Source organism: Gymnogyps californianus, chromosome 20, assembly GCF_018139145.2.
Source record: "Gymnogyps californianus isolate 813 chromosome 20, ASM1813914v2, whole genome shotgun sequence".
Classification (NCBI taxonomy): domain Eukaryota; kingdom Metazoa; phylum Chordata; class Aves; order Accipitriformes; family Cathartidae; genus Gymnogyps; species Gymnogyps californianus.
Window position 1 is genome coordinate 10,304,201 of NC_059490.1, and position 139,611 is coordinate 10,443,811.

Consider the following 139,611-nt stretch of genomic DNA (forward strand, 5'->3'; position numbering starts at 1 on the left):
TAAGATGCATTCTGGCTTCTTCACATATAAATTATCAGTGGGAGGATTCGTTTACCATACAACCTTGGTTTCAGGTATTTATCAATGTTTGTCTCCCTTTAGACAGCATAATACAAGTTCCTCAAAGGTGAAAATAACAGTTCCGGCATCTCAGAGAAGTGTTCAGGCTCTGCATAGACAGGGAGAGGGCCTGGTTTGTGGGGGTGTTCTTGCAACAAGCTGTCCTTGCCATTATTTGGTGGCTTGTAGCTAACATGATGCTAAACAGCGGTCGGAGACATTCAAGCCTGATGATTGTCTTCACTTTATGTTCCTGGTAACGGCCATGAAAGCATACTTGGGACATCAGATAACTCAAAACGTGTGAGGCAAAAACTCCTCAAAGAGAGTGGGTGGAGGAGGAGCAGAGAGCTTTCTGTTTTGAAAACAGCTCAGAAAAATCTTGGAAGGAGATCATACATCCCATTTACGTCTTCCTCTCCAAAGCGGAAGACTTTAATCTGCATAAATTAAAACATAAATTGGATAAATAGGCTCCTTATTTGTATTACTCCCTTTCCTGAATGTTCCGTATTTGCTGGCCTCATGATGCCCCTTGAAAGACTGAGCAGATGGATATTCTTGCCTCAAGGCTTTGCTGAAGGTCATGCCAAGCAGGAATTCATCTTCCTCAATACTTAGCCAAGCTGCATGTCACTTGCCATTTTTTTGGCTCAGGCTGTGTGCTGTCTGCAGCTTGGTAAAGTGTATAGTTGGAGTGCAGGGGCAACTGAGAAGAAAGTTGAACCGTTGCATTTCACAGCAAACAAGGTTTGGTGTTTCAAGAATGGGAATAGGAATTGGATGTGGCTTCAGGGAGAATGTGACAGGAAAGAAACCAGAACAGTAAAATCCCTTATCCTGTCGGTGCCTTGTTTTTCTCGTGTGTATAGTGTATGTACACAGCTTTGAAAGTAACACCAAATCATCTGTAGCTTAATTGTGCTATGGAGTTCTTATTTTCATGACAGGGATGCAGCTTTTTCTCCTGTAGTTTCAGGCATAACTTAAGTTTCTTGGTGTACTATCAGCATAAAGGGCATAGAGAACTGCTGTTGCCTCATGCTAAGGTAAAAGTGTATTGTTGTCCAAGGGTTACTGCACAGAACTAAGACTCTCAGCTCCTGAACTTAATTTCCTGTTTTGAAATCAGCTTTGGCATGTCACAGCTGGGGCCTGTTATTCTGAGAGCCGCTGGGCACTTGTGATTCCTGCTCCAGTCTGAGAGCTGCAGGTTACGGGCAGTTCTGAAACTGCAAGCTCAGTTGTGTGAAGTTAGATTTTCCACAACAGCCACTTGAAATGAATGGGCATTAAAAATTCCGCCCGCAGCTTCTCATGTCTCTTTCTCAGTCTCTTCAACATGTTCAGAGATTATTGTCTTCTCCACAGGCATAATCGTCAGACAATTATTATTGAATTTTGAGATTCTATACAAAATAACACGATTTCGTACACATGACAAATATCAAAACAATAGCAATTTGGACATTCAGATAAAGAAATATAAAAGCAATTATAGAACTAAAAAGTGTTACAGAAGGTGAAATCTAGATAAATATCAATCAAAGGCTTGCCAACAGCAAGGTACAGCCAGTGTTTAAAGTGTTAGCCTGAGATATAGGAGATGATTAGATTCAGTTCCCTCCGTACTGGACTTCGGCGTGATCTTAAGCAAATAATGTGATTGTTCTTTTCCCATTTGTAAAACGTAGATAACACTCTTTCCTTGCAGGTGTGTTGTGAGCATGAGTATGAGAAAGATTGCAGAGTTCCCAGAATGTGGGAGTATAAGAATACCCTTGAATCGAGATTGTTATGCATAGAGATTTGGCTATGTATTAGCCCTCTGTCTCACAGTGGTTTCAATTCAGACTACTTTTCATCTGGTTTTGAGAGCTCAAACTTTATTACAGGGAGTTGGAACATACCAATCTGGGTTTTTCTGTATATTGAAGCCCACTAAAAAAGCGCTTTCCACAATGACATTTTCTCCTTTAATCTAGCAACATTATGCTAATTTTTATGCAGTTATATTAGGGAAATAAGATTACAAAGCTTTTGTGAAGAGCTATTTATACTACTTGATATTATTTTTAATTACATTCTGACCTCACATCGTTTAGCGTTTCATGCTTGAACACCAAATTTTCAAATTAGAGAAATTTCAAGTAGCATTTTCAGGAATACCTAGGGCACTTTAGAGTCCAAGTTCACAGATATACTCTTCTTAGTAACTAGGATATTTTTAAAGAGGTTTTACTTTGTGGATAGCCTGCTGTTCAGCACAGCCCCCAGCCCCTCCCTCAGTTCACAGAGCCATGGAAAACACAATCAGAAGAGACCAGGAGTGCGTGCGGCTTGGCCTGGTGTCCTCTGCCATTCCTGTGGGATGTTCAGCTGGGCTGCACGTTACCTGCTGACATACTGGCTGTCATTGAAAGGACTTGCTGACTTGTGGTGCTGGCACTGACAAGGCGGCAGAAATAGTAGAGCCCTTGTTCAGCAGCAACCTCACACCAAAGGTGTGGCTGACAAGTCTGTACGAGGTGGATTATAGGATGCACAAAGAATGGTTTATCTGTGACACTTTGAGAAGAATATTTTATAGGATATCAATACGTCAGCAGGCTCGATTAATCAATTCTCAGGCCTTATTTCTATATAATCATTCTTTGCACTTCCTTGTGACCATCTGAAATACCTATTACTTACTTGCATGAAGTATTTCTAGTATATAATAATTGTGTACTACTAATTGCACACTAACCTGAATATATTTCATACACTTCAACTTTAATAGAAAAAAGAAGCTATAGAATTTTCCTTTTTAAGCTCAACATTTTAGCACAAATTTCTGATGTCGTAAATTCTGGCTATCGTATGGAGCTATCATATAGCTCACAGATTTACAGTTCTAGAGCTGAAATTGCAGCTATAATGATCAGATGTCAGCACTGAACGTGGAAAGCCCATAAACTTAGCTGAGCTGCTTTGCAATACCATGGTATAACACTGTTACTAATGCAAAGTAATCCTTTGTTAGGATAACAGTAAAAAATAAATTAAATCAGAATAACCTTGTAAGTAACATGGCTTTACCTGGGTAATTTTGCTAAAGGAAAGCTGCTCAGCTGCAGATGCTGAGTAGTGGCCAGAGCACACTGGAGATTTCTCCTTGTATGTGGGCATTTTGAATAAAACGTGGGGTGACGCAGAGGCGAGCCACACTCAGCATTAGCAAACAAAAGCAGCCACTTCTGCAGAGAAAAAATATCCGTGGTGCTGTTCATACTGATATACTGACGTACTGCTCACCTAAACGGCTCCGCTGTTTAAAATCCCCATATTCCCCACTGTATACTGTATTGTTTGTTCCAGCAGTGCCCTCTGCTGTCTGACAGCATTGAATGTATGTCCAAAGAGCTTTTTTCCCCGTCTCAAGCATTTTAAACCTGGTTCTCAAAAATTATTTACCTTTAAAAAGACAGAGAAAGAAAAGATATAATGATATTATGTTGTTTTATTAATGTACAAGTTACACATTAACTTTAAATAAGCAAACACAAAATATCCCATAACAAAAGTATGAGTATAGATGTCTCTCATTTCCCAGCTGTGTTCTCATCCAAGAATTAAGGTGGAAAAAATGGCATTTTCAGAACTGCTTAGGCATCTTAAGTCTCCAACACAATTAATCTACTGAAGGGTTACGCCATTCTCCTGCATTTCCTTGCTTGAAAACTAAGTTAATTCAACAACTCCTTAAATGCATCACTTTTTTTTAGCTTGTAAAGCATCAGTACCTCTGATTTACACAAGAGAAAAAAAGGCCATACAATTTCAGGTGTATTCTGACAACTTCTGAGTATTCCAGTCCTCAGTAGGGAGATATTTCTGTGGGCCTAAGCACAAGAGCATCTGTGGAGGCAAAGACTCTTACCTTTTTGGATCCCCCTTGAAGTGCAGCAGTTCATCATAGGGTTTTGCTTACAAGTTTAGGGTTTGTTCTGTAGATAAGATCTAACTGTGCTTAGAAAAGCAGCCACTGTCGGCTGCATGAATTTGTAATTGTAAGCAAGAGACAGTGAACAACTAGGTTCTGTTGTCTCTTGCTCGATCTTGAGCACTTTAGAAGTTTTATGATGTCACTAGAGTTGATCTGAAATTAGGACTTGCATCCTCACTGAACCGGGATCCAGGTTAGTGACACGACAGTGATGTTCTTCTTTGAGTTCCATCAGTCACATAGTGCCCCCTCCAAAACCAAAAAATTACTGCTCTCCGTTTTCTGACTCTCTAATCCTTTATCCATCTAATTTATTTGTGAATTAAAGCTGAATTCACATTCATTCCATTTTAGAATATCCTTAAAGGCTTTTAAACGACTGATGTGATCATTCGTCTTCACAAGAACTGGCCAGGTTTTGCTCCTGTTAAAGGTTGCTTTAAGCAGATCATCTGTATAGTAGTAAATGTGTTTTCCAGTTTTGGCTATCCTAGCAACCGAAAGGTAATTGGCTATGCCCTGAGTTGGTAACCCAAATATTTAAAAACACGAGTGGTTAAAGTTTAATCCACTGTTATGATGATGATGTGGCAATAGAAGCTGTGCGTCAGGAGTCGTTCTTCGCCTGGAGAACAAGGTGGCAGTAACACTCATGTAATATGGTCTCTTACGGAATATGGGATGAGTAAAGCAGACCTCGTTACCGGTTGAAAGTAGGATTTTCCACCATGAATGGATACCCAAACTGCTCTGCTAACCACACTAAGATTTGGAGTCATTATTTAGTACTTGCACTGGGCATCCCTCAACTGACCATTAACATAGCATCTGTGATCTTCAACTGCACAGTCATCTTCACCAGAATGGCGACGAAGGATCTGCACAAGCCTATCTCTATACTCTTCTGCAATCTGGCTTTTTCTGATCTCTGCACCAGCTTTTCTGGCTTTTGGATTTCAATGCTGTTCATCACCAATCCTGACATTACAATCTTTGGATCCAAGGATATGCTTGCACCTTACGCCTTATATACTATGTCTATTTTATCCACCATCTATAACTTGGTAAGCATTGGAATTGAACGCTATCTGGCTGTGGCTGAAAGCATGAGGACAAGATTCAGGGTTGCTAGAAACCATTCCATAGCTGTCGTTTTAATTAACTGGGTCCTTGCTTTCATTTTGGGCTGCTTGCCATTGATGGGGTGGAACTGCTTGCGCACGGAAAAAAATCTCTCTGTCCTCTACAGCCCGTTTTGCGTCGACTACCTCATCTTCATCGCCATTCCCAATGTTGTGGTGGCTTTTATTATACCTCTGTTCACCTACCTTAGAATCATTATCATCCTGAGGAAAAGAAAGCTGAGAATGAAAGCGTGTGGACAAGCTACTGGCACCTACAAATCAGCTGAAATCCAGGTTGCCAGAACCAGCATTTTTATTTGGCTCCTGGCGTTGATCTCCTACGCTCCTTTTTTCGCAGGAGTCATATTCGATGCAACTAACCATCAGTGCCACGTCGACCTCTACCCCGGCGTCTACATCTTTCGAAACTGCACGGCTATGCTGATAACCATGAACTGTTTGGGAAACCCCATAATATATACCCTGAAAGCCAAAACTCTGGGGGCCAAGCTCAAGCCTCTGAGATGCCTCTCCGCCAACGTGTCCGAGCCTGCGCCGTTGCGAACATCAAGCCGGGACTGCCCTTGGTCCCGGGCTGCTGCTGTGCCTGACCTAGTCAACGTGGGCAGGGAGAGATCCGAAACCCCGCCGGCTTCCCGCCCGCTCCCGGCGCCCGGGGCCTTTCAGCACCCAGCCAGGGGACAGCTCCGGGGCGCGCAAACCGGCGCGGGGCGCGCAAACCAGCGCGGCTCCTTGCGCGGGCAGGGGCGGAAGGGGCGCTGGGCCTTTGTGCCTTCCCTCAGCAGCTTGCACGGGCTTCGGTAGCGAGTGAACGGTTTGCGGCGGTTTGCGGGTTGCCTGCGGGAGGCGGCCCGGCGCGGCGGCCTGCTTCGCCGAGGCTCTGAAGGGGGAACGGGAGAGCTGGTTCGCTCGGAGATAAAAATAACTCCGTTAGCCGTGTTTACTTTGCGTTTGGAAAATAGGCTTCTGTTGTGCTCGCTGTGCTGCCGGGATTCGCATCCTTTTTGTGTTACTTGTATGGTTCTGAAGACGGTTAAACGGCTAGAAAATTTTCAGTAGGCTGGGGGGAAATGTAATTTTGCTTTCTCATTCGCAGTCAGTCAATTTTATCTCTAAATATGTTCGATGAATCTCTTGATTAATGGGGGCACTCAGCACTGTTTTACTGCTGTAATTTTAACTGCAAAATGTAGCTGGATTACATGTTTTTGTGAGACATTTGTGACTACACTTTTCATATTTCTGCTTATAAATAGAGGCACGCTTGAGTCCATGGCTTTTGAAATTTGCACTGTTCTAGGAGAAAACCTCACTTGAATTCTTCAGTAGCAGAATTGCAGTCAAGTTGCCTGTACAAAACAAAACAAAATAAAAATGTCAAGACCAAGTATTTTGTAAAAGGAAAAGGTCTTACCCCCTTCCTCTCCAAAAAAGAAATTGGCTACTGAATAGTTAATTGGTCAGATCCTCGTAGAGATGAATGCTTATTTTTAGTTACACAGGGATGTTGTCTAGAAGAATCTCGATGCTTAAATTTCTTCTCTCTTGCACAGTTACCAATCTAGAAGCCTTGATCGCATAGATCCTGGTAACAATAGCTCATCTTTCTGGTTTTAAAGTATGCGCAAACACGGCTCAATGGTATTGCATCAATGTGGTAATCCATACCGTGAGAATGTTCTCACATTCGTGAAACACGCACACACGCACAGTCCAACCAAAATCAGCCCTTCCAGTACGGGTTGGAGTTTTCAGGGATTTCTTTCCAGTTTGTTTGCTTTGTTGTCATTGTTTCAGCATTACAAAAGCCTTGAGTGGACTAAGAACAGAATCCCATTAATCTGTTCCTGAGCGGGTATGAGAAAAGAGCATGTTTTGCGCAAGAAATGGGTTCACCCACTAATGTAAGAAACGGGCAAGTGCCATTACATTAACAAATCCGATACTTAGTGGTTTGTGATTATTGCTGTAAAACCCCTCTTCTGTGCTACTTTACACTGAAGAACTCCGGGAGAATTTCTTCTGTCTGAATTTTAATTCAGACATTTAAGGAAATGGATGGCACTAAATGATACATAATTAAAATGAATTATTGAAATGGGTAATGTAACTCAGGCAGGATAAATCTGGCTCCATTTTTTTCTTCTGAACACTACTGTTCTGTGTTTTCTGTTCCCTCCATCATCACCAGCCCCAAGAGGCATTTGGCTAGAAACTGAGCATCTGTCTCCTACTGAATGTATTTCAACCTAAGCTTAATAACAGGAGATTCAACCGAAACGTACCGCAGGGCAGATGGTAAAGATCAGCCTGGGGCTGGTTTTATTATGTGCTATTTATGATATGATACGATTTCTATCCATCTCCAGATTGACGTTGGCAAGGTGATACGTAACGACCAGAGTATTTAATGCATCACTGTCTATCGCAGTGGTTGTCATTTCAAAAGCAAGGCGACAGCTGGAATCCAGCCAGGACCCCCTCAAGAGGAGATATATATAGAGGAGGAGAGATAGATATATAGAGAGAGAGATACCTAGATCTATAGAGATACATACCTCTCTCATAACCCCGGGCCCTGGGGCGGCCAGGGTTGCGCTCTGCCCGCGCTCGGCCCCGCCCGCCGCTCGGCGGTGGACTAGCGAGCCTGGGTGGAGGCGCTCGGCGCTCTGCTGGCCGGAAGTAGCGCAGTGGCGGGCGCCATGCGGACACCGAGGGCCTGCGGCGTCTGCGGGGCGGCCGGCGCGGCCAAGTACCGCTGCCCGCGCTGCGCCGCCGCCTAGTGAGCGCCGCGCCGGGCAGGGCCGGGGGACAGCGGGCACCGGGTCGGGGCGGCGGGGGACCGGGGGCGGCAGCGGCGGGGGGTTGGGGGGCGGTGCGGCCTTGCCCGCCCGGTGAGGAGAGCGGCGGCCGCTGGGTGAGGGATGAGGGGAGCGGCGGTCGCTCGGTGAGGGGCCGCCTCCCGCCCTTGTCGGCGCCTCTGACGGCGGCTCTCGCCCCACAGCTGCTCCGTGCCGTGCTGCAGGACCCACAAAGGTGAGTGAGCGGCGGGACGGGGAGGGGGGCGGGCGGGCCGCACCGCTGCTAACGCCGTCTTCTGCCGCAGAGCGATGCACGCCGGAGCCGAAGCGGGAGGAAGAGCGGGAGCGCTCGGCGGCCGGACAGGTCTTCCCCGGCGGGCAGCACCGCGGCGGGCAGCACGCAGGTAGATGGGACGGGGCGGGGGGGGGGCTGTGGGGGCGCGGGGCGCCCCCGGCCCCCCTGCAGCTCTGCTGTCCTCGCCCGCAGACAGCCCCTGGTCGGTGGAGGACATCCTGACAGAAGATGACGAGCAGGACCGCGTCCCGCTGCAGAAACTCAAGCTTTTAGGTAATCTTGAGAAGTCAGAAGCGAGCCGGGCGGTGGCGGGCCTTCAGCAAAGCGAGCACAGATATTCACAGTTCCCGTGAATTCTTCATGGAGCACTGCAGTTTATCCCAGTCGTGCACCTCATTGCCAGGCCTTAAGATTTAAATGTCCGCTACCTGGCCTTCTACCATGTCTCTTTGAAAGTTTATTTGCAAAATAAGGGTGGTTTCAACTGTATTTGTAACTGTTCAAGATAAGCACTGTTTATCTTTTTCTTTTTTTTAAAGGGGAATCAGAAGAACTGAGAGGCTTGCTTCTGAATCCACATCTCAGGCAGCTACTGCTGGCAGTTGATCAAGCAGAAGACAAAAGCTCCCTCATGAAAAAGTACATGCAGGAGCCGTTATTTGTTGAGTTTGCAGACTGCTGTTTGAGAATTGTTGAACCTCCGGAGAAGGAGAACATTCTTCCTGAGTGAGCTACTTTGGGAACATTTTTCTTTCCTTGAGATTTTTTCCCCTCTGACAGAAGAGATTTGACAGCGCCCCGTGCTACTGTGGTGCACCATTCTGTGTGTTTCCTCAAGGTTTGCTCACACTTCGTTCCTGGATATCAGTGCTCTAATTTTCAATTTAGAGTTGATAAACAGTGACACAGTGTTGGACAGATTTCTAGATACTAGGAATTAAACTTGATGTTCTGTGGACTTGCTTTCTGTTGGTACAGAAATACTGTCAACTATGGGAAACGTTGCTTCCCAATGACAATTAGTATTAAATATATTTGCATTAATTTTAATCCACAAACTAATGTGAAATGTTTTTGTTAACTAAACCTTGTTGCGGATGGTCAGACACATTTACAAGGTATTTAACAGTTTATTTAGAAGTGGCATACACAGAAGAGCTGAACATTTTCAAGAGCCATGTGAGCAACAAAGAGACGGTATGGAGCGCCTCCGATGAGAACCCTGGCAGAGGTAACGCTATTGACTAGGGAGTGCTAGAAATGCATGGCAGTTGTGAGAGTACGTATGTTTTGGTCGTATAGATAAAAAGCAAGAGTCCAGTCTCGCTTCTCCCTGAGACATCTGCCATTAGTGTTAAGCTGACTGCTACTCACTTCCTCAGTCACAGTCAGAAGTGTTACGTTACTGAACGCTCATGGTCAATCCAAATAGTTGTAGTTGTACCTCCCAGCGAGAATCCAGCGCACATCAGAAATGTTTGCCTTATTTGCTCTCTCATTACCAGCCTCTTGCTTCTCCCAAGTAGTGCCAGAAGTGTTCAATTCAAGTATATATTGCTTAAAGCACTTGATCTATTTTAATTATGTTGAGTGTTCTCGTAGTACTGATATTTCCTCTTAACGTGTGCATGTGTGTGAGAGGAGGAATGCCCCCCATGCGTTCTAAATTTGAAGTATATTATATGATACGTACAATGCGTCAATATCGAAAGCTCTGAGGTAGCAGCAGATATGGATGTTGCGTAATCTGAAGGCAGCAGCTTGCAGACAGTCCTTCCCTGAAGGAGAAAGTACAGTATATGCAGATGGCCAAGACCTATGTTGGAAGTAGTTTTTTTCTGTCCAATAAAATCTGGTTAAATCCGGTGATGGAACAGGCATCCGTATGGGGGCTGACATTTGCGTAATGCAGGGGAGACTTCTTACAGTGAAACTTGATAGAGCCCTACGAGAAAAAGAGGTGGAGCGGTCAGTTGATGTTTTTGCCAGATTTTGAGCTCATTTTGCTATTCAAACTAAGTAGTGCTTTAGCATATTAGCAATTAGTGAATATGAATAAGGATAGAGGAAGACCTCCAAAGGAGTCCTAGTACAAATGGATTTAAGAGAAATTATTACTACAGAGAGTACCAATACTGTAATTTGAACTGAAATTAGCTTAAACTCTGAAGATTTGAGTATTTAGTCAGTACTGAACTTGGTACTGCTGCTTCCTACTTGTAGTAACTGTGACCAGGCACAGGCTACATTCTTGCACACATAGTTTTATGCAACCTCAAAAATTGATCAACAAAAAAACCAAGCACAGGCACAAGGTGATGTGTAACCGGAGTGCAATTTCTGAGAGAAGCCAGTGTGGGTTGTGGCTTATTTGTAGTAAATGGTAGGTAAGACTATTCTGCGTGTGCGTAGGAGATGAAGTACTTGAGGGTTGCTCCCTGCTTTCTGCCCTGAAAATCCTCTATGCGAATTAGTCTGTGCAGTTGTCTGCACAGTGACGTTAACACAGAATTACTGGGATATTATTAATACACCCAGTGGCTTTTCCCCAGGCGGATGCTTTTTCGTGTGTTCACCTGTTGTGCAACTTGAATGCCCTAAGCAGAAAAAATACATAGTACGTAATAGCAGAGCCCATGTTAGAATCCTCTGCTCTCCGTTTCTGAAGCAGAGCTTTGATCAGTTCGTTCCTATGACAGAGATGAACCAGAGTTTTCATGCTTGGCTGAAAGTCTCAACTCAGCCCTGTGTCTAGCTTGACCTATTGATGTCAGAGTCATCCTTGCGTATCTAAGCCAGTGGACAAAGGAAGACTGTAGCTTGAGAGCAGACTTCATAGTTGCTCTGTTCGACAGCAGAGTTCAGGTTCCTGAACTCAGGGCAGCTTAGCTGTGCTGCTGACTCGAGTGCGTGAGGTTTGTTACCTGTGGGAGAGCTCTAATGGAAGTGATGCCACAGCCAAAGAAACAGCTTTCCACCTTGTAGCAGTTGCTCCTCTGAAGTATTTTGAGGCATGCCAGCCAGGACAGGTCTCTCCGAAGTCCCGTTACAGTAACAGGTGCCGCAGCCAGGACAAGGCCAAGAGGCCAGAATTGAATTATTGCATGCAGAGGCCAAGTTGTTTCTAAAGAGCAAGGTGGTTTGGCCGAGATCACCGTAGCTCCAGGAACTGAGAAGAATGCCTTTTCTTCACCCTCGTCCAATTCTGCTGCTGCTAACGCAGCCATTTTTGCCTGATGAAGAGATGCAGAACAATATTCTTGAACAAGATTCTCAAACATCTTGAACAAAATTTAAAACTGCAAAACTAAGACTCTAAAAAAGAGGGCATCTTAAAGGATAGGACACCCGTTGGGATGTTGTCGTGGTTTAACCAGGACAGACATGTTCCCAGTTTATGAAGGTAAGGAATGAGTTTATTCTGCAGTCTCTACACTGCTACCCTGTAGAAGCAGCCGTACAAGACTGGCATCCATCTTCTGCTCTTCAGCTTGAGATGAGTTTTCTGGAGAATTGACAGCATTGGTTTTGTACAGTTACTTGACAGAGGTAGATTCTTTCTCAAACACTAAAAAGCCTCAGTCACTCAATTTCAATGCTTTCCTGTAGCAACGTACTTACTTTCCATTTCCTCCAGCCATGCTTAATAACATTAGCAGCCCTGCGCATCCTTTGGAAGCGATTCTTGGCTAACCAGGAACGAATAGCTGAAGATTTAATTAAAAGAAATCTGAGTACAAAGAATCTCAAAAGCTCTTGCACACAATGTAAAAGAGATGGCACTTAAGCTTTCTCCATGTTCAATTAACATAACCACTCCTGCCACTTTAAACATCCAGTGTAACTGGAAATCTTACTTGTTTGCTCAGCCACACCCTTATCAAATTACCTGCTTGGATGACAGTTGCAGACCATCTCTCCTTCGCTAGCTTCTTCTGTTTAAATCTTCTCCAGCAACACTGAATGCAAAATGCTTTCTCATTTAACACCTCTGCTCTTCTAGCTTCAAGTTGCTCCAGCTGCATTGGGGACACAAGCCTGCGGTTAATACTCAGGGACGGAGTTGTGTTCACAACTCTTCCCTCTTCTACAGTCTCTTGGTGTTGTCAGAAAACCACATGCACATTTCAGTGTCCTAAGAGTACTGGATTAGGTTTTGGAAGCGAGAGCACTTCGTTAGTGCTTATTAGATAACATGTAAAATGAAAATGTAAGTATCTGAGGGGGAAAAGGTGGGGGGGGGGGGGGGGGGAAGCGGACACTCCCAAAGTCACAGTAGCAGCTGGCTTAAAACTAGCTCTGTTGAAGGGGGGGTTCTTTTATGGCTGCGTCCTCCAGTGTGCAAGCTTTGCAAAAGTGCCTTCGTCTCCTTCATCTCTTTCACAAAGAAGCTGCTTAGGCGTGTCAGAGTAGCCAGGTCTGTCAGCTGAAGCTAAGGAACGCTGTCATCTTTAGTAGAACTGGGAAGGTCCTGAGACAAGTGCAGCTCCGTGTCCGTTAGCAATAAGGACACCATGAAACAAAGTGCTTCTGACAGTTGGATTCTGATGGATATTTGATTTAGTTTAATAATGTGAAGGAAAATGCCAAATTCTGGTCACACTGGCATTAGTAGGAGTATCGCCTAAACCATGATCATAATCTGTGCCAGAATCCCCATTATGCAAGTACGCTCCAGAACTGTTAGCCAAGGAAACAGCACTCTTACCACAGAATTAGCCATAAATACTTTGGTTTTGCCGCAGTACACTGAAGTGTTTTCTGCTCTGTTCCCTGTTTGCTCAGCAGTAGTTTGTCCCGTAACAACATTCTGAAGGATCTCAAAAACAACAGAACATGATGCCTTGTCATCATCCACCACTGGAGTCTCGCCTGGAAATGAAGCGTTGAAGAGAAGGTATCTCAAAACTTGGAAATCAGGACCAAGTAATTGTCTTTACATTGAGACTTCTTGGCTATTAAGGGGAGATACACCTACAACAAGAGGGAGGAGGCGATGGCTCAGACATCACTAGATCTAGCTGTGTTTAAGGGAGAGATGTGACAGCATAGATTTTGCCATGTGCGAGCAACTAGAAAAGCAGCATGGTGTGTTTTAACTAGGACGTAGTTTGGGTGCTGTCTTATCACCTCTATTATAACCTATCCATAGGTAACAAATGTCATTTTGGGTAGATCTAGGCAATGAAACAGACATATAGAGGGCTCAGCTGTTCTCACATTGTTTAAAGCATCCTACATGGAAACACTGGAAAGCAACAGCAATGCAATTAAGAATAGATTTAAGCAGCTCAGTCCTAAGAAAATCTGATGAAATATCCAAAACTCAAAGCTGTTGGGAACAAAGACCAAAAAGCAAGGAATTAGACTCGTAGCCTTAATGTACTGAAAGATGCAGGAACAGAAAACAAATTGTACGCAATTCTACAGCTTTCACAGGGCATCAGAAGCAGCTACAGGGACATGTACTAAGCAGGAGTTTATTGCAGCAATAAGAGGTTATTAAAACCATTTCTGGGACATAGTACACAATTTTTTACATTATGAGACAAACAGGTTAGCCAGATTAATCTATTTGGAAATAGAGGTAGACTTAATTCAGACCTGTCCTTGAAAGAGATTGTGGTGTTCAAGGCAATGCTGCATGAGTTTCTGCATGCCCAATGCCGGAACTTGATGGTCTTTGTATCTTTCCATCCTGGATACTGTTTGCTTTTCTGCTATAAATATTTCTAAGGAGATGAGAGCATTTTAAGGCACTGAAAACAAATATAAGCAATTCTTGCTTACAGGAAGACATCTGGTGACTATGATGGTGTTCGTGGGGCTGGGCTGATAAGGGAACCAAAAGCTTATCCCTGTGTTTAGGAAATTGTTTTGCTTTGTTTGCAGCTTATTACCCGTTAAAGATAAAAAGGACTAGTAACCTATCACAGTGAGGCATTTCAGCTAATGGGTTTATAATTGAGGGAGAAAGATACGGTGTGTAAGTAATTTTCCAGCCTGTACTTCGTTGCTTCATTCTATTTCCGCAAAGTGAATAGATTTCCAGCCATTTTACTTATCTGACATAGGCTGGTACTTAATGGTCCTGCTTCCCACATCTACTGGTTACTGAACAGACCCATTGGGTGAAGATGGGATTAATTGGGAGAGAGAAGGGGGTTGCAGTAACTTTCAATATGAAATGTAACCACCTGATGAGCTCCTCCTTTCAGGGCTTCATACCAGAGATGTTACCTTGTAGACTGCATTGTGTTTTTTAAAGTCCATCCTCGCTCTTGCTTAGAAAAAAGAATCGCATACAGAAGTTTGCAAAAGGTAGAAGAAGCAGCAGAGTCCAGGTAAGCTAGAAGGTCAGTGTGTTCGGCAAGAAAACAAGGTTGGGAAAAAAAAGAAAGGAAGGAGAAGGAATATAAGCAAAAAGGTAAGTCGTTTTCAAGTCTACTCGAGAACCAACTCTAAATCAAATTATATCGGGGCGGGGAACCCCAAACACCATCGTAACTGTAATTGTTCTACCCAAGAGGAACACAGAAAAACAGCAATAAGATGAAAGATTTGCACTTTTAAAAAGAGCCTGCTGTAAGCATTAGGCAAATCAGAAACTCAAGTTGGTGATAGATTAGAAAAATATTTTGAGAATAGTGGCGTCCCTAGTGCTGAATACAGTAACTGTATCTGATCTATGCGATATCAGATTGGTGCAGTGATGATTTTACTTGATAGAAGAGGAATTATCTAAAGAAACGTACCTTTTTTCTCAGCAGTATGATAGTTGCTTTTATCACACGCTCTGTTTTTATCGGACCCACGTGATTTTCTCAGTATTTCATAGCGCTCAATGAAACTTCGGAAAGGGATCCTGTTAGACAAATGTACAGTTAATTCTAGGCAAGTGTCATTTACTATATGGTAAATAACCTATCCTTGAGGGGGAAAAACTGCAGAATGGTTTCAAAGATCCAGTGCGTAGAATGCAAATAAACTGACGCCTATGTCGTCACCAACATACAAGAAAGTAGAGGCTTTCTGAAGAAATTCAGGAGACTGCCGATTGCCCAGTAACAGACAGTGACTTCTGCCTGTAACAAAGACCGGGCAGGAGTTGTGCTTGTTTGTGTTAACGGTGAGCTTCGCCCCGTCAGCGCTGAGCTGTCAGGAACGTGACTAGCTCAGGCCTTGTGCCCTCCATCCTCTAAAGGTGGTCAAGAAAGCCCAGCAAGGCGACTGGCTGCGATGAGATGCTCGACTTCGAGATGACCGCACTTAGATGAATGCCATTTATAATTTAATTGCTGAAAATGTCACTGTGAAGCCACATTCAATCAGAAAGTTTTAGTACCTGACAGTCCACATCAAAACATCTCTTCCCCAGCTTCTCAGAGCGGAAAGGTACAGTGAGCTCTCAGACCAGGGGTGTGTTACAGACACATCTGGACTTTGTTAGTACTTGGTATATTTTTAAGAATCCCATTGTCTTGAGCGCAAGTTGCGCTAGCGCTGCTTGTTGTGCTGTTACTGCACTTTTGGACTTGCTGAACGAGCTGAGTTTCATTATCCAAAATGCAGAACCACCATCCAGATTTGTGACAGGTATTTTTGTCTCCAAAACGTGAAAGAGGTGCTCAAATAAGCTTAAAAGCAAGCAGTGAGCAGAACTCTTCAGATAGCTTTGAAAGAATCAGTAGTTTTGTGGTCTGAAACAGACTGCAAAATATTTGATTTCCTGCTTATAAGCTCTTCTGAATAACTAATATGCCACTAATTGCTATAGAAATGGACTATGGAAGACGTTGCTCAAGAAGTTCGGACTTACCTAATAGGGAATCCCGCTGCACTGATGGTGATGGCTTCGACTATTCCACATGCCTGAAGCTGGCTGAGAACCTGAGGCATAAATTGAGATGGTTTAGGTAACCACGATCTTTGTGGAAGCTGCTGCTAAGGTCTGCGCAGGGGGTGCCCGACCCAAGCCACGTGCAGCTCAGCTCAGCAACCACGCCAGAGCCTGCCTGGTGGGCAGCACCACACTGGCAGCCGGGGAACGAACGGAGAGGGCGGAGAAGGGGATTGTGCAGCCACCGAGCTACTGCTGTGAGTAACACCCAGAGTAGGGTCAAGGCAGTGCTAACACAGAGGGACAGTGCTCGTGTGCCCTCTCGTGTGGCATCCACACACCCCGCACTGACTGAATGCGGCAGAATATGAAAACCCAGAGTTGGTATTTTAATACTACTTGCGTGCAATCAGCAAATTCTCCAAGTGTTTAAAATTAATGCAGCGCTACTCCAGCTGCTTGTTTTTACATCAGATGAGGTTCTCCAGTTACAGCTTTAGCATCTGCTGCTCTGCTCCCAAAGATGTGCTTGTCAGCTGATCTCATCTGACTTGTCCTAGACTAGACTCCAGGAGCAAGCACAGTTTTGTTGTGGGCATTCACCATGAAGATACCTGTGTGACCAGGACTGCTGAGCAGTCAGATCACCTTCGTCTAGTTTGAAGGTTGGGATGGTCGCACCCCAAATAACCCAGGAACGCTCTGGTAAGAGAACTTCTCATACAGCAACAAGTTGCATCTGGAAGAGCTGCTGTGCTTACTAGCTCCATTTTAGACAAGCATCATCAGTGATTCTGAAAGGACGTTTATCTTGGAAGCTCCAAAGGAGAAAAAGCTGTTTCAAAACATGCTGTGAAAAGAGCTTTGCAAGTGACTCAGGATCGTAACAGACCCAATGCAAAGCCCTGCACAATGTCTCTAGGAAGCTTCTCATTGACTCAGTGAGGAAAGGCTTTTGAAAAGTTACCTCTTCTCTTTTAAAAGTCATTGCCTTGCAGTCAGCGTTAGGCTTGATGCATCGGATGTAATGCGGTGTGGTGCTATTCAAAATCTGCATGAGATGTTCAAGTGAACCCTGTAGAAAACAAATACAGGTTTAATTAGGCACTCCTCCTCCACAGGCAGTTTAACTATTCAGGGGTCTTCCATAAAAACGATGAAGCCATTTTTTGCAAGGATGGCTTTACAGACTCAGCAGAGCTCTTCTATAAGGACAGCTTGAGCAAAAAATCCACTCTATGGATGCTTTTGTAAAATCGTCACTGGTAAATTCAGAAAGTTTCCAAAATTATAGCAGGGCCATCAGTTGAAGCTAACCCCTCAAGAGGAACAGGTAGGAAGAAGCGTCAAAAAAGGCAGATGCCCAACTGTTAAAGGAAAAGGTAAAATCGGAGTGAGTTAAAACCCAGAGAATCTCAGGAGTCTGAAGCTATTTCTGTTTTACAGCCATTTCATTTTAATAACATTTACTGATCTTGGTCCAGCTATACTGTTTTCTCATCTAGTTACGAAGACAGCAGTAGAAAGCAGAAACTTGAATAGGATGTACCTTGAACTTTGACACCACTGTAACAACAGCTGCTCTGTTCTGGGTTTTGATGTTATTTTGGTTCCTTTCTGTCACAGGAAATAACTTTTGAAGCAAAGGGTCCTTAGAATTCTGCAAAACATGGACCAGCTCTGGTGGAATGGGGTCCTGCAAACACAAACATGACTCAGACAGAAACCTGCCACCTTTGAAAATGACTAAAAATGCCACATACATAGAAGGAATAGTATTTCTGATGCCAACTTTGATTTAACCACAGCTGTAGTTTCAAATCTGACTACAGACATTCATTCATAGTCAGATTCAGGAACAGAAAACAATGTTTGGCTGAACATTTAGCAAATCTCATCAAATGTACGCCTGCTCTTAACATTGTTCTCGTTGTACAATTTAAGTGAGCTAGAAGTCTCAGGACTAGTTTAATCCCTGTAGGACAGTCTGCAGCAGATATTAGAAAGTCTTCCTTTTAATTAAGAGATGGTATTTTATTGCATCACCTAATACCACTTGCCATAATTGCTGGTGATGTCAGAACTGACGAGGGACCCTCATATCTGCAGACTATTTCACTTATTCCCTGATGGCACGAGGCCAAAACCTGAGTTTCCTGGTACTTTCAGAACTTTCAGTAGTCGAGTCCATGCTCTTGTTTCTCAAACCTATCTGAATTTTTCTGGGAAATGAAGTGCTATATTTATGGTTATAGAAATGCCCTGATAACATTAACACTTCTGCATTGTCTCAGGAATGGAAGAAGCCCTGATTTGGTGATACATGGTCCACTTAATCCTCAGCTGAAAGGTCTGCTAACGAAGCATTTGCTTGTGCCAGTGATGGTTCACTGAAAATCAGATCAAGAACATTACCCAGTTTTACGTGGCCTGAAGGATTTATTTGGAGCAAGGTATGTATATCCAGTAAGCATCACTGAATATACTTGTTAGTGGTGCTTTGATTTAAGTTGCTTTTGGTCTGTAAGATGTTTTGGTTTGTTTTTTTAAACAGCTCCTTCTGAAAACACCTACCTTATTTTTCTCCACCATTGCTGCCAGCTGATAGCAGACTTTGCCAGCATAATGTGAAATAATAAAGTTGGGCTTCTTACTGAACTTGTTTCGACTTAAACATTGATTATTAGACAAGGCTTTCTCAATCCGAGTTTGAAACAGGTCAGTGTTAGAGGATCTATTCAGACGGCACTCCTGCATAGCAAATAAGACAAAATTGCAGCATCTCTTATTTATCATAAAGAACTGTCTTTAAAAGCTAAGACACTTTAAATTAAAATCATAGCCATTTTACTTTTAGAGTTGCTTTGAGTATGCAAGCCCTGAAATACTGGGGGACACACACACCAAAAAATGTAATTGAGGCTTCATATTTGCATCAGAACATCCAGGATCAGAGGAGAAAAGACAACGCAGAATAGGAAGAAGCAGTGTCATGATTGTTCTGAAAAATAAGCTCTGCAGAAATTTTATAGCTGACACGTTTCCTACTAATTTAGTGTTCATGTTTTCTTTGGTGGCATGGGACGGAAGGCAGGCAACTAGGCCAAAAGCGTTAGGGGTTTAGATCCACGCTTACCTCATTCAGCAAAGAAAAAATGCTGAGAGGATTGCCCTCTATCAGATCAAGGCAGTTCTGGTTATCCTGGTAGTTTATGAAAGACCACTGTAAGCCTTCAGCTGCATATTCTTCCTGAAGTAAGAGAGAAACCGGTCATTCTGCAGCAGAGGGCACTCGAGCTTAAATAACTGTATGCCTTTTTGCGGTTTGATGCAGTTACTCTTTAACAAGTTAATCCCAGGCTCAGCCTGCTCATCCAATGCTCAGCTCATGTTCAATGGCAATCTTGAGAAAAAAAAACAAATGAGGATATTCCACCCCAGGTAGCTTTTGAGTATGTAGCAGCAGATCCTGCTGGAACGATTTGTTTCAGTATTTGGGAACCTCACAAATTTATCAGAGAGCTGCAAGGCTGCTTTACAGAGTAAACAGAGGCTACAGTCACACTAAGCCTCTCCTGGCTGTACTGAGTTTTGCCCTGAAGGGCAAGGAACACACAGAACTCCTTCCTTAGATTGGGACATAGCCCTAAACCAACCATTGTGTGCCAGACTTTACTAACTGGGCTCCATTTAAAACAAAGCCTGATCCAGAAGGAAGTGGAGAAAGATATTGGTTGAAATAATTTGTACAATATTTATGCTGAATTACAGAACAAACTGACAGGAGTGTTTAACAAGCACAAGCTCTGGCCAGTTATTTTAAAAGTCTCCTGCCAAAAGCTTGCTCAGCACATCCACTAATGGCGTTTAAGTGGTTTGGGACACAGCCAGATCAAGAGAGGTAAGAGGGCAGGCAGTAATTGGGAGGGGCACGATAAACAGAGGTCATGAATCAGTTTCAAGGAAAGTAATTGTGTGCTTGAACTTGGTTTCCATCTTCACTGACCATTAACCCCTGGCATACTGACGAGGGCAGGCAGGAAGAAAAACACTGGGCATATGAAAGCACAAATTATGCTCCAAGAGATACTTATCTCCTGAATAAATTGATAAAACTATGCCGTGAGGCAGAAGGTACCATCATGTTGATGCCATAAAGAAAATAATTTCCCAGATTCCAGTTAATGGCAAAGAGCATTGTGGTAATGCATGTGTCGTGGAGGAATTCAACAAGGACTAAAGTACATCTATTTGAGTAGCAGCCCAGGCCTGGCAGGGACTCCGTAGCTTTCAGAGCACTCAGATGAGAACTGGAATTAGCAGTGCGTGACCAGTTAGGCAAGTGACTGCAATGTATTTAGCATGGTGCAACTGCCTTCTCTACTGGGAAACAACACAACTCATGTACCTCCTCATTCAAAAATAAAAGCTGATGCGCAGTGTGTTTTTGTCTTTAAAGGTACTGGCATGACAGCTGGGTTTATGAAGCCGTTCTCCTGCGGCAGGCAGCCTCCACCAGGTACCGCGTGCTGTTGATGTTCGGGTTACAAGGCTCTGTTGGGCTCTCTGCCTTCGCGTAAGTTCAGGTCTAGAGGCTCCCCACCCATTTAGGTACTTTATGCTTGATGAAGAGAATTAACATGGTTATAAGCAGCAGCTTCCAAGAGAATCTCAATTTAGGCTACACTTACCTCAAGAATTCAGTTTTAAGTGTTCAGATCTTTGAGGGAAAGCAAACAGTTTAACAGGCCACAGAGCCAATGGAGCTGTATAACAGGGAATAGATTTCCAGTACCCAAGAGAGAAAGCTGTCTCATTCCACCAACTGCCCCACACTCTCCTCTTTAATTGTTACTCACATCCTACTGATTTCTGTGGCATTACTTACTCGACTGAAGGTTGCAATCTGACCAGACTCACAGAAATACAATTAAAGAGACAAAAGATGCCGTTTTAAAATTAGATATTTAACGTTTGATCTTAGTGGGGTATTACCTGTTGTGCCTTCAGATAGTGTGCTACAAAGTGCTGCTGCAGTTTCTCATTGGCATAGTTAATACAAAGCTGTTCCAAGTTGTTTTCAGGGAAGGCTTCAAAACCATAAACATCCAACAAACCTAGAAGGAATATGAGAAGACAGTGCCCTTTGGTCTAGGAGTAGCTGGAAGGACTTACGGTTACTCAGTTACACCAGGGTTGAATAACCATACCTATGAAGCTGGTCCACACTGACGGATCTGCATAGATGCTTTCATTTATGACCAAAACGAGCCATTCAAACAACCTGCAGACGATGACAACTGGATTAGTCAGAAAGTCCTTGCTGACAACAATCAGAGTGTTCTTTTACTGCTGTTTATACCGGTATCACATGGAAGAAACAAAAAATTATGACATGCTGCCTGCTGATGTGAAACAGCAGTTGTCTGAAGATCTCTGTTAGATACTGCAGCTATGTCAGTACCTACAACTGAATCAAGGGTGTGTCGAGAGGGGAAGGGAGGGTTATGCTGTTATTGAATCCAAGCAGAAAGCCAGGGAAAGTGAATCTCTGGCCTCCCTGTTCCCTCACAAAAGTTATATGGATTAGCACAGCAGCCTGGCCTACGTGTCCTTACTTAGCGTAGATCACTTTGGCGAGGCAGTCCCTCCTAGTCTCACATTCGGCTCTGGAGCATGGCTTCTTGAAGACTTGTTGTTTTCCAGCAGTTATTGTTCGAATTCTTAATGATTCCAGTAGTTCCTCGACAGGTATCTTCAGCAAATCTGCAGTGGTTTTCACAGAATCTTGTTCAGGAAAAAAAACATTGCGAGGTTATCTGGAGTGTCAAGTGAATGCAGCCCCTTTGAAGTTATGGAAGGTCTAGAGATAGTATAGAAAAATGACACTTCCATGAACTCACCAACTTAAATGTGGATTTCGGATCTTTTTACCCAAACTCGGGAGAAAGTTTTGCAAGACCAGACTCTTAATTTGGATGCACAGTACCCCTAGAATTGTAGGTACTCTATTTAAAATGAAACAATACCACAAAAGTCTGAAGTTTGCCACACCGAAGTAGGCATTTTTAGAGAGTACTCTCTAGGTATGTCTTTGTTACTTTTTCACCTTTTTTGAGCAGAGACCTCTAAATCCAGATAGACAAGTGAAACAGTCATGACCAGAAAAAAACAGGGATTTTGGTGATAGTAAGGAAATGTAGAAGAACGAGTATTTGCTAACAAAGCATTTAAGATCTTTCTAACCTGAGCTGTATGCAAAATGATTTGAATATTAAGTAGTGTGAATTCAGAGCATGTGAAATAATAGTAGGAAACTTCACTGTTCAGGACAGTGTTTTAGTTCTGAAGGAAAACTAGATCCACAAGCCTCCTAAAGACATGCAGAACAACCTGTGTTCTATGCTGCAATTTAACAGATTTGCTGTTACTAAGTTTTAGTCTTTATCATGAAAACTTCAAAGCTTTCATTTTAAAAGCCCGGCTCTCCGCTCTGGGTCAGATTTCTGGAAGTCTTGTGATGTCAGCGTAAGACTACAGTCAAGAGTAACAGTTCTGCCAATAATCCTTCTGAATTGACTGTCTAATGTTGCAGTTGCCTTGACCTGTAATGGAAGGATATTATCTCTCAGAGCAGGGGAGCATTAGGTTTTTGTTTGTTCAGTACTTTGAAACCATGAAGTACCGAACAAAAACACGCTTAAATTTTGGTTTGCCCGTGACCTTGATAGTCTCCTATCAAGCAGGAGAGCGTAGTAATCCTTTCCATTAGGCATCTGCACTAAGATAACAAGGCTCTCTGGAGCATGGCATGCTTGTTGCCTCACCTTTGGTTTTGTCCTCTAGTTCACAAGGCTGAGATTCATCCACTGGATTAGAGAATTGAATGTTCCCAAGATGGAGAAGGCCTGACAATACCTGAAATATAATCAATCACTGAGTTTTCTAAAACAGAGCTCCCCTCCAAAGCAGTGTCCTCAGCCTTCCCTTAGCCACATGAACGAGTCAAAACATTTCTGCACAAAAAAAAGCAAGTAGATGCAGGCTTTAAGTTAAGATCTAATATTTGGCTATGCAACCTAACGTGTAGCTGCAGGCCCTCCAGTCAGGAGTACCAAACAACCCATGCTCTGTACATTGATACAGATTTACTTCTGCAGAAATCCCACATGAAAAAGACATTCCAAACATCATTAGCAGCCTTGTGGTGACCATGCTTTGTACCTGACCTTGAAAATATTGTTCTGCATGGAGCGGTCAATGCCCAAGTGAAACATTGCATCTCTGGTCACCTCGAAGCAGTCCTCTGAAAAGCCAAACAAGTGCTATTTAAAAGAAAGCCTTGCACACAAACACGGGCAAGCAGAACACTCTACACCACAACCAATTTAGCTAGAATTGTCAAAGGAGATCAAGGAAGCCAGATGCTCTTTTGGTAGATCCCAGAGTACAAGCTGGAGAACCAAGTCATTGACTTAATACTGACTCTGTGGGGCTCTGAAGTTAGGCAGCAGGTTGCTGAAGCACATCCAAAGACGAGACAGTTTCTAAACATAGCCACAGAGAGATGCAAATTCGCTAGGCCAGAAACCGCTGTTCTAAGCCAGGTGAAAACTCTTGATAGTGCAAACTGAAACTTAAAAAGAATCACATTAATGCAGGCGGCTTTGCAGAATGTCTGCTGTCAGCTGACCAACATGGGTGATGGGATTTAATAGGACAGACACATTTTTGCCTGCCTGCCTGCCTTTAAAGTTACAGCTGTTATTAATGGACAGTCCGTGAAACTAATCTTTACCATCTAAGTTTCTTTCAGAATTTGGCAGCCAGCGGTAGTCAGCCCCTTCTGGAAGGTTCCATTCCAGCCTCTCCTCTGCAGTAGCACCTTTTGTCATCTGGAGACAGAAAACAAGGTAAGGACTGAGTTCTGCCTTTGGTATTTACAGCTCACAGACAATGAAGAATAACGTACTGGGAGCATGATTTAATTTGGAAGCATGGCAGAGAGGAAAACTGTTAAATATTAAAAGTTGCAACTGTGCTAAATCTGGTGATTTCATCCCCACTGTTTGTCAGAAATATCTAGCAAAATTAACTGAAGGCAAACCTGATAAAAAATATGAAAGTTTCTTTCATTGGGGGCCTGATAGGCAACTCTGGTCTTCTCCAAAAGGAAAGTCTGAATGGAAGCACTACTCAGATGGTGGAATCTAGAGGGAAAAAAAAGCAAAGATTTCAACAAAACTTCCTCACGGAATCCGATAGGTGCTGTGTTGTTATGATACCAACTGGCTATGAATGCTTTGCAGTTCACCTTCAGTTTTGTGCAAGCTTATTGTAATATTTTATTCAGAGTTCTTAACTGCATCTCTGTTTTTCCATTGCTCTCTCTTAGAGATCAGGGTGAGAGTTTGCAGGAAAAAAAAAAAAAGAAATAATAATAATAATGTAAGCTGCCAGCAAACCAAAATATACTTCAGAAGTAGGCTTGTAGAGATTTAAAGGAACAAGGCAATAGATAAGGTTTTTACACAGTAATTATTACCTGTCTAACTGAAGCTGGATATATTTTCCAAAACGGCTACTGTTGTTATTCCGCAGGGTACATGCATTTCCTGTGAAATTGCCAGTGACAGATACAGAATAATCAGAGTGGTTTTACTCTTCCCTGTAGGACATACAGATATTAAGGGTGATTTGTACATAGCTCCAGTGTTTGAAGAGTTTGTCTTTTCAGGAGAGGACCAAGAGCTAGCTTAGACTTGTGTATTAACAAAGAAAATTCCCACAGTGGTCACTACTTCTTTTTGCTGTTAAAAAAGCCTCATTTACCAAATGCTTCCATGACGGGGTTGGAATCCAACACTCTCTTCTCTATCCTCTCCACAGTTTCATTGCCTTTTGGGGAGATAACTGATGCAGCCACAGAAGCATAGAATTTCATAAGGCAGCGAGATGTCCAGGTCTGCAAGAGAGAGGCTTGACAATAGGTCTTTGTTTTTACCATGTTATTAGTTATGTCAGTTAGTGAAACAGTGCTAGCTTCTGAAAACACAGTATGCAGCTGGCGATGATGCTAAAGAGAGTAATTATGTCAGGTTTATAGCTCTAGTTCAGTGGGAACTTTTTGTGCATAAGCTTACGTGCAACAGACACACATTTAAATGCTATTGAAGTCGGAGTGCGTTGCTGAATGGCAGTTTTATCAAGATGTAACCATCTGGAAGCTCAGCTAGAATTAACAGCTAGTATCTTAAGATGAATTGAATATAAACGGACTTTGAGTCATTAACACTCAGCAAATCATTTTGTTCTCAGGCTTAAAAATATCCTCAATGTCTTCCTGAATAGGGACGGACCATTACAGAAGGGCCTAGGACAGGAGCTGAACTCTCCGCTTCTTCTAAGTCTCTACATAGGGTTTGCTGAGACCCACACTAGCTCCCTAACAGACTAGGCTGAGACATTAACTCAGGTGCAATTCCTGTTGAATCATTCAAATCTGGCCCTCCCAGAAATTACAGATGTCACCTAAGGAGCAGCTATATTTAGTCGAGTCTGTTTAACTGCAGCAATCACTTAATGCTTTACGCATATTTCAAGAGAGTCGTGCTAGAGCAGACCAGCTACGTGCTCTGTCAGAATTTTTTTTTCTTCGTCTTTGCTTGTTCCCTGAAATACTATGCACTACAAATCACTAGCAAATCTCAAAACTTAAGAGCAATGTCAGAAAAAAATCTCCTTACCTTCCCAGCACCACTTTCTCCACTCACAATTATAGACTGGTTTACAGGGTCTATTTGGCTTTGGACGTTTCTGTAGGTTTGCTCAGCCACTGCAAAGATGTGAGGTTTTAAATCCTGGCAGTAAAGAGAATATTCATATTTAAGAGAACAGTAATTACACAGTTCAACAGCAATGGACAGCAAAGGTCTTCTCACATTTATCTGAAAACAGCACTGCTCTTTTAACAGAACTCATATTTCACTAGAAATGGGTTTTATCCTTTAGGATTATTTTGCTCATATGGATTTTGAAGAACCTGACATCTGGGTTCTGCGGAAGGACAGTTATTTCAAATAGAAGGATTACCTGAGGACGAAGTGCAACATGGTACTCTCTCATCAGCTCAGGTGAATAGAGGCAGGAGACAGGCTGAAATGGATTTAAAGCCACCAGGCTGCAGCCAGCATTTGTATAAAACAAGTTCACTGTATATCTTGCTTGAAGACATTTCAGAACTGAAAGACACACCTTCTGTTAGCATCTTTTGAAAAGTGTATTTGACTCTTCCTGTTCGTAACAAAAATCTTCAGATATGTTACCTATTAGGTTTAATAGAGAATGAGGTGATCAAGAGAGTGATATAGGTCTAATATACATAACAATGTCTTTAAGAGTTGCCCTTATTTTTAAAAATCTTAAGGGATCTGCTAACTATTCCATTCAATAAATCCTGTGCTTTTATGAGGTTTCACATAGTCAGTCCTAGAAAGCAAATCTGTTCGCTTGCAGAACAGAGGCAAGAATTCCCCACCTGCACTAGGAACAGGCCTTAGCTTCTCTTAAAAGGAGCATCTTTAAAAGTCGAGTGAGGAATTTACTGTTCAAAACCCATTTCATGGATATATTTTTAATCTAAGTTAGAGCCTTGTTTTCTGATACGTTCATATAACACCAAACTGCAATCACAAGGTCACGCAGGCGTCCTTCAACAGCATTAACTCTCAACCACACCCTGGCTACCTGAACCAACAATACAAATGTGAGCTCTGGATGCAGAGCTTGATAAGAGATCAGCATGGCTAAATCTACAATAAAAATAATACAATAAAAAAAAATCTATTTTGAAAAAAAATTCAGCCAAGCCAAATGTGACTTTCTAAGGCTTTGAATAGGCTTTAATAGGCTTTGAATCTTTAACTACTGTGTTCATGGTAGTATTAATGCGATGAGAACAGTAACTACCATATATTAGTAGCCACCAGGGAAAGTCACTCCTCAGGAGATACTCCCCTGGCTGGCTGCTTACCTGTTGTAGTTGTCACTGGATTAACTTTTGTGAGGTCATCAAAAAGATGCAGTTTCTCTTCATTACTGAGGAACGCTCTAACTTCTTCTTCAAATGATTCACTGAGGTCATTCTGGATGATAGAACCTTCTTTTTGGCCATTTTCCTGGAGAGGATGTCAGATCAGCACCAGTCAAAGGCTGAATATAGCTGGACTTTCACCTCATCCACTATAGTTTATAGCTCTTCTACTGCTTCCATGTAACAGAAGTTCAGCCTCAGCAGGAGTCATAACTTAGTATGTTTGAGCGACTCTTCCTCCCAGTTGCCCTCCCCCTGCATCAATGGTTCCCATGGGGTGCTCTGTTTTTAGAAAGGTATTATCTAGCACATGAGAGATGGCAGGCTGACAACACTGTCTGTAAACTGAATTCATCGCTGGTAATTCTGGCTGTAAGCAGAGGCACTCAGAAAGAATGTGTCCTTAGATTCACACTACCTGACACTTCCAATTTTGCAGGTCGTTCAGCACAGACACACTTATACGGTGTTCTTAACTGGCATATTTCTAAGCCTATGAATGTCATGCATTCAATGCAAACACTGCCTTGGGCAGAGGGAAGCAGGAAGGACTGGCTGCAGAGGCTAAGGTAGAGCTGAAAGCTACTGTGGTCCAACACAAATGCAGTCTTCCTAGCAGAGACGTTCATTTTTAGAGCAGAGGTTGAGGGCCCCAAGAGTGAAGTTGCAGAGTGCACACATCGCAGCGAGGGGAAAGAAATGGTGGCGTTATAAGAGCTGGCTTGCATTAGGTGAAGATTTGTCCCCTTTGAATCACTTAAAGTATTTAAATCTTAGCCTCTGGGCTCCCACGTCCTTGACAATTTTAGTTGGAAGGACATATTTGTTGTACAAACGTAATGGAAAACTTAGCCTGAAGAGAGATTTCAGGTCCTGTTTGTCATTTCTGGGGGGAGAGAGAGGCTAGAAGGAAAAATGAAGAAGGGAAAAGATGCCAGTCCTGATTTTTGCATTCTAGATATTCCTTTTCTGTTCCCCATCTCCTTGACAGAAAGTCCTCCTAAGTAACCCTACTCATTTGTATTTAGTAGCATAAATCTGAAATTCTTTACAAGTTAACCAAGTCAATGAACAGTATCACCTTGTTTATACAGAAAAAGTGCTAAATTTAGTTAGCAGCATTCCCACTACATGAGCTGAGCTCATTAATAAAGGGGAAAATATACTGCAAAACCCCATTAACACATTTCTAAAAAAAAAAAAAAAGCTACAATAATGTACTCATTTAGGAGCATTATTATCTTTCGCAGACAGCATAAGTAGTTCATTTCCAGTAATACAAAATTTTACACAGCAAGGGGAAAAAAAAAAGCTTAGCAACGCAGTTAAGCATTGCCATCAAAGTGATTTCTGTTATTCTCCTCTGAATGAACATTCAGAAGCTTGCTGCTTTCACAGAGAACAGACACGCACAATTATGAAACACTCCACGGAAAAGATGAGTTTCCGCCAATTGCCCGTTCTTCCTGTGCCCTCCCGTGCGTTCGCTGTATTACGCTGGCACCAGCCAAGTTAAGTCCATTGTGCAGCTGGTACTGCAAGGCCTGAGAAAGGGCTTATTTTTGCTCCCCTGCACCCCCCTGCTCAACATCGCTTCATTTGAGAAGAGATGGTGATCGCTTAGCCAAAAGAAAAACAATTTTTGAAAATACAATCGCTTCTGATACCTACACTGCATAGCTCATGAATCCATTAATTTTACTGAAAAAATACCCTTAAGGATGCGCTCGCTGCATGCATTAACACCTGCCTCGGTAACGCCAATGGCATAACAAAAATCACTAGCTGCTGTTAGTAACACAGCTCAAAACCACACAGTTAATAGGACCAGTCAATTCATGAACTAGGGGTGAATATACATTAGTAGTTACCTAATCTTGACTGCACGGAAACAAGCCAAGAATTCCTTCCTGGCAGTAAACTTTAATTAACACACACAATTCCTGGTTTTCTTTTTACCTGCTTTGGCATCTTGTCCAGCCCTATGGACGGGAACACTGGAGAGGGCCTTTACTCTAGGGTATCTCATTCAAATCAGACTGAAGAACGCTTAAATGAAAAAAAAAAATTTAAAAAAGACATTTAGAACAAAATAACTCTGGACATGTCATTCTCCAGAGGGTTCCACAAGCAGAGCCCAAAGGCTTCAGACAGAAGTACTGATCCCAGTGGGGCCCAAGTAACGCTGGAGCTAGAAAGCCTACCCGCACTATCAGAGTAATAGTCATACATTCTGTTTGCCCCTGCAAATAAAGCTTATTTGGAGGGAATAATATACCTTTCCTTGCTGCAGGAATAAAATGCTTTGTTTCCCTTGAATGAATAAAGCAAGGTTTCTTGGCAAGAAATTGCAACTTTGTTTTTGTTAAATTCCTCCTATTAGGACAAATAAGAAAGATTTGTGGGTCTGGCGGCATCAGAGAAGCTAGTGCTTTTGGAAAAGGAGTGACTCAGAGAAGTTCTGTATTGCAGCAGAAACAAGATACGCTTGCTCGCTGTCCTCTTCCTGTTTCCTCTCAAAATCAGTGGGAGCCAGCCCAAGGGGAGTCAAGCTCACCCTCTGAACGTCTGTGATAAACACAGAGCTTCCAGTCACATAGCCAGGAACAATTCTGTCTTCTTCCAGCAGCTGAAACTGCCCCTACTTCTATTCTATTCTATTCTATTCTATTCTATTCTATTCTTTTCTATTCTATTTCTATTCTATTCCTATTCTATTCTATCCCATCCCATCCCATCCCATCCATCCCATCCATCCTATCCCTATCCCATTCTTACCTGGCATGAAAACACCATTTAGAGACTACTTCATCCACGAACTGAAGTGCATAGAGCTCACGGTACACACAACCATCATCAAGACCCGCTCTGCCTTTAAAGGCTTTCTAATCTAGTTACACTATAACGCTTCCCTAGGAGAGGTGTTGCTTACAGCTGGCAGAGGAGTTCTTTGTGCCAGCTAACCCGGTTCCCCAAAGGACACAGGCTGTCACAGCTCCCTGCTGATGCAGCCTCCCCCCAGGCTTCGCCAGGGCTGAATCCGACATTCGCCCGGGCCCCAAGGTCGCTCCCAACGGGCCTGTGGTCGCCCCCCAGGGCCTCGCCACCGGGCCACTGCAAGACCACGCGTTGTCGGGACAGGGCCCGGGGCCTCTCCCCGGATTGCCCAGCCGCGGGGAGGCGCAGCCGCCGCTCCGGGGCAGGACCCTCCCCGGGGGTTAAAGGCGGGCGGGCTCCGGGCAGCGCCCGGCGGCGGCTCCGCTCGGGGCCGCGGCGATCTCCGCGCTGTCGCCGGGCGGCGGGCAGGGCAGGGCCGGGCAGGGCGCACTCACTCACCGCGGGCAGCGGGCGGGCAGCGCGGGCCGAGGCGAAGGGCAGAGCGGCGCGGCCGCCGGAGGAGGCGGAGCCGGGGCGGGGGCTGCCGGCGGCGGGAGCGGCCGGTGGTGAATCGGTCGCTACGGAAGAGCAGGCTGCTTCCCGCCGGCGAAAGTGCGGGCGGGGAGCGCGGCCGGCGTTTACCTGCGGGCGGGGGCGGCCCGGCCCGGCCCGGGACCTGGCGGCAGCCGCGCCGGGGGGGGGGCTCCGCTAAAGCCGGTGCGCCCTGCGGAACAGAGCCCGGCGCGCCGTGCGATGGGGAAGGGGCCTGGCCGCTGAGGGCAAGAGATTAATTTACACCGGGGTCCTCCGGGGCTTCGTTTCTCGCCCCGCCGGCACCTCGGCCTCTGCAGGGGACGGCAGCGTTGAAACGCGGGTTTGTTTCCCCCCCCCCCCCGACACCCATCTTCCTCCGGCTGCCGCAGTGCCGGGCCCCCGGGAGTGGGCACGGGCTCCCGGGCTCCCGCGTCGGGCCCCGCTGCCGCCAGCGGTAAGCTCTCCCGCCTCTGGACGGGGAAACGGCTGTCCGGGTTGTGCGAGCGAGCGAGCGCGGTTAGCTAAGGAAGTCTTTGTTGCTAGCCACGCTGCGGGTTAAACAACCAAAACAGCAATTTTGACTTTCTAATTAACGCTTTTTACATTTAACATATATTCTCCTGAAACAGGTCCCACAAGGCAGAGGAGCCTGGCTGGGCAGGATCACCGTGGGACTGGGAGTTTTTTAAAAAGGCACTTCTCTTGGAAGTGGGGATTTGAGCTGCTGGTTTTATTGCACGCTCTGCTGACCAGGCAACAGAAGCTTCATTAGGGCCACATTTTTACATATCCGTTCCATTTACGCTATAGAGAATACGACTAAGTATATCCTACGGAGCAGGACATACAGTAAGATTATTCACAATGTGAATATTCAAGATAGTATTTGATATTTAGAGATCTTCAGCAAAAACGTGTTAAGAATCTTGTTGGCACACAGCAAGATTTGTAATGCTGGAACTCGGTCAGGCCTTGCAAGTGCCGGTGCCTCTGCTCCGTTTCCCAGTCCGCAGCTGAGTGCCAGCGCTGCGTTTGCAGCACCGGGGCTGTTCTTCTGTATTCTTTAAATTGAAGAGTAACTGAAAAACGGATGACTTCTGAAACCAATGTATGTTTTAATGAACCGGTACCTACGATTCATTTTTGATGAAGTTCTAAAAGAGCCCTGTTTTACAAAACTAACTCCAGTTCACATTTGTGTTTTCAGAGGAAGAAAGAAGAATGTCACAAAAACACCTGAAAGAAGCCTTTATCAGCAACCTCAACGGAACTAGTTTGCTGGAAATTTCACTAGGCTTGCCTCTAGCTCCGCTCTGCCTGCTTTGCAGAGGACTCCTCTTGATTTTATATTACCAGCACTACGGGAAACCTTTACGTTCAAGGAAGTACAGCCTGCTGCTAGACTTCCTTGTGCTAGTATCTCCTCTCGTGTTCTCCTGTACAGTCTTGTCTCCAATCATCTTTTTCATGCCAACTATCATTGCAGCCTCCTGTGCCGGAATATTTTCTAAAATATACAGCCAAAGAAAACATGAGACCAGAGTGCCTTTTAGGCAAATTGTAAAAGACTTCCAGAAGATTTACTTGGATCCAGAATACATTCCAGCAATAACTGCGTTTCGCGTTTATGTCAATGTGTTGACATCAATCAGCATTCTAGCAGTGGATTTCCCGCAGTATCCAAGGCGATACGCCAAAGCTGAGACCTATGGAACAGGAGTTATGGATTTCGGGGTTGGAGCTTTTATTTTTGGTAATGCTCTCGTCTGTCCTGAAGTCAGACAAAAGTCTTATGGGACACAACCAAAATTTTCCAATCTGGCCAGGCAGTTCTTTTCCGTTTGGCCGTTGATTTTTCTTGGCGTTGGACGACTGCTTAGTGTTAAATCTATAGAGTATCATGAACATACTTCAGAGTATGGCGTGCACTGGAATTTTTTCTTTACCTTAGCATTTGTGAGGCTTGCAGCATCTCTACTTCTAGCCATATTTCCAAAAAATCATTCTTGGATTGTTGCTATAAATCTCGCTGTACTTTATCAGCTTATTCTTAACACTACCTCTCTGAAGATGTTTATCTTGCATGGGAGCAACGGCAGAGATACTAGGGTTGGCTTTTTAAACGCCAACAGGGAAGGACTGCTCTCTCTTTTTGGATATCTAGCCATATACATGGCGAGCGTCCAAGTGGGACTCTGTCTGCTGAAGTGCAGAAACTCAGTCAAAGGCTGGCTTCAAGCCGTGTGTTCCTTACTGCTGACAGTTCTCGTGCTCTTCCTATTTCTTCACGTGTCGCAAGCATACGCGGACCCCGTGTCCCGCCGGATGGCTAATCTGTCCTACTGCATATGGGTGGTTGCTCACTGTCTGACTTTCTTTATCTGTTTTGTAGTGACTGATCTCACGTTGGTGTTCACGAAGCTTCTTGTGAAGGGGTCCAGCGTGCCCTGCTGCTGGAATGTTGTAAAGCCCCCTAATGCCAGTAAAAAGCGTGAAACGGAGGCCGTGCCTATCGGAAGGGAAGGCAAGCTGTCGCACATTTGCCTGATTAGCGCTATTAATAAAAATCAATTACTATTTTTCTTGCTAGCGAATGTTATGACTGGTACTGTCAATATACTGATAGATACAATCCACAGCAAGGCCGCATTTACACTATGTATACTACACTTGTATATGTTTTTAAACTGTTTAATTATGTATATATTGCATGCCAAAAATATAGTATTAAAGTTTTGGTGATTCCACTCTCTCTTAAGTGGACTAGTTGAACTTTGTTTGCTGTAGTTGAATGACGGTATTTTAATGGAAAAATTACTATTTTTCCTGTATGTATTGCAATAATTTATAATTTAGTATAGCTTTTTATGATTTAGTGTTGATTATTTTTTAATGGTTTGTTTTACCAAATTATGCAGTCAATGCTGTTACCTGTTGGACTTGTTACACCTTTTCCTGAAAACTTGAGTTTGAGTTTGCTGAATACTCCTGCTGCTCCTATAAACACTCATGCAGAAGAGTAACATTGTATTTACAGCTAGTGAACTGTGTTCATACCCAACTGCTGGTAGAATTAGATAACAATGTATAGCGTAGAAGCCAGATGAAAAGTAAGAAAATGAGTGATTATATAGAGAGGCTTAGCTGTGTCAAGATTTACCTAGTTAAGGCCCTTGCATAAATAATAGATAAGAATAAATCTTTCTATAAAATGTATTGAATAAGTGAATACTTAAAAATGTTTTGGCCCCAGTCCTGCAAAGATTTATGCATATGCTTGACTTCGATGGGAATAATTGTATGTGGAATGTTAATCATATACTGAAATCTAAATTAGCCTTTGAATTAAAGCTAAATTTTATTTTCATCCTCACTGATGAATATAAATGAAGACCCTAGATAAAGTGTGATGCTCTGAAGTGTAAAACTCAACTGCAGATGAATTCATAAGGCAGTTGTTGGAATTTGTGGTGCAGATAATAAGAGCAGCACAGCCTTTTATAAGAAAATACAAAGATCCAAAACTAATTCACCCCCAGCCTGCATACCAACATATTGTGACAGCTAATCTTTAGGAACGCTGTAAAATACAGTCTTCAGCTGTAGTTTGAAAGTACTCTAAGGCCCACCTACTTGTCTATAAAATTATTTTAAACAGCAGCTCATTTAGTACTGTATTTTGACAGCTGAGATGTCTTCAAGTGGGAACATTCTGTATTAATTTTTATTAGCAAACAAACAGTGTGCAAACGGAAAGCAGCATGACGCAGTGGGTCAGGGTACCGGCAGAGTATTGACAAGAGATGCGCTCAGTTTCTCTGTCACAGTCTTCCTGCGAACCCAGAGCAGAACCCCCTCTTTGTTCACTTTCCTAACTGTGACAGTTCTTCCTGACCTCATTAAGTTGTTGAGAAGAGAAACACATTTAAAGATTGTGAGGAATTCAATAATGGGAGATATAAATACTTAAGAAGTAGAATACAAATGGTAGTTGATGATAGATGTCTAATGTCAGTGGAGTTAGAGCAGTGCACATGGGCCATATTTCATATTTCTCCTTGTCTATCAAATGTGATGAATCATGAAACCTATGGAGATTAAGCCTCTAAATCAGATTCCTTAAGGCAGACATGCTGTGGAATATTCTTAAATTTATGAGGTTCTCTTAGCTGCTGGCCAACGGAAAGGTGAAGTCTGAGGACTATAGACTGTGGCCATGCTGATTTCATGCTTGTTTACTTCCAAGTTATAGCCATGTAGTCTTCAGAATTAAAGAAAACCAGCCTGTATTATCCTGGGGACAAATGCAATTAATTGGCAACAATGTCTTACAAACAGTTGTCACAGTTTATAGCAGAGTTTTCTGGTAACTGGTGTACGTATTCATTTTGAAACATTTCCTAGCCTTGCCTAGGGAAGAAAGGCCTCCATCATGAACTGAATGGCACTACTCATTTATGCAAAATTACTCATGGATATTAATTTTTGAAATATCTGAAGCACAAGACCTGCAATGAGTTCTGCCTGTGAGCACACGTCTATCAATGTGATTCAGAATTAAGGCATTAATTGGGTGTGACAAAGCGGAGTTGCGTCTGGACAAGCAGCAAACTATCTTGATGCCAGCTCCATTTTGTGAAGCAAAAATTACGTGGGAGGTCTGCTGTGTCTGTGCAGAGCCCTGTTAGCTCCGCGCAGGCAGCAGGCTGGCGGGTACCAATTCCAGGACTGGAGCTGCGGTTTGCGACGACAGAGCCGGCAAACCGAGGGGACTGTGGTGCACAAGTAACGACGAGAGTGAGAACAACCCGCTTCTCTCAACAACGGCACAACACCGCATCATGAGGCCGTCGCCCGCTTTTAAAGCCGTATGAAGTAAGTTGTTCACCACTGCATTAATGAGAGACAATTAATTCTCATTGCTTATTGTCAATAACAAATGCAGCAAGCTCTGCCCTGAAGCAACCAGCATAGTTATTAATGCTGAATGTTTAGACTATGAATAGATACAGATAATTAACCATGCCTCTGAAAGAACCACGAAATGCAAGCAAGCATTCTTTGATCGCAGTCTGTACGAGCAAACGGCACTGTAATGAGTTTGAAAAGATGCGAGAGAAGTTAACGCTACGATACTGCTGTAGACACTTTCTCCACACGCACCTCAATAGCTGTTCGCTCAGTAGTTGGTAGGAACATGAACACCACATTTCATTTCACTTTGGGGTGTGTTTAGATGAGTAAGCTTGTACGGATCAAAGATACATTTTAAAAAATCAGAAACTTTGATTTAGCTGTTACATAATTAGTAAAAGTTAAAGATATTTCAACTAGCAAGACTAAAATGGTTCAACTATAGCATGCCACCGACTTCAATAATAACAGTAAAGCAGAGGACTGGGAAAACATAAATTGTTTTGTCTTTCCTGCCATAATTCCACTGAATGACCTTTTTGTAGGGCTGCAGGATAGAAAAAATATGGTGGGAGAGCAGAGCTGATTACATTTATCCTTAACCTTGTTGACTGTTAAACATTAGTAGCTTCTTACCAGATTTCATTATTTTTAAGGATCAACTCACTAGCACGCCTTCCTTTCCAACCCAGCAGCGTCTCTTTTGAAGTCAAATATTACAACAAAGATTTCAGGCAGTATCCTATTTCAAAGCCACTATGTCCTAAAGAACAGGTATTTCTTCCAGGCGAAAGACGGCCACGCAAATGAACGGCACGAAGGGGCTGTCTGTCTTTTCGCTGTTTTGTAGATAACAAGCAAGCTGCATGTTCTAGCAACTTAAAAAAACCCAACCTTTTCTGTGGATAAAAATTACATTAAATGTAATGGTGCTTTTCATACGTAGCTTACCAATGTGCGCACCTGAGAATACAAAATTTGGGGCACTGCTGTTTTGTCGATGTGATCCAACCACGCTCTGGGAGGGGAGGGGCAGAAGTGACAGAGGAGCCCGCACGCTGCATGGACCCTGCGAAGACAACGTTTGCTCATCGCAGTTGGGTGTGCTCACCATACTCTAAAGTGAGAAACTATCCCTTACAAAACGCCGGCTCTCTTTTTTGCTGAAGAAGAAAACCATGAAAACACACAAACTGCAAACTGTGCAGCGATGTGGCTCTGCACAATGTTTCCGTTAGAGACGTTCCATGATGAGTTCAAGTAAATTAACTCCTCCACTAAAGATGGTTTTTATGCAGAAACAAGAAAAAAAAGATCCTGCTCCCTAATTGCCTCCCCTGCATTTTCTTGTGAGGACTTTAGTATCTATATACATAAATAACAAGAATGAACAGATCAACTGTATTATTTAATAGTTCAAGAAAGGCTATGGGGTTTTTTTTGGCTGCCTAAATTAAGCAGCCACAGGATTTCTAGTTGGTTGCACTAGGGTGCTGCAGAAGCCAACAGCCTTAAGTTAGAGACCGTAACTCCAATTAAAGCCTGCCTTACCTGGCATGTAATCAGGGCAGGGAAACCTGAGGCTGCACTTTGATGTTTGGGCTGCATCTGAAGCGCGGGCACTCGATGCATTTTTGTCAGCTTACGCTCCCCGTCAGTCTGCGCTCGGCTGCGTCTACAGCAAAACCCGCGCCGAGGCCGTTTCCACACACGGGCCCCGATACGCTCCGGCCCTGTCCCACTCGAGACAGCGACGGGTTTTCATCCCGCCAACGCTTTGGGGTTTAACCCCACCTGCTCCCCTTCACCCACCCCCTCCTTCCCACCAACTGCACCTCACGGGGGGGCCGCTCGCAAACCGCTCAGGGGACAGTTCCTTATAGACCACCATGGACACGGCGCCTTTCCAGGGCGCAGGCACACACCCCCCCCCCCCGGCCCCTCAGCGCCGCGCCCCAAGGCGGGAAGGCGACGGCAGCGGCCGCCTCACGGGAAGGGAACGCCCGAGGAGCCCCCGCGCCCGGCTCCCCCCGCCCCCGGGGCCAGGCCCCCGGCGGACGCCCCCCTACCTCAGCCTCCCGCCCGGCGTGCTGGCCGCGACCCCCCCTCCCCGGACTCGAGGTCGAACGCGCCGCTCCGGCCGTTTGTGACAGGGGCTGCCGCCAAGCAAGCTCCTCAGGCGGCCGGGCCCGCGGGGGCGGGGGGCACGCCGGGGCGGGAGGTAACGGGTGAGCGGGCGCCTCCTGCGGCTAGGCCCGGGGGCGGCGAGGCGGGGCCGCGGCCCGGGGCGGAGGGGGGGGGGGGTGTGTGGAAGCGGCGGGGCTGCGGTCTCTCGCGAGAGGAGGGCGGGGCGGCCCGGGGCCGGGGCCACCGCCTGTGGGGAGGGCCCGGGGAGGGGGAGAGGAAGGAGGCGGCTCTGTGGCGGAGCCCGGGGTGTCCGCCCGCCTGTCAGAGCGCCCGGGCCGCCGACTCGCGGAGGAGCCGGTAAAGGCCCGAGGGGGGCGAGGCGGCCGGTGGGCCGCAGGGCAGCGGCCCCGGCGAGGTTGAGGGGAGGCGGGAGGTAGAGGGAGGCCGGGAGCCGGCCCCGCCGGCTGCCTCCGTCCGGGGCTGCCTCCCCGCCATCGCCGCCCCGGGCGGGGAGCCGCGCCGCGCCGGCTTGGAGGCCGGGTGAGGACAGGGAGGAGAGGGGTGGGTCTGCCTGCCGCGTCGCCTGGGCTGCAGCCCCCCCTCCGCCCCGGCTCGCCCTCTTCCCCGGCCCGCCAGAGGGAGGTGGCGGCGGGCCCGCAGGCGCCGCCGCCGCCGATCCCGGGCTGGCGCTGGAGCTGGGGAGCGGGAGGGGCGGCGGGCCCCCTCCCCGCGGGGTGCGGCCCGCCAGCAGGTCGCCCAGGGGAAGAGGCGGCCCCGCTTCGCAGGTGGAGGCTCCCCCTCGCCCCGCCGCTGCTCCTCTCCCTCCCCAGCCGCCGCGGGGCGGGACGGGGGCGGCGGAGAGCCGCAAACCCCGCTCCGGGCTGGGCGGGTCCCCCCGCCGGCCTGTCTGGGCCGGTGGCGGGCGGGAGTGGGGGGGGGGGGGGGAGCGGCCCGCAGCGCGGCGGGCTCCATCCCCCGCCGGCCTCCGGCCTTCCTCCCCCGGCTGTGCCCGGCGGAGGGCCGGGTGCGTTCCTCCCCGCCGTCCCCTCCCTTTCTTCCATGTTATGTCGCATTTCCCAGCCTGCCCACCTCTCCCGTTCCCGGCCCGTAGTCTTTTTGAGTCCCTTCCAAGGCTGAAGCGGCGGGCAGGCTGCGCGCCCGGGCGTGGGCTGGGCGGCGGGGCCAGCGCTCGGCGTGGTGAATCAGGCGATGGGGTAAAGCAGGCTTGTTCCCGGGCTGGTGAAAGTGTGCCGGGGAAGCGCGGCGGGTATTTACCTCCCCGGGGTTTGGCTGCTCGCAGGCTGGAGCTGGGAGGAAGCAGCAACAGCAGCAGAGATGGCGCGGCTGGTTGCCGTTTGCAGAGACGGGGAGGAGGAATTCCCTTTCGAGAAGAGGCAGATTCCCCTCTACATCGATGACACCCTCACGGTGAGTGCCTGCGCCCCGCGGAGCACCCGGTGTCCCTGCACCGCCCGCTTGCAACGTGTGCGGGCGGTGTGTTGCAATTCCCAGGCGAGGCCTTTTCTCTGGACGGGCCTCCTAGGCTCCTCCTTTGCTCCTGCAGCGTTAATCTTTGGGACTTTGCAACTCTCCGTGTTAACAGCGCTTAATGTGGCAACTTTTTAATATGATTCCCAGCTCTAAAAACATGCAAACCGCATAATAAGAAAGTTATTGCTGTATTGGGGCCTGCGCATAACTCGTTTTCAAGTGACAAGCACGTCTCAGTGCCCAAGCACAAATGTGGAGCAGAGCCGTTTTTCAGTTAGTAAGGAAGGGAGCCATATTAACGTTAAAACCCAGGTTTACAACTAGGTAATTATTATGCTCTTAAATAGGGAAGAAAAGGCTAAAGGTGTTTTTGAAAGCTTTGCCTTAAAGTAAGGGTTGCTGTGTCTGTAATAATGTGCTGCTGTGTCTACAGTCACAAATCTGAGAGAGTTTCCGTTTCAATGTGTTATTCTGAATTGAAAAACATGGAGGTTTTGCCATTTCCAGAAGGTTCAGTGGAAAAATGAACTAAATGCAGCTTGGAGGCTCTCTAGTCTCTCTTCCTCACGTGTTTAGAGGAAGGCTCAGAAATTGCATTGTAGGTGAACACAGAGCAAATGGAAAAAAAATCTCTAACTGGCCAGTTGTCGTTTGTTTTAATTCTTAAGGTGTGAAAACGTTGGGTTAAAAATAAAATCGGACTTAGTGTAATTTGGTATCTTAATTATCTGTATTTGATTTCTGTTGCTGTCAGTGGTGTGACAGTAACTGCTGTTACTTTAAATGGTGTAAAATGTATGTGCTTTAAATTCCTCATCTCATGTTTTAGTATGGGAGAATGCCTGGCTTGCAGCAGCTAACTTGATCAACTTCATAATGTAATTTCTTCCATCTTCCTGAACAAAACAATTGAGTATCTTCAGACAGTCGTTTAACCCTCCGTCCCACTGTTAAAGATTGTCTATCTCAATCCCATCTGTTTTTGCTACATTTGAAGAAAGGGTCTTTGATGTATTTTAGTTCTGATCGTTTTAAATGATGGCATGTTATTGATTTACCAAATATCGTCACTGTTTTTTAGCTTTACATGGTCTGTCACCTCTGGTTAGCTGTGCTTGTACATTAGGCAAAGTTTCCCCGTAAGTTGTCCAAAGCAATATCTAGCTCTCCTAGAGTGGTTGATTACCTGGAAAACCCAGAACTGTGTAGGAATAGTGTAAGTTTGGGGATTTTTGATGTCTTGGCCACGCCTTGAAAGTTATTTTGCCCCTTGATTCCCCGTGTAGTTTTAAGATCTTAGATTTCTCACTCTTTCCCTGCCCTCCCCCCCGCCCCGCCCCGGACTCCCTAGTAAAAATTACTCATTAGATTGTGTCAAGTAGAAGACTTACCATGCTCTTGTTACCTTTGTTGTGTTTAATAGGTTGAGAGAGAGAGTGAAAATTTGGCTATACCAGGCGTCAGGTAGATGACTTCAACTGACCTAAAATTCCATTTGTGGTTTAGTTCCAGAATTTAATGCCAGGCCCAAACTTTGTGCAATTGCACTGTGTTGTCGCTATCCTTCTACTTTTTACACCAGAGGCAAGCCGTATTCATGATTGAAGAGGTTCCTATAGCTGTAAATCAGTTTTGTATCCATCTGGATGAAAGGCATTTATGCAAGTGCAAGTCATCCTCACCATGAAGAAATCTTATCTCAGGTCCTTTTTTTTTTTTTTTTTTTTTCCCCATTCTGTTACTGTTGTTACAAAGTACTGAGATTTCTGGGTGGTTTCTGGAGGCTTTTATTAAATACATCTGCAGAAGCAAGTGAATGAACTCTTAGCTTCCTTGTCTCAGTCTTCTATAATTTATGTTTTAAATTCTTAGTGAGAGCTATTGCAAGACATGCAGTTGTCTTTGAAACATGATTTTACATCTGCAGCATTATCTTTAAAAAATAGTGGTGTTTATTGATAGTAACTGGCTTCTGTTGACCTCTTTTAAAACTCAAACTTACAAAATAATGGGACTACTTCATTTCTTTTAGTCAGCTGGAAGACTTAGTCTATGCCTTAAATCTAGAAGTAGTGAATCAGTGATTGCAAATTAGTGAATGAATGGCCTATAATGCTCTTAAGCTTGTAACATTGCTTTGTGGTAGCGTAGAAAGCTGCTTAGGTGCAGTGTGATACTGCTCCTCTAAACAAATTGTTCACTATCACACTTTTCTGTTTCTTATGGCTCAACTAGAAATTAAAGGAAGTTTAAATATTTAACCCCTTTCATTTCTTAAGCAGATTTTATGATTTCTAGAAGGCATTCCATTTGATGTGGTATTATGGGAATTTTTTCTTCCATTTCAGGGTGTGATGGTGGTTGATGTTTAACCACTTAATAAAATCTCATCAGACACATGAATTAATTTAGTCTTTGATAATTTCGCTCTGTTGTACAAAACACCTAAGGGTGTTGTCTGATAGTGGGAGATGAAGGTGAGGGGGGAAAAAATACGCAGATCTATCTCTTCTCTCTGTCATTAGCAGATAGAGCTTTTACTTTTGCATGTAGCTCATTCCCCACAGAAACATCAAATTAGCAATGTAGGAAACCTGTAATTCTGCAGCAAAAACTTGTGCTGCTGCATAGTGTGTATGGGTCGGGGCAGGGGAAACTGAAAGAGACATACATGAGAGGTCAGAATTAGCACTGACTGTATCACTGTTCTGCATAAAGATAAGGCAGCTGTGCTAATGTTCCAATTCTAGCACATGTGAGATCAAAATATGGCCTTGCTTTCTAGCCTTAGAGAATAGATGTTTATTTTGGAGCAATGTTGAGTGCCTGTAAAAGTAAATGTATGAGTTCTCTGGAGGCAGTGTCAGCAATTACAAAGACAGCAGGGAATTCTGTGTTTACGAGACAGTTGAGGGAAGGTGGAGGGAGGAAAAAGGATGAATCGGACAATTTCATTTGATGTTGATTGGTATTAGAGTTATTAACCAAAGTTGTTATTTTGTCTTTCAGATTTTAAAGTGAACTTTCAGTATTCATATTGATAAATTCTGTATTTCTCAGTTTGGACAAAGAAGATCAACTAAGCCAGTCCTTACACGTTTTTCTAGTTGGTTTCATTTTTCTCCATGGTTGTAAAGTTGGATTTTTGACTGAAAAATATTTTACTGATTTCTGCCCCACCCCCCAAGAAATTGCCCTCTTTGTTGCTCAGTAATTGGAAAAGAAATATTATTAATTACTTAAGCCTACAGAACAATGTGATTGCTCTAATATTTTACTTTGAGCCTCTTGTGAGTTGCAGCTGCAATCATACAAAACAAAGCATACCTTGGAGTACCTTGTTGGATTAATATGGTTTTAAATTAGCCTTTGAAGGAGTCAACTCGTTCATTAAACTGTTGTAACTGTTTCTTCATAGCTTTATAAATTGAGTTAGGCTGTTGGATCAATTTGGATCTCAGTGTGTTGAAGTACAATTTTTTTTTAAGCTGAAACAGGGTCTGAAGTCACATAAATAGTGTAATATAAATACTGATGTTCCATTTAGCAACTTTTGCTTTCTCTGTAACAGCTATTTAAGAGTTGCCATTTATAAACTGCCTCTAGAACATTATATTAGTGAAACATTTAGTTACTTTGCTGAAACATTCATTATCTTAAACTGTTACTTTTATCCTTTCGCAATCTCCCAATAATTAATGTGAAAAGAAGGAGCATTTAACATAATTTCTGTCTTATTTCCCCCAAGAAAGTAAAATAAACTGATGCTCTGTGTTTGACTTTTTTCTGAAAGCTCTTTTTTATTTTTTTTTCCCCTCTCGTATAGATGGTGATGGAATTTCCTGATAATGTGCTAAACCTTGATGGACATCAGAATAACGGTGCGCAATTAAAACAGTTCATTCAGGTAAATACGCCCTTCTGTTTTCTAAGAAGGCTGCATCAGATCTTGCTTTCCTTAGGTTTATGCTTTCACTTCTCTAGGAGATTGTCATTCCTGGAATGACTTAAAAGACATGTCAGCACCTATATGCAATTACATGTTGGTACCAAAGTACACGGGGTGCATTCATTTTCTGTATTTCACAGCATTTATACACTGTTGTCTTGTCAGGATGCAATTGCTGCATATCTAGTTAGAATTGAAAACTTGTAAAAACAATGTATCTTCTGGTCACTGCCAGTTTACACTTAATGGAAACTACAGTTTCTAAATAAATTTTGATTTTTTTTTTTTCTGAATACTTTTGAACTGCTTTTTCAAGTGGAAGTGTGCATTGCTTAAGATCGAGTTCTTATGATTAGTACCATACCAGGATAGAATTAATGTGCCAGTTTATAGATTATATATAGTTGAATAGTGAGAGATGGTTTTGTGGTACCCTTGAAGCTTTAATAATAGAAACTTATCTGCTAACCCTCTGACAAATAACCATAGCACTGTAACACCTGTAGCAACTAAAAAATTGTGCCACCTGATGTCCAAAGGAACAGGCCAGTTTGCTGATACGCAGCTTGCACTTCTTCACCTGTGGTTTGACAGCGGCAGTTCAGACTTACGCTGCATATAAAGCATAGCTGTGTTGTGAAAATAGCTCATTCCTGCTGTTGCTGTGACTAGTACTGTTAATTACAGGAAAGAGGATTATTGCAGAGTGATATCACTTGTCAGATTATTTAATGTGCCTGCCTTTAAGAGCACAAACCTTAAATGTTATCTGATAATAGCTTGACTTTTCAGAACATGTATTACATAAAATGAGCTGAAAGTGTTTTCTCTTTTCCGTTGATGTACTTACACGTTCCATGGGATTGATGAGTTTCGCTATGTTGTATGGTCTTTTCTTTCTTTCCCCAGAAGTTGTGACAAGCCATTTCTACAGTAGGAGTGTTTAAGTGGTGGAATATGACAATAATACAGAAAATACTGTCGTGGCAAAACATTCCCTGTATAGATACAACTATGCTTACAAAGCTGTACTTTGTATAACCAGGGAAAAATGACGCTCACAATTAATACACTGACAGGACTCTGCTTTTACGGATGATGTTGGAAGGTGCCAGTAGTGCTGATATTCTAAGTGTAGATGTGTTGGTTGGTGTGTGAGGAAGGGGCTCTCTCTTCCGCATAGCTGTGCTAGTGGCAGTTCAGTGCTGATGAAGTCCAAGCCAGTAATTCAGCAGTTAGAAGAATAAATGGAAGGGTATGTGCTTTTTGTGTGTATGCGTGCCTGGATGCATTTGACAGAGGAACCAGGAGAAGCTCCTAAAATTGTTTATTGACGTAAGAAATATTAGCAGGTGTTCTCTTTAATGTTATATTATTATCACACATTGAATGTTCACTACTGAAGTAAAATGTTTCACCTGAATAGTAATGTGTGCTTTTTTTAATTTCAAGTATTAGAATTGTAATGGGAAATGGCATTTAGCCTTCCAGGAAAAAATTGCTAAATTGTCTTGGTCTGAACAGAACAAGTTTGTTGTAAATGAGATTTCCATATATGCCAATGAGTGTCCAGAAATTTCCTTTCTATGTGCCAAAGATAAAATGAGCGTGAGTAGAAGATGAAAACTTGCAGAGTTGTATGTGAGACCCTTTACTAAAACATCTGTGCTGAGGTGGAGAAAAAAGGGCTTCCTGATAAGGACAGGGAGGCGTGCCATTTGTTCGGAAGCAGCATTTGCTGATTTGAGTGGTAGGAGGAGGGAACAAGAGGAGAAAAATGTTAGCTTCCTTCTAGAGGGTAAACTGTAAGGCTTGAAGCAGAATTGCTCCTATGATATTAGCAAGTGTGGTTTTGTTTATACAGTAAGTATTTTAAGTGATCTACAGTAAGACAGTGACCTGAAACCCTGAGCACTGCGTACAGTTTCCACAGGTGTATTTTGATAGGGAAATGCTGTTGAAGGTGAAGAAGTCTTGAACAGTTTAAGATGTGTGTTTGGGTTTTTTTAATTATTTCATTTCTTGTTCTTTTTTAGAGACATAGCATGCTTAAACAGCAGGATCTAAATATTGCCATGATGGTGACATCGCGTGAAGTTTTGAGTGCGCTTTCTCAACTGGTCCCGTGTGTTGGCTGTCGTCGTAGTGTGGAACGTCTGTTTTCTCAGCTTGTTGAGTCTGGAAATCCAGCACTTGAGCCCCTAACAGTAGGGCCAAAGGGGGTTCTTTCTGTAACTCGAAGCTGTATGACTGATGCAAAGAAGCTTTATACACTGTTTTATGTGCATGGGTAAGTGTCTTGGAACTGCTCAGACTATTCTTATCTGGGGCAAAGGAAAGCTAGCTTCTGTGCATTTGACTTTGCAGTTTCTTGGTGATACTAAATTGTAACAAGTGTGAATCTTAGTACATACTTGTCTTTTACAGCTATGTTAAACTAGTTATTGCCTCAACAGGGAAAAAACAAACCCAAAAGACCTAACTGTTCATATAATCTAATAAAAAATGAATTAAAACCTCCCCCCTTAGCCCCCAAACTTTCTACTCTTGGGTAGAAAGGTAACACTGAGAAAGTGAAACCTTCTGGGTTTGGCTAGCACAATAAATAGCCTCAGTCTCAGTGCCATTTGTTTCTCAGCTGTCAGCGGACCAAACAGTGACTGCTCACCACAGTGTGCCTTTGCCTTCCAGTTGGCTTCAGCTCATTCTACTTCTTGCTTGGCCAGTGAGAAGTAGGAAAGGTTAGTGCAGAGCTGGGGATATTGAGATTTGGAGGGTGAGGTAGTGTAACTTGATAAAGTGGTCACAGTGGTTCCCTGCACTTTTGAAATAGGTGTCATTGCTCGAGGTTTGTTACTTATGCAGTTATGCAATAGCATTTTAGATGTGGGTTATCTTTATCTTGCTTGCTAGGATTTGTCTGGAAAATCTATACTGTATTTTCCTTGTGTACTGCAAGATTGTGTGTCATAACAAGTAAAAATGGGGGACAGGAAGAAAGTTTTAGATTTAATGTTCATTAGTATACTTGTTTCTGGTACACGAGCTGAATCCATCCCTTAAAAATTTCTCTGGATAACCATGTTGTCAGAATACTAAGTTACATTTTTTCCTTAGGTCCAAACTGAATGATATGATTGATGCAATTCCCAAAAGTAAGAAGAACAAGAGATGTCAGTTACACTCCCTGGACACACACAAACCAAAACCTTTGGGGTAAGTTTGTGTTTAACATGCACAATTCAATCTAAAATATTTTAAGGAACCAAACTATTGATACTACTTTATTTTTAAGCATTGAAATCAATTCTTATGCTGTTACCTGTTTGCCAGAGTAGTAATCTCCAAGCTTTTTGGATTATAGTAGACCCAAATAGTTGTGGGGGAGAGGAACAGAGGCACCCAGGAGTTTTGGGCAGCGTGTGTTGTAGGGCATGAGCCTTTCCCATAGGTTTTCATAAGAAGGTAGTTAGCCCTTTTTTGTGCAGTAAGAGTGACGGTCTTATCAGTACGATGTTTAATACTTTCCCCACTGCCCTTGCTCATGCTTTATTGACTGGACAAAACTAGTGCTATAAGGTCTTCTGCCCTCTCAACGTAAGATCTGTACTCCTTCCTCAGTGTGAGAGTTGTCCCTCTGCCCTTTGTCAGAGCTCCCTAAGGCAACTGGTGATGCTTTCATATAAAGTTTAAGTCTACTATATGAAATCAGCTCTTTCCCAAAACTTGCTTGTTATTTCTGGATGTTCCATTTTTGCCTCTTGGCTTTTGGGTCTTGTACTTGGTGGTGGGGTGTTTTGTTTGGGGTTTTTTGTATGAAAATACCCATGTTTAATTTCAAAACCAGTTGCCAAAACGCAACTTGGCCATTACAAACCAGCGCTCTCTGATGCGCTTTTCATATCTCATCTGACATAACTTGGAATATAAGTCTGCTCAGGGCATGGATGGCTTCAGCGTTGTGATTTAAACAGTACTCTAGAAAGACAAACTGGTTTTTGTGCTCTACACCAGAATGATTGATCAGCAGTTTTTCTCACATTGAGGTGAAAGGGTACATGCTAAACAAATATACATCATTTTGCTTGGGATTGTTAAAAATGCCTTGCACAACTGTTAATAAAGGGCTTTATTGTGGCTGGGCTGCAGGGTTAAAACTAAAACTCTGTAAAATGTATTTTCTCAAAATGCGACGGCATGTTTTGAATACAGCAGTGAAAAAGATGGATATATGCCTCTGTGTCTAGAAGTTGAAATGGTTTATTCCAGCTAGTTAACCAGAAAAAACACTCCCTGTAAATCTGTTGTGGATTTGGGGGGATTTTCTTGTTTGTGGGGTGTTTTTTATTTTTTTTTTTAATATGATAACCAATAAATTAGACTACTGTGCTTAGTTGGAGTGTCCAGGACCTTTTTTAGTCAGTTGTGGTCTGCTTCTGGTTAAGCATACAACCTGTGAAAGCTTGATCATGGTTTCCAGTTACGGGACATGTATTTTTCTATGCAGACTTGAGTCTCTTTGGGTTTAGATAAATCCCCTGAGATGCTAGGCAAGTGGAATTTGACACTTGATTTTTACTTGTGCTGCTTGAGGATAGTGGTAGCTAATCATTATCTCCTGTTATATTTTGGTTAAAGGCCTTTTCATATAATTAGTTTAAAGCTTATGTTACACAAGCAAAAGGTCATAGGGGTATATCTTTTTAAAATACAGCAAATTCAAAATATTATGAAAATGTTAATTTTTTTTTGCTTTGTTTTTAGGAAGATTAATCTTTTCTGTGTAAGAACACATATCATGGAACCTGCACTTACCATTTTGGCAAGGCAGAACAATTCTGAAACTGAATGAATAGAGAGGAAAATGCTGCCTTTATTTCCTCAATTCATGCTGGAATAAATCCCCTTAGTATTTTGAATACTGGCAGGTTAATAGGGAATATGTGGAAGAGCAGTATTTTAATATACCGCAAGGAAAGCTTTCAGCTTTATCTGATAACGTGGCTTGTGGACAATCAGTGTAGTTTGCTAAAGAAACGTGGCTTGCACTCCGCTTGCTCAGTCGATACCCATTTGTTAGGCTACAAAAGTGATCAGGGTGTATCAGTACTGATATTTCTCCAAATAAATCTGCTGCCTTGACTAGAATTTTATCAACTTGGAGCTTCTGCTTGATTTCATTGCAAGAAACTTCTTCAGATGGGTTGCATCTGTTAGGCATTTTATACACACAAAAAAGGCTTTGAATGGTAATTGTGTGTTTAATTATACAAGTTACGTAACTAGCTAATGCCACTTGAGAGTTACTTGACATCCTCAGTTTCAGTGTGCCTGGTTTATGGCTACTCGGTTCCATTTGGTGCTAAGGAGCATTTTAACCTCTCGTAAATGCAAGCCATATGATCTGGCAAACTAGATAATAGCATCCATAAATACTCTTGAGGAGCTAATTATTAAATAGGAGTGCTTCTTCCCCTGTTTTCCTGCTCTGTTGTTTCCATACATGAGCTTAAACAGAAATGACCGTTCTGATAAAATGTCAAGTGTAGACAAGCCTGTAAGTAAACATGACTTGCTATTTAAAGTTTGTTCTTTGCTCTTTAAGTGTTCTTCTAGCATATTCAAATGTGCGTTGTAAAGTTTTGGGGCTTTTTTAACAAATTTTGGAAATTTAATGTAGGGTGTTTTATGGTTTCTTATGGTGGTAGATGTGTGGAAGTTTGTTTGGGTTGTTTTGCTTTTTTTTGTGGGGTTTGGTTTTGGGTTGTGGTTTTTTTTTTTAGTAAGTTGTCATCTGAAATTTAATATGCCAGAAGTATTAAAACTTGTATGTGTTTATACTTAAGGTAATATTCTGAAAAATTACTACTGGCTTTCACCTGTGACTTTAGAAAGTCATTATGAATCTGGGTTTATAAACACGGACAGCAAAATTTGTATCTCATGTCTGACCCTAACTTCACTGGAAGTTAAGGCTTAGCCTATACAGGATTGAAAGTAAATTAAGGAACACAGTAGCATTTTCATAGCATTTGTTTAGGAAAAATAACTAGTTCATAACATACATGGTATAGGTTTAAAAAAAATGTTTTTAATACTATGTGACAGTGAAGGCAGCAGTAGCACACTCAGTACAGAGAAATTAAGTGCAGATAAGAAAAATAGTGAAGACAGCAGGAAGGAGGAGAGCAAGTGTAGCATCACTTTCCACTATGGACCTTTCCAGGGAGCAGTCAGGTAAACTAACGCTGTTTTATTTTGCTTCTTTTCTAAACCCCTAACAGGATAATGTACAGTCTTTGTTTCTTACCATTTTTTTTGCAGGGGTTGTTGGATGGATGTGTGGGAGCTCATGTCCCAGGAATGCAGGGATGAAGTAGTTTTAATTGACTCTAGTTGTCTTTTAGAAACGTTAGAAACCTATCTACGAAAACACAGGTATGTTAAAAGAACAAAGACACACCTTTGTTTTGAGGAATACGTGCTGCATTTGTTTGTGAATCAAAATGTATGTAGAGTTCACACAATGTTTAAAAGTGTAGCGGATTCTTCTGATACCCTTCTAAAACTCAAGATCTAAGCTTCGTGGTGAGGGAGAACCTTGCCAGATTGCATTGTAACAGTTGATGAGACTAAGATGGTGAAATATTCTTTGTGTTTTACCTGTTGTTCCGGGTTATGGTAGGGGAAATGCGGAGAGCTCAGATGAAGTCATAGCTACTTGTCTTAATTGTTTTGGTTAGGATTAAACTATGATTTACAATTTGATGTATTAAAACTGTATATTCTCTCGCTCTTTCACAAGTAGTCTACTCTGTGTGGCACTATGCCTTCTTTTAGGCTTTCGAGGAGTATGTGCAATTTCAAAATAATGTCAACTAAACTAATAGAAGCAGATTTTAGGCTTGGGGCTGCTTGTAAATCACTGTTTTAAAACAGTTGTTTATGACTTAGTAGTGCTAGTGCTGTTGGGTCTCTCTTGCAGGGAAAAAATAGGCCACTAAATTATTGTTGCATGTGTACGGTAGCTACCATGCTGATTACAAAGTTTTAATTTCCAGTAGTCTCAAGGTTCTGATATAAGCTGTGGGGGCACAGATGGGTGCGGGGGTGGTGGTGGTGTGGAAATAACACTTTGGAAACAAAATAACTTTAATCTCCTGTGACATTAAACATGGTATTGGCAGCGTTCCTGATGCTAACCTGCAATAATATTACTGTTTTCTTTCCTTTCACCACAGAAACTAGCCAGTTATCATAGTTCTATCAAACATCAAAATATGTTTGACTTAGTGTTGTCAAGTGACTGGACAAACTAGGAAAGGGAAAAACACCATCCAGAGATGGCCTGAAGAGCCAGCTTTTCAAGCTGAAAGCTGAAATGTGAGCAGCTTGTCTGACTTGCATTTTTAGAATAGTACAGCAAGAGGTTTTGTAGCTTCTTGAAGATTAGTCTTCCTATAAAATAGAATGAGCTTAATTTGGTTGTATTATAATTAAAACAGACTTCGTAACTATACTCTTCTCATATTAGTTATCTGAGCTATCACATGTTTAAATCAAGTATGTTGTGTTATAAGTAAACCTTGTTTGGCTCTGTGCAGTAATCTGATAATTCAAAATATGTTTAAAGGTGCTTGTAGTGGAAACATTGCTCTTATACAGCAGGCAACAGAGGAAACTTTTCTTATTGCTTATCACTCACTTGAGTATATTTTAAATAATTGCTATAAAGTAACTTGGAGTGTGTTACTTGAGAGGAATTTTGTCCTGGCTTGTACTAATGATTCAATTTGTTCACTATTAGATTTCTGATCTTTGAACAAATATGGAATTGCATATCCACATAGGAATTTCTTCATATTAACAATTAGCGTGGTTTATGCCTTGGAGCGTGAAAGTTGATATCCAGACTTGTAATATATGATAGGTAGTATAATACATATAGTAAACTGACGTGGCGTACAGCCAAAGTCTTACTATTTTACCTTTTGAAGTAACACAAACCTTATGTGACCTAGTTTAAATATAGCATGCACTATTAAATAGCTCAGTATATTATAGCTTAGGCTAAGCGGGTCTAAATTTCTGCTTGAATAAGAATTCAGTTCTGTTATGTTCTGTTTTAACACAGGTTTTGCACTGACTGCAAAAATAAAGTACTTCGGGCATACAATATTCTTATTGGTGAGCTAGACTGCAGCAAAGAAAAGGGCTACTGCGCTGCGCTTTACGAGGGTTTGCGTTGCTGTCCCCATGAACGTCATATACATGTATGCTGTGAAACAGATTTCATCGCACACCTATTGGGTCGAGCTGAACCAGAGTTCGCAGGAGGGTATGAGTATGTAATTTGCTAGAGTGGGCTATCTAGCGCTTTGCTTCTTTATTTTATTATTGAATGTATTTTGCAAAAGTGATTTTTTGCCTCCTTGCTGCATAATGAACTTCTGAATGTAAATATTCATATTGAAGTAGGCTTTCAAGATAGTGCTTCAAAGTAGCGAAGATTTCATGTGTGCTTTTGACTTTAAAGTGCATTTAACTCTGAAGGCAAGACTGAAAGAGATTGCCAAATGTCTTCTCGTTCATTTGTTCACTCAGTAGGGCTGCCTGCTTTTCCATTGAGGTGTTCAAAATATGCGAAATAGAAAGAGAACCTTGGTTGACAGTTTTACCAAATGCCAAGTGTTCAATTAGTTTTGTCGCCATTTGTATATTATAGTAATTTCTGAACCTGTTTTAGCATCTTAAAATCTTCCAATGAAAAATACAATTCTGAGCTCAGTATCTCTAAAGCTCAATCATAACTGTCTGATTGGGAGGGTAAATCCTTTTATAATGATTTTCCGTAATAGATGATAGATACAGATTAATACTGAAATATTTTTACTTTGTACGGTAAGTAATGTATAAACTTCTATGTGTATTTATTCAGCTTCAGTCAACTGAAGCTGAAATGTTTAGGAAGCTGAAATATTTGCTATATAAACCAAATACAAATTCTAGGAAACAAAGGAATGGCTGCATCTCTCTGGCATTAAAACTCTGCTGATCCCTTCTCGTAGGAGCAAGCAGAGACTGATGGGGCAATACCTTCAGAAGCCACAGGTTGGAAGGCATAGTGCAGCTTAACAGTGCCGTGCACAGCTTAACATGTCAGGAATGTAGTGGTGGTTTTGACCTGGTCCTTTCTATTTTGCATCCGCATGCAGCAAAGCAGAACTCGATTTCAAAAAGCTGTTCATGCAAACATCTCGTCAGTTGTACATAAAGAAAATACGTCATTAAACTGCTTTGATCTCTTGGTAGACTTCCAGCTACTTTAACCATACTATACTTTGGTTCAATTCTTGCTTTAGACGAAGAGAAAGGCATGCTAAGACAATAGACATAGCCCAAGAAGAAGTTTTGACCTGCCTGGGTATTCACCTTTATGAAAGATTACACCGAATCTGGCAGAAGTTGCGGGCTGAGGAGCAAACGTGGCAGATGCTTTTTTACCTAGGTGTCGATGCTTTACGCAAAAGCTTTGAGGTAAAAATCAAATTTTGTCTGACTTGTATTTGAATTGCAGTAGTAACTGTGTGCATTTTCACTAAAATTATTTTTCTGCTTTCTACTAATGTTGGGCTGGAAGGAGCTTCAAGGGTGTTGCATTCAATCCCTTGTTCACGGCAGGCAACAGTTGTGTAATATCAATGCATAGCACAACTGAGTTGCATTCCGATGTGAAGTCTACTGGAACATAAAAGATTGAGGCTTGCTTTTACTTTCCAAGCTGCACGTTACAGTACGCTGGATCTTCTGTGTTTTTAATTCACAGTGAAGGTATTTCTACCTGATAGCATTTAAAGTAGCTCTGGCTACAACAGTTTTTATTTGACTTATTAGTAAAAATGGAGGATGTGCTTTTGAATTACAAACACAACCACTAACTCTTGCACTCAGTGTGTTCCAAGCGCACTCCGTAATCCTGTGGGATCTTGACCTTCAGACAGAACTCCATGCAGTTCCTTTAACGTATGCCAATAGCATACTTCCCCTTCGGTATGACATAGCTCCTTTTTGTTATGTTTATCTTCCATTCATATTGACTGTTCTCTCTAAAAACCTCTGAAACATCAGAGAAGAAGGAACAAAAACAGTTTGGGAAAGATCATAGTGGAACCCTAATCTAGTTAGTTCTCGGCGTTTTTTACAAGTAATTTTTTTTAAAGACTTATAATGCTATGGGAGTGGCATTGGACTGGGTACACTGTGGCATTTGTGTCAGGTTTTGTCTTGGTGGTTTTTTTTAATCTAGTAAAGTATGGTGTTGAAAATTCATTGACATTGTAAAACTCGGGGAATTATACTGGTATGCAAGGTTGGCTATGAATTGGAAATATGGCTATGTATCTTTATATGGGGCCCTTTTCGAAGGGGGAATGATGATGTCTCATTTTGGCTTAAGGAGTTCCCAGAGTGATCTGGGGGGGAAAAAAAAAAAACCAAACACCAAAACCCTGTGAATTTATTTTTACCTGTGTAGAGGCATTGATCCAGAATAGTTTACTAGTTTAACTGTATTCTTGTAACTTCGTATGTAGACGTGCCATTATGATAGTTGTTCTAAATTTAATATTGAGGAACATATTTAGATACTTGCTATATTTTAAGATAAGTCTACACTTCAAAATTGGGCTGCCTAGAAAATCAGTTAGATTTTTCACTGGTCACCCTAGACAAAGAGCTGCAGGAATTCTGTAGTAGTAGCTCTACTGTGGTTTTTTGTGCTGCTGTGTTAAATAATCAGAGTATCTACCATGTAAACAGATCCAAAAATGCGTTCGAGTCCACAACTTTTCACTGAAAATTGCGAATCTGGGCCCTAAGTTAAACGCAGCGCTCCCCCCATATGTGTATCTTCTCCAGCAATCTAAATTTAGTGACTAAATCTGGATAGGCATTTTTCTTCTGTAGTCAATAGTTGTGTTGCTGTGACTTTATTATAAAAAGTACTTACCAGCTATTTTCCTCCTCCTTTTTTATAAATGTAAAAGATTGAATTGTGTTAACATCTATAAATAGATCTAACCTCTTATAAACAGATGGCTGTGGAAAAAGTGCAGGGTATTAGTAGATTGGAACAGCTCTGTGAAGAATTTTCAGAAGAAGAAAGAGTGCGAGAGCTTAAACAAGAGAAGAAGCGCCAAAAACGAAAGAACAGACGGAAAAATAAGTGTGTGTGTGAGATCCCTACTCCTTTGCAGGCAACAGAAGAGAAGGAAATAAATCAAGCAAAGGTAAACATTGATAGCTGTGGCTTTTTGCTGGTGTTAAATAACTAGATTTCTAATTTGGTGCTTCATTCGTCAGCTCACTGTTCCATGTTAGAATTCTTGAGAGGTTTTTACTGTATTTCAGTTTTGGGAACTGGTTTTTGATCGCTAGTGGAATTCGGCACTTTTTCAGATTAGTACAGTCTTTTTGTAAAGTAGTTGCCTGGAACTCCTTAGCTTTTGGGGCTTTGGATTTGGTGGTGTTGGTTTTTGGTTGTTTTTTTTTTTTTAAATCCTAAATCGAGGGGTTCAGGTTATGCTAGAATATTTTTAAACTATCATTTCTTAAAGATCACTTAGAATATGGGAAGTCAAATGCTAGTTGCAGACAATTACCGTTGAATTTTTGGAGCGGGGGAAGCTTTAATTGACTGAGTAAGTGCAATTATTGTTCTGGATCTCTTGACTGAACTTAATGGGCTAACTGTAAGTCATGTTATTGTGGGGAAAGTAGTTGGTTTGTTTTGGTTTTGTTTAGTTGTCTTGTACTTCTGAAGAATTATAAGCAATGTTGTGGCTGTTATCAGCCAGTGTCAGCTGTTTTTTCTTGTGGCAAGTGTATCCTTTATAAAGATGCTGGCAGAGCTACTTTCAGTACTTGCAAGTATTTTTTGTTTTTGTTTTAAGGAAAATTCGAACTTCACAGAAAGTAGTTGCAAAGCCTGTGGTAGCACCGAAGAAGCTAACAATTGTGTAGAAGTAATTGTTACTAATGAAAGCACTTCTTGCACCTGTCCTAGCAGTGGTACCCTATTAGGTTCACCTAAAATCAAGAAAGGTATGTTAAATGTCGTTACTTTTCATTTTGAAAAACATTTACCATTTATGGGGTAAACAGTGCTCAGCTTTTTTGAAGAATTCTTTCTTGTTGGAGGCATAGCTAAAGAATACGCAACGGCTACTGGAGATGACCATAACTTTTCCCTTCGCCTCAGGTTTATCTCCGCATTGTAATGGTAGTGACTGCGGCTATTCGTCCAGCATGGAGGGCAGCGAAACAGGATCTCGAGAGGGATCAGATGTGGCCTGCACTGAAGGCATTTGCAACCATGACGAAAATGGTAGGTCTGGTAAGAACGTAATATCGGTTTAGTATCCACAAAACTTAAGTGTATGAGAAGAAAATTCCCTGTCTTTTGCAGGAGATGATTCATGTGTCCATCGCTGTGATGACAAAGAGGAGGATGGAGATAGCTGTGTGGAATGTTGGGCTAATTCGGAAGAGAATAACACAAAAGGCAAAAACAAAAAGAAGAAAAAGAAAAGTAAAACTTTGAAGTGTGAGAATGAACATGTAAGGAACATAGCTATTCCAGAATGCTTATTTAAATGCAGACATTTTAAAGTAGTTACAAAAGTATTTCAGATTTCAATTGTGACTAATGCTGTACGTGGGGTAACAAGGATCTTCTGTTACCTCTCCATCCAAGTTTTGAAATCGAGGTCCTTCCTGGAATAGGTTGTGGCGGAAGGAGTCGCTTCTCTCCTATGTTGCTAAGCATGCGCGCTTTTGCGCGCTTTTGCACGCTCTCAGTGAATTAACGTGCCGTTCCCCGCCTCCTTCCCAGGCACACACATTTTAAAAGCGTATAGCCTCGCTCTCTTTTTGAACTTTTTCCTTTCCTCTTTCCCTCCTGCTTCCATCTGGAACAGGAATGTTTCAGGTTTAACGCTGCTAGTAGTTCATTACAGGCTATTTTCAATTTTAGATTCAGAAACTTGGAAGCTGTATGGCAGATCCAGGTAACAGAGAGACCTCAGGAAATATCATGCACACAGAGTTTCATCGCGACAAGACCAAAGACACACATGCTGAAAGCTGCTGTAGCTCAGAAAAAAGCGGGCAGCAGTTGCCTTGGTTTGAGCATATGAAAAATGTGTCACAGTTTGCAGAACCTACAGAAATGTCACTTGTTCCTGATACTGGAAAAGGTGCCAAGAGCTTAGTGGAACTCCTTGTAAGTAACCACTTCCTTTGAATTTTAGGTTGTCGCATACTGCTTTAAGTCCTTGGGATTGAGAATGGGTTTTAGAACTCAAATCCTACTGAAGAACTGTTACAAGAGAGAACGTAACTGAATCTAAGATTCATAGCTTACTCTCCCAGTGTTTAGTTTGTTTGCTTTTGCATCTTCTCTGTAAAGTATGTAACTCGGATGCTTTGCAGAGGAGGAGAAATTGCCTGTCACTGGAATGCAAGTGACAGAATTTGTGTTACAAGTATTCATTGTCGAGGATTGCATTATTCCATAAAATGAAGCGTGCATTATTGCTGCCTTCATGCCTCAAATATTACTTCCCACTACAGGCTCCTTGGACAACTTTCTTCTCTCTCCCTTTCCTTCCCTTCTCCTTCTCCTTCCCCTTGCTTTACATCCTTTTTCTTCCCTTTTTTTTTTTTTTTTTTTTAAACTCTGATAAAAGCCGTCCTCTGTCAGCGGAAGCATGCTAAGACTCTGAAGCTTATTCTGGTAGATTTCATGACTGTGTAGGCTGCCTCTTACCCAAAAACTAGCAGCGCATTGTGTGGGAATCGGGCGAGGGATTAGCCAGCTGAGCCTTCTGGTGTCGTGACATGAAGGCCGCGTCTTCCTTCAGAGCAACTGTAGGCAAGGCGTACAATTGCAGGACGGGGGTACTGCACAGGGAGGGCAATGCTTGAGTTCTTAAACGCCTGTTTTCGTTTGTAGGATGAGTCTGAATGCACTTCTGATGAGGAAATCTTTATCTCGCAAGATGAAATACAGTCCTTTATGGCAAACAACAAGTCTTTTTACAGCAATAGAGAACAATACCGACAGCATCTGAAGGAGAAATTTAATAAATACTGCCGCTTAAATGATCACAAGGGGCCCATTTGTAGCGGTTGGTTGACAACGGCTGGAGCGAACTAAATACAATAAAATAGCTCTGTCTTTCACTGAAATTCTCAAGATGACTACTGCGCCTTCTCTTTCAAAAACTTAATTTAGTGACTTACGGCAAAATTTTATCTTAAATTAATGTGATTCTTTTTTTCTTGTTTTTTTGGGGAGGCTGGTGGAGGTGATTTCATTAATTTTGTTCTTTCTTCAGGCCTGTATCTTTAGTTGAGTAGCTGTGCAAGCCTCTCTTATAATTTAAGCCATCTCTTTTCATTAAATGTTTCTCTTACTGTGAGACTTACAAAGAGCAAACTAGTGGCAAAGTAATGTTGTACCTATAATTCTGTACAGAATGACAATGAGCTGAATATAAGATTTTACAAAGTAGACATCCATTTGCAAAATGTTTTGGATGTAATATGTTAAAGCGCAATGTGCAAAATTTAAATAAAGAATATTTATTAATATGCATAGTAAAAGTTGGTGTACATGTTTCTACTTTAAACGCTCCTTCCCAGCGGTCTGAATTCTCGCTGTTCAGGTGGACAGCTGTCGCTTCGGTCCCCGCAGCTTCACGGAGGTAGGTGTCAGGTGAGTAAACTTGCCTGGGAGAAGTACAGATCCTTCAGTGGCGCTCGTGAAAACCAGTCCCCACCGGGCTGTGGGATTCTCCACCCACATGGTTTAGAGATCTTCGAGTTACTGCCAAAGAAGCGGGGTCCGTGATGCCCCGGTTGTGTCGGTGTGGCACCGCTCCCACCCTGCCCGGTGCTGCTCGACATCGAGTGGCTGTTCCGCTTCCAGGGTCTCGGGTAATACGTCGGCGTGGCACGGCGCGAGGTGTTTAGGTGTCTGTGAACAGCGTTGTGCTGTATAAATCTTGACGTTGCTGCTGCGCCCAAGGTCAGCATGCTTAGTTTGGTGAGGGTTTTGAATTTGGAGTGTGCAGCCTGTACCATTTTGGGGGCTTAATTTAGTTTTTCATCAAGACGGTTACTGAAGCTAGTGAGTTAAGAGACTGCTGCACTCGTTTTCCTTCTCCCCCGACAAACGCAGGCTTAAAGCTTCTGCATGAGCCCATCCGAACGTGATCAAACAACAAGCAGGTTTTCAACACGCCTTGGCGTTTTCTTAATGGAATAACGAGCTCTGTTCTGAGGACAGAACAGGAGTGCTTTTGCATAAATACCCTTTCAACCACATCTTGTTCTTACAAATATGGCATCTAATGGCATGGCTTGTTTGCAAGAGGGTGATCTGGCAAGCGGTGAAGATCCGGGATGTGGGAGATCAAGAAAAAAAGCAGTGTAAAACCTGGTACTAAATCGACCAGAGTGGAGGTGGTGGTACGGTTGCGCACGGTAAGCATCCAAATTCAGCTGACGTGAGCTGACTTCTGCGGCACCTGCACCCGGGAGCTGTTACCTATTGGCCTGTATCTCGAGACGGAGGCTATTCGTTGTACAAGCGCAATTCAACAAATGTAGGAGGTAAAAAGGACGTATGCAAATTGAAATCAAGATACAAATGTTTTCATCATCATAAAAAAGCCCCAAATAACTTTCATATTTAAAGGAGATCATGCTCTGTTAATGCACACCTCCACTGGGTTGTTTTATAGCTGTTTTACAAAATCATATGTAAAAAATATGTTCTTGAGTGAGCTTCAGCTTCATAATTTTTTCCGAGTTAACTGGTAATACTGAGAAATGGTCCCTTTGGATATTAGTTAAGATATATTTACTGGTTATTTCACTCAATTACAAAACACAGAAGAAAACTAGAAAGATACAAATGCTTTTTTATATGACAGTGCTTAGATTTTGGTAGCAGCTGCCACTAAAAGAAGAAAATCCTGGTTTCTGGGGGGGTGTAAGCAGAATTACAGACTACCATTCCTGATTTCCCCATTTTCTGTACTGTGGTCCCTTAGTTTTTCCGATAGAGACAGGTTTGTTTTGGCTTTGCTTTGTGCTTCAGACACATCGTAAAGAGGCACTGTGCCTGGCGATGCTGAATTTGCCCAGGGTTCTCACAAAGAACCTGAGAGTTAATTCATTGAGAATAACGGAGAACAGATTTTTAACCCTGAAATTCAGCTTCATGAAGCTGAACCTTCAGCTTCCTCTGAAGCAGCCCGGGCTCTGTTGCGTTTGCTATGGCAAAAGGCTAGTTTTAAGGATGGAAACGTCTTCCTTTTGCCACGTGAGGAAGGGCATCCTTATCGTGGTGCTTCTCTTTAATCAAATACTCCGTTTGTCAGCTACAGGAAAAATGCGGTTAACTTCAAAGAGCGGAGCCGCTGGCTGCGCACTGCTTGTGCGCGCACCAGGAGCCAGTTCAGGTGAGTAGTTGTCCTTGGAAATTGATGAAACCATCACTTTTAAGTGGAGTGTTTGTTGTTTTGTGCTTTACCAGGAGCTGAAATGATGGGGGGGGGGGGGGGAGAATTAAGATCACTTTGTTTTAAATGCAGTGTTATCACAGACTGCTCGAGCGATTTGGTGCTCGGGGTCGCAGCTTGGAGGAAAGCAGTGAGTACCGGAGCCGCTGCGGCCTGTGGCCGGCTCGGCTGTCAGCAGGTGCTGTGCCTGGTCTTTGACAGTATCTGTGACTGCCCCTATAGATTTTCTTATGGCCGAGGGGCCCTTTTCGCTGCAACAGCTCCTGCACACTGCTGCCCAGGCAGGAGCCCTGCGCTTGCTGCGGGCTCCACACCCACCCAAGCTCAGCCCCCCCGGGAAAATCTCTGCACCCCTTGCCCTGTTGGGTGAGATACACAAGTGCTGCTACTTGTTTTGTAAAAAAATAATTAAAAAAAAAAAAAACAAACAACAAACCAAAACCAAACCAAACCACCTGAATACCTGTGTAGATTATTCTTTTTGGTTTTGAATTTTCAGTGACAGGCTGCGTAATCAGCTCTAGGGGGGGGTACTTTTAATAATGTTCTCCTTTTGTTGTATCAGTTGAAAGTAGGTTTAAATTAAGGCACCCAGCAGTGCATGGCCAGTGGAAAGGGAAGGGGGAGGAAACACCTTCAGAAATGGCTTTCCCAGCATGTCCTTGCAGCAAGCCGTTGTCCCCAGTGGTAGATGGACCCTGGAGGTCAGCAGTTCTGCTCCAGATCTGACTGACTGCAGAGCAAAGGGTGTTATCCCTTACATTCATCCCAGTTAAACTGGGCAGCTCGTTACCCCAGCACGGTGAGGGTGGCAGAAGTGTGTCTGGGTTCAGAAGGCAGCTGGATGTACACATGGAAAGCGTCGGGCTCGAAGCTGCAGAGACCCCAGCTGAGGAATTGCCTGGGCAGCACGTGCCTGCAGCGCATCGCCGCCTTCCTCTCCTGGATTTATGCTCATTTCTGCTGCTTGTCGCTGCTGAAGAGTCTTCTGCTTTGGAGGGAATCTGGTCTGTCCCGCCGTTTAACTGCTTTGCAGTTCTTACTGAACCCCTGGGAGGTTTGGGTGTCGGGACTGCACGCTGCACTGCAAGAAAAGTCGCGCCCAGGAGAGAAATCCCCCAAAGCCGCATTCTGTAGAAAGCCTAATTTCCCATTTCTAACTAACCTATTCCCTGTGGAGGGTGAGAACGGCCCGCCTGCCTTATTGGAGAGATGTCTAGGATTTTGCTGTGAACCTTATGACAGACTGCAGCTGGAGCCAAGCACCGATCATAGACCTATTTTTGTTTTTCTCCTCCTTGTATCGTTTGTATACAGCTGGTCAGGGCCTATGTTTAAGTTCCCTGTATTGTCTGTGTCCAGTGGGGAACCCGAACGTCGCTTTTTCAGCACCAACGTGCTCGTGTCTCAGATAAACTCAGGCAGGGAGCTCTGCGCAATCGCCACCCGCCCCGCTTGTGTGTGCCGCTGGCTCTGTGTGCCCTGGGGATTGGAACACCCGGGTGCTTTGGGTGCCCAAAATCTTAGATTTGATAGAAAGATCGTTTCGGTGAGAACCGCGAGTGCTTATCCTCCTTCAGGGCTGCATGTTTATTGCCCACAGTGGGGACTGACTTGCCTCTTCATTCACACTCGCATATTTACAGCTCCCCGTTTGCCCACAGCAAGGAGAGAAGGTCGTGCCAGGGCTCGCTGCCCCGCTTCTAACAGAGATCTCTACTTCTGCAGAGCTTAAACAGAATTGTCATATCCCAACCCTTTCTTCTTTCATAAATTAAATATCTGTACTTTTGTCTCTTCCGTTTCAACAAATCCGTTTCTTCAAAAGTTTCTGCAAATTATTCAAACCTGGTCCTTGGGAGGGAGGCTGACAGTCCCTTCACAAAGCTGCTTCATCCCGCGCCAGAGCTCCGTCCTCTGAGCTCACCGACCACGTTTTCTCCCTCCCGCACCCACCGCTCGCCCTGCCTCGGTGTTTGTTTGCTGAGTCGCTGCATCTGGGCTCCCTGTGTCCGTCCCGGCACCCGCAGCTCCTTCCCAGGGCTGCGGTTTTTTCGGGACGTGGGTGGGTGCCAGCATCTCCTCTGCAGCGGAGGGAGCCTCCGGCAGCACCCGCTCTGCCACGGGGTGACTGCGGAGAAGCAGCAAAACAGAGTTAAAAGATTCCTAACGGCGGGCTTTGCATTTTTGGGTGCTTTCTGACTTCTGGATGAAATAATAAAGCGAAGCAGCCTTCTCCTCCCTGCGTGTGTATGAGCGAATGGGTAATTCAGTCAGTGACAGGGTTACAATATAGCTCCTGTAATTATTACCTGGCTGAAGAGGACAGGAGTTAATGCAGCCATTTCATGCTAATGAACTATTTTTGATTTAAACCGGCCCGTCTCTATTTGTTACCCAGCTGACATAACACATTTTACCTTTAAAACTAAAGCGTTGTTTAACACCATTTCACCTTTCTGATTTCAGGACTCGCCCTTCTCATTGGGGACATTTTGGGGAGGGAAAAACCCCAAACCCAAACAGCGCGAGCCGCTCGTGACCGACCCCACCCCCCCCGCCCCCGCGGGCTGAGCCCTCACAAACTCAGTGCATGCATAGACCCCCGGGGGGGCGTGGCACGTAGTGGGCGGGACCGGCGGACAGGAGGCGTGGCTGGAGGCGTGGCCGGCGCGCCGAGGGCGTGTCCGTGGGCGTGTCCGTCGGAGCGGGCGGGCGGCGCATTGTGCGCGGCGGCGGGGCCGGGGCCGGGCCGGGGCCATGGAGCGCTGGACCGGGCGCGTCGCGCTGGTCACCGGCGCCTCCGTGGGCATCGGCGCGGCCGTGGCGCGGGCGCTGGTGCAGCACGGCATGAAGGTGGTGGGGTGCGCTCGCAGCGTCGACAAGATCGAGGTACCGGGGTGGGGGCCGGGGGCACCTTTCGGTCGCGGCCGGGGCGCGGGCGGCCCCGCGGCGGGAGCGCCCCACGGGTGGGCCTCGGCCGCGCCGCTGCCGCCTCCCTACGAGGCCTTGCCGGGGCGGGAGTGCTGCCGGCAGCCGGGCCGGGGGGCCGGGCCCGCGGGCTGCGTGAGGCGGGGGCGCGGCGGGCCGGGCCGGGCCGGGGCTCCGCCTGGCCGCTGCAGGGCGGGTGCCGCTCGCCGGCTCGGCCCGGCCCGGCCCGGTCCGGGCGGTGGCACGGCGCGGGCTGGTGCCGGAGCGTCCCTGGGCTGTGCTGGCTGCCGGGCCCGGCGGGAGAGGGCCGGCTCCCTCCGTGGTCCCATCTCCGCTCCCAGGTCGGTCCCCGCCTCCGTGCGGGTCGGGCTCCCGCCCCGGTTGCCGGCCCCCGGCTAGAGGGAAGAGCTGGGCACCGCTGGTGCATGGAGGCTTCCATGGCTGGGCGCATTCACGGAGCCGTGCGGGGTTTTTCCCGGGCCGGGTGGGTTGGAAGTTGCCCGAGGAGCAGATTCGGTTTTGGGGTTTGGTTTTGGGGTTTGGGGTTTTGTTTTTGTTTTTTTTTTTTTTTTGAGCTACCTCTTATAGAGGTTACAGATAGCGTCTGGCTGCCTGAGCCCGCGGTGTGCTGTGGCTGTGGGGAGCGGGTCTCGGCTGCGAAATGTTTAAGGGCATGTTAAACCCCGCTCGGGGTGGGATGTAACGTGCTTTCTGTCTGAGCGCTGGCGTTCAGGAGATGGGACGCTTTTATGAGTTAATGCTAAAATCGGGTTTCGGTCCTTAACGTTTTTTTTTACCCCTACGATGAGCGTCTCTAGAGCTAAGTCAAAAACCTCACAACGTTGGCTTAAAAATAAAGATGCTTAAAAGGAATAGTTTCTGTGGGATCCTTTTTTGTAGTTGGATGGATTTGTAGGCTTTACTTTGCAATGGCACGAGCTAAAGCTTATTTACTTTTCAAGAAGTTTCTTCTGAGGAGGAAAAAAGTTACAGTCAGACAGCTTAAATATTGTTATCTTGGTTGTTTGGTGCCTGCCGAGCCAAAGGAGATCTATACGAACATCCAGTGTTTGTATTTCCTTACAAAGGTGATAAGGACTCAGTATGCACAGTTGACCACACCAAGAATAAACTGTCCAAAAAATCATGGAAAACAAGGCTTGACGTTGCTGCCGTTGCTGAGAAGTGGGGTTAAATAAAGAAACGCGCAGAAGAAACGAAACTTTTTCCGTTCTTCATCGTGAATCAGAAAGACACTTCTTGCAGAGAGAAGATACATCAGCGTGACTTCTTTAACTGTCCTTTGGGGCTTGCTTCTAATTTTGGACTTCCCAACGTTTTGATACTGTGGTTTACAGGGAAAGCCGAGCTCTCCAAAGGCTTTTCCACATGCAGCTGACGGTGTTTGATGTACTTCCATAGCCTGGCTTCATGACGCTGTTGTAGCTTCACGGTACCTGGTAAAGGATGCTGTACAGGATGCTGTTGTTTCCCATTCCCCTCCAAAAAGGACAGAAAAGCCATTTCCAATACTGTCGTTTCCAATATTGCCCTTTCTTTGGATTTTATTTTGAAATCTTTTGATTTTCTTCAGTAAAGAAAATCAGTGAAACCTATATTTTCCTTCAGTGCTACGAAGGAGTTTCCTTCCTTTCTGAAGCCTGAAAGCCTTCCTTTCTGAAACTTTTCTGGCAAAAATACAGTAGATTTAAGAAAGAGTAGTCTTTTCAAAGGCTTTGCCTTTTTATTTGAATCTGCACAAAATGCAATCACATTTTATACAGGTGATCTATCTGCGTGGTATGGTATGCACATGTACTGAGCAATGCTGACTGTTCGGCATCTTCCAAGTCTCTTGTTCTTGTCGTGTTTCAAAAACTTGTGTTAAACACCGCAGCTAATGTTTGTCCCTGCTTCGTTCTTTCTCCCGTCCTCTCTAAGGACTGAATTGTGTTTGCAGCACACGGTCGTTTGTTTTGGTAGGTGTCTGGACTGTGTTTTGCTCTGTTGCTATTCTGGTTTTATTTGTTGTGAAGCACGTTTCCTTAAAGAGGAAGAAAATCCCAGAGGTGCTGCTCGCTCGGGGAAGGGAAGGTGGTGGAGCATGAGGTGGTCCAGGGTCACTCCGGGAACAGGTCCGTCACCTCGGACTGGCTGCCAGGGACGCTTGTGTTGGCACAGATGAGGCTTCTTACCGACTCCTGCCATGCCCTCGGAGCAGAGTTGTTTACGATAACTAAGCTTTCCTCCAGGAACTTCACCTTGTGGGTTTTTTTTAGTTTAAAAAAAAAAAAAAAAAGAGGAAGATATTCAAGCTTCAGACTGTTGAGCTCACGCTGGGACTTGGGACTTTGGACGTGGCTCTAAGAAGCCATCTCGAGGAGCAGACGTTGGCGTCGCGTGCAGGGGATGACCGTGCTGCGGCTAGCACCGCGGGCGATGCAGCCAGACCCTATCTCGGGAGCTGCCGGCAGGGCTCCTGCCCGCCGGAGGGGCTTCGGATGCTGCGGGCAGTAGGAAGGCAGCGGGAAGGTCCGTGCCGTCGGCGCTCTGTGAGCATGTAGTTACCTTGATTAGTTATTGTATAACCAGATCTGTCCCCAAAATACACTCATCTGTTATGTCCGGCTGCTGATTTTCCAGGTCATTGTTGGTCGGGAGCTGGAGGATGGCATCCTTGCAGGAAGCCTTGGTGGGCGTTTGAAGGATGCGCTAATTCGGGGAGAGCGGCTCACGCGTAACGGGCAGGATGGGGGAAGCGGCGCTGATGTTCAGGGCTGGGGCAGGGTGACAGAGGGACGAGAGGAGAGAAATACGAAGGAGCTGAGGGCTTGGTGTTGCCAGATGCGAATAAGGAGAGGTTAGAGCATCGCGGCCATAATTGCTGCAGGACAAATCTTGTTGCTGTATAAAATTGATTAATTGGCTGAATACCACTGTGGGTAGTGGTGTACAGAGGAGCGAACACAAACAAATAGATCAAGGCAGCTTGAAACGGAAAGAGTGCAAACAGTATAGTTTAAAAGCAGGAATACAGTACTCATTTTGTAGCACAAAAGCGTATGTTTTCATTAATGTTGTGCACTAGTCATCCATTTTAAGGTAAAGTGGCTGGAACCGCTCTATATAGTATTTTTATAACCTACTGTAGACTGGTGACTGAAAGAGTACGTTGTCTTGTGGGGAGTTTAACTCGGGCAATAAACGCTATGTCAAGATTTCTTAATCTCTTGGAAAATCAGATAAGGGCTTGAGGCAAGATAACGAAGGAATTGCAAAGTTGCGGTTTTGGTATTAAACCTGTGTCTTGACTCCAGTGCTCTTTATTTGACTTTTGAAATAAAAATGTTAATGGCTTACAAAAACTGCAAAAGTATCTTTTTTTCTCTCCCCCCCCGCCTCCAGTGGCTCTGTAGGAAAGCCACGCGCTCGACTTGCCTTGAGTTAGTGCTCCGGCTGGCTTCAGTGGTATTTGTTTCAAAACCGGATTTGATTTTTCTTTTGTCGCATCTTCTCATGTGCAGGCATGGCAAAGGCAGGCTCCGGCGCCTGGGTTTCCCCTCTGTGATGGTATCTGGCTGTGACCCTTTAAACCATGGGGGTGACCCTCCGGCAGCCCGTGCTCGCAAGCAGCCTCGTGTTCCCCACTCCCGCTGCTTTTGTGAGCAGAGACTCTTCGTGTGGATCATCCAACAGTAACTTTAATAGTCAGACTTTGAGGAATAAAATATAATTTATAAGGCTTTGTATTACTGTTGCGTGCCAGGAGATAATTTGGGTTGAAAGCTTGTTTTAAATGAGAAGCCTAGAGGTACTAGGTAACTGTCATAGACTTTTCGGCATGTGCTCTTGCTGAGTGTTTTCTGCTCTTCAGATACCCACACAGGTTCTGAGTCAGGAGCGAGCGTAAGTGCCTTAGTGAACTAGCCAAGAGTTTTTAGCAGCCTGTAAGACCAGGCTTCGGTGGAAACTGCTCCCTATTAGATGATCACCTTCGCAGGGACCCCCTCGCTGATCACTTGGGTCTCCAGCCTGCGAGAACACTTGCTGTGATTTAATGACTTGCCACAGCTTAGCTGGTACGCGATAGCACGTTAAGCCGCAGTCACTCCATCCCGCAGACAAAAGGCAGAGTATCGCTTTTGGTGGCTTCACTACAAGGCTCTTCAACTTTCTTCTTCCTGATGTTTTCCAGAAATGTGTATTTGGTGTCTGACTTCTTGCAGCAGCACAAAAAAGGATGAGAGTTTCCCCATGCACAGGACAATACGTTTGCCCCCTGGCTGGCAAACCACTCTCTGGTCTTTTATTCAGCGTGATGCATAAGTTTTATTTTGCAGTGTTCTTCGCCTGGGGTGAGGGAAGACTTGGGAGGGTTTGTGGTAAATGTCGGCTCTGGCTCAGAGGCATGGTAAAGGCATCGAGGTACTCCGGTGCTTTTCTTTTGGGGCACAGGAAGGTACAAGACAGGGAGCTGTTTCCAAAGAGTTTGCAGTTGATGCTTGGTATTACACTCTTTTTTACAATAAAATTTAATTTCATATATTTTTATATTTATTTTTATATTTGTAGAGAATGGCAAAAGTGCTGGCAGGAGTTCTCCCCCCGGCCCCGGTGTGGGAGCACTGGATCCGTGCAGGCATTGCGGCTGCGTGGCCGGGGCCGTCGCCGATGGGAGAAGCTCCGGTTGGGGCAGTCCCACTGCTTCAGATCAGGCAGCACTTGCTGCTGCTGCACTCAGCGTTGCTAGAGATCTTCCAGCAGCTCAGTCATCCCTTTGATACCTTGCTGTAGGGTGGCCAGGGGCATCTGTCACTTATTTTGTGATTTTTTTTTTTTTTTCCAAAATTTTTTTTAAGTTTTATTTTTCTCCAACGCCTTCCAAGTGTTGTTAATTCATCACTTAGAAAAGACTCCTCCGGAGAGGTGCGGGAAGTCAGCTGGCTCCTGCAGTCCTTCACATCGCTGCTGGAAATAGCTGAGCTGGCGGGGTTGTGGCATCGGGTCTGAACGTACAGAGCTGCGCGACTCCAGCGTGCCGGCCGGCTTGTCTCGTATGGCTTGCCCTGGGCTCCCGGTCTGCGATGGGAACGCCTTGGATCCACTGCAGGCCAAATAACAAAGCGTCCGGCCGCTCCCGGGAGACCGGCGAGCATCCCTTGAAGCAGCGGTACCTGGCTGCCCTGCCAGAGGGGCAGGATGTTGGGGGGGGAACCCGCTGCCCTCCCAGAGCAGCGAGGCTGCGTCTGCGAGCGAGGAGAGATGGGGGCCCTCGGGCGATGGCCTGCTTCAAGGCGTTGGAGAGATTTAATCATGGATGTCGTGTTCTAAAAAAAAAAATATTTTTTTTTTTTCTTTCTTTGTTGGGGTGTGGAGAGCGAGCTGTGCAGGAAGCAATAAATGTGGTTTAAAATACAAGGTTTAACCGAGTAATTCTAATGCATTTGTGACAGTTATTGATCAAAGGTAACATTTATAACCAGGGACTGCATTGTCAAGGCTAGATCTTGCTCAAGAAATAGCCTTTGATAAGCTGAGCTATTGATTGCAGATTCGAGCAGTCCTACCTCTGAAGAGGTTAGTGCTCTCTTCATCAAGCAGCGCTATGGTGGTGTGGGAGGAGAAAGAAGTAGCCGAGCCTTCCTCATGGGAGCTGAGCATCATGAGTAGCCATTTGCGGGCTGGCTGATCACTTCCACCGATCGCTGCCCGGGCTGTAAGGTGCAAGGGAGGATCTCGACCCCTTCAGTGCTCCAAGGCGGTTAATTAACGGCTAAATTGTTTCGTAGTACCTGAATGTGGAATTTAATTATGTTGCGTGCAAATCTCGTTGATGGCTTGGCGGTCAACTGGTTAAAATTTTGGCCTCCCCCTGTGGATGTCTGTCCGGGGGATCGAGCTGTGGATGTCCCTGCAATGCTGGGTGTCCGTGGTGGGGTCTGTCCCTCTGCCTTACAGCCGGAGCTGGGTTTCACGGGGCATTCCTGAAAACGCAGGTTTCACCTCTGTGTTGTCTTAATCTTGTGCCTTGCAGCAAGGGGCTCGTGGCTGAATGCGAGAGGTGTGAGGTTTGGTGCCTGGCTCCCATCCACCGGGCAGCCTGGCTGAGGCTGCCCGCAGGCTCTGCGGCTCCCGTCCTCCCCGTGCCGAAGGTGGATGAGCCGCTGTCCCCAAACGCTTGTCATGAACCTCGTTGCTCCCCATCTCCTCATCCCCCGAACCCGTCGCTCTCACGGCATGCAGGCTGCAGAGCTGCTGGGCTGCGCGGTAGCCCGATGAATTATTTTTTTAAGGCAGGAGGAGCAGCTCCAGGCAGGATAATCCCAAGGCATGGTCTCCATGTAGATGAATGACCTTCAGCATCTCCTTGGCCTCTGGAAGGGCTTGTTTTGTGTTTGGCGAAGGCCTTGCCTCAGGGATGGTGGGTACTCAAGGCCTCTGAGGTGCTTTTATTGCCGCTTGTCCCTGACCAGATCCTTTCCTGATAAATACGAAAGAGATCCCGTAATTGCTGTCCTGAGTAGTGGGAACAAATGCTTCACTGTCCAGATGGTTTTCCTCAGCCTTGAAGCTCAGGAGGCACATGGGGGAAGGGTTGCTTTTAAACTGGGTTGGATTCAACCTCCTTCCCCCAAAATGTGCCTTAAAAATGTCTTATTGCAGCAGCCCTCCCTTATCGGCTTCTCTTCTGTTCCCTTTGGCTTTGCAATAGAGCAGCGATACTGGGGTATGTCGTGCTCGCAGCCCTAAAAATAAGTAGTAACTCAGCCTTTCCTGGGATTTTGGAGATGTGGTGGGGTGCTTGTTCTGCCTCTGCCTTGCTGTGTACCAAGGCAGATGAGGTAGCTGTCCCGTGCCTCAGTTTCCCCATGTAAAACCTGGCAGCTGCTGCCCTGGGGAGGTGGGAGAGCTGTGCGGGAGCAGCGTTCAGACACGGAGGGGGTTTTCTGGCCTGTGTTTCAGGTTTATGGTGAGCATCCCGGGCAGGGAGGCCCGGATGCAGCTGGCACAGCGCTGGGGAGGAAATATGATGGTGGTTTTCCTGGGGCTTCTTAATAGTTTAAGCTCTGCAGAAAGTAGCGGCTGTGCTAAAGTCAAGCTTTAACCCTCGCTCCTGCCAGCATCCGTGTGGGAAGTGTTAATGGTAATTTCCTGGCTGACGATATCATTGTTTTGCCTTGGTCGGTCCTGGATGGGTTTGCGCCCACCCTGGTTCTATAGGGTAAAATGGGACCAGGGTGCTGCGGGACCTGCAGGACCTACGGTCTTGCTCCTTCAGCCAGACTTTCCTCCCTGTCAGGCTCGTGCAGATCAGCTGCAGCTCTGCTCAGCTTAACTAAGGATTAGCATCGGCGTAGATGTGAGCGGCGCTGAGCCCGCTGCGTCCAGCGGCGTTGGCGTTGGTACAGGTGTTGAATCGCAGCACCCGCAGCTGTGCGGCGATGGAAGTGGTAATCCCTTGCTCCGACCACGGCTGGGCTGCGGGAGCCTTCATCGCCCTTGTCGGTGGGTCGTAAATCTGGGGCGTATTAAAATTCAGGACCCGTCATCTGAATTTCGGTACTGGGGAGCGCTGGGAGCCGGTGGGGGAAGTCCCGCTCCTCTCCCAGCGTGCGTTAATCTGTCTTTTCAGAAGAGGATTCATTGAGGATTACACGGGCGCAGGACGGGAGCCGATGAGACAGAGAGATGCGTGGGGACCGTGGCTCTCGCCCTGCCCTCGCAGCAGGAATGCTTGCTGCCGTGTGGATGGCGCTGGGGGAGAGCAGGAAAATGCCCGGCTCCGTAAGCTTTGGAGAAAAGCCAGGGCTGCGCTGTGGGGAGCTGAGAGGAGAAAAGGCCGATCTCGTGGTCTGACAGCAGGGCCCTGCTGTTCTGGTACAGCTCTTTCGGTGACAGCGGCGGGTGCTTTGCAGACGGACACGCTGACAGGCGTGTTGTGTCGCAGCGAGGTGCGGGGCTTGGCCAAGCTCTGGGATCCCAGCGGCCTCACTTGATGCTCAGGTTTTCCTGGGCCCCCGAGCTCGGAGCTCACCGGTGGGTTATCATCTGCTGCTGCTTTATCTTGCAGGTGGGGACGCTGGGGCTGGGAAGGGGGAAAGCCCCCCCAGTGAGCTTGTGACAGAGCTGGGAACGGGTCCTGGCTGTCCTCAGGAGTGCTCCCGAGTCCTACCCACAAGGTATGGTGATATACTCGGTTACAACATATGTTATTCAGGGTGGGCATGTGCTGATGGTTTCCGAGGACCTCTGATCACACTCTAGATCTTCAGGGCATTGCTAGGCATCTCAGACCTTCACTGCTGCAAGATTAGGTGGAGTTTGATTTAATTAAAATAAATAAATGATTTTTTTTTCGACTCCCTGAGCATAGTGGAGGTGTGCTCGCCTGTGGTGGAGATGACACAGAAGGCATGTGCCGTGATCTGAGGGCGTCAGGCTGAAGCTCAGGCTCGGCTCTGCCCTCCGAGTGGTGTGTTTGCAGGTTGCCTTGGAAATCTGTGCCTGAACGGGCAGCGATCCAGCCTGCGACGCGTGGACCGTCGGGTCTGCTGTGTGCAGGCACTGGGGCGTCTTGGAGCTCCGTGGTCTTTGAACCCTGCTTGCGAAGGCAGCCAAGGGCTGGTGGAGGACCGCGGGTGGCTGCAATAAAGCAGCTTCAGTCTTAATAAGAGTGCTGGGGTTCTTTGAGGAAGGAAAGCATCTACATGCCTGGCTGCCTGGGAACCTGCTTTATGCACGTTGGAGCTGAAGAGCAGGCAGGCACCTGTGATGCTTGTTTTAGGACAGTCATACCTCAGAATAAGCAAGAGATATTGCTCTAATGAGCTGTCATCGTAGGAGCAGCGTATTTCCTCCTCCCCCACGCCAGCCCGTAGCAACGTGATCTGAGCAAGCAGTAAAAAAAAAAAAAAAAATGTGCCTTCAGCCTTGACGTAAGGAGCGATTGTTTGAATGCCTTAAGGTAGCAGGGACGTTCAGGGCAGCGTAAATGGGGCGATTTGGCTGGCGTGTGTGACAATGGAAATTTAAAATTAAGTGAGCTAGGAAAAAAGTAATCTTGGACGTTTAACTACTGAAAAAGTGCAGGGAGCAGAGAGGGCTTGGAAAAAAGCAGCACGAGTCTGGAGCAGTCTGGGAGGACAATTACCAGTACTGGGAAGACACGACTGCTCAACCAGACCCCTGTTTAGCAGGGAGTCTGGCTTCAGTGCCTGGGATGAAACCAGCTGAGTGGCTCCCTTGGGCCACGCTGGACCCACGGGCAGGAGACGGGCAGGAGACGGGCAGGAGATGCCGCTTGGCCCCTGCGGAGCCTGTGGGACGGGTTTGCTGGGCGAAGGGCCGGTACCATGTTGATGTTTGGTGTCCAGAGCCTGGGGAGCATCCAGGAGACATCCCGGACAGCTGATGCTGGGGATGTGCCAAGATGTAACTCTGCGTGGTCTCTGGTGGGTATCGTAAATCATGGCAGCTCCATGGGTGTGAGGAGCCCGGTGGGAGGGGTGCCGTGCCGTGCCATGCCGTGCTGCCCTGACGCTGACCGCGGTCACGACTACCTGGCTGGGAGTGTTACCTGTTAGATGCCTCTCCGTGGTCTGCTTCTCGCTGCTGGAAGTTGATAAACAGCGAAGAGGTCCAAGAGATTCTCTAGGGTTTTATTCCCTTCTCTTCCACAAAATGAGATCTGATTTTTCCGGGTTATTTATTATATGAGTGCTGATTTTGTGTGCCACCTGTGAGTCTTCGCAAGGACTGTAGAATCATTATGTTTAGGATGATACAGGGTGTAAAAAACACATACAGGGACTTAAATTTCGTCCAAGTTTTGATCGCTTTTTCCTTTGCCTGTGCCGAGAGGTGGATGGGTTTCTGGAGCAGTGTGAAAGATTCAGGCTGCTCTAGGAAGGGGCTCAATGTGATTATCTCCATTTTACAGATGGGGAAACAGCTCTGAATCTTGCCTATGGTCGCAGAGCGCGCTATGGAAATAAACCCCAGTCTAGTGCTTTATTCACTATATATCTCTTCCTCTATTATGCTGTTGCACTGGTATTAAATCTTAATTAAAAGAAGCTTCAAACTTGCCAATCAGTAAAATGAAAGGATTTGTAAGCCCCCGGTTTTCTTTCACAACTGTGATGCTGTTCGTTAGGATTTTTCTCCTTCGTTTCCTTTAGATAGCAAAAGTAATTGGGGTGACTTTGGTTTCTTTCCAGTTGGTTTCTTGGTACAGCTATGTATTTAAGCATAAGCTAAATCAGTAGGATGCAAGTACCTGTGATGAATGGCAGGTCAGATTAAAAATTACCTAATGGTTTCTTCTGGCTTTAATCTCTCTGAACTAAATGTGTCTGAAGTTAATAGGATGGTTTGCCAAATAAAGCCCTACGTGACTCTCTCCTTTTTTTTCCTCCCCTTAAGAGTCCCCTTAAATGTTTATATCAATTAGTTTTGTAAAACCATTTTACCAAGACTGAATCTAAATGCATGGCACTGTGCCCTTTACAAGTGTCGTAGGCACAAAGAGCATTAACCCCTTCTTGGGAGAACTGATGTATTCTTAACATACGGAAAATGTCCCATAAATGCAAGGCATCCTTTTAGACCTTTAAAAGCAGACAACTAAATAGTATATAGTAAGCATCACGACCAGGTATTCTTCTTTGTCTTTCTTACACGTAGGTAGGTGTTAGGTGTTTTTTTTTTTTTTTTCATTTGCTCATGCATTCATCCAGCACCGCTGGAAGCTGAGATAAATCACAGTGATGTCAGTGGAAAAATTGGTGTCTAAGCAAGAGGCACATCACAGCCCACATATCTAGTACACACTGCCGTATGGGCTCGCTACATCACACGAGTAGTTTAGATGCCCTTTGTGGAAAGCTGGTCTTTCAGGGGTGTTGCAGAACTTGCTGGGTGCTGTGTTCATGCTGGGTAGCGTATCAGAATTACAGGGGCGAGGGCTTGCATCCGTGGCAGTGGATGGCTCTGGGTTAAACGTTTTAATGCATAGGGTATCTGTTTCTTCTTTATGTTGCATTATCCCAGTTTGTACCAGTAGCTATAGCACCTGGCTGTCCATTTCCAAGCATCCAGTGATAATGGTGTGGTACAGAGATGCTCAGCTCTTGTTTCAAATCTTCATCTCCAGCTGCTGGACGTGCACTGGCCCTCGTCTGTATTGGTGTTGCATTACGTGGTCACTCTCAATTTGCTTATGAAATCTGGAAAAACAGCTTTTTTCTTTTTTTTTTTTTTTCCCCTCCTTGTGTGTGTGGTTTGCTTAAAGTGGAATGAGCATTAATTGAGTGACTTGATGGATGCTCTGAAAAAATATTGCAAGCTCCCTAATTCAGAGAGTTGCTTTACATAAGTCTTCTCTTGCAAACTTGCCTGCAGTTGATGTGTCTTTGAAGAGCCTGTGATGACTCTTTATCTATAGATCATTGAAGCACATTCAGCTCCGCCTGGATGTCAGTGGTGTTCAGCACTTCATTTTCAAAGAGAATTTGTTAACACAAGTGTAGCTTGAGAGATGAAAGGATCCATGTTGAGTCCCGTTTGAGGCGGTGAGACACCAGACAGAAAAAGAAGGATCTTGAGAGATATTTGATTTCTCTGGTCAGTTGTGGCAGAGAAGCCTTTCTCTGAGTGAGAAAGAGCTTTCTCTTGGTGTACCTAAGACATAAGCTAAGGAGATTGACTGGGAAAACAAGATGGGCAGCTCCACCACGACAGCCGCTGCTGTCCAGAGCACCCCTTGTTTCATCTGCTCCTTCATCTGGGTTGCTGTGCTGCAGCCCGTGGTGTTCAGACCCTGTCTGCCTCCATCGAGGAGCTGTACTGAACAGTGAAAGGTTTCAACGAATAGTGAAAAGTGACAGCTGAACATGGAAATGGAGATATTAAACACAGTGTTTCCCTCTCGGCTGTAGATGAGCTTGTCTGTCCTTTCCCGTCCATGCTGATGGGCCCTTCTTCCTTCCAGCCAGCTCTCCTGGCACGAGTCCTCTTTTGGGAGATTCATCCCAATCCCTTGTGCTTGTATTTCTCATCTTTTAAAATCATTGGCGTTGCTTGATTTGAGTTCAGCAGGGCTGAGTTTGGCTCAGCCTCGGGATGCAATGGGTGCCCTGCTTTTCCTTTCTGCATGTGGGTACGCTGACTTTGAAAGACAGCACCCCGCTTTACCTGCGACGAGCACTGACACCAGCAGTGAAAACTGGAGGCACCACTGGAAAGATAACTCATCCCAGCTTTCGATCAAGCAAACTAAACGTGGCCTGGCAATTGCAGGAGGTGCCAGGACACCAGCCCTCTTCCAAGAGCAAATTAAGACCATACTCCTGGCCGTGACCTGGTGAGCCAGGAAGAAGAAGTGCCAGACATGAGCTGTGGTACTTTACAAGCAAATATTGAACGGGATGGATCCCTTAGTGGAGTACTCGAGTTTGGGCAGTCGGATGGAGAGAGCTCTGAAGCTGTCACCTTTGTGCCAGGTTATGAAGAAAGTGGCTGAGGGCCCCTTGCCCGTTTTTCCCTGCTGTTATCTTTGCAGGAACAAGGCCCCATCCCTGGAGTGGTTTAGCACCTTCCAGCAGCCCTTCATACTGCTTTTAATTTTCTAAATGCTGCTCTTGCAGATTTTTTCCCCCAACTGTTTTCTCAAGTGTGTACTCTGATCTTTAAAAACTATGTATTTTTCTACTATTATCAGCACATAATCAACAAGATTGCATGTATAGCAAAGTGAAACCAGCCCCGGGAGGGTACAGAGAGGTACGATTCAGTCCCAGGGGCACCTTTGTTCTCCATCGGGCAGAAATATTGTCTAGCTCAGCTCAAGCAGAGCTCTCCAGAGAGCGCGATGCTGTTGGGATGTATCGATCTCCGGGCTGAACTCAGCATGTCCGTCCCCTTCTCGCTTGGTGCTGTGAGAGCAATAATAATAATTCTTGTGTTACTGCAATGCCTTCACTGAAGCGGTACTCAGAAAGGAGAGTGGCTTCTGGACCAGACCCTTAGACCTGGGCTGGTTTTGGCTTGTGGTCCGTGAAAGCTGTGGATTGCTGTGAAAGGCAAATCAGAAAACTCACTGTTCAGGGACTTGGCCCAGCTCTGCAGTGGTCTTAGGTATTGAGAAAGGTTGAAAAACATTTACTGAACAGAGCTACTTGCCCCAGAGTAATTAAAATGAACGTGCTTGGGGCGCAGAGAGGGGTTTGGAGGTCCTGGCTTGTCTGTCCCTCTCCCAGTGAGGCTGCTCAGCCCTGCTTTATGTAAAACTTGGCTAAGAGAAAGTTGGTCACTGAAAAAGCCACTGACGAAGAGCACACTTTATGATTTGGAGTTGGGAGCCAATTCACATCTTCAGGTGGACTTTTTTCCCCTTTTTGGACTTTGTGGCATCTAACCAAGTTGCCAGCTCTCCTTGTTACCTTGAGGCACGCAGCTGTCCTGGGTTGCGCTGGCCGGTGACCAGAGAGCTGATTCTAACAAAACTTCAGGGATCAGAACCTGCAGGTTTCCTGGGCGTGCTGGCATCTGATCTGCGGGATGGCATGCGCTGGAGGCCAGCTGGATGGGAGCTGGGCCCCTGCTTTGGTTTGGCATTCACCAGGTCCCATGGTGTTTGTGAACCGATGCAGCCCCACGAGCTCTCCTGCCAGCCTGCGCCGGGGGAGCAGGTGCCGTGCTGTCTCCGATTTTTTTTTCTTCTCTTTCCACTTTCCCTTATGTTCCATCGTTTGTGTTTGGGTTTTTTTTTTTTTTTTTTTTTTCTTTTGTCTAATGTTTATTTCAGAATTTGGACATCAGGCTGGCTGACAAACTCTGTGAATGTCACCGATGCTGGGTGTTTTGGGGGGCAAGTCTGCCCCTGCGGCAGCCACCAAAAGACCAGCTCTGCTAAGTGAAAGGGACAGGGGACCCCGGGGCTTGCTGGCTTCCCCTGGGAGAAAGACACCTTCGATGCTCTGATTTGTCACTCCCGCTTTCATGAGAGTGAGCCATGTCTGAGGCCAGCGTGGCTCTCCAGGCTCCTCCTCATGTCGGTACAGATGGTGGGGCTGGTTTCAGCATCTGCCTTCTCCAAAATGTGGCAGTTGCTCCATGTGTCTTCCTGAAGGGCAGGAAGGGCTGGGCCAGTCTGGGAGGTGATACCGCACATCACAGCGAGCAAAAAAAGTCAGTGTCTCTCCAGTGTGAGCTTCCCGGTGGTGTTCTGGGTGGTCCCTGCGGCTGGTGCCCTGGCTTCTCCGTGTCCTTGTTTCTGGCCAAGGCCGGTTGAGCTCCGGGACAGGCGCTCTGCTCCGAGCTCGGCTGGGGCCAGGCTGTTCGACAGTCACCTTCATGTGCAATCACTGTCCTGCTGTCCTCTGCTTCCAGCCAGGCGACTCCTGTGCTGGGCCTCGCTCCTCCTTTTATAAACGGCTGTGAATTGCAGTCCTTGGTATGCAGGGAGGAGTGGGAAAGCTGCCTCTGGCAGGAGGAGAGCTTTATTGCACCCGCCGAAATGTCACGTTGGTGAAACCGCCGCAGGCGATGGCGTTCGAGTGATTTGGTGGACGTTCGTAGCCAGAGTCCATCTCTCCGCAGAAACCAGACATCACGTGGCTCTCGCCTCACGCTGGAAGCTGCCGCTGTCGCTAATATGACACATCAGAGATGAGATGCTGCGTCTCATTAGCATCAGGGGGTAAAGGGCATCCTCCAGAGGATTTCGTGCGGTGGCGGCCGCATCATTAACACAGGCGGCCAGCAGCAGCTCTTGGCCTTTCATTTGTTTTATATCATCTAGTCTGATAAAAGATCTGGATGCTTGGAATAATTGTTGGTGATGGCTAATGAGGAATTGTCAGGCATGCGATTGCTGCGTCCTTTATCCACGCAGCAGCGTGGCAGACTTGCAGCCTGGTGCCACGGCGGTATTTATTTGTATTTTGCCAGCACCTGCTCACCTCAACCTGTATTGCCTGGGGTGATGGACGAGCACAGAGTCTGTCCTCAAGTTTAATAACTTAAAGGCTGAAGCGCTCAGACTCTCATGTATATCGATATTTCTTTTTTCTTAATTAGCATGTACAATGATTCTTCCCTAGTGCCTGCTTTTAAGACAGGCTCGCCAGGAAGCCTGCGTGTTTTGTTAGCCCTGGGGTGTGTTTTTAAGCAAATGGCTGGATAAGCTGCTCCACGAGGAGAGGAGGCTGATGGCTGTTTTCTTCCTTTCTCTTCCCTAGAAACTGGCAGCTGAATGCCAGAGTGCCGGCTATCTGGGGACCCTCATCCCGTACAAGTGCGATCTCTCCAACGAAGAGGAGATCCTGTCCATGTTCTCTGCCATCAAGACCCTTCATCAAGGAGTTGATGTCTGCATCAACAACGCGGGGCTGGCTCGCCCAGAGCCCCTGCTCTCGGGGAAAACGGAGGGCTGGCGGACGATGATAGACGTGAGTAGTGCCACTAGGAGAGCGGGAACTGTGCTAGATTTTTATTTCTTCTGGCCACCAGCACCATTGTCCCCATCTACTTATTTCACGTGTGCAGAGCTGAGGACCTGCTTCCCATCTGGCTCTGACGTGGCCCGGGTTTGCTGATTGGGAAGTGGAAAGACATTGTGCACTGCTGAGCCACATGCCTTCACCTTGGAGTATGAAAACACTCAATACCTTCAGTAGCATTTTTTTCCTTTAGCTCAGTGGCTTTCTAAGTGATGAGCCTCGCTTTTTTTTCTTCAATAAAATAGGAAATTGAATGCCAAGCACTGGCTTTTGTAGCTAATCCTGTTAGTTGTAGCAGTGGGTTGTAAAATGGGCAGATTCCTTTTGGCTTAAAAAGCTATAATGCTTTTTGTCTTTGTAGCTTAATTTTCTGCCCATTATCTGGTTAGAGCTGGATGTGAAGGAGGCAATTTCCTATGCCGAACTGGGAGTTTGTGCAAATGGTCCATGCCATTTACTAGCAGCATTTCTCCCTGGGTCTTGTTGTCCTGAGGTGCTGTTGTGCATCTTTTTGGGACTTCACCATCTTTCGTCATTACGTGATGGCCCTTTTCTGCACATAGCAGTGGCAGCCACAGCTGTGGGACCCCCGGCCAGTTTGCGTGCCCTTGCAACGGCCCTTTTGTACTGGCCTTCCTGCAGCTCTGGCCAGTGAGATGCTGAAACAGGAGCTTTTCACGAAGGTGATTTTCCCTTCCTGCACTACCTACTTTTGTGCATGAAAGTGTTATCCTTATAGGAAAAGGAGTCGAACTCCTGGCTTTGAGTAAGCCTTGTAGCACCTCCAGCAGCTATGAGAGTTTGTCCTAGTGAAGGAAAAGACGTGTCTGTTTGAAAAGCTGCTTGAAGCTGTAGGCTCGGGGCCACTACGTCTGACAGCGGAGTCAGCTGGGATCTGTCGGCTCCTGTGGCGGCCAGTGGCTGTTCATCCAGCAGTAGTTTCAGGGGCTGTATAAAGCAAAACAGAGAGGCACATCGAGGCCTCAGACTCCTGCTCCCAGGGCAAGAGCTGCCGTATCCTGGCTAATTAAGTTCTTCTTAGGATTTTGGCCCGTCTGCTGGCTGCTGTGACTGCAGCCAAAGCAAGCTCAGCTTTGTCTGCCCAGCCAGGCTTTTGTGGGTTGCCCAGCCTGGGTCACTGCACAGCCGCATCTCCTTGTCCCCGGTTGCCATGGAGTCTTTAAAGAAAATTAAGTGAAGTGTAGCTGAGGCTGAGCTGGTGTAAAGCAGGGCACTTCCCAGCATTGTCTCGCTGCAAGCCTGGCCCTGCGGGTCACCTGCGCCTTGTAAACTCCTTGTGCTGGTCGCTGTGATCGCGTCTTGTGTGGATGCCTCCGTGGATGCTGCGTGTCCCTCGCGTTCGTTTGTCTTTGTTCTTCTGACCTTTTGTTCTTTGTAAGGTGGGCAGGCTGGGGGGGACGCGTGGCTTTTGCCAGCTGAAGGCCCTTCTCCTCTCCGTGCTCCCTTCCCTGGCTGCTCAGGTGGGAGTGCTCCCTTTATCTCACCTTCCACCACTTTTAGGGAGAAAGATTTCGGAACGGGGATTGTCCTGTATGAGACGCTCCGGTGTTGGTATTTACAGTGGCTCAAAGTTTGGGAGCCTGTGGGGTCCCCCTCCTTGCGGGTGCTGCTGTGTGCACCCTTTGGAGCTGCTTCGGGGTGGAGAATGGGTGAGGTGGGAGGAGAGGCAGGGTGGTGGCTCCACAAGGGCAGCGTTAGGAAACCAGGCTGGGGCATGTTTTATTCGCAGAGGTGATCTGTACGGCTATATCTACTCTCATTGCTTGGCAAAAATGCTGTTGTAGCACTGGGAACAGACTGAGACACACCCAAGGTTTCTTCCTATACTGGCAGATTTTTTCCTCTCACCAGCTTCCCAGCAGCTGGTGGGTTTGCTCTTGACTTGTGCGTAATTGAATAACACTCGCACCTTTAATGCAAAGGTGAAGCCCTGGGACACTCCAGAGCCAAACGCTTCACCTACCTCAGCCTAGACAGCCTCACAAACCCGGGCTTTGCTTTTTAGCCTGCTGGTAAGCGGTAGAAATAGCTCAGGGTTTTTTCTTTTGCTGTGTGCCCCCGTTTTGTGGCTGCAACCTCCCTGCTTGGAAGCCTCGCTCTCCAAGGGTGCCGTGGCTGTGCAGGCGCCGGCGTGGCAGTGGGGTTTGGGGAGGGATCTGCAGAGACAGCTCTCCCCGCTGTGGCATGCCAGCCCCAGGGAAACACTCGCCAGGCCCATTTCTCCTCCATGCTCTGAAGCTCTTGGAGGGTCAGGACGGGGGAAGGTTGCCAGCGCCTTTCACGGGCCACTGGGCTTTGCAGAGCTGAGCGGGAGCAAGGAGGCTTCTTCCAAAGGTCCCTTGGAGAAAGGTGTTAGAAAGCAGCACGGTTTGAGATGCTGTTGGAGAGTTTCAGTGTACTTCTGGGCTGCAAGACAGGAAAAGTTTCTAAACAGCCATTGATCTATCGATTTAGGAGGCATTAGGGCCTTAAATTAAAGGCATTTTTTTCTTTTTGGTAAATCGATTTTTGTTTCCATGCATTTTTTATGAGCTTTGAGGCTCTGTCTCCTTCCAGGCTCTCCTCTCAGTATACCTATTCCATAAAATTTCTTGCTGTACATCTAACAGTTGAAATCATGTTATCATTTACTTATTCCTCCTCTTTTTTAGTATTCCAGTCCTTTATTGTCTGGTATTTATTCCCAAGGGGGGAGCTGCTTCTCCCCGCGCTGCAGGAGCCTCATGTTAGGAATTGTGTCTCCATTGCTTTACAGCAGCGCAGAGCCCAGCGTTGCCAGCCAGCAAATTTGGTGTGCGTGCAGGAGGGAGCCTGTTACCGCAGGCAGGTTCTGAGCCCATCCTCTTTTGGTTCACAGCTTCCCCCCCTCTTCTCTCGCCTTGTTTGTGAGGTTGTGCTTGACATGAGGCTGGAGCAAAGTCCTCCAGCCGTCCCCGATCCACGCGGGAGTAGCTGGGGCTGGGTGCTGTGTACACACTGACTCCAGACTCTGGGATTTGAACAGCTCCTTCACGTTTTACCTACTGACCTTTACAGCCAGGAATTCAAGCTGAACTTTCCATTTGCACTGTTCAGGGCACAGAGGACTGCAGCACACATCCTCTCGCTCCTCTAGACACTAAATGGGTTTGATTCTTCTTGGCATTATTCAGTGACCAGCGAGGCTCTGTTCTTCTTGCTTTTATGTACCATCTGTGCAGAGATATGTTTTCTTTAACCTGCATTTTTATATGTCCTCAGGAGCTGGGATACTCATTGTGATGCCTTAGAAAAGGCTGATTCTGGGAAGTGAAATGCTCAGCGCTTCCAGGAACAGGATCTTTTTATGTTCTCCCAACCTGACAATTGGAACTCATTAATTACTAGAAAATGTGCCTTCATTGTTTCTATTGCACTAGCACGCACACGCGGCAGTCACAGACCTGCTGCCTTGTGCAGCATGCTATGCAAAGGCAGAGCGCAGATGTGTTGGCCATCTTTGCTAAGGGACCTTTGCACCTTTTGTTCTTAAAATAGGAATGAGGCTGAAAAACGTCTTGCATGGATATTTGTAACAACAGCCTTTAGATTGTTTCTCAAAGTGATACAGCCCTAAGCCTTGCTCATTTTCCAGCCCGTTTTTAGGTTCCTGGGTGCCTGTTCCATGTTTTGAAATGGGATTTCACCCAAAAATCCTGTGGGTGCTATTGGGAAAAGGCAGCGAGGCAATCCCAGCTCAGCTGCCTTCCAGCCAGTTGTTTTGTTGTACCACGGTGTCTTATCATACGGGCTCTGGACTTTCCCATGGGGCTGTTGATTAGTATCTTGCTTTGCCAGTAGTTGTCAAAATGTTGTAATTCTACCCACGCAAGGAAGCATTGCTCAGCGTGAGTCACAGCGCTGGAGCCGGGTCCCAGGCTTTAGGCTGACGTTACCCTCTAGTGGCCTCTGGAGATGGAGTGGAATCGGGGACCGACCGCACCAAAGACGCGGTGCCTGGTGGGTTCAGAGCATCTTGGGGCAGGGAGGAAAGCAGGGGTGTTGCTTCTCACGAAGGCTTTTTATACTAACAGTTGCCCAGATCCGTATCTGAAAGGACTGGCTTCTCGCTTGGTTAGTATATCAGACTGGAGTGGGTTACTCCTGCTTTCCTTGACCACCTTACTGTGAAATCCAGAAGCCTTCAGATGCCCTGCCTGCTCTGGGCTTCGCTCCAGTGCTGAGGTGCCACTTCTGCTGACTTTCTTCCTTGCACAGCCAAGGTAAATCTTCAACCCGGTGCCAGGGAATTTATCTCTGTAGTTCCAGGTATGACGACTGAGATATCTGGCAGTGACTGTGTGCTCAACCAAAGTGCACTTGGATGAGGATGATGACTCTACTTGTTGTGTTGCCTGGGTACTCCAAGGTCACATAAGCATGCTATTTATCTATCGCCAACACAAAAACTCACAAGCATGGCCTCTAGTAATGAATAGGAAATAACAACCGAGACAAAAGCAGTGACCAGAAGATCCTTCAGCTGACCCCACTCGTCTTGTGTGTGCTGCTCAGTAATCACATCTCTCAAATCCATCCTTTTCTACCTCTTACTTTCTGGTCTCCAAACTAATGTTCCTCTCTTGCATGTCCTTGTGTGCTAACAAGTCCTAGTTAGCCTGCCCCATTCCTGTTTATAAGTTTCACAGCGATGATAGCCAGCCCTCTCGCATATCCTTCGCTCGCTGTCCACATGGCCTTGTTCCTGCTGCTCCTCCCATTTATAGTTGCACCTGACTTCTGATTCATCAGAAATTTAGTTCTTCCTGGATATTTAGTTCACAGCGGTGCTTTCAGACCTGTCTGGCCTGCTCATTTAGTTAGCAAAAAGTGACACGCCATTAGGTAGGACCTGCCAGTGTGTCCTGCCTTGAAATGGTTGCATTCTTTCTAGAGGGCTTCAGCAAACGCTTTCTACCTTTCAGCTGCTTTTCCAAATCTAAACCACTATAAACTTGAGCAATTAGCACTGCTGCTGAGACAGCTTGCTCATCAGTCTTGCACACACCTCTGGGTGCTTTGTATTCCAGCTGGGGGAATTTCTGTGTCTCCGTCTTGCTGGAAACTTTGAATCTGTGTTTTATGGTCAGCAAACGCTCAAGGCATCTGTGCGTTAACGGTGGCACATTGCAGAGGTGATACGACAGAGTTTAACCGAGCCACGGTGTGCTGGGCAGTGCTGATCTAAAGAGCAAGAGCCTGGAAAGCTCTGGATCCTGTGCTAAAGGACTGGATAAATTGCCGTGTCCTTTTCTTCCTTGGCTTATCCAGTTAGGGCTGAGGTAAATGTCAGTAGACAGTGTGACAGATCGGTGGCTTTCGTATCTGCAGGGTTACTTGCCCACTCTGGCTTTCCCCATGGCACAATGTGATCTTTGGCTTCATTTGTGCACGGGAAGCTCTTTGCTGGCCGTGTGGTTTGCAGTGCCTCTGAGCGCCTGGCGCTCTGACAGGCAATATCTGGGGATTTCCTCGTTAACTAGCTGACCTAATTACCTGCTGTTAGCATCCTATCAGCTGCCCAAACACAAGCGTGCTCAGTGCTGTACAAAATAAACAACTTTGTCTCCTGAACAGAGTGCTGACTGTGGGGAAGTGGGTTTGTTCTCCCTTACTTTGCACTCTACCCTCACGCTGGCCCAAATTAAGTCCATTTATTTCTGGCAGAGGCCAAGGCTGTCTCACAAAACTGGGTATCTGTGCCTCCCTCGCCCAAACCCCTTGTGACTGCAGCCCCGAGCTTGGTCGCAGCGTGATGTGGGGTGTGCGGCAGGCGTGCGGTGTGCGTATGTGCATTTCCCTCTGTTGGCGTTTGCAGGAATTGCCGTGGGTTGGGGACTGGAATCTGCATCTGCGGCTTCAGGTGCGCGGGGGGCGAGTCAAAGGGTGCCAGGCAGGGTTGCTGGTCTTAGTTTCTTCTTCTTGTCTCTTCCCTCAGGTCAACGTGATGGCTGTGAGCATCTGTACCCGAGAGGCCTACCAGTCCATGAAAGAGAGAAACATCGATGATGGGCATATTATTAACATTAACAGGTACGCAGCGGCGGAATGTGGGATCGGCCACGTGGGCTTCCTCCTCCCTGCTTCGCAGGGGGGATTTAAGCAGCGGAGCTTTGACCTTGGAGTGGGCTGACAGTGCCCGAGAAGGGGTTTTCTGAGGATTGCAATGGTTTATTTTCAAACCACTTTTTTTCACCTCTGCTGGTCTAAATGCAAGAAAGACTGGACCAGGGAGAAAAGGATAATGCCAACCACTTGCAATGGTGTAAGGCTGCAGACTGAAACTTCTTGACCAGCTCCAGAAAATAGCTGTGTCGAGAGGACCCTCTGGTGGTGTGCGTTTCCTGCAGGAGCGGGGAATTCCTCACGTGTAGCCACCATGTCAGTGTCTCTTTCTGCGTTCGTTACGGTGGTTTGAATATCCTGTTGGCTCCTTCCCGGGACTCTGCTTGCCTCCCCACCTCTCAGCACTCTCCTTTCTGCTCTCTCCTCAGCATGAACGGCCACAGCGTTGTGCCACAGTCGGTGGTGCATTTCTACAGTGCCACCAAGTATGCAGTTACAGCCCTCACGGAGGGGCTGAGGCAAGAACTCAGAGAAGCAAAGACTCATATACGAGCTACAGTGAGTACTGTGGGCTCTCTTCCTCTCTCCTGCTTTTGTGGGTGGTAGAGAGCTGGCAGGCTTTATGGGGCAGAGGTTTTCCCTTTGGAAAACAGGCAAGGAAATGCAAAAATAGTGCTCAGCACACTGGGAACGTTCAAGTCCTGTGGCCAGCTGTCCCTGGCCACCTCTGTTTCCCACGCAGAGAGACACTGGGGCGCAGAAGGCACGGCAGCAATGAGCTGTGTCAGGGAATGAACTTTTTGGGCGCACAAAGCGGGTAGTTGCTTGTTGGGGTGCGAGGGGGGCTCATGACAGCAGAGGGAGGCACTCAGCTGGGCTGTTTGCTCTCATTCAGAGCTTGCATCTCAGGAGTGATGTGTCCAGAAGTTAATTTGCATTGCAAGCTTTTCCATCATTTTCTCAGCTTCTCTGTCCCTTTGGGGCATGAAGAGGGAAGTACCCATCAGCGGTTCCCCAAAGGTACCTGCCACACCAATCATTAAGGCAAAGCCTGCGCGCTTAAACTATTCCCCTAGAAAAAGGATGGGGAAGGAGAACAATAGAAAGGAGGCTGGGTTTTTTTTACTTTTTCGGTGCTAAAAAGTTTTCTCTCCTTTTCTTTTATTCTTTTACTGAAGGGGAATTACAAATCCTATTAGGATGTGCTCTGCTTTTTTTCCAGTGTATATCTCCAGGGCTGGTGGAAACGGGATTTGCTTTTAAACTTCATGATAATGACCCTGAGAGAGCCGCTGCAACCTATGAGAGCATTCGGGTAGGACATGGAGAAATGGAAACAGAGGGAAGTGGCTCTGATTATAGTTTAACAGTCTCTCTCCTGGCTGATAGCACAAGGAACTAGTTCTGCAGAGTGCCCAGTGCTTGCCAGGATGTAATCAGCATCCCCAAAGTCTCAGCGCTCAAACCTCAGATTTTGCACTGATATTTACACACTATGTAGATTTTCTTTCAGGTTCAGTTTCCCACTCCCTATATTTTCCTGTTACTTTGATGTTCCTGTAAATAAATATCAGTCAGCTTTGACATTTGGCAGGCTATGACTTCTTTATTGAAGAGAAGATATAATAAGCAAACATGCCTACACAAGAAGAAATGTGAGAGCGTGTTGCCTTGCAGGTGGCTAGCATGGGATTTCTTGTGCTTCTCTGGAACTTTTTGATAAGGATGGCAATGCTTAACCTGGCAGAATTCCTGTGCCAGTAGTAAGATTATTCACAGCAAATGGAGAATTATCAGCACCAGACACGTCCTTTGTTAAATTTTCAATGGATTCTTTTTTTCCTGCTTGCTTGCATCTTTTTGACATGCCCCAGTGACACTGTCGAAACTCATTATTGATGGTTAGGACAGGAGTGATCTTGTGGTTAACTTTCTGAGGTGCCCTTTGACTGAGAATCTCTTTCCTGTCTTTCCAGTGTCTCAAAGCTGAAGATATGGCTAACGCTGTCATATATGTCCTCAGTGCCCCACCTCATGTACAGGTAGGCTGTGGTTGCATTGGAGGACTCTGCTGTGGGTGGCTGAAGGCGGAGAGGGTAACTGCTGCCCTGACATTTGCTGATCAGCGTTGCGGGCGCTGTATCAGGTGCGTGCTTAGCAGGGCCTGGGCTGGGGATTAGCAGTGATCACGTTTGTTTACACTTCCCTTATGGCAGTGTCGTGGTTTAACCCCAGCCAGCAGCTAAGCACCATGCAGCCGCTCCCTCGCATCCCCCCCAGCCCTGCTCCCAGTGGAATGGGGAGGAGAATCGGGAAAGAAGGTAAAACTCGTGGGTTGAGATAAGAACGGTTTAATAACTAAAGTAAAATATAATACTAACAATAATAATAATGAAATATAATAATAGTAATGAAAAGGAATATAACAAAAAAAGAAGGGGAATAAAAAAGGGGAAAAACAAGAAAAAAAAAAACCAGTGATGCACAATGCAGTTGCTCACCACCCACTGACCGATGCCTGAGCAGCGATCCGCCCCTCCCGGCCAACTCCCCCCCCGTTTATATACTGAGCGTGATGTTCCATGGTATGGAATATCCCTTTGGCTAGTTGGGGTCAGCTGCCCTGGCCGTGCTCCCTCCCAGCTCCTTGCACACCCGCTTGCTGGCAGAGCATGGGAAACTGAAAAGTCCTTGGCTTAGGATAAGCGCTACTGAGCAACAACTAAAACATCAGGAGTGTTATCAACATCATTCTCACACTAAATCCAAAACACAGCACTGTACCAGCTACTAAGAAGAAAATTAACTCTATCCCAGCCAAAACCAGGACAGGCAGCTATGGGATTGCGCTGCTCGGGCTGCTCACAGCCCTGCGGACCCAGCAAAGGCTGCTCTGACCCCAGAGAAGGACTGTGTGAGGCAGGGGGAACAGGAGGGATATGGGCATGTTTTGGGTTTTTTTGTTTTTTTTTTTGGATGGTGCCATCTGAGTTTTGCTGACAGTCTTGCAGTTGGGTCAGGTTCTGCCAGTTGCCAAATGATGTGTTGGGCCTGATTCTGCCAAGTGCTGTGCACCTCCCCAAGGGTGGTGTGAGATGCTTGTGCTGCCAGAGGGACTTCCCTCCTGTGAAACAAGAAATAAGTGACCGGCTTTGAGCTGGGGCCAGGAGGAGGCAGGAGCAGTGTCCAAGTTTAGTATATGCAACATAAAAGTTCCTGTTGCAAAAGCAAACTTTGGTCATGAGAGGTTTAGCAGCCCCTCACGTGAACTCTGCTCCTTTGGGGCAAGACGTGGACATCTTGACATTGGATCAGTAGTGATAGCTGGCCTTCTTGTCTTAAGAGGATAAAAAGTCCTGCCGGAGGCTGATCAAGCAGTGCTTCTGCTTGACCCTCCGTGAGCAGGACCAAACTAAAGACTTGAACCGTGAGAGTTTATAATCAGTGTCATCTTGCACTCTTTTCTGCGCGCGTTTGTGCTTGTATTCCTTTTGCTAAAGGCAGAGCAGTCACATTCACCTTTCTTTCTTTCTGATATCTCAGTTAAGCAGGCTCGTTTCTAGTCACAGGAACTTTCTTCGTGTGCGGCTTGCCACTGTAATGGTGCAGCATGGAAGTGCCGGGTGCAGGATTTAAAATGGACTTCTGTGCTCCAGTAAAATCCTATGTTGGTCTCTTCTAGATTGGAGATATACAGATGAGGCCCACGGAGCAGATATCATAGCAAACGAAGAGGACTGTGAGCAGCACCATGTATCCACTCCACTTCGAACCCTCTGGCAATTTAGGGTTTCGTCGGCTGGCTAGCAACGTTTTAATCAAGTACCAAGGATCACGTTTGAAGAATTCTTTTTCTCTCCCTCTCTCTGAGCTGGTGCTGGTGCTGAGCCAGTTTAAAAAGAAATAGTAGTGGGTCTCTTTCTCCCCCACTCCTTTCTGAAACTGCTTAAGAGTAAAATGTATTTGAAAATAATGCAGGGAAGTGGTTTGTGGAAGATTGTTGTCTCCAGGCTGGTTTATTCTTCCTTTTGCTTTCTTTTCAAGGTTTGTTTGATCTTATTTGCCGATGCTGTGTCTGGACATAGGTGAAGTGGCACAAGATGTTTGCCAGCTTCAGTGTGCTTAGGGTTTGAGATTTTCAGTGGATGTCATACATGAATCCATCTAATTTTTGGGTTTATTTTCATCAGATTGATTACTGATGGTAATGATGCATGTGATATTTTCTACTTCTTTTATACTCCACTGCCCTATACCCAGTGTACAATCTCACCCACCTCCCCAAACCCTCCTTTCCCGTTCACATGAATCATACCTGCCAAGTTTGAGGAAGTATAAATGTGTGTGCTTGCTATTTCTCTTTCTTTCTAGGTAGGTAAATAGTTGGAGGAGAAGTACCTGTACTTGTGCAGGTTAGAATGATTATCTAAGTGGCATAGTTACAGTAAGAGTGAGTTGTTTGGTATTTTTAATAAAAACTAAATGTGTGCTGTCTTGTGATCACCTCTATCCTTGGTATCATCTCCCAGCACTCTTGATGTTTTTGTATGTGATATTTGCATGCATTGACACTTTTCTGGAAATATTGATCGGTCTTAGAAAGATGTATGGTGCTGTTTAAATGCTGGTGCTGATGAGTTGGAAATGTTGAAAGTTTGTTTATATGCAGAGAGATAAACTCGGAGAGAGAGAGAGAGAGTGAAATGAACCATGCCGAAGCTGTCCAAAATGAAAAGATGTTAGTAGGGCCATTTGCCTACGAAGCAGCAGGTAGAAGGTGCGGTTCAGATCTCGTACTAGTTCTACGCTGGTGCAGCCCCATTGTTTTGCTCTGGATTTATTCTAACTTGAGGGAGAAGAGAATCGGCCTCAAAGCTGATACATGCAGAGCTGGAGACCACTTGAGTTGTCTTAAGACTCTTGCAGCGTGGCAGAAACGCATCTGTGTGAAGTCCAACTTGCTGCAGAGCTATGGAGCTGTTAATGTGTATGTTGCCTTAAGATTGCAGACTCGCTCCTGCTGCGCTCTGGACTTTCTGTAGTGTTTCGGAAGGCGAACCGTTGCTGTGGGTGGAGCAGGTATGGTCGGTTGATCGGAGCGGAGGATTGGGAGCCAGAGAAACTTGGGTTGGATTGTTTTGCTTACACCAGTATAGCTCTGTGGGAGTTCATCTGTGTTACACCACCATGAGGGAGACCAGAATTGGGCCACTACGTCATGAGTTTCAACTCCCTATAAAGCCTTGGGCAAGTCACTTTACCTCTCTGCCTCAGTTTCCCCATCTGTAAAATGGGGATAATAATACTTACCTACCTCACAGGGGTGTTGTGAGGACTCACAAACTTTTGTAAAGCACTTTGAATATGAGAAGCGCTATGTAAGTGCTGAGTGTTGATATGAAGTATTATTATTAATTAAATCTTGTGATACATAGAATTCCTTGTGCCAAAGGTGAGCAACTGTAGAAGGATACAAGGAGAAAACCGGTAAAACGTTCCTTCGTAATGGCAAAACAAAGGCAATTTGCCCCTTTTTTTCCTCTTTATAAATACATGCTCATGGTGTGTTCTGTCCATTCCTCATCTGTCACTGGCAAGTACATGTAGCCTCATCTCTGGATTTGGCCTTTTAACTTACTGTGAGTGAAATTCGTGCCCCGTGGTGCGGTCTCGCACCACTGGAACGCACTGCCCTCCTCCACCTTGCCGAGGCGGTGGCTTTGCGTGGGTTCTTTGCACAGAGCTGGGTTTCACCCGTGGCACTGGGTTAGATCGTGTCCTGCAAGGAGCGGCCAGTCCAGGTCTGCACGCAGCCAGCGATCCTCACCACAGCAGAGAGCCTGCGCCAGCTGGAAAAGCTCTTCAGTCTCCGTGCCACTGTGATCCTCAATTCAGAGCACTTGGCTAAAGAAGGTTCAAGCACTACTGTGCTTTTTTTATAACGCCCCTGTGATGTTCAGCTAGAGTTGATGTAAAAACTCCTCATGTTTTCCGTAGGGTTTCTTTTGCAGGAGCTTGTCGAAATTCAGCAGATGCGCTGTGCAGTGTGTGCCACCTTTTTAAGAGAAGATGGTTGAACTAGGAATTGGAGGCCAAAAAAAAAACCAAACCCGTTGAGAAATGAGGAACTTTTGAGCAGAAAAAAAATGAGCAGGGATGTGGGTAGCACTGGTGAAACATCTGAATTGGTGGCCGCAACTGTGTACAAAGTTAAGCAGATGTTGAAATGCGTGGCTGAGGAGGGACCTAACTTATCTTTCGGCTCTGTAAAAGGAGGCTTCGGAGAGAATTGCTTAAGATGTAGGGCCTTGAAAAAGGGCCAGTCTGGGTAGTTGCTCCCTGCAAATACAACCTGGCTGACCTGCAGCCCTGGAAGTTTGGTTTTTTTTTCCCCCCAAGAACATTTGTAACATCTGCAAGTCTATAAAATAACTTTGAAATGATACCCAGTATATTTTTCCATTTCAGATGTGGTTTTAGGGGATAATTCCTGCTGCCTGTTAACTTCCCATGTGAAGCGTGGGCCGCGGAGGGGTTAGAGCGGCCAAGCAAGCCACGCCAGCCTCGTGTAACATGCTGGCAGCTCGAGCCACCTTCCTGGGATGAGATGGGATCGGCAGCACGACTCTGAGGCGTTTGAAAACCCCAAACAGGAGGGTGAACTGTGTAATTTATCAGTAGGTTTCTAATTGTGAACTGTAAAATAAAGAATAAAAAGAGAGGCACACTGTGGTTCTTTTGTTGTGTATATTGTAGTTTTTGTGTTAAAACATAACATCCTTTTTGCTGTTCACAGCTAAACCTTTCTTTTGTGAAGAGTTCAAACAGAAACGTGTGGTTTTGGTTCTTCGTGAGAAAAACCGTAATTGCTTTCTAGAGCAGAATAGCATCCAGTTGTTTCACGGATAACCTGTGGAGGCTGGACTCGCCCGTCCTTGTTCAAATGAAGCCGCTCTCCGCAGGGGTTCACTGAAATCTCCAGGTAGGCTGCTGGGCATGGCTGGGTTTGACTAAACTATGCAAGGGATGAGCCGCTTTTGCTACTTGGACTTGGATATTGAACTCCTTCAGTCTCTCGTGCTTGCCTCGAAGCAAGACAGATTATTGTCGTCGTTAACTGAAGGCATTTTTGTTCCCCAGTCCCCTTTCAGCTTGTCCAGGCAGAGAGGCACGTTCCTGAGCTCAGGTTTGCTGTCGTTGAAATACAAGGTTTTTGCAAATAAGTAATGAATAGCTGAATTGGCTGCTGTTGCTGGGTTTGAGGCAGATATTTTGGATACCTTGTAAATAGGTAGAGAGCATTTGTAGAATTAAAACCATGCTTTTTTCCTATTCTTGTGCTTTTCCCCCGTCCGTCCGTGTGTCCCCCCGTATATAGTATATCATCAGTTATGTTAACACGTTTGTTGGAGGTACAGCAGTTTTATCTGGCAGATTATGTGATCTCAGGACTAGTCTCAGCTCTCATTTTTTTGCGGGGAGGAACCACAAGCACAGTTGGCTCTGGTAAGCAGCAGGAAAAACATGATTTTACTTGAGATCTCTGAACCTGCAAAAACAATTCCACTATATTTTTGAGGCCTGATGTAACTCGTCAACGCTTCAGACTAACAGTGTAGAAAAGGACTGAAACATTTTTGGTTCTCTCTGCAAAATCCTTTTAAAATAATATTGTCGCGGTTTGTCCCCCATGGCCCACGCAGGCGCGTTTGCCTGAGGGATAAACCCCTGGAAGCCCTAAACCTATTGCTGTGAATGACCTGGTTCCCTGTTTGCCTGCCCCGTGTCTACGCATTTATGAAATTAAAAGATGGATATAAAATACCACGTAATTAGAAGAGCAGCATTTTGGTGTAAAGTTACAGGTTTGGAGCGAGTCGGGCTCGCGGGATGCTCTCGGAGCCCTTTCTGCCCGTGTTCAGAGAAGCACGTTGCAATGGCCGTGCCCGGGCGGTAAATAGGCCAGGATGCCGCCCTCAGAACGTGCGTTTCCAGCCGATTAGGTGCTGTTTGGACAGTTTGCATTGTCCGCGGGGTTTTACAGCCCGCCTGAGCACACACGGCCTTTGGGAACGGGGTCAGAGAGAAAACCCCGCTTCCCTGAGGTAACTGCAGTTCAAGCGCTCATTTTTTAATATTAAAAATATCTGGGCTAGGCTAGGGCTTTCTAAAGCGCTGGTGCTTTTGTTGCTGGACCCGGGTGGTGCCGGTTGGTTGGGCTGGGGCCTGTGGGATGCAGCCCGTCGCCCCAGCCTTTGTGAGATGCCCTAATGAAGCGGTTAAAAGCTGTTTTCTGATTAATTAAGGCCCTGTCAGTGGAGGCCGGGAGGGGGGGCAGTCAGCTCCCCTCTAATTCGGGGCAGCACACTGCCCTTTGCAGCCCTCGCCAACGGGGGGACCCGGCTGGGCCCAGGGGCGCAGGGACAAAGCTGCCCTCCTCCCTCACGGCTGCCGGGGCCCCCCTTGCGGGCTGTGGGTGGGAGCAGAGCCCGGTGCCGGGAGGTGAAGGGAGGTGAGGGAGGCCACGGCCGCCCGCTCCCCTCCGGCGCGATCGTTGTGAGGGGCGGGAGCCAGGCGGGAGCCAGCCTGGCTGCGCCCCCGCCCACCGCCAGGCGGCGCTGCCGCGCGGGGCGGGGCACCCTCATCCCCCCCCCCCGCTCTCGCTGGTGCGGCCGCGTGCCCGCCCGGAAGCGGCGCGGCGCCCGCGGACGGTAGGAGCGGGGTAGCGGCGGGGCCCACGCGTGTCCGCGGCGACCGCTACGACCGGCAGTTCTTCCTACTGTGCCGGGGAGCCCGCCCAGCGGGTGCCCCACACGTGTCCGTGCCCCTGCCGCCGTGCCGGTTTTGCGGCCGGGCTGTCTCTGGAGCTGGGCTCGGTGTTTTCCCTCCACGTAAGGCCCCGCGCTCGTCCCCCGTGGCCGTGGGGCGGTGCGGGGCCGCCTCCTGTCAGCTCAGCCGCGGCGTGAGGCCGTACCGCCTCCCGTGAGCAGGCCGCCGGTGCCTGCGCTGGCCTCTCCTGCGTGGAAAGGCCTTTGGGGCAGCCATGGAGCAGGCGCTGAAGTCCAGCGTCTGGAGGACCGTGGGGCTGTCACCCGTGAACTGCGGCCGTTGGTGGTGGGGGGTGAGGTACTGCTCCACTTGGGAGCAGCGGCCCCCACCCTTCGCACCGCCAGCCGCAGGTGGGGATGAGGAAGGGCCACCCCGAGGCAGGAATGGCAGCGGTCAGCTTCCCCCACCAGCCCTCCCGGAGGTTTCTCGAGCGGTGGCTGACTCCTGTGCCTCCCACGAGGGCCTGGCCCCACAGAGACAGCCGCCACCGTGGCACAAGTCGTACGAGAGAGGGGCCAGGCAGGCGGCACCAGCCAACAGGGAGCCGTGGAGCTCGCGAGAGGGCGGCTTCTCAAAGGCGAGGAAGAGGCTGGAACGAAAGCCTCTGTCCATCGAGAGGACTAAAGGCTCAGAGATCTTATTTGGGATCGCACCGTGTTCCCTGGCGCTCTCTCAGTCGAGGAGGGACCTGTTCAGGTTGTTCCTGAAGGAGAGCAGCGGCTCTCGGCGGCTCGTTACGAGTGAGTTTGTCCTTCAGGCCACGGCCCGCGGCGTCCCTGTGCACCACGTCAAAAGGAGAGAGCTGGATGCTCTTTGCAGAGGTCAGGTCCACCAGGGAGTTTGTTTGGAGGCCACTCCTCTCCGTTTCAAGAGTTTGGAGGAAGCGGAAAAGCCTGATTTGGGGGATGAAGAGAGCCCGAACCGACAGCTGATTTGGCTGGTGTTGGAGCAGATCCAGGATCCCATGAACCTGGGGGCACTGCTGCGCTCTGCGTACTTCTTGGGGGTGGACAGAGTGGTGACAAGCCAGAGGAACAGGTACAGGGTTGGTTATCGGCTCCTTCAGCTTTTCTCTTTCTTTTCCTGCTGGCTCCCAAAGAGGTTTCTAGCCTGCATTGCTCGACAGCTTCTTTAGAGGGCTTCCTGGGACTGAGCTTGAGAGCTGAATTTGGCTAGCTGCTGCTTTGCGTTTGCGCTCTGCAGGGAGGCTGCAGGACCTGGTATTCCAGGCTGGTAAGGAACCTCCCTGGGTACTTTTTGTTTTAACCCATTTTGTGTTTCAGTTGTCCATCTGTGCACAAAACTGCTGTAACCTATTTCCTGGGTTAATTTCTGAGCCGTCCTATTCTCCATAGGAAAATATATCCGTATAGTGAGTGAGATCTTTAGTGGACTAGTTGGAATTGGGTTGCAGAGGCAAGAGAAGGAAATACAGAAACAAAAATTCTCCTGGATTTCCTTTTTTGCTCTCATATGACACTTTTCCTTTCTTTTCTCCTTGCAGCTGCCCCTTGACTCCGACAGTGAGCAAAGCTAGCTCTGGAGCTATGGAAGTCTTCGATGTCTACAGCACAGATGATCTCCGGAGCTTTTTGAAGGTAGAATGATCCATGTGGGTTTTTTTTCCTTTCCTTTCAAGAAACCTCAAATAATGCATGTGTTGAACAGAGAGGAGGTACAGGAAAAGGACTCAGTTATTTGCAGTGTCCTGTGCTCCTGCTCTGCATTCCTGTTTGCTGCCGGTGGTCTGTGCTGTCGGACCACCTCTGATGGGCACGCACCCCCAGTCCCATTCCATCGGGTGGGGTAACAGGTCTGAGTTGCGGGTCTTTTACTGGAAGATGGCGATAGCAGGATAACGCTGTGTCTATCCCCCGTACTCAGGCTGCGAGCTCAGTAAGACGAGGTCTGTCTCCCTTTCTCTCCGTGAGGACCAGAGCTAGCGCTGCTGCCTGCAGCAAGTCTTGCCCGGCGTGTGGCAGAGGCAGCATCCCCGGGGCCCAGGCACATGATGGCAGCATTGGGCAGCCTTTGGAGCAGGGGAGAGAGGAGAAACCAGGGCTGGCGTGAGCTGCTGGGAATCTTTTTACGCTGTACCTATGCGGTGAGGTGAGATAGGGCCCTTTGCAGAACGTGCTGCAAAAGGAAAGGGAATGCACGTGGAAAAACATGATTTAAACTGAAACAAACCCAGGGATATTGCTTTGAATTGGCAGAGTGCGTCCATCCTGCGTGATAGCACCATGTGACTGCCCTGACTCCTCGTGGAGGTCCCCTGTGCCCTGGCTGGGCTGGGGACTGGCTGAATATTGTGTGCGCGCGGAGCAGGGAGCTGCAGGCTCTCATCTGCTCTCCCCTGTCCGTGTGGGATCCCCCAGACCTGGGGGAGCAGTGGGGTTGGAGGGTTCAGCACGGGGTGGGAGGGCAGAGGCTGCAGACTCTCAGGGGAACGGAGGCACCTGGTCCGTGCTCCTGGGGTCGCTGCGTGCCTGTGTCCCTTTGAGGAAGAGCTCGTCGTAGTCTGGTGTGACCGTGAGAAGGCCGAGCAGAGGTAAGCCTGGACTCTTCCCGCTTGGTGCTAGAAAACCCTTGTCCAGCTCTACAATAGGTCTGTGGCAGCTGGAGCTCTGGATGATGGTGAAATGAAAGATACTTCAAATACATTGATAATGCATTGATATTTAATTGAAACAGCTGGAAGAATCATTTTGTTACTGTAAAGCTTGAGTTATTAACATTTTGAGGCATTGGAGCAGTTCATTTAATTGGACTGAGATTCAGTGGCCTAACCCTTGGCGTTGCCTGGCTGGTGTAAATTTGATATAACGTAATGTAAAAAGTGCCAATTTCACAGGAAATGAAGCTGGCAAGAAGCAGCAGCTCTTTTATTGTTAAAATGGATTTCCAAGACAAATAATTAAGGCTCTTTTTACTAGGGTGCGGGAGGGAAGGCTGGTTCTCTGGTTATGTGAGGCACTGAGTGTTGAGTGCCCTGCCTTTTGTACGAGCTGATTTTTGGCATCTGAGTTTGAAAATGTGCACTTGTGTTTGAAAACGTTACTGTGGGCTTCTGATGGCTGAGCCTGCACTTGAGGACTTCCACTGCATTGCTCTGTGGATTAGCCTTATGCTAATTTGTTTAACACTACTCTTTTTGTATGCTTTCCTGGCAAAAACCTTCCTAGAACTGTTGTATAGGAAAAAAAAAAAAAGCTTTTCAGTTGCTGTTTGTTTGCTTGCTGAACTGGAATAAACACTAGAAGGAAAATTACTTCCCCCCCCCCCCCCCCCCCCCCCTAATCAAGGTTTGTGCGCTGGTACTGGGAGGACTTTGGTGGTAAAAATTCAAGGGATGCCAAAAAAACTAGAAAAGCCAGTCAGCTTAACTGAAAACGTAAAAAGAAAAAAGAAGTGTGTTTGCATACATGACTTATTTTCTTTTTAAGCTTGAAAAGTAGGCAATTTTTTAACATTTGTTTCCTTTCCCTTTCTAGGCTAAAACTGCAGAAGGCTGGGAAGTTGTGGGAACGGTCAGCAAGCCTGAGGACGTGGAAAATGTTCCTGTCATCAGTTGCTTGGCATTTCGGTGGAATAAACCCGTTATTATAGTAATAGGTATTTCAATTTACAGAGCTTTGGGCTTGGTGGAAGTGCATGTGTGAGGCAACGATCAGGGTGATGTTTCACTCCAAAGCTAGTTGCAGGTCTGTTACATTACATCACACTTTGGTCTGGAAAAGAAAAGCTGAGCAAGAAGTGCTAGAATGATCTGGTTGTAAATGAAATGGGGACCTAGAAGAAGAGGGGGAGCCGAGAAGCCTCCCAGTAGGAACTGCAAGAATAAACCAGTTTGTGTAGATGAACAGGGAGTTTAGTAGCTGCAGAGGGTCTAGGTGGCAGTTTTCAGTGGCAGGACAGGTCTGGGTCAGTGTAGCCACAGCGTGTTGTTTTGCATCGTGTTTTGCGGCGCTTTTGATCCTGTCCTAGAGGCCTGAACCTGGATTTTCTGTGTTGGCGAACCACAAACCTGAGTGAGACACCCAGAAGGTACGTGTTTGCTCTTGCTGCGCTGAGGCTGTAATGGTGAGCTGCGCCATGTCTTTGCTCTGTCGTGTTTCCTCTTAAAAAAAAAAAAACAGAAATACATCTCTGTGCCCAGGTCTGGAAAGAAGCGTGAGAGGCTGTTGCTGGGGATGGTCTGCACACAAAGCTGGGCCTTGTGGCACAGAGACCACCTCGGAGACCAGTCAGTGGCTGCTTTTGTACACCTAGGAGAAGGCAGGAGCCGTTGGCTGCTGCGGTACCAGCAGGAGGAGCGGATGTAACCTCCTCCCTGCCAGACCTGTGCGCTGTTTGAGCAATGGGTGCCGCTTCCCTGAGCACCTTAAACTGGGCGATTCCTACAGGGCCCTCTGCTTCTGCCCCCTCTTTGTGTAGAGGATACTTGCAAAGGCTGCTGTCTTTTGTAGGCAGAGTTTGGGGTTGTTCAGCCTCCCAGAAGGTGAAGAGAAGGGGAGTAATGGCCTCGTGGCAGCTAGAGAAAGAAATTCACCCAGGAGTGCTGCTCTAGGCACCCTTGTGCGGCCATGCCGTAGCCCCCCACTTTGTGTCACCTGGCACAAGAGCTGGTTTGAGCTTTTACACTTGGAAGTAGTGTCATGCTGGCGATGAGCCATCGAGGGGCTGTAATCCTGCCCCGTGCTGCGGTTTTCTTGGCTCAGAAGACACTCCTTTAATTAAAATGTTTATTGAACTCCTAGAAATACTGACAAGACAACGCCGCAAATCTGGCATCTCTACAAGATGTGTGGAGCTATATTACAAAGGGAGTAGGGAGGCTGGCAGCGCTGCTGATGGACCACAAAGAAATGCATCCCAGAAACGACGACAACACCGGGAGAAAGGAAGGGGGTGAAAGCGGCAGTGGTGTCGTTACCTTGAATTATGAGAGATTTCTCCAGGAAAAAGTCCAAATATCCTTTTGTCAAGGGAGATTGGAGGCTGATTGGTAGATGCATGAGGAGAGCTCCCGGACCTTGCAGCAGTAATGATTTCAACTCTCTGCTGAGCACTAACTCTTCGCTGAAAAGAAAATTGAACATTACAGTCGTCTGATGCTGAGGTTGTTTGAAGAAACGTCCTAGATCTGAATATGTAGTGTACCTGCAGCTGCAGAGAGCAGCAGAGATAATTTAGCATGGTAGTGAGCTTCCTAGCATTGCACAGATTGTCTTGTAAGTTAAGCATTTGCAGACTTGAATTCACCCTCCTGGCATCCTCGCTGGCTTGGCAGAGAGTGATTTGGACAGTCCAGCTTAATCTTGTCTGCACTGGAGTCATTGCCGAAGGTGACAGGCAGGCTGGCTGCCCTGAAGACTGGGCGCCTTGTGCGAACAGGAACAGATTGGGAGCAGTTAGATGGCTGAGCAAGGAGAGTTTCTGGGTAATTTGTTCTTAACGCATTCAGTCTTTAGCTTGGGGTGTAAGGCTGTTCGTGGAGTTGGTGGTTTTATGGAGATGCTCATTTGGCATATTTCTCTGAACTGCCAGCGTGGCTGCTTCTGCCTGGATTTGAACTTCCTGCACTGGAAACTGCAGTCGTTACAGTGGTGTTAATTGTAAACGGAGCAGGAAACCTGTTTTATCATTTCAGCCAAGCTCTAACTCTGGTCTTGGAGGCCTGTCAGTGAGGGACAAAGCTGAGATGGAAGTCAAAGATCTGAAGTGGGAAGTGTTTTGTTCACCAGTATAAACCAGGATTTAATCTGATTCAGTCAATACTCCCTCCCTCGTGTCACACTCTGTGCAAGTCTTTTTGCCCTGAATTTATGGTTCCTAATTATTTTAAGCAGCCAGAGCCATAAAAAGCTTTGTAAAAGCTGGAAGCAAAATTGCTGCCGTTATTAGGAATCATAAGACCCTTATCAGGGTGAGGAGAGGATTGCTCCAGGAGCTGTCGCACCTCTGGCAATAGCTGCTGTCCCAGTTGGAGAGTCCCACGAGAGTGTGGTTTGAGAGGCTTAGGAGGCAAATATAACTGTAAGTTGTAAAACTTTTCTGTGCTGAATCAGGAAAAAGTAGGATAATTTTTTTTTTTTTTTTTCTTGAAGCATCCCTAGAGTGCCACAGTCTAGCGATGAAGAGGCATGCCGGGCCGTGGGATGCCTGGCTTCGATTCCTTGTGTCACCCAGGCTTCCCCGTGACCTTGGATAACTCACCCAGGCCTTGTCTGCACTGCTGGCTGACAGCAGGAGGAAAATAATGGTTAGGATGGGGTTTTGGTTTTCTGAAGGTTCATTTACCCCAGCCAAAGGATGCTTTTGCCTGTATGGCTTATTTCGTGTGGGAAGGTGGTGCAAGATGCATTACCCAAAGCATTCTTTCCCTTATACAAAATGCATCTTACCAGTTAGATCGGGCCAGCAAAACATGAGACTGGGCTTCAGCTGCCAGTCTATGACATGGGAATAATAACAACGCTTTCCTACCCTGGGCGGTCGGAGCGGTGTCGCACAGATGAATACGTAGGGACCGGGCATGGGACCTGCTGGGGAGGTGCTGTGAGTAGACAACAGGGGAAGAATTTTGTGGCAACTCAGCCGAGCAAGGAGCTCATTTGCCTTACGGAGGAATGAGTCTCCAGTGGCATAGAAAGTGCCTAAAGCATCCATGTATGCTGTTAAAACTTCAGGTAAGTGTCTACGTGTAGGTGAGCTGAGCAAGGCCTTGGTGACAGCACTGATCACGCAGGCAGAGGCGCAGAAGCCCTTGGTAGGCAGCGTGTGCCCCACCGGTGCCGTCCCAGGACGAGTCTGGGGTTCAGCCGGGGTCGGGGTATGGCTGTTGAAGGGGAATGTTGCAGCGCGCTGAGCCTGTTTTATCAGAGGGTGAGCACGTCTTTGAAATGAGCTGGCTCCACTTGCAGCCATGTAGCTGTCTGTGTAGCTCTAAATAATGAATGTGGAAGAATTCTTTGGGGAGCCGAGCGGGCTGGGAGGTCTGTGGTCTTCTGCATTTTCACTTGTCTGCGCGCAGGATTGTTTAAAGCCTCTCCCTTTCCATTTCCCTTTGTGACAGTGTGAGTCAAACAACTACTAATGACCTGGGATAGATTTCAACTCTGTTTCACCAGTGTATCAGCCCAAACATATCAGGGCTGTTGGATGGTTTAACAACTAATCAATTGAAGCCTCTGGTTAAACTGTCTGCATTCACAAGTTGCACCCAGCTGGTGGTACTGTGTGCTGAAAAGGCTGAACCCATCACTATCAATAGGGATGTGGGATTTGCTGGACCAGATCAGGCCTGTGGCCTCTTGTCTGCCTTGTCCCTCTGGCAGCAGCCCGTGTGCGTAGGGGATCTTTGCACTCAGACTGCAAGGCTCTGCGCTTTACGCTGTGCGTACAGGCGTGTTGCACAGGTATTCCTCAAAAACACTTCAGATGCTGGAGAACAGATCCGGGGAGGCTGGAGTGGGCCAGGAAGGGAAGGCAGGTAAGGTGCCTGTCTCGCCTCTGGTAGTTCTTGGCTGTTGCTGCATGGGAGCTGGTGAAGCTGCTGGTGAGCTTAGGGGCAAGGGTGTAGTTGTGACAGAGCGTGAGCAAGAACTGTACTCGAGAGGGGGGGAAAGGGACGTGGCAGCGGCTGTGAGCTGACCTGAGCAGTGCCTTTCTTCTGCAGGTAGTGAAGGTGACGGACTTTCCCTAGAGACGCAGCTCTTGTGCCATCGGATGCTGGCCATACCCCCTGGCAGAGCGCTTCACCCCGGGATCGAGTCACTGAACGTCTCTGTTGCTACTGGTAAAAACAGTTTTGAGCACAAAGGCATCATAGTCCAAATTTCTGTATTTAAAAATCAAACAAACATCCAGGCTCGCAGAATGATTTTCTTGTGGTTTAAAAAAAGATCTTTATTTATTGATTTATTTTTACTTTCCTACAGGTATTCTCCTGCACTCCATCTGCAGCCAAAAGCTGAGGCACGGTGATTGAAATTTTTTTTATTTGGTGGAGGAAGCTGCTCGGCGTTTGTGGCTGTGCTCTGTTGGTGTGGATATGGAAGTGCTCTTCCCAGGGTCTTCACCGTCACTGCAAGTTGCAGGGAGAGCCCCGTTGACCTGAGCTGCATCTTGGCTGACGCACAATACCACCAGAACCTTGGCTTAACGCTGAAGTCGGACACTTGCACGTACTAGGTAACACCTCCCGCCGGCACCTCGGAGGAGCAGCTGTAAGGAAGGGAGACAAAGCTAGATTTTAAAAGCAGACGGCCAAATCCTTCAGTTCTTGCAGTAAAATACCTGGGGATGGCTGCGAGCTTTGTGCTTGTTGCACGGGGGACTTTGTACATCGCTTGTGCTGTGGAGAGAATTTGGGCTGTAGGTGAGAGACAGTGCCTGGCTGGTGCTGCCGCTGAGAGCACCCTGCGCCCGAGCCCACCACCCCCTTAGCAGCCGAGAGGGTGCTGGTGAGAGCCAGGTGTGATTTAGGACTACTCGGTAGCAATTTCTTCGTGACGAGGGGGTTTCTCTGTTACATATTGCTGCTTGAACGTCTGAAAACACACCGTGTTGTATTTGGTTGTAAACCAGGTGGGCAGCCCTGCCAAAGGATGGACGTGAGCTGTTAGAAAACAGCTGTAGTGGGGAAAAAACGCAGCCCATTGAAATAAAGCCTCTGTAAAGATTGGTTGTAGACTTGAATCAATCCTTTTTGTGTCATATATAAATCCAGAGTGTGATTAGTGGAACAGAGCACTTCCTTCAGGTGGGAAGGGGAATCAGGAGCTTGTTCTCTTCTTCTGGGGAAGTTTCCTTTCCATGGTGGGCCTGGTCCTACTGGATGCTGAGCTGCCCCAGCACCATCGTCCCTGCGGATGGCATGGGGCGTGGGGTGAGGGTGGCTTCATTTGCAAATATCCTGGTTGAAAACCAGGCTGGCTAAATTATTGAGAACCAAATGAATGTTATCACTTAGCACCTTAATTATTTTATTTAGCTACTGTGGCCCTTTGCATAGGATTCCTCATTAACACTTAATTTACAGTGCCCTTTAGGGATAATTTCAAACAATTCAGCTTAGTCTCCCCCCTCCCCCCCTTTCCAAATGAACAAGTAAATCACTCGGAGTGACTAATTAGGACTTTCCTTTGAGCTAAATGAAGTCTGTAAACTGGTCTGTGGATGTGGAGGTTTTTCACATGCGTCCCTGGGAGGGCCTGGCCGGTGGGTGCTGCGGTGGTGGGTGGCTGCGGGGCTGGGGACGCCCCAGGTGCCCGGGATGGGGGACAGGACGGGACATGGAGCTCTTGAAAGGTGTCGAGTACTCGCTTCTGTGGCTGCGGCGGTGATGGAGAGGGTGCCTGGCACGGTGGCACGTATCCTGAGTCTGTCTGCCCCTTCGCCCTCTCCAGTGGAAAAGGACAAAACCCAAAGCCCTCCGAAACGACGGCTGTCGTGCCAGCAGGGCTTTGTTGCCCAAGTCTGACGGTGAGCTGGTCACTGAATAACAGTGAACTGGTGCATTGCTGGGGCGACAGCTCTTGCATTTTGTGAGCTGAATGTGTCTCTCTCTCTCTCTTTTTTTTTTTTTTTTTTTTTTTTTTTTTTAATGCTGAAATAAAACAGCTCTGGGCCAGGGAGGCTGCAGGCCAGCCCTGCCGCCGGCGCTGCTCACACAGCCATGGGTGCCCCAGCAGAGGGTGCCCGTGGCTCAGATTTGCTCATTTTTCAGAGGAAAGATTCAGCACTTGGGGCTAACCGAACCCTCCCTTTCGAGCAGCAGGGATGAGGATAAAGCCGTTTCTTTATTCTTGACCTATAGGTAAGTATATGTATTTCCGATGTCATAGGAACTGCAGTTTCTCCTTTTTTCTTTATTTATTTGAGCCGTACTTTAATAGAGGAGGCACTTCACTGGCTTTGCGTGTGTTTGGGAAAGCCGGGCGCCATCAGACTGTGCTTAGTGATGCCGGCTCACCCCCTCTAATGAGGAGGCAGGTGAGTAACAGTGGAGCTGTTTTTTTTTCCACTTTACTTCTAGAAGGCTCCCAAAAAGCTGTGAAACCTCAGTGCCCGCAGCGGCTCTGCCCATGGGGTGAGCGAGGTAGATTGAAGTTCTTGCAGTCGCTTGTCCAACAGCCATTGCGACTCCCCTGCAAATTTCCCCGTATGGCCGCTGTATCCACGGAGCACCTTGATTTGGCACTGGATTATCAGACAAGGCTTGTTGGGAGTTGCATGAGGCTTGAATTTTAAGAGACAGGAATTTGAGCGTGTAACTAGGGCTGCAGCTCAGACTTTTTTGCTTGAGAGCTGCAATACAGGCTTTTGTGAGTGCAGTAAATCCCACTCCGGACAGCTCTGCTGCTGTTTGCATTTAGCCCGTTTCCCTTGGTGGTAAGTTTTGGCCCCGCTTTGTTTCACTGGGATGTCCCTCTGCCATTGCCTGGCCGGCTTTGGATGTATCTGCCACGGCCGATGCTTTCTCCTTCAGCCCCAGCTCCATCCTGCCCCGGGCTGAGACCTGCGAGGAGCACGGGGACCTCTGCACACTCGCACCTTTGGAGATGGAGCTTTGTGCCGTGCGATTTGCCCCTGATCTAATAAATGCGATCCATTAATTGGATCATTGCCTGCTTCTCCAGTTAATTTCCTGGATATTTTTAAATGTTAAAATGCAGTTTTTATAGTCTTTCATTATTTTTAGCCTTAAGCTTGACTATAATCGTCCCTGTAATGTAACTGTAAAAAACTCCTGGCTTTATATCATAAAGGAGAACATTAATTGTCATTTTTTGTGTACATCAGCAAGATCAAAACATGCTTCCTGATTACTTCTGTTTGTACATACAGTCTCTTTGATATTTAGATATAAATAAAGTGTGTGTGTGTAATTTGAAAGTCAATTCTTCCCTCCCTGCTGCTTGTCATGGATTCCTTTCAGAGGCTTATTTACCAAATTGATTTTAAAATTTAGTAATTGCCCTTCCAAAATGATTTCTCAATAATCAAAGTGTCTCTAAGCACAGTGGCAAAATATTTGTCCTCCTTGGTCAGAAGATGCGCTCCGCGCCTCGGCCTTTTTATCCTCAGACAAGGGCGAACGCAAATCTTTTCATCCCCCAAAATCAACTCCAGGGAGAACTGGCTGCGAGAGAAGCTCAGCTCACGCCCCAAATTCCGCTTCTGTGCGCAGATGATCAACACGACCAAAAGAATCCCGTTCCATCAAATCCATCACTGGGTCCCAATGAGGTTTCCCGAGGCTGGAAGGGCTTTGGGACCGAGAACACCTTTGTCTTTGCAAAGCTCGAGATGGTCCCACGGCTGAAGGGAGCAAGGTGGGGTGCTGCTGGGCTGGGCCAGGCGCGGCCGGCGCTGGAAATGCTGCCCAAGGGGCACCTTCCTCGCCGTCGGCGGCGGGGAATCCTCTGCCGTGCCGCAGCCCCACTCCGAGTTTGTAAATGTAATCAACCTTGAGGTCTTGTTACTTCCACAGGTGCAATTAACATTACCATCTGCTAATCCGTGATTAACGATGTTTACAAATATGCTACAACATGTTAAAATGTGCCGGCACTCTTTATTTTTTATTTTTTTTTCCCCCTTTTTACCCCCCCTCTCCCTGTTTTGGCGCGGGAGCTGTGCCGCCGGCAGCGGCGCGGGAGGGCTTTCCCGGCGGAGGGCTCGCCGTACCCCCCCCGGTAATTCACAGACATTTTGCTTTCATTATTTAAAAGTGCTGTTAAACTCCAAACCAGCTGTAGGAATGACAAGTTCAAATCAGAAGGTCAGTGCTGCTAAATGGGATTTAATTGCACGGGGGTTGAGGTACAAACTGATGAATCTGAATAATAAAACTTTGTGGGGAGCGACATATGGCACAGTTTAAAGTAAATTTTTATTGATCATTCCACAACTGATGTGTTAATGGGATGGCAGTCTTTGCTTTGGGTTTGATATTGATGTGGAGTTTTAATAATGTCACACAGGAATATTGTGGAGGGGTTTATAATTTAAAAAAAAAAGAGTGTTTTCTATTAACTGCCTTTTTCTTTTTAACGGAGAGAGGAATACATTATATCGCTACTGTATGTCCTCCAGATCTAGGTTACATGTAATTGCTTGGTAATTGGTAGAACCATGTAAAAGCCATGGTATTTGCCAGTAAACCCTCCTAAGTTACCGTGAAATTGAAGTGTGATATTTATTCTCTACAAAACTTGCTACCCAAATATCGTGTACGATCAGGTTTGGTCACCTCAGAGGCGTTTCTGCAGTGGCTGTGCCGTGCGTAACGCCTGCACGGCTCGGATTTTGCACCGATACCATCCTAGGGGCTGGGGGCGTTTCTGACTGGGAGGTTAAGGGGTTATTTTGCTTCAAGGGAAGATGCTTTAACCTCCCTTGGGCTTCACTCTCAAGATTATTAAAGCTATTTCGAGGTCCAACTCAAAATGATGGAGATTTGGAGGTAGCTGAAGAAGTTCTTGTGTTTTCAGTGGGTCTGGAAATAGTAATTACACTTACGATGGTTTTTGAAGCCTCTGGAGACAAAGTATTTGTCGGTACGCTGGGGGTACATCCTCGGGTCACCTGTATCTTAGCCTCTTGTTAAGTAGGATGTCCAAAACTGTTCCCGTCTTAGCAATTTTCAGGATTTAACCACGACTCTGGTTTAGAGACCTCCAGCCCCACGGGCGTGTGTGGGCTCACGTGTGAGGAGCCTCCGCTTTGGGTTTTCCCTCTGATGGAGGTTTTTTGCCTCCTCCACGTGAAATGGCTGGGTGGGTTCAGTGATGACTCCTCATCGCCTGCCACGTGGCTTTAAAGATGAGCAGAAGTAATTGCCTTGCTTATGATCAATAGTTTTATATACTTTAAAAATGTAACAATACGCTGTGAATTGATGCAAAGTTAAACCTGCCAATTTTTTTTTTTTTTTCCCCCGCTGGCCTGTTTTAGAAGCTGCGAGCTCAGCAGCGTTTCCCCCGCGCTTGGGAAGCGGTAACTCAGCTGTTTTCTCTGAAGATCTGAACATCGCATCCTGCGCATCCCACGGATCCAGCCCTGACTCCGCCGGGTCCCTTTTCACGGCCACTTGCACAGGACGGAAGCTGTAGTGCCTGCAACGGGTATAAATGTCCTTTCTTAACATTTTTAAAGCTGCCTTTGAAAGGTTCGTACAGAAGATAAAAAGTCCGCCTGACCCTGCGGGTTCAGGGTCCTGGCGAAGTGTTACCGAAATGTCTGAGCACCAAACTGCCCACGGGAGAGTGGGCAGAGGGGACACGCTCAGCCCCGCGGAGCAGCTCGGGGTGACCAGCACTGCCGAGCGCTCAGATGGCCTCGGGTCGAAGCCTCCATGCCTATATAAATCATTAGTGCTATTCCAATGTTTAATTAATTATGGGAGTAATTGCTGCCTGCTTCTCCTGCAGGAGGCAATGAATAGTAAAATGATGCTTTCCCTCCTCTCCTCTTTCTATCGCCCCAAACTGCAATCGTTTTTCCCATTTTGAAAGCTGTTGCTCCAGATGTGCCTTGTCCTTCGTACTTTCAAGCCTCCCCGGGGTCGGGGTGCTGGAGGCTGACACCTCTGTTTGCAGACTTGGCTGGGCACGCCGGCGCGGCCCCGGCCCCGCAGCAACCCCTCGCTGCCACCTCACCTTCCCTCAGATGCCAGCGCTTTGGGAAATGTCCCCTTCCCCTGCTCTGCAGCGAGGGGTCGGGCGGTTGGGGGCCAGCGTGGGGCTGGGGCAGGGGGGAGCTGGAGGTGGGGACGGGAGCGAGGGGGTCCCGGGGTGAGAACAAGTAGCGGACGGTGGAGCGATGCTGCAGGCGAGGCAGGATGGAGGTTGTCCCACCAGTGCTGCAGCCAAGTGTCCTTGTGCATGCTTATATCAAGGTATGGGATAGTATCCTACATTAAATATATGTGACATAGAGTTACAGCAAGGAGAGTTACCCCTTTTCCGTTTGGGATCGTTCCTGGCACACAAGCTCCATCCCGTGAGCGGCAGCTGCGGGGAATCGGGCAGTTTTGCAGCCCTGGACCAAGCTGCTTGCATAGCCCTGTCCCCGTCCGCTGAGGATGGAGCAAGTCGGTGCCAGAAAATCATCTTGAGCGGAGCCCGGGCGAACCCCCCGCTCCCCAGCGGCGCCGCGGGGGAATCGGCAAGCGGGAGAATAGTTAAGAGCGAGGGGGATGCAAGAGCGACGCGCGAGGGTTTGCCTTAGCCGGCAGAATAAATGAGGTGGTGGTGTCTGGCGGTGCCTTCGCAGCTTTGCCAACCCTCATTAGCACCTTTCAGCAAAGCGGAGCTTATTCAAACTATATCACAAGTCTTTTGCTGGAGATTGCATCTGTGCCTAATATGCATTTTTATATAAACAAGGGTACTAAATGGCCTTTCAGTTCCCTCTGTAATGTCTTTTTTAATGGAAGGTCCTGAATTAAGAACATATATATACGACTCTAAGAATTTTCTAAGTGATATTGAAAACCTATTGTAAAGTAGGATTTCTTCTTGCAAAATTATTTGAATGAGGTTCCAGTTTATTTTCTGGCTATATTTTACTTATTTAATCCTCCAGAGGGGTTTTTCAGAGGCAGCATCTCATTTTCAATGCAACTATTCTTAACATTAGGGAAAACTACCTTTCTGAAATGCATGAAGGAGAAAAAAAAAAAAAAAAAAAAAAGAACCAGAGGAAGATGTACGAGATAAGAATAAACTTGAAAAGCTTTGAGGTGGTTTATGGCTTCTCTTGAAAGAATAACAGTTCATGTATTTTTGTTATGGTGTGGTTTAATGATGCTTGCAGAAAAAAGATAAGGTAGAAATGGAAATATAAAATTAAACCAGCAAAGTGAATGTGATTATTTTAGTTACTAGTATTACCTGGGGAAAATGCTCTCCGGGTTTTTTATCTAGACTAAATATTTGCTTTTCTAAAAGGGAAGGCCCTCTGCATCTCCCGGCACGCGGGTGGGAAGTGAAATTCTCCCGTGGTCCAGCAGCCGTGGGAGGACGGTGGTCTCTCTGCCGGAGCCCCGGCCGCCGGCAGCCCCCACGGCAGGTTCGTCCCAGCCTGACGTGGGTCGTCCTGACTGGCTCTGAGCTCGCTCCTCTGGCCCTGGGGAGGAGAGCTGGCTTTGGACTGGATGCTTTCCTGTTATTTTTAAGGAAATTGGGACTGGTTTTAAGGAATCTGGCCATTGCTGCTCTATTTGCTGCCCCTTTGGATGCCCCCCTGCTTCCAGGGACGCCCATCAGCATCTCAAGGCAAGGACCCGACAGCGCCTGTGCCTCATCCCCGGGGATGCGCTTTGCACGGGGCTGTTCTTGCCAGGGTTGTGCAGGGTACCGCGATGGGGAGATGACCCCGAGAGGGGCTTCGCAGCCTCACCACAGTGTCCGTGCCGCTGCGTCACCGCGGGCACCCCCAGCGGGTGGATGGTGCGAGGGGGAGGCACGGTGGGACCCGGTTCCCAGCGACTCTGTGCGACCGGGGCTTTGTGCCCGTTCTGGAGGACCTTCCTTCACCAGGATCTGGGCACGGCTAATCCCCAGGGCAGCATGCTCTTGTCCCATCCTGTCCCATCCCATACCATCCCACCTGTGCCATGCCACCCCATGCCATCCCATCCCTCCCCTCTCATTTCACCCCACCCATCCCCATCTCCATCCCCATCCCTGGCTGTGGGTGCAGACCTGGGTACACCCTGCGGCAAAGAGCTCAAAGGCCATAACACTGCCCCGGTCCGAGAGCTCTTGCCTTCCCTGAGCAGCTCTGCAGATTTCCAGTCCGAGCGGAGATGATGTGGGATCGTGCTGGCCATGCAGTTTGATGGGGACTCGACAGGATCGGCCAAATCTCAAGTCAAACCAGGCGCAACAGGCAAGACCCCGGCTGAGCGCGGCCGCACGGCCCCCGAGCATCCCCTTCCAGCAGCCGTCGGGTGAGCCCAGCCGCCAGGTCACGAGAGGTAAACTCGCCGATGAATTAAGCCTGACATGTGGCCTTGAGCTTCACTGGGTAGTTAATTTTTCAATTTCTTTCATGGATCTGGAATAGCAAAGAGTTTGTTTATAATTAAAGTACTTGAAGATTTATACTTTAATTCAAATAGCTGAAAAGAAGCAGTTTCTGTGTAGGTTTCTTCACTATCAGAATCTAAAACAGATTATTATGTAAATTTTTTCGATCCTAAATTCATTATAATATTCAATTTCAGGAAATGCTCTTGACCATCTGCTGCTGCTCTAAGAAATGAGTCTTGGAGATTGTTTACTACCAGAAATATTGTAGGTATTTAGGGTAGATCACAGTGGAGTGTAAGGGCAATGTACTGATTTCAGAGTCTGGTTATATAAGCCCGTAGCGCTGATGCTACGAGCTGAGCGAGTCGGAAAGTGCATCTGCAACGGTGGCAGCTTCTGCTCTGCCAGCGTCCTGGCTCGTCCCAGTTTGTCTCAGCTCACAGCACTGGTGCCACCTCCCCTTCCCCATCCGCAGTGCTGTCCCGTCTATGAGTGGAGGGTACTGGTCCTTCTCAGTCTTGTAGGGAGGCAGTATGGATTAATTCCTGGTCTTAATAAAAGTGGTTTGAGATCCCTGAGATGGCAAGTACTGTGAAAGTATCATTTGCTGTTTATTGTAACCTCCAAACTTGCCGAGAGAAGCCACGTGCTGATCCCCAGTGAGCTTTCCCTCTTGACGATTAGAGCAAGAGGGGGCAAAGCCCCTGTCACCCACACGCGCACAGGGCTGGGAGGGCAGCAGTACCATCGGGCCGTGCTGAACTTTATTTTTTCCAGTGTATTTTGCTACCAAGGCGTGTATGTCATTAGCGGTGTCGGGTGCAACAGATGAAGCCCAAGAGCAGTGACATGGACGTGCTGCAGGATGGGCTCGCATCCCCGGGTGCTGCTCCTCCCTGGATCCCAGCACTTGCTGTCGCTGCCTTTATTCCGCCTCTGCAAGACACTAAAAGACACTCCGCTGCCCCCCTCCTTGCTCCTACACATTTGGGTTTGGCTTCGTATGGAGGAGGAATGTATTAAATGTGGTTTCTTTTTCTTCCACCGCAGCCTCGCTCAACAAGTGCAGCACCCATGGGGCCGGCGGCTGCTGCCTATCGATTGGGGCTGGGGCCGGGGCCGTGCCTGCCCTTCCCGGCGACTGCGCCCGGTATTGACGGATCGAAGTGGCAAGCGGGGCCGAGGCTGGGAAGCAACGGCTGCTGGCGGGGAGTGGGAGGGGGCGTCCCCGGGGCTCGTGCTCCCGCTGGACCGGCAGCCGAGCATCACCCCGAGCATCCTCCTGGCACGGGGGATGCGGCTGCCCCGCCTCACCACGGGGTTGGGCTGGGGACGATGCTGCACGGAGAATATTTGTTAATATTGAATTACGTGCAGTATTTGGAAAGACGAACTGTTAATGTAGTGGGAATAGACTTCAGAAGGGCACTCGTGTCCGTCTGGATGCATGGTGTAGGAGTGCCTGCATCCAGGGGGATGCCTACAAGTGATAGCAGTAAGCGTGTTGTATAGCTCTAGCAGTTTCCATAGGAGTGTTTGCAAAGGGCTCGTAGCACTACTCCTAGTGCAGCACTGTGCCTGCCAGCATAGTAACTTCAGAGTATTGACTGAGGTTGGCTTTTTAGCAAACCCCGTTTCACTACAGGGCTCGTCTGTACTATCAGCAGTATGTAGGAAGGTGGGTGATATTAGTGTGGGTCTGCAGGACAGGGACTGTTCAGCAGCCCTTGGATAAATATCAGACCGTAGAGTATGACAGAGAGGTTTTTTTGTTCCTGTTGTTCTTCATTCATGTACAAACTATGAAACCAGCTTTTTCTTATCTGGAGCTGTCCTAGGCTTCAGTATTCAAACCCCGGCGATCACTAATCGCCTTATTTCCCCTCCTTCAGGGAAATTTTAACTCTTGTCCTCTGCCGCTGAGTAGATCTTTAAGCCGGTAATAACGTGAGACAGAGGGAAATTAACGGCCTCATCCTGCCCCTTCCCTGGCTGAAAACCACTAAAGAATTAAAGAAGTATAAATTTGCATTCAAACTATTTTCCTGCTGATGAGAGGTTTGGTTATAACGGGGTGCGAGGGAAGGTGTAGACACTTTGTGCCCTCGCCCTTCCCTTTCCCTCCTCTCCGAGCCCCCGGCAGCTCCCGTGCTTGCGGGGTCGGCCGTGGGGGACGGGGACCCCATGGTGCTGGGATGCCTCCACCCACCCACGTCCCCATGCTTGCCCGGGATGGGATCTCTGCAGCCAACAGCCGTCCCGGCGGCTCATTCCCCTTTGCATGTCCTAATCCCCATCGGTGACACCCGCAGAGGGGGATGAGGAGGGCGGGTGGCCTTCCTCCACTGGCCGAGGATGCTGCGGTGGCACCGTGCGGGTGCTGCACCCCGTGTGCTTCGCTGGGGTGTAAGTCTGGGAGGGGGCCGGGGGGGCCGGGGCCACGGTGGCCTTTGTCTGCCTGTGCCAAACAGATGTGAACAAACCCGAGTTCGATTTCCAAGACCGCCTGGGGAATATTGCTAACTAATTATAGAAAACAGAAGATGCGCTCCCCTCCTCTTGCATTTTTTGATAAACATTGTCTCCTCTCAACAGCTGAGTATTTAATTAGTGTTGATTGTTGTTCGCGTGTTCAATAACCACTCATCAGGAGGGGGGTGTCCGCTGGGGCAGCGTGGCCTGGAGCACAGAGGAGCGGAGGGTGTTCATAATTAAGGATGCAATTTATTTGAGTAAGTCATGTGTACAGCGCCCTGTGTTTTAGGTTAATTTTCAAGGTTAAAGGGTAAAAAAAAAAAAAAAAAAAATAGCTCGCAACTTCGGAGGATGAGGAGCAACGGTTGGCAACTCAACGCTGAAAGCTGTGCAGGGGCTATATATATATTTTTTATATATATATATATGCCTGTATACACACACACGCATATATATACACACACACAATGTATCTAAGCCTTTGCATGCGTGTATGTCTGTGGCTGCACACGTGCTCCCACCGGAGCCCTCCAGGCCCCTCGGTGGTTCCCATCCTCTTTCCCTACAGATTGCGCCCGTTTCCCAAGTTTTGGCCGGAAAACGCTGCCGTGTGGAGTCGGACTCTCCAGCTGCAGAAAGGATCCTTAGGAAGCAGGTTTAATAAAAAAGAAAAAGCCGCTTTTTCTCGGTGCTGCTGGGTGTGGGGAGGGCTGAGGTTCACCATCCGTTCGGGTTTATCAAATCGCGCCGTGGTGTGCGGGAGGCAGGTTTTTCAGCCTCATGTCTGCCTGTATTTACCTCAGGAGTAGCGACGTGTGCCGGCGTCCCCGCGTGCAGCCCGCGCCATGGCGGGCAGGGATTTGGCTTCGCCTTCCAAGCACCATACAGATCGCTCCCGTTTAGAGGAGGACTAAAACCTCAAACAGCAACAACTGTGGTTTTAAAGGCTTCAAAGGCATGTATCGATGCTGTCTGGAGATGGGATGCGTTGGCACAAGTGGTGTCTCTTCTCTTTTCCTGGTGACCGTGCACCCGTGTCAGGCTTGCACCAATGTCCGGAGCAGGATGGTGAAGGCTTGGAGGCGGGTGTAGGAGCATCTATGCCAGTGGGGACACGGGAGTCCCTTCACACGGTTTTAGGGACGTCGCTATCGTTGTGTGTGACCCTCCGCACTGGGCAGGACTCATCTGGGTCCCCCACGGCACCGGGAGAGCTTTAGCCCGGGGGGCCGAGCCGGGTAGGGGCAGCAGGCCTGCGTTGGGCACAGCCCCGTTCCCTGCACGCCCTTTTCCTGCTGACAGGACAGTTTTTATGTGCGTGAGTAGGGGGAGCAGCAGCTAAAATAGTAAATAAGCAAACGCCTGTCTCCTTCCTGCATGGTTTCCCCTTTATTTATATGTATGTTTATTTTGCCCTGCCTCCTGACAGCGGTGATGGAGCTGTCATGCTTTGGTGGCCACCGGCTCGTGATCCGGCACCTGTTCTCCGTGCTGTAATCTCTCCGCTCTGCTCATATAGGGAGTCTATGCATAACCCCCAGCCAAACAAAACGTAAAGAAAAATCAAATCTAATTACATGCCATTGATTTCTTTCCAAATTTGCTTCTAATACACTTTTTGACTACTCCTTCATTTTATTTTTTTTTTTTTTTATTTTTTTTTCCACTTTTCCTTTCTCCTCTCCTTCCCCTGTCCGCTCACGCAGCAGCAGCCTCCTCCCGGGGAAGCAAGCGGCTGCAGTCCCCGCGCTGGACATGCCGAGCCCTGGAGCAGTTAGGAAATGCATAGACCGGCGTGGTTTTTTTGCTCTTAATAGACGGTAGGGATGATCCATGCACTGAGCCTCTTCCTAAGGGACAGGTAGGACCGTACAGCTTCCTTCATTGCTTTTCCCCTTCCCCTCCTCTTCTTTTTTGTAAGCCTGACCTTCATTTTCAGTGCCTGCATCGCCGTGGCAAGGGCTGTGGGCAGAGCTGCTGGCCACCAGCATCCCCTCCAGCTCGCCGGGTGCTCAGGAGGCGGCAGCGGGTGCCCCATGGGCAGCATCTAGCTGCCCTGGCAGGCATGGGGGGGCTGAGGTGGGCGGCGGGGGGCTTATGCTGGTCCCAGCCTCTGCCACCGATCAGTGCGAGCAGAGGGTCGGCTGTGGAGCAGCTCCCGTGTGCCTGTACACGGCGGATGGCTGTGTCCCGGTACGCCAGCATCGCTCGGGGGGAGCCCGGCAAGCACGAGAGCCTGCGGGATGCGGGAGTTGGCATGTTGGCAGCGCGGGGCAGACCCCGATCCCGGCTCGTTCCATCGCGCCCTTGCCCCGGAGCTCTGTTTGCCGTGTTGGTGCATTGGGTCATTGCTTTGGTTTCGTTCCCTTGCAACGGTGGCTCGGCGCAGGTCTGGCCCCGGCCAGGCTGGGGGCTCGGGGTAGGGACACGGCAGGGCCCGGCTGGGGCCGGGGTACGTTGGTTATGGCAGGAGAGAGGCTCCACGCTCACACGGGGCTTTGAATTCTGCGGTGACGGCAGGGAATGGCTCATGATCAGCTGTTCCCCAGGTCTCGCTCCCTCCGAGCTGCCATGGCGCGCAGGGAGCCCGGGCTGATACACCGGGTTAGCAAACAGGCACGCAGCCAGACGCGGGGTGCAGGTGGGCGATGTTGGCTGGATGTCCCCAGCCCCGGTGACAACTTTGCTGGGTGGCAGGGGAGGCTGGAGGTACAGAGTCCTGCCGGTGAGCTCAGGGCAGCAGCTGAAGGGTTAAAAGCAGCGGGATGCGGACGCGCAGGTCACTCGGCCGGAGCTTTCTCTTGCACATCAATATATTGAATATCCTCTGATCTGGATCCGCGGGAACCGGGTGCGACCTGCGTAGAGCAGCAGACGTGTCTTGTCCTAAGGGTGACGCAGGACGGGAGGGCTGAGCGGGGCTGCCCGTCCCTCGCCGCCCGGGGCAGGTTTGGCAGCAGGGTGGAGGGAGGTGAAACAGTGCCCTCCCCTTCGCCGTTTCCCTGGGTATAATCTGACCAGAAGTTTGCAAATCAGACTCCTAAAAATGTTGTCAGCTATGAAAATTAAGAAAAAAAAAATCCAAAAGAGAGAAAAACCAAGGATTGCCCCATCCCTTCCTTCTGTGGGGGACCCTGAGGCCGCGTCCTGACCACGGCCACCAGTGCCACCTATGCATGGCCCCAGTATCGCCGGTACCAGGGGGATGCAAAGCCACATCTGCGGCGCCCCTGGAAATACCCGCTTCCAAGAGAGCAGCCAGATTTATAGCATAAGGAGATGTATTTAGGCCGAAGACAGTTCAGTTGTGTTAATTATGAAAATCTAAAGATAATCTATATTTAATGTCAGATTTTTCTCAAATTTACTAAAGAATGAGGAGAATATATGCACATGATGACATTTAAATGAAGAACAAGGTGCAATTAAGCTCCAAAATGTACAGTAGACTAATTGGGAGAGGATGACAAATATAGTTATCATCAGCAACTAATTAGGGACCTGCTTTAGCTTTCCCCGCTTGATTAATCTTGACTAGGTGTTAATAAGTTACGCAGGCCTGGCCGTAAGTTGTGAACAGGCTGTTTGTTGCTCCGTCTGGCGTGGCAGGGAGGTAGTTTATGTTGGCAACCTCGCGGGAGGATGCTCTGTGCTGAAGAGGGATGTTTGTTTTATCGGGGGGGGGGGAAGGATTGCGAGCGCGCCCATCGCGCTGCTGGGTGCTGCGGTGGGTGCTGGGTGAGGCCACGTTTCGGTGATGGAAATGTCCCCAGCGTGGACACTGGGCTGGGCACGGTCCCCCGGTGAGCCAAGCCTCGATGCACCGAGGGAGGAGGACGAGCACCCGCACCCGGCCCCGCACGCCCGGGAGCGCTGGCTCAGCTCTGTTGACACATCCCTTGTCTCCCAGATTTACACTCTTATCTTTTTGCATTGAAAGGTAAGAATAATAGTAAAATGTTAATGCCGTACTCTACATATAATACTGTACATAAACGGATGACATGACATGGGAGACAGATAAATCACCGCTGTGTTCAGACAATAATCTGCGGGAGACAGAATAACACATGAGTTCTCCGAGTGTAGGAATGTGCTCGGGGAAAATGGGGTTTTACAGCCCAAACCCTCTCTGATTTTTACTAGTATGTTTATTAGAGTTCGATTTTATGAAATTAGATATATTTTAAAATATGCTATTCCCTGCTCGTAATGGATACTCAGTGCTGAAAGAGCCTGGAAATGCTCACAGCTAAATGACTTGCCGCGACTTGGTGCCCATTGAGACGCCAAAGGCGTTAGCTAGAGCTGCGCTAAAATGGGGAGGAAAATGTGTTTCTGCCTGGAAAACATCTGGGGGCACATCCCTGGCACGGCTTTCCTTGTGGGTTTCCAGTTCTTTGGAGTTCCCTGGGGATGTTGCAGCCCCTGTAAAGCCCTGGCTCCCCCACGGGAAGGCAGGAAAATTCCCACAGCTCGGCCATGCGGGGCTGGGATGGACGTGGTCCTACAGCCATCCCGGGCTGCAGCTGCACTAGGAAATATGAAAAGCAATATCATGTGCTGGTTTTGCTTGTTGAACGCCATTCCCAGGTGGAGAACGTTTGGTGGGCACCGTGCCATGAGCCCCCCGTGCCGAGCGGCTGGGGGGGACGGAGCCGCCACCCTTTAAACATGGCACTATGGCAAAATGTACCTCAAAAGGCCCGGGGGGTTTCTCCCGCGTGGTCCCCAGCGGGGTGTGGCGAGGAGATGCCGCTGACAGATCGAAGGCTGTTTTTTCCCAGGAAACAATCCCGAGCGGTGGTGGGAGAGCAAAGCCATTACCATGGAGGATGAACTTGGCTCAGTCGCCATGGAAACGCTGGCCGGGACCCGGCGCCGCTCGCATGTGCACGAGTCCCGTTGACCTCACTTAGAATTATTACCTTTAGCCAAATAAAATAATTTGTGTTAATAAAGAGACCATTTTCTCTCGGCTTCCAAGCGAGCCTTCCCCAGAAGGCAGAGTGACTCCTTAATTACACTTTTACTGCAAGGTGATTAATGTTCAATATGTGATACTCCGTTTAAATAAGTCGCTTATTAACACCTTTAATATGTTTTAATTTTTTTTTTTCCTTCCCTTTTTTCTCCCCCCCTTCCCCCTCGCCTTGGCAGGCCGGGCTGGTGGCGGGAGGGGCTGCGCAGCGCTAGATGGAGCTCTGATATTAGACATGGGCGCACGTGGGCACCCACTCGGCACCGCACCTGCCCGGCACCCACGGGTGAGCCCTGGGGCCCTGCGATCTCTCAGAAGGACAAAACGATGGGGAGCGGGAGGGGAAACCCCAAACGCTGAGGTCCAGCGGCTGTGAAAGTTAACCAGGGAGCAAGCTGGGAAACCCACTTTGCTTTTTCCTGCTGCAAGGTGGTTGTGGGGTGACGTGTAATGAGCGGGCGAGGGCTCAGCGCACCCTTGGGGAAGGGCTGCGGCAGCCATGGGATGCTGGGCGAGAGCTGCCGGGGCTGGGCCGGTGTCGTGGTTTAACCCCAGCCGGCAGCTAAGCACCACGCAGCCGCTCGCTCGCTGCCCCCCCACCCCTGGGATGGGGGAGAGAATCAGGAAAAAAAACCTCGTGAGTTGAGATAAAGACAGTTTAATAGGACAGAAAGGAATGAAAAACAATGATAATGATGATGATAATATGACAATAGCAATACTAAAAGAATTAAACTATACAAAGCAAGTGGTGCACAATGCAATTGCTCACCACTCGTTGACCGATGCCCAGTTAGTTCCCGAGCCGCGATCCCCCCTCCCAGCCAGCTCCCCCAGTTTATATACTGGGCATGATGTCATATGGTATGGAATAGCTCTTTGGCCAGTTTGGGTCAGCTGTCCTGGTGGTGTCCCCTCCCAGCTTCTTGCGCCCCTCCAGCCTTCTTGCTGGCTGGGCACGAGAAGCTGAAAAATCCTTGACTTAGTTGTTGCTAAGTAGTGTTTATACTAAAAACATAAGCGTGTTATCAACATTATTTTCCTACTAAATCCAAAACACAGCACTATACCAGCTACTAGGAAGAAAATTAACTCTGTCCTAGCCGAAACCAGGACAGCCGGTCCCCCCGGGGTGCAGGACGCAGCCACGCCAGGTTTGGAAACTCCCATCACAATCCAGCTCTGCCCATCTCCTCCGTGGCCGCTGGAGATGACACATCCCTCCCATGAGAGACACAGATGGAACAGGGCTGTCCTGAGAAACGTCCTGCGGCACGGCAGAGCGCTGAGCAAACGGGGGGAAAAAAAAACCCTTTTTTGGTCATTCCTCCGTTAATTACGGAGGGTCTCTTTTGGGGATGGGTGATTGACGCTGCTGCTGCTGCGGTCCCTCCCCCTGCCCAGCGCCTGAGCCGAGGTGGGTGAGAAAAACGTCATGTGCGCTCATCGACTTTTTGCCTTCAGATGCTTGGAGGTGGGTCAAGTCCTAACGGCGGCACGGTTTGGGCAGGGCCGCTCTCCTTCGGGACGTGGCACGGGGCGGCTGTGCCGAAGGAGGGGCTGGGTGTCCCCTCGGCTGGGTACGGACGGGGCCCTCCCGGCACCCAGCGCCACGCGAAGCACCGCGCTGAGCCTGGGAACCCTGACGTATATAACGTGTATTGCAGCTGAGGCCATCGGAAACGCTGCGGCCGTGTTTGGTGTGATAGCGTTATTTAGCCAGCCTGGAGAGGTGGAACAGGAACCCTAATTGTAGTAACTTGTTATGCTTCTTGAAGCAATATATATATGAAAAATATATGTATATATATACATCAGCTGGGCCTTCAGAAATACAGGGGATTCTTCTCTTTCTTTCTTAAACCAGCTGGTTTGAAAATGCACAGCTTCTGGTTTCCTAAAGGAAACACCTGAGCCAAGAACAGTCCCCGGAAAGGGGAGCCAGGATGTTTCCAGCTCAGGCCGTTTGCTCCTCTCTGCTCAGCTCTCAAGAGAGAAGAGAGAAATTTTGAGGCACCCTCTCCCCTTCTGCATGTCATTTTAAGGATCTTTTTTTGCTCCTGCTTATCGTTTGGTTGGGTGCTTGTCTGGTGTTTAAAAGAAAGAAATTAATTTCTGTTACTGTCTGAAATGGATTGTTTCTCATGATTGCAGCTGAATTTCTCAAGTTAAAAAGTCATTTTATTTTATATCAGGTTTCTTTTTATTAGAACCATTTTTATTTGTGCAGCAACAGATGTTTATAAATACATGTTATTATTTGTCACATAAAAGAATGTATTAATGGTAGTAGTACATTCCAGATTGTTTTACCTTAACATGTGTGATTTTACAAGGCACGCTTTAAACAAATCTCAACATAATTTGCAAAATCTCTGCTTTCCCATGGCCAAGTCTCACGTGCGATAATATCCTTACAACGTGGCTGGATGAAGTGTGAGGACGGCTCTGGACAGGAGCACGTCCCAGGCCAGGCACTCCAGGGTGCCCGCAGCCACCCCGCAGCCTCGTCCCTGCTGCAAACCAGCACGTCCAGTTTAGTTCCCAAAGTGGGAACTCACTTAAGTAAATAAACTTCTGGCATCGTCATAGAGTTTGGAAATAACATTGGCGGTTTCTCCCTTTGCAGCCCCGCCTGCAGACGGAGAAGGTGGCAGGAAACGCCGGCAGACACGGATGCAAGGGGGGAGCGGGGCTGTTCAGCCAAACCGTCCCCTGCGCCGGAGGGAGAAGGCGAGGCGGTTCGGCTGTGCGAGGGATGCTGCGAGGGATGCTGCCAGGGATGCCGGCTGCGCGAGGCCAACGCTGCTCCCCTCCCGCTGCAGGTGTGCAGGTTTGCTGCTCAAGAAGGGTCAGCTCCTTCTTCCTGCGCTCGTGTATGTCGGGACAGGGTGCCCCTTTCGGGCTGATGCCCTTGTCTCTGGCAGAGGTACCCGTCGCTCCAGTCCCAATTTCGCCTTGCAGCACGTTTTTCCTTATTAATTTATTTTGAGCAGCAATCGTTGCTTAGCCTTGAGTCTTGTTTTGCGGGAACCGGAACAAGACAGCAGAGGGAAGCTGGCGAGAGGGCAGAGCTTTGCTGGGCAGCGTCCTGTCACCCAGACACATTTACAGCCATCGCTGTGTTTTGTTTCACCAACGCCGCTGGGCTTCTCCGAGCTCTGGGCTCTCAGCAGCGGGTTTGGCCGTGATGCCGGTGCCGACAGCATGTCCCTGCCCGTGCGGCTGCGTTTGCTCTCGGGACGTGCCGGAGGACCAGGGTCTTGCCTTCAACTCCTGGGTGAACCTGGGGGATGAGCTGACAGCAGCAATGACAGGAGAGCAGCAAAGGGATGACGGAGAGCAGCGATGAGCAGTCAGGGGGTTATCTGGGGAGAAGATGGGAATCCAGGGAGATGCGTGTGAAGCAGAGGCGAGCTAACGTGGTGGGATGGAGGAAAGCCCTGGTGTCTCCACCGCAGCCGGCTCTGCTGCTGGGACTTTGCATAGCTCATCTTTGCGGAGCTGAGGGGCTGAGGAAGCAAATGCATCCTGGATTATCCATGTTTGAGTTCAGGCCCTGCATCCTCGTCTCCTCTGGGGCGGCTGCGCTGTGTGCGGAGCTCCAGCCGCCCAGCAAAATGCCCATTAAAAAACTTTCAGACTCTTTTGCTGGGGGAAATGCCCTCCCCGTTGCTGCGGGGAAGGTGTGCCCCATGGGCTGGTTTTTGGCCAGCTGGTCGCAGCATCCCCTGCCCTTCCGCTGTCCCCCACATCCCTAAATCACGATGACAGTCTCTTGATAAAAGATCATTTTTTTTCCCAGCACTTGCAATGTATCTCACAGCCGTACGCCACTGTATATTAGTATCTCATCCCAGAGCTGTTTGCTGTCTATCAGCAGTGTTGAAGGCTGCAAGCTGCTCCAGGGAGCTGTGCTCCTTGCGGGGATAGTTGTCGTGTCCGAGCGCGTGTCGTTTCTCCTGTGCTGGGGGCCTCATCCAGCCCACGGCTGCACTCTCCATGGAGCCTGAGGGAAATGGCACCCACTCCAGCAGCTAACGGCACACGCCAACCCGTCCGCCCCGCCGCTGTCGTATGCAGGATCACCAGGTTTCTTGTAAACAGCTATGAAAACCCACAACAGGAAAAAAACCCTCGTTGAAACCCCCAAAAAGCGGACAGCAGGACTGCACCACAAGCCGGTACCCGCAGCAGCCGGAGGATGCTGCCACACGTTGGGAACTGGGGACCAGGCTGGTCGTTCGGAAAAGCTGGTGCCCGATTGTAAAGGAGGTCAGGGATGCTGCCAAAGCAGGAGCTGAGTCCTGCTCCGGGCGCTGCGGCTTCCCGAGGCTCTGGGGGCGGCTTCGCCCCCAGCATTCGGGTCGTGGGTTCCCAGAGCTTTCCGCGTACCCGTGGGCGCAGGAGCGGGCCCTGCGTTCACACTGCATTGTGTTACCGCCTGATCTATGGTGTCCGTCAGCGTCGCAGCCGTAATACTGAGAGCTCCCGTACACCTTTTTAAAGAACTCCATTTACTGCTACAATGAACACAGGCTGCTCGGCGGAAAAAAAATGGAGACGAGGGGGAGCCTTTTTATTTATATAGACAGCTAAAAAGGACAACCTCACAAGATATGGCATTTACCCAGCCGACAGGAGCTGCTTTCCTAGGTTGGGTTCTTTCTGCTTTATGTCATCTATTTTGGATCTCCGAATTTCTGCTTGGCCCCCTCGGTTCAGAGCCGGGGCGGGAAGGGATGCTCCCGGCGGTCCCGGTGCCAAACATGCCAATTCTGGGCCAAACTGCCCAAAAGTGCAGCTCCGTCGGGGGGGGGCTGACTCCCTCTCCCCTCCTTTTTACCTGTTTTCTGCTAGAAATGGGGTTAATTATTCCTCTTATATGGAGAAATATTCAAAGGAACTTATTAAAGAGCTGCCCTGGCTGCTGCTGGGGGGGTTGTACCGAGAAATACTGCAGAGTTAAATAAAATCGCAAAGAAACAAATGATTTCTAAATGAACTTGTCCCTTAATTCGTCAGCGAGAGCTCCGGAGGAAGCGCTTAGGTGCTCCCAGTTACCAGCCTGGTGGAGCTTTTCCTCGGGAACCTCAGTTCCCCCGACCAGGTTTCAGGTAAGGATCGCTGAAGATTAGAGAGTGCCTGAAATGCAGTTTATCTCCTTGAGTCATTTTATTTCCTACCCTCAGCTTGGAACCTTCCGAAGGGAATTAGAGGTTTGCTGTTGTCTTTGCAGGGGCAGGGTCTGATCCCCTTGCTGCTGATTTTGCTTCTCCTTTTCTTTTTCTCTTCTCTTCTCGCAAAGAGGCGTTTTACCGGGGACATGAGGGGTACCCCTGAGACCCCAGCTCCGGCTGCTCTCCTTTGTTTGCCCTGAATTCCTTCACTTTATTAAATAGGTGCCAAGAATTGGGAGGAAATAAACTGAAAAACAGTTGATGTCATTTCGTAGAATTAGCAGTAGCCCCCTTTGGTTAAGGCTGGAGGGGACCCTGGGAATAATGGCTCATTAAATGATGCTAACTATTCTATTAATAGAAAACGCCTTGTAAAACCCGGTCAGAGAGGTAATACCTCTGATTTCCTCTTGCTCTGTGTTTTTTCTGGGGTGGGGGATGTTTGTTGGTTTGGTTTTAGTTTCTCGTCTCCTTTGACCAGTTTGGAAAAGGGAGGAACTTTGCTTAGGCTCGGTCTGTGAAAATACTAAAGCTCTGGTAGAAGAATAGCTGCTTAGCTGGTATAAATTCTGAGACCTCCGTTAATTTCAGTGCTAAATCAGACATTTCCTTAATTGTTTGTCCTGTCAGCCACCTCTCCGACAGAAAGGCATCAAACACTCCCGCTGCCCCCTCCCCTGCGCTTCACCGCTAGGTATTTGGGAGCTCATTAGTTCAGAGGGCTGAGCTATACATCATCCAGCATTTCTTAATAGTCATCTATTTCAGGACTAATTCCCATCGAAAATGAGCTTTTATTGCATTAAATAAAACTTCAGGTAATTCTGAGAATAATATTTCTCTAATGTTCAAGACCCAGGGAAAGTCTCCAGCCAAGTCGATGCTGTTTAATCATCGTGAAACTATAGATAAGGCAGCGGTGGTTATGTGCAGGTTTCTCCCGCTCTCTCTTTTTTATTTTCCAGCTTTGCACCTTTAGTAGCATTTTTGCTTGCAGCCGGACATTTTGCTCCGTAATTTCTTTCCGACCTAATGGCACTTGCTTTTACCGGGTGTTTAAGCTGAACAAGGTAAGCAGCAAAGAAAGTGAGGTTCATCTTTGCCGCGTGATGGCAATGAGCCGGCGGTGCCCGGTGCCGAGGAGCAGATGGGCTGTAGCAGCCAGTTACTGCCCCCAGCCCCGGCCCTTCGGGGAGGTGTTTCTGATTACGCCTGGCGTTGCTTGCCTCCTGTCAAAGACGTTCGGCACGGGGCGGGGGAAAGGACTGGGAAGCCCCGGCGTTTGCATTTTTATTATGGGATCATCCCCTGTCACTGGGGTTGGGGCACTGCAGTGGCATCCCTGGGCTGCTGGCGCGGGTTGAAGTCTTGTTGCACGCAGAAAGGAAAGGGTTAATCAGGCCAGCACACCCTTTCCAAAAGTAGAGAACAAACTTCAGGGGTGCTAAGTTGGGACCTGCAGGAAACCGAGCAAATGAAGCTCTGACGGGGGACCCCATCCTCTGCCACCACCAGCGGGGACAATGCCATCAGGGACCTCAGTTTTGGGGGAGAACGTCCTCGCTGGGGGTCAGTGACGGCCCTTCTGTGCCCGCAGGTGAGACACCAGCGCGTGTCCCCTCCCCTGGGCCACCAGCAAACCCACGCTGTCCCCAAAACCCACCTCTCCTCCTCCGCGGTGACGGCACGCAGCGAAGCCAAGCAGCGCCCGCGGGGACGGGCAGTGCCTCCCCTACGCGTTAAAAAACTCCTTTAAAACTTAACAGTGGCCAGTAATGAACCAGCAAAGGTTTATTGCCTATAAAGGATAAAATTAATGTAAGTTACCCTCATAAACTCTCCTGATTTGTGCTGGTCCTCTCTATTCTCGCTGCGTGTCTGACAGCCTGTTCTAAATAGCTAATAGGGAGCTCTTAGGTCTTGCCGGAGCAGGTTAATTAGCAAGCACCAGCCCCGGTTTGGGTGGCACCTTCCAAGGGAGCCCGGGATGCTCCCGTGGCCTCTTCATCCCACGGCAAAGCAGAGGCACAGATTACATTTTTCTTTAAGAGGTTTCCTCACTAGGACACAATCTTTGGTAAATATATTTTTTCTAATGACTGCGGGTTCATAACAAGGCTTTTTCCACTGTCAGTCCGCGCTGGGCTCCTGTTCCACCCACCTCTCTCGTGAGCGACGGACGGCACTAAATTCCCCATCACGTGAATAATTCTTTGGGGAGGGGGGAAATCACACCTCGGTTTTTCTTTCTCTAATACTGTAGCCAAAACCGAAACGAGAAATTCAGCAAAAAAAGCACAGAAGACAAATATATAGAGGCATGTACCTCTGACTTATAGTCCGCAGCATGTTTTTATGGTGGTTACTTATTTTCAGTAAATTGATGAGGCTTAAAGGGGAAGCTAAACTTTTAGCCGATATATAGGTGAAATAATATTAAATTCCCATATTAAAGATCATCATTAACCTGTTTGGTTTTTATTGGGCTAACAGTAAACACAACAAGCTGTGAACAGGGTGTTTAATTATTCCAATGAATATTCATAACATACAGGACCTTTAGAGTAAATAAAGAGAAGAAATTGTTCCACGGCGATTGGGAGGTTGAAAAGCAAAGCCTCGTCTTTAAATTGAGTGAGCAAAACGAAATACACCTGCACTGTAAACCCTCGGGTTTGCAGTTGCTATATATATCTCTATACATTTAAGAAATGAATACACCTCTTACTAAGCAACTTATTAGGAGTCTTTTGTTTTCAATGGACCCTAGGTACATTCAGGATAATTTTGGTCTTAAATAGGAGAAGTATTTGAAGCCTGATGCTGCAGCACCGCGACTCGTGATGCAGACAGGGTCACTGATTTCTGTAAACCCACCCGGTTTTGGGGTTTGGGCTGAAGGAGTGCCCGGAGCCCCTCTTTTTTTCCCCATTCCACAAACCCTCTTTCTGCAGCATCCTCACTCGGTGCAATAACTCTGAAGTGTTTTCTGCACAACAACTCCAGGAGTGTTTTCTGCACTTGCTGGATATTTAGGGAGCTGGTTAAATAAGACCTCACCTAGAGATGGAGATCTGCACAACCGCTTGCTGGGAGGCTGTAAGAGGTACCAAAGCACTGACTGAAGTCCTTTGTCCTACATTAGATATGAGGGCACGTGTATGTTTAACCGGTACAGGAAGATATATGTTACAAAGCTCTTGATACAGACAATAGGATTGGATGCCATAAAGGGACGTGTGACTTGTGAATTAAGAGACTTGGTAACTTGTAGAATGATGGTTTAAAATGACTTTATTTTATAGCTAGTTTCTGCCATCTGAGTGATGTTGCATGTATTGGTTGTATTTATAACTTAATAGCTTTTCTCAATTTTATTATACTTTTTATGATACTTGTGGCTTTATGGTACTTCATAATTTTTCTCAGATTCATTAAATCCAGTTGAGGGTGGAGCTAATGGCAGAGCAGGTAGTGCACTCCCGGTGCCACGGAGCAGTCCGTAATCCCCCTGCAAAGGGCAGGAGCTGGCCTCGGGATGAGTTCACGCCGTTCGAGGTGAACCTGGGGCTGCGGGTGGAAGAGGGAAAGGCTGGAGCGGGCGGTGATGGCTGACACCCAACTGCTGCTGGTTGGAGGCAGCTCGTGGCAGGGCTGGGAGCTGCTGCCCGCTCGTGGCTATTCCGCTGGCGAAGATGACCCAGTCCTGGTGGAGAAGCAATCACTGCCCTGCTTGCAGAGCACGTGGCGATGCTTAAATATTTGCTTGCAGCTCTATTTAGACACCGTGCCCTTCGCAAATGCAGGGTGGTGCGTTTGCAGCCAGGCTTGGGCTGGGCTGGGAGCTCAGCCTGTGACAGCGGCAAAGAAACAGCATCTGTTTAGGTTTTACATCGTACCAAAACAGCCGGTGACAGCCCGGTTCCCCAATATCCCCGGGGCCAAGCACAGGAGGGACCCTGGCCCCTCGCAGCCACCCTGCGGGGTCCTGCCTGGGCGGTCCCAGGGGTGTCGGGAGAGGATGGATGCGCCGGGTGGGCAAGGAGGCAGTCGGACAAAGTTTCTTGTGCTCCTCGGTGTCTTCATTTCACAGGTGCCCGCTGTCTGCAGCGGGGTTAGGGTGATTTTTCTCTTCTGAACCAGTTAAACCAGTCATTCCCTTCCATAACCACGGGGCAGGGAGAAGGAGATCTTGCATTTAAAACGAAGGTGTATTTTGGCAGCTTGGGCTTTGGTATTGAAAAAATTCTGTAGAATTTCTCCAATTTCTGCATTAACCTTTGGCTCTGCCGTGCTCTGTTTATTGTAACCTTTCTGGTTTGGTAGATGCCATGCACCAAAGGTGACGTTTCTGTGTTCTGAGGGTGTTAAATGGTTTTGGTGTTAAATCCTTACCGTGCAGCTTGGCTGATGCCAGCCCTTCCCGGCGTGTGATGGCATCTCGCTGTGGTCATGGGGAGCGTTTGTACGGAAAAAATATCTCTGCAGCTTGTCGGCTTCAGCGTTTGCTTCTGCGCTTGAAATTTGCCCAAAATGATGCTAAATTTAAGAGAACTTGGGCATGACTCAGAGCGGGTGAAGTGGCCTGAGGAGCCCTGTTGGCGTAGCCTGGGCTGGCTGCGGTTTCACACCGGTGTGACAAGAGGAAGGCGAAAGCTCGGGGCACCCATCACCGCCCAGACCCTGGGGCACGGAGGACCCATGTTAACGGCTCGACGGCTTCTTGGGATGTTTGCAGCTCTCCTGCAATGGGGTTTTCAGTCCTAAAATTGTAGTCTCCTGGACAAAAATAGCAGCACCTTGTCATTTTGTGGGGTTTTTTTCCTGTTTCTTTTTTAAAAAACGAAGGCAACCAACCTCAGGAGCCCCCAAACATCACCATTTTTAAACAAAAATATCATTTTTGTTAGTACTGAAACACAGGGCAAGCTGCAGGAAAGCTGCGGGCCCCCGAGGGCAAGTGCCACCAATTCCCGGTGCCCACCGAGACTGGGCTGTAATTGTGTCTGGAATAGCCCTCGTGGAGGAGGGATGCTTCTCTTTAGAGGCAAATCAGATCACTTCAATGTATTCCCCATAGAGTGCGAGATGCCGGGGTTATTTCTTTTGTATAGTTTAAAACAATTTAATTCCGAGTCCCACTTTCTGGAAAATGGGCGAAGATGGAGTTGACTTCTCGAAGAAGGTCTGTGTCCCCGCGGGAGGCCGGTGGCAGTCTGGGAGGGGGACATCGGACCCCCTCACCTTGCCTCCCTCTACCTATTTATGATCCCAAGAGATAACGCGCTACCCAACTCCGCAGCAGCCTTCATTACAAGCTGTTGGTCTGTGGGACTGCAATGCATTTATAATTTTTATTGTTATATCTTTTAATTTTATTTTGCTTTCCTTGCTGTCTCGGCGAAGGGAAGATAGGAGTCCATATTTATTACAGAGCAAACGATCTACCTCTGCGAATGTATGTATCAGTTAATTTAATCTCACCAGTTTTATTTAAACTGTTTTTCCTTCCTTTCTTTACTTCCCTCCTCCTATCTCCCCCCTTTTCCTCCTCCTCTTGGTGCAAGGTGATCAGTTTGTTTAAAAAAAAAAAAAAAAGAAGAAAAAAAAGCTGGAAAGTAAAACTATCCTGTGCCTTTTATAATCTGTATTGAAAAGGCTTTTTCTGGTTGCTACGGAATCGCTCTGCCTTTCACTGCTTACGCCTGTGTGCCTCCCGTGGCCCCCGTCTGATTGACATTTACAAATTACCAAGCTGAGAGTGTTCAATCTTTGACCCGTGTGTTTCTATTCAGCAATGAGTGAGATTTGCAAGCATTTTGTCATATAATTACTGCAAATCCCTTGAAAATTTCCACAACAACGCCTAGATGAATGGTAATTTGTGCAGACAGCCGCTGATGCCTTTACAATACACTAAGATGCAAAACAGTCTAATTTTTTTTTTTTTTTCACCCTAAGATTTCTGGGGGGAAAAAATGTTCTGCATGTGAGTGTGCTGTAAAATATTTGGATTGTTAGATTTATTTGCTTACACAGCCTGTATTTGTGCTGATTTTATTGTATTGACTGTATGCATTTTTTTCCTCCCATTCTACAGTTTTATTGTGCGTTGGTCATATGCATACATCACCCGCATTGTTCTCCGGGAAATTTATTCCACCTTTCAGCGTGCTCTTGATAGGACTTATTGCATTACTAGTTAAGTGCTGAGATTTGCTACTACAAAGATTTGAAACAGCCCCTTGTAATGTTTATTTGCCAGACATGGCTGAGATCATACGTTTTCATAACACTCGGAGCACATCTGCATTTTGGCAGCTGGCAGGGTTGGTCCGCTCAGGGTTTGGTCTTGCGGGATGGACCGGGTACCTCTCCAAATTGAGTAGCCAAGGAGGAGAGCATCAAAGACCCAGAAGGAGGTGGATGTCCAACACCTGTTGAAATAATCATATATACTTATTCTTGGCTTACCTAGATACAGCAGTATGATGGCACACGCGTCCACGTCCACCTACCCGTCTTGGGCAAACACATCCAGCCATCAACATTTCACAAATAGTGGCAAAACCGCGTGAAGTCCAACGTTCCCTGGAGTTGCGACCTTCCCTGCCCGCGGGATGCAGCACATCCCTGGGGAAGAGCCGCCGGGCAATGCCTGGGCCACTGATGGGTGCAGAACCGGCACCCACGAGCTCCTACCCCATGCAAACGCTGTGCCGCAGGGTGCCAGTGAGGGGTGTGCTGGTGAGCCCTTGCCGGGGAGAAGACACCAGAGCTGTGTCTAACCTGGAGTGAAGGATTTAGACATTGGCTGTGGGAATTCTGGATTTGTGACCTGTATTTTAAAATAAGCTCTTTTTACCAATAATGTTTTGATGGAGTTTAGTAAGTATTTGCCTTTTAAGTAACGCTTTTAATTCATTCAAATCACCTTTTCAGAATTTCCCTACACTGACACATGTATATGTTTATATTTATGATATATAAGCGTGCTGCTGGTGCCGCGGCAGTGGGAGCCTTCACAGGCTTTGGCCCTTACAGGGACCTGTGCTCCCTGCCCGGCATGAGAATCGTGGTTCATGTTTTGTTGTCGCTTGTTAAAAACAAAACAGCTTTCCAAGAGTCATAATAACCAAATTGTGTTTTGGTATTGCTTTTGTTTTCTGTCTTCTAATGCTGGCTAGGTTTCTGGCCCAGGTGTCACTGGGCAAGGGCAGAAACCTCCGCTTTTTGTGGTTTATTTAACACGAGGGTCGTTGTGCCTGTTGCTGGTGCCATCACCTAGATATAGTTTTTCTGGAAGGTACAAAACTAGACGTGTGAGCAGAAATACGGGAGGGCTGATGGGGGGTGAACCCAGATGGGGGCTCAGGTAGGTCTCAAGAACCGTTGCTGGAGCAGGAGGTTTTGAAACGTGACCCACACGGGGGATTTCCCCCCCGGGGAGAAGGATGCTCGGGGTGAGGCTGGTTCGGGTGCTCGAGCCGAGCTGGCACACGGCAGTGCCGGGGAGCGGTGGTGGCAGCGCGAGGTGGCTCGTCCTCCCCCAGGCAGCACTCGTGGAGAGCATTTTGATATCTGCGATGAAAAACACCTTACAAGTCCCACGTATTATTATTTATTATTACTGTAGTGTTCTCGCCGAGTCAGCCTTGACTGCACTGCAGTATTTTCCCTTTGCTGAGGAATTTCCTCTCTTGTCTTTGCAAGTGATTATCCCAAACCACAGCGAGCAGCAGTAAACCACAGATTTTAAGCTCTGGGAGCCGTAAGCGCACGGCTGCTTGTGCAACGCCAGGTTTGCATGTGTAGCTGCCGGGTCTGGAGGTATTTTCTTTGGCCACTTTTAAATGTTGTGTCCCAGTGAACCGTGAGCAGGCTTACCCTCGGCTTCTGGGAACCCAGCGATGGGGAAAAAAAGGGCGGGATGGGAAGAGACTCGTGCGATATAACTCACAAAGTATTGTCCGTCTCGAGCTGTTTGCAAGAGCGTGGCGAGCGACGTGCGCCGGGTCACCGTGACGGATCGGAGGAAGAGTTCAGTGACTGCAGCGTCTGAACAAACCGCTCTTGTCATTAGGTTGGAAATGTAATCTCTGCAAAAGAAGAGGCTATGGTAGACTTAGCAAGATCTGTTCATGTTATGGGAATTTAATGCACCTGGTAGAAACTAACTGCAGGTCATCAGTTTTTATTGGCATAGTGCAGACATGCAGTGTGATGAACTGATCTGGCAAAACATTAACAAAGATAAAAAAAAATAATCCTAGATCGGGTTTTGTAGTGGGTATCATTGAAATCAGAGCAAATGCTACTCTTCAGATACTTGTCTCTTCATCCCCTGTAATTTCTGCTGCTACGCTGCTGATGTAGATGGTCTTTTATACAGAGTTCGCAGATAAATTTTTGTCTGACACATATCTAGAACTTATATAGTCACCTACTAATTTAAACCAATTTGCCCTAGGTGATGGGTGAATACACTTGAAAATTAAATGGGTCTGATTTAAGCATCCCTTCTCTGAAGCCAAAGATTATATAATTAAATTAAAAGAAAATGTGTTTTATAATAAACTGTATTTCCTCTTGGCAAAATCCAATTTTGAAACAAGATTGTAATATCATATCTAAAAATGTTTTCCCATGGGTATTACCAGTCTATTTCATTTAATTGTTTTCACCCATCATATTATGAGCTTTCAAAGTAGTGGAATGAGTGTGGTTTTTACAAAGAACAAGGGAGGAAATGGCAGGGAGAGGGAAGGCGGGCTCCTTTCCCGGGAGGACCTCCTGGAAGACCAGGGGTGGTGGCCGGGGCGGACACCTCCCCGCCTGCCCCAGCCTTTCGGCTCCTCACCCAGGGTGCTGGCAGGCGATGCCGTGGCCGGCGCAGGCGATGCCGTGGCTGGCGCAGACGGGCCGTTTGCTCAGGTCGGAGCCCGACGGCCGCGAGGCTTTTTGGATAAACCTGGGTTTCGGGGACCTGCGACTGGCCCTGGCGTCTCAGGTTTTCCTTCTGTGATGAAGGTCCGGTGTAGGAAGAAACTCAATGAGCCGTACGGTAAAGATTTTGCACTTAAGCAGAAAATATTTAACACTTTGGGTCTGAGCTGCTGGGAGCGCTCCTTCCCCAGCGTGGCCGTTCACGTCAATGCACAGGAGTTCGGTAACACTGGGGGTTTCCCTGGGTGTTCCCCAGCACATGGATGAGCAGGATCAGGCCCCCAGGGTGAGAGGGACCTGTTGTAGGACTAGCAGCTCTTTGGGGTGGGATCCCCGTGGGTACCACAGCCATCCTGCCGTCCCACCAAGTGCTCAAACCCTGGGTGAGGGGAAACGCCACATAAATGTAGGGTACGTTTCAAGTGAAATATGAGCCAATTCCACCCTTAATTATTATGCTCATTTTCTTCTATATACATTTATCTGTTCATCTATTGTTCCAGCGCGCCGACGGCACTGCAAAGGGAGATGGGTATTGCTTTCAGTCTTGCACATCTAATTGACGCGGCTGACGACAATTTGAAGCCAAGGCGACGGCAGCTTCGACGCTTCCGATTCTGCGTTGATTTGGCAAACTTTGGCAAAATGCTTCAACAAACAGTAAGAAAAATTCGAGGTGCCCATGCAACCTCTGCTGCCCTGCTCCTGGCAAACCCCACCGGCGCTGCCGGCTTTGCTCTGCGGAGGGGCTGGGAGGTGCCGAGAGATGGGGCCAGAGAGCAGCATCTCGGTGTCTCCGCTCCTCGTGGGTCCCTGCTGGACCCATTTATTTCCTAGATGGGAATGGGCCTATTTATTATAACTAGCGATACGTTAATCACGGGCAGAGGAGTCAGAAACAGGCCCGGTGATGGTAAGCAAAAGTGTCTCTGCGTGAGAGCTCAGTACGAATCCTGCCCCGTTCTCACTGTGAAGGCAAGCGCCCTTCCACTGTGAGAACGGTCAGAGGTGTCCTCACCTCCCTCATCCTATGTCTCTCCTGGTTTTCTTTAGAAAACCCTGATTCTGTTTTTACATTTGGCTTTTTTTGGGGGGGGGTGCATGAAAGCGTGGGGCGTTTCTCAGGGAAGGGCATCCCCGGGTGCCCTGCAGCGGGCAGGTTCAGTAGCAGCCGCGGGGTTTCCTTGGCAGCTTTGAACATCCCCACCACCGCAGGCAGGACCGCAGGGTACAACAGCCCTTTCCTTCTGCACCTTTCCCCCATCAAACAAATCGGCTTTTCCGCTATAAAAACTTCCCAGGACTCATGGGCTTTTTAACGCCAGGGGTTACACGGCCCCCCGCAAAGCTCAGGGACCACATTGAATCAGTGCCGGCTGCTTCGCGATGTCCTGGGTGCCCACCGTCATCTGGAGGCCCCCCCCCAAATTAAAGCCATGTTCAGGAGCAGGGAGGGAGCTGCGGTGAGCGGCGCGGGGCTTCCCGGGGTCTGCAGTGCTCGGCGGCCTCATTAAATCCTTCAGAGCCTTTATCAGGGACAAAACCGTCGACTTTCTGGGAAAACGTTGATTAAAGCAACAGCGAGCAGGAGTTGAAAGGCTAATATTATCAGTTTTAGCTCGCCGGGGTGGTGTTTGCCTGAGGTAAAACAATCTTGCAGTGGAGAGCGGTGATAAGTGATGCTGCGCCTGAGCCAGCCGGGCTGTATGAGGACGCGGCGCGGGGACCCGGGGGCATCGGGCTGCGAAGGGGGAAGGACGAGGGTATTTAGACGGGAAGCGTTTTCTGCAGGCGTTCGACTGCTGTCAGCCATTTTAGGTTTCTGAATCCTATTTCCCTGGTGCTTCCAAGGGAAGCTTTTGGGGGAGTCCCCAGCTAAAACTCAAATTTGCATTTAAATGGAGATTTTTTTTTTTTTTAATGAGCAGGATGCATGGGAGACTAAGACTATTAGGTTTCCTTGTGGGAGAGTGCAGAATTCTCTCACCTTTTACATCCCACCCCCTCCCCAACCCCTTTAATGCACACTTTAAATTAGACATTAAAAAAAGGAATAGTGCGTCTTTAAGGAGAATATAATCATAAACAAATAAGTCTCGTTGCCCTTGCAGCAGAACTAATCTTCCCTCAGCTGAGCTGTGATATAGATCAGTAACAAGAGCCACGCGCAGGGGGTTCCTTTGAAATGCATAATACCTCCTCGTATAAATTGGAGTTGGTGTGATGGAGCTGTGAGATGACATATTGTGGCATGACCCCTCTCTACTGATTGTGGGTGAACCCTGCAAAGGTAAATCTAACACGGCGCACACATCAGACAATTTCATTTTCATCACCCAGGGACAAAAACATAGCAACAGAATCTTTTCAAATGATAATCTGCATGCTAGGCGGAATATTTTCCCTTCCTGCCTTCCTTTTTTTCTTTTTTTTTTGCATGTTCAATTCATGATGTAGGTGAAAGGAATTATAAATTGCTTCCAAAGTTCATTCATTCCCTTTTTCTCATTCTTCCCTTTCTTTTCCTCCTTCTCCTTTTGCTTTTGTTCTCTCTCCCTCTCTCTCTTCCTCCCTTTCTCCTGCCTGTGTCTCCTTCTCTTTCGCTTTTTTCTCTTCTTTCTTTCTCTCTTGTTTTTATTTTTACCTCTTTTCTCTTTTTCCCTCTTCTTTCTCTATCTTTTTTCCTCTTTTAAATCTTTTCTTCTCTCTCTTTTTCTCTTCTCCTCCCCCTTTTTTCTCTCCCCCTCCCCTTCTCCTTCCCCCCCCTCTTCTTTCTCTTTTTTTTTCTTTCTCCATCTAAAAGTTTGGCATTGTGTGTGTGTGTGTAACTGATTCATTCTTCTCATCCCCTCAGGGACATTCCAGTAATAATGATTTATAGGAGTGCAAAAATCTATGCTCTTGCTGTTACCAACTAATATCCCTCCTACCCTCCAAAAAGGGAGTTTTCTTGTAGAAGATCGCTCTGTACGAAACCTTCTCCCCTGCTTCTCTCCACTCCCCCCTTCGCCTTCCTGTGCTTTTCCATTCAAGTATTAGGAGTAATCAGCCGGTTTGCATCATGCTGACCAGGAATATATAGTCCTGCAACACCGTATCTCATCTAGAACTAGTTACAATTGACTAAAATGATGCTATAGCTGTTCTTTGTTCTTGTCTCCAGCGGTTTTGTGTTAGGCTCTATTCTTTTGAGGCTAAGAACGGTTTAGAAAAATCCCCTTTAATGTGATACCTCTAATTTGCCACAAACCATTCCCCCTCGCTATTCAAGGTGTGTTTGCAAACCGTACACAGCTACCAGGTGAAATGTGAACTGGCAGTCCCCAGCCAAGCGGTACAGCTGATGCCTTGCGTAAACCTGGTGGCTTCGTGGTGGCGGTGGCTCCGCTGCCTTTGCCAGAGCAGCGCCAGGGCTGAGCCGTGCCGGTGCCGTGGGGCCGGTGCTGGCATGCACCTCACCGGGGCCGCGGCAGCTCTGGCGCTCGGCAGCCCCAGAGGCATTGCCTCCGGCAGGCACAGCCCGCTGGGCTCCTGTGGCAAACAGTCGTGTTCGATATCAAACCAGCCAAATCAATTACACCGAGCGGTATGTCCCAGGACTCCGCTCTGAAGGCAGAGGAGAGCTGAAAAGCTGGGCTTGGAAGCAACCTGCAAAGCCCTGGTGAAGAGATGCCAGCTCTGGCATGGAGTCCTCTTGGCCGGCCATTTTTACTGCTATTATTTTTATTAATGAATTGCTCTGTTCATCAGCACGCAGGCAGTGCCTTGGGCTGGCTCTTTGTGGAAGCAGCTGCCATGCTCCGGGCCCTCCTCTCCTCCATGTAGTCACCGTAAGGTGTTGGGGACGGTTCTGCGGGGACCGTTGACGTCTCTCGTCTTCGCCCTGTGGGATAATCACTGGCACAGGCGGAGCAGTTTTGGGGACGGCACAGGACGGGCACCGCAGAGCAGAGGTTGCCCCTGGGTGTCCGGCTGCCTTCCTGCACTGTCCATCCCTGCCTGCTTGGCTGCAGGACAGCTCTGGAGGGAGCAGGGCAGGGACCTGGGCGCTCGCTACCCTCATAGCTACAGCATGGCATGGCTTTGGGACAGCCCCATTACTTGTCCATGCCTCAGTTTCCCCATCACTATAGTATACCCCCGAGATATCTTCAATTTAATTTGCTAAGTGACCCAAAGAGCTTAGTGATCTCAGAAGCCACAAGCTCTTACCCCCCCGAGGAGGAGTTTTGCAGGTGCAAGGAGACACCAGTCCCACTTGGAAAGGAAAAACGGACAAAGCACGTAGATTTTTGGTGCACTTGGCGTAACCGCGCTCACAATTAAATAACCCCACCCCAGCCGGCACCGACAGAGCACGGGGCGCAGCGGGAAGGCTTAAATCTGCTCACAGATTAGGACCATCATGGGCCCGTAATCCCGTCACTGCCTCCTCGTCCCTGATGCCAAGTGACACAGCTATTGTACACGTAAGGGAGTGACACAGAGATGAGTTTGTCGGTTCCACCTAGCGTGATTGCCATTTTCTCCTCGCAGAGGAGAGGAATGAAATTGAAGGAGAAAAGGTCAGAAAGCCCTGGTCATCCTCTCCCCTTCTCCCAAATCACTTGTTCCTCTGGATGGAAACAAGAAATGACAGGTTCCCGTGCCGCTTGGGATGCAGGCAGCCCAGAGTAAAACAAAAAGGAAAGCTGGTTGGAGTAGGGGTGGATAGCAATGAATGTAGCCTGTTAATAATGCATTTCAGAGGCACGGGATCCTGGTTATTGTTCGTGGCATCTGCTAACACCAAAGTGACAGTGACAAGTTCTTTGATTAGAAGGAGGTCCCCACCACCTCCTCCCTCCTGCCCTCGTGGAAGGGTTTGGGGAAAGCACCACCCTCTGCCTAAAATCCCCGCTGAACGCTGCAGTGGGGGGGGGGTCAGTTGGGGAAATGGCTATTTTTTGTCTTCTGTTTCCACTTTGGTGCAGAAAAGTCTCAGCTCAGCCCCAGGAGAATCTCACTTTTTCCTGTTTTTTTTTTTGTTTTCTTCTTTTCCTCATTCCTCACAAATTTTTTCAAAGGAGGAACCATAATGATACCATCCATCCTTCTCATAATTTCAGTGCAAATTGGCACGCATCTTTTAAATCCCAGGGCATGGGTTAACAATCGAAAGCAAGCGCAATCAGTGGCAGTATCCCTGAGTAGCCATTGACCCTACTTTGGGCAACCTCCGCTGCCCAGGTGGCTGGCGCTGGGACAGGGCTGGGAGCCGTGCGAGGGAGGCGGCGAGCGGCTCCGGGTCGTGTTTTCTCAGGCGGAGAATTAATTTTGGTGGTGTTTGTGTCACTGGTGGTTGTTTGCTTTAATCGTTGGATAATTGTTTGTTCTGTCTACACATATTTTGAGAAGATTGTGCAAGAGAAGTGCTGGGGCAGGCGATGGAAACTCCTGGGAAAGAAGTAGCTGCATCCACAGCGGAGGATGCTTGGGAGGTGTGGGTTGAGGCAGCATTCGTGTCCTCCTGCCTACAAACCATCCTGCCCAGTTCTTCATGTTGACTCCCCTGAAGTTACCCCTTGTGTAAAGAGCACCTTTCCAAAGTGCGTTCCATGGGAAGTGTCATCAGTTTGGTCTGTTTTGCACTGTTAATTGTTTTTCTATTTTTATGCAAACATGAAAATCCTCCTTTGATCCTTCTAAAAAATATTATTTTACAACCAAGAGCTTTTATTTGGGTTTCAGGGAGAAAGCGCTGCTCTGCGAAGGCCAGAGGGCTTCACCATCGGCAGGAACCCGCACCGGCAGTCCGAATCCCGCAGCGATGCTGATAGGAGCCGATGTCCCCAGGGATGCTGCGGAGCACACGCGGGCACGGAGGGCTGCAGCGTGCGGAGCCCCATCACGAGTGCCGGCGGGGCGAGGGGGTGTTTCACAGGCAGCCCTGGCGCAGGGAGCACCGCGGCCGCTTTGCGGGCGCTGAGCCTTTTTGCTACCGCACCTCCAGGGGCAAAATGGAAATAGAAATGCTCGGAGTGTTGGTACACATAGGCTTGTTCATCGGGTCCTGCCTGTACCGTGGGTAGAGGGGCTGGCTGGAAACGCCAGCCCAAAGCAGGCTGTTATTCGTTTGAGGATAGAGTGGGAATGCAGAGCTCTTCAGCCGGGGAAAGGCAACCTGAAGTGGAAGAGGTGAGACCCATCATTCGCCATAGATCTGCAGGACCTCGTAGCAAAACAGGATGGGGAAAGAGATGATGACAGGTAGGGAAGTTGAGAAGAAGTGCCTGTGGGCTTGTCTCTGTTCAGGCAAGTGAGATAACCCAGCTCTGTAATGCCTCGCCCAGCTGCAAATCTACCCAGAAAATTATCTTCTTTTCATCATATTTTTACTTATAACTTTCCCCTAAGTCCCGCTGGGATGCCTTTAATGGGCTGCATGGGATTGTTTTGCTTTCTTTCTGTTTGTTGAACAAAGAAACTTTTTCACAGGAAACATGGGGGAAAAAATCCTACCTTTCCCTGGTGGAAAAATAAGTGCCAGTTTTGTTCATCTCTATTTCTGTGTAAATGGGGTTCTTAAAAAGAGAGACTGTGCCTGGGGTGTGTAGAATCTTACCTGTCTCATAGACAAAAACCATCATGACTGACAGCATGAATTCAATGATTTTACTGCATTCCAAGTCGGAGAGGAAAATGCAGAAATAAGAGAAAGAGAAATGCACGCTGTCCAGGTGGAAACTCTTTTCCCAGCGTTGTGATTTTTCCTGAGAACTGAAATCAGCAGACGTCTGGGCTGGAAGGACATCGGTTCGCAGGCAGCAAGCTGGGCTAAAATACCCACAGATATAAGTAATAAAACCTGTGTTATGTTTAGAAGCACAGCATAAAAAGTTATCAATCGGCAACAAACCAAGGGACAGGCTCCCTCTCCTCGGTGCTGTTGTCCAGACCTCCTCGGTGGGGTACCTGAGCCCGGGCAGGTTTGGGATTTGCTTCCTTGGCTCAGCCGCAGGCGGGCAGAGGCTGTCGGCTTGAGTGGGTTTGCAGAGAAGACTGATGCCAGGCTCTGGGAGAGGCCATGGGACGGTTCTGCTTTGAGTTCTTTTGCTCCTGCTGAATACTTGATTTCTCCCCTTTCTTCCAAGATCAGTAGATGTAGCGGCTGGAGGGGTCTTCTGTAGGTGTTTCTACTTGGTCTTAAATAAAATGAAAGAAGAGGCAACAGTAAATACAATTCAGATTGGATGTAAGAAAAACACTTTTTTAATGCTGGTGACCAAGCACTGGAAGAGGTACCCGGAGGTGTGAGGGAATCTCCATCCTTGGAGAGTTTTAAAATTCATCTGAAGAAGGCCTTGAGCAGCCAGATCGTCCTTGAAGTCAGTGACTTTCTGCAGGAGCACAGTGAAGCTTTTCCTTACTTTCCTCGTCTGCCACCCCTTCACCTGCCCGTGGAGGAGATCAGGGTTTGGAAGGTGACTTAGAGCTGCATCATTTGGCAGCGAGCGCTGCTAAGGTGTAACAGTGCTAAAGCCACTCGTGGGAAGCCACCTTGGCTGCCGTGCAGATGTTGGGCTCTTGTGCAGGCAGCCTCGGCGGTGCGGGCAGGATCTGCCACTCAGCACCTCCGCGTGCTCGCCGTCCACCTCGCACATCATCAGCACAGTCCTTCCCTTGCTGGCAAGGATGAATGAAGCCCATGGCCAAAGCTGTCCGCTTAGAGCCGAGTATCTGCTCAGGTGTGTTTTTCTCTTGGGGAACAAGATGCCTTCTAGATGCCTTTATTGGGTGTCCAGACTTGTTGGCGCTGGTTTCTTGACCAAAGCCAGACTAAACCAGAGAAGAGGAGCTGATGACCTGCGGCTGCCTGCAGTACAGACCCAGCAGTGAACGTGCCTGAGCTATCAAAGAAGTCTCTGTGGCAAGTCTACAGGCAGGAACTTTTCCAACTGCTGAGCCCCCCTCTCCCTGGGTGCTGCTATTTCCATGCTAAGCTGTACAGTTATAGATTTTAAGATAAGGTGCTTTTTTTTCCCCAGTTCTGTCTGAGTTACCATTTGAAACTGATATGACAGGCCTAAGGCTAGTATAGAAATTTGTTACAAGTTCCCATTTCGCAAACGTGTCGCCAGTCAAATAGCCTCCCTCCGCCTCAGCCTATTTACTCTCTCAGGGATCTATTTTTAAAAGTTATTAGCAGATTACTGGTTTTCTATCAACCTCAGGCACCAATCTCCCAAAGATACTATTGTACTTTAATAAGGTGCATTTGATAATCCTCAGATAAAGGCTTTGAAAGTGTGGGGGGGGGAGAGGGAGAAACTCTTGCACCGATTCATCTAAGGGACACGGGCTAGAAAAGGGTTAAATATACTCATGTTTCTAAATGGCTGAACTACTGTATGTTGTAGTTTTCAACTGCAAATCATCTTTAATAGCAGACATCACGGGATGGCTCATTACATTAAGCTATTTTTCATGCTATCTCCTGTAATATCCTTTAATCCAATGCGTTTCAAATCACCTCAGGCTAAAATAAGAGACATAGCGATGTAATAGCCTAGTGTATTAGTGGGTTAATTGCCCTGTTGTACTCTCTAGTAGATATCTCTGGAATGAGTTCTATATTAATTGTAAATTGCTTAATACATTTAACTCCTTGAGCAACTCGGTCTTCTGCTATGTCTTTAATGAACGAGAAAACTTTTGAGTTGCAAATAGTTGTTTTCTCGTGGCCAGCACCACAGGGTGCCTGGCCCTTCCCCGGCGAGCACCAAGCACGCACGTCATCCTCTCGGCACTGAGGAAGAGTCAGCCCGGAGCACTAAAGGGAAATTATTGCTTTTTCCTGGAAGCTGCAAAGTTCTGCTCCAGCCCTGCAGCCTGCAAAGCCCCAGAGCAGAGCCTCGCTCGGAGGCG

At 47.3% G+C, this 139,611-nt stretch overlaps 7 protein-coding genes across 8 annotated transcripts; 6 read left to right on the forward strand and 1 right to left on the reverse strand.

Annotated features, from left to right (window-relative positions):
• The first annotated feature begins 4,776 nt into the window (after positions 1–4,776).
• LOC127024610 (lysophosphatidic acid receptor 1-B-like) lies at positions 4,777–5,783 on the forward strand. The gene is given in 2 exon segments (XM_050909216.1): positions 4,777–5,710; positions 5,713–5,783. Coding segments are annotated over 2 exon segments (1,005 nt in total).
• Positions 5,784–7,895: 2,112 nt separating this feature from the next.
• On the forward strand, positions 7,896–9,338 carry ZNHIT3 (zinc finger HIT-type containing 3). The gene is made up of 5 exons (XM_050909056.1): positions 7,896–7,975; positions 8,198–8,229; positions 8,300–8,398; positions 8,482–8,562; positions 8,829–9,338. The coding sequence occupies exons 1-5, from the start codon at positions 7,896–7,898 to the stop codon at positions 9,017–9,019; spliced, it is 483 nt and encodes a 160-aa protein (XP_050765013.1). The 3' UTR covers positions 9,020–9,338.
• Positions 9,339–9,409: 71 nt separating this feature from the next.
• On the reverse strand, positions 9,410–29,309 carry MYO19 (myosin XIX). Its single transcript, XM_050908872.1, has 24 exons — positions 29,181–29,309; positions 27,162–27,306; positions 26,222–26,370; positions 25,876–25,989; positions 24,962–25,094; positions 24,675–24,744; positions 24,237–24,339; positions 23,928–24,024; positions 23,359–23,435; positions 22,957–23,047; positions 21,748–21,916; positions 21,340–21,413; positions 21,125–21,246; positions 19,266–19,379; positions 18,704–18,880; positions 17,679–17,825; positions 17,097–17,204; positions 16,109–16,179; positions 15,045–15,154; positions 12,998–13,161; positions 12,179–12,308; positions 11,911–11,996; positions 11,214–11,522; positions 9,410–10,234 (listed from the first exon to the last, which is right to left on the reverse strand). The coding sequence occupies exons 1-24, from the start codon at positions 29,190–29,192 to the stop codon at positions 10,106–10,108; spliced, it is 2,901 nt and encodes a 966-aa protein (XP_050764829.1). The 5' UTR covers positions 29,193–29,309; the 3' UTR covers positions 9,410–10,105.
• Positions 29,310–31,461: 2,152 nt separating this feature from the next.
• On the forward strand, positions 31,462–33,426 carry PIGW (phosphatidylinositol glycan anchor biosynthesis class W). Its single transcript, XM_050908873.1, has one exon. The coding sequence runs from the start codon at positions 31,854–31,856 to the stop codon at positions 33,372–33,374; it is 1,521 nt and encodes a 506-aa protein (XP_050764830.1). The 5' UTR covers positions 31,462–31,853; the 3' UTR covers positions 33,375–33,426.
• A 5,500-nt stretch (positions 33,427–38,926) lies between these two features.
• On the forward strand, positions 38,927–57,774 carry GGNBP2 (gametogenetin binding protein 2). 2 transcript variants are annotated; one of them, XM_050909038.1, is made up of 13 exons: positions 38,927–39,101; positions 42,991–43,071; positions 45,150–45,403; positions 46,231–46,329; positions 49,438–49,551; positions 51,248–51,457; positions 52,476–52,650; positions 54,207–54,401; positions 55,065–55,215; positions 55,373–55,498; positions 55,580–55,731; positions 56,147–56,395; positions 57,128–57,774. In XM_050909038.1, exons 1-13 carry the CDS (start codon positions 39,009–39,011, stop codon positions 57,329–57,331), a joined length of 2,103 nt encoding a protein of 700 aa, XP_050764995.1. In that variant the 5' UTR covers positions 38,927–39,008; the 3' UTR covers positions 57,332–57,774. The 2 variants fall into 2 exon arrangements, with proteins under 2 accessions (XP_050764995.1, XP_050764996.1); XM_050909039.1 differs by having other exon boundaries at positions 51,248–51,451.
• A 4,691-nt stretch (positions 57,775–62,465) lies between these two features.
• Positions 62,466–90,969, forward strand: DHRS11 (dehydrogenase/reductase 11). The gene is made up of 7 exons (XM_050908890.1): positions 62,466–62,597; positions 77,879–78,088; positions 84,117–84,211; positions 84,673–84,802; positions 85,467–85,559; positions 86,221–86,286; positions 87,927–90,969. Exons 1-7 carry the CDS (start codon positions 62,466–62,468, stop codon positions 87,966–87,968), a joined length of 768 nt encoding a protein of 255 aa, XP_050764847.1. The 3' UTR covers positions 87,969–90,969.
• A 2,221-nt stretch (positions 90,970–93,190) lies between these two features.
• On the forward strand, positions 93,191–101,751 carry MRM1 (mitochondrial rRNA methyltransferase 1). The gene is made up of 5 exons (XM_050908955.1): positions 93,191–94,111; positions 94,578–94,671; positions 96,568–96,688; positions 100,755–100,874; positions 101,017–101,751. The coding sequence occupies exons 1-5, from the start codon at positions 93,288–93,290 to the stop codon at positions 101,064–101,066; spliced, it is 1,209 nt and encodes a 402-aa protein (XP_050764912.1). The 5' UTR covers positions 93,191–93,287; the 3' UTR covers positions 101,067–101,751.
• Positions 101,752–139,611: the final 37,860 nt, after the last annotated feature.

Excerpts from the sequence above, each read along its gene's own strand:
- ZNHIT3 (XM_050909056.1), top strand. The coding sequence starts at position 7,896 with ATGCGGACACCGAGGGCCTGCGGCGTCTGCGGGGCGGCCGGCGCGGCC. Across the intron at positions 8,230-8,299 it reads GTGCTGCAGGACCCACAAAG|AGCGATGCACGCCGGAGCCG; the intron begins GTGAGTGAGCGG and ends CTTCTGCCGCAG. Across the intron at positions 8,399-8,481 it reads CCGCGGCGGGCAGCACGCAG|ACAGCCCCTGGTCGGTGGAG; the intron begins GTAGATGGGACG and ends CCTCGCCCGCAG.
- MYO19 (XM_050908872.1), bottom strand. Across the intron at positions 12,309-12,997 it reads TATTTATGGCTAATTCTGTG|CTGGAGCAACTTGAAGCTAG; the intron begins GTAAGAGTGCTG and ends TCCCCAATGCAG. Across the intron at positions 11,523-11,910 it reads ATGGCTGGAGGAAATGGAAA|GCAAAAATGGCTGCGTTAGC; the intron begins GTAAGTACGTTG and ends TCTCTTCATCAG.
- PIGW (XM_050908873.1), top strand. The coding sequence starts at position 31,854 with ATGTCACAAAAACACCTGAAAGAAGCCTTTATCAGCAACCTCAACGGA.
- GGNBP2 (XM_050909038.1), top strand. The coding sequence starts at position 39,009 with ATGGCGCGGCTGGTTGCCGTTTGCAGAGACGGGGAGGAGGAATTCCCT. Across the intron at positions 45,404-46,230 it reads ACACTGTTTTATGTGCATGG|GTCCAAACTGAATGATATGA; the intron begins GTAAGTGTCTTG and ends TTTTTTCCTTAG. Across the intron at positions 54,402-55,064 it reads AGGAAATAAATCAAGCAAAG|GAAAATTCGAACTTCACAGA; the intron begins GTAAACATTGAT and ends TTTTGTTTTAAG.
- DHRS11 (XM_050908890.1), top strand. The coding sequence starts at position 62,466 with ATGGAGCGCTGGACCGGGCGCGTCGCGCTGGTCACCGGCGCCTCCGTG. Across the intron at positions 84,803-85,466 it reads AGACTCATATACGAGCTACA|TGTATATCTCCAGGGCTGGT; the intron begins GTGAGTACTGTG and ends CTTTTTTTCCAG. Across the intron at positions 86,287-87,926 it reads GTGCCCCACCTCATGTACAG|ATTGGAGATATACAGATGAG; the intron begins GTAGGCTGTGGT and ends GGTCTCTTCTAG.
- MRM1 (XM_050908955.1), top strand. The coding sequence starts at position 93,288 with ATGGAGCAGGCGCTGAAGTCCAGCGTCTGGAGGACCGTGGGGCTGTCA. Across the intron at positions 94,112-94,577 it reads GTGACAAGCCAGAGGAACAG|CTGCCCCTTGACTCCGACAG; the intron begins GTACAGGGTTGG and ends TTCTCCTTGCAG. Across the intron at positions 94,672-96,567 it reads ATCTCCGGAGCTTTTTGAAG|GCTAAAACTGCAGAAGGCTG; the intron begins GTAGAATGATCC and ends TTCCCTTTCTAG.